The 144,179-nt window shown below is 46.2% G+C and overlaps 1 protein-coding gene across 1 annotated transcript; it reads right to left on the bottom strand.

Annotated features, from left to right (window-relative positions):
- Positions 1–42,663: 42,663 nt before the first annotated feature.
- MDH1 (malate dehydrogenase 1) lies at positions 42,664–97,400 on the bottom strand. Its single transcript, XM_069234225.1, has 9 exons — positions 97,258–97,400; positions 93,773–93,871; positions 89,034–89,130; positions 77,920–78,095; positions 64,153–64,275; positions 61,885–62,061; positions 51,772–51,885; positions 44,319–44,408; positions 42,664–42,993 (listed from the first exon to the last, which is right to left on the bottom strand). The coding sequence occupies exons 1-9, from the start codon at positions 97,258–97,260 to the stop codon at positions 42,868–42,870; spliced, it is 1,005 nt and encodes a 334-aa protein (XP_069090326.1). The 5' UTR covers positions 97,261–97,400; the 3' UTR covers positions 42,664–42,867.
- Between the last annotated feature and the right edge of the window lie 46,779 nt (positions 97,401–144,179).

The following is a 144,179-nucleotide window of genomic DNA, read 5'->3' as shown; positions in this document are numbered from 1 at the left end:
ACTCTTTCTCCGCCACATTTCAGATGTGCTACCCCAGGCACGAGACTCCACTGATGTGGTATCTGCAGAACCTGGCACTTGCCAGTGAAAATCCTAAGTAAATTGAGGTTGTAGGTTGCTGTACATAAGCAGTATAGGGCCTGCTTGCCTTAATTTGATGTAAAAATAAAAAATTTTTTTTTATTATTTTAGTGCCTCTTAAGCATGTCTCACCATCTTATGCCACGGTCCCATTCTGCTATGCTATGTGTGACTGTCAATAACCCTCCAAGCATTTGGCATATAGAAGTCTCTGACATCACGTTTTATTAGTAAAGGTAACACCAGAAAATTGTCTTTTTGTCTAGGCCTGGGGTTTTAGAATTTTTAGAGTTCCTAATCAAGGCAGCAATATCTACCGGGCTACTGATTATCTTAAAAAATAGAAAATGTAAACACTAAGCGCCTGATTACAAGTTTGGCGGTCCATGGACCGCCATGGCAGTGGCAGCAGTCTGACCACCATTATGTTGGTGGCCAGACCACCATATTACAATGCATGCGATTCTGTAGACGAAAGACCGTTGCAGGCCTGCCAAGCACCGCCAGCCTGGGCAGACTGACGCAGTACTTGTAAAAGGCCCTTAGCATGTTGCCCAATGGGAAGGCACATCACTGTCCCTTTTTGTCATGAAGGCACATATTCACTTGGGTGAATGAGTGTACACAACCAGATATGATTCCCGCATTTCTGAAAGTCACTCCCTGATGCATGACAATGATCCTTCACCATTTAACATGTGCTGAGCACTTTACCAAATTATTCTACATCAATGGCATGGAAATGTACAATGTGAGTAACAAGCACTGGCATATCCAAAAGGTTTCACCTTTGAGATCTTGCAAGTATTTAGCCATGAAGCACATTATCCTTGGTTCTACAACATCTACTGTTACTTCACATGCCACTGGTGAATGTCCACACACACCCAAGGTCAGGCTTCTGCCCTATTTAATGAACACTGGAAATGCAATTTTTGCCAAGATAGGGCAAGTCTGCAACCTAAAGGAATTTAAGTGATGAATAAAAATGCTGTTATTCAAATAATGCCTTCACAAAGTGCAGTAGTTGGTGATGTAATGAAAACAAAACTATATTGATTAATGGAAGGAGTGACATGATGCGTGTTACTCGTTTAATTTTACAGCTTCTTTCCGATGGGATGAATTTGTCCTATACTTTTTAGTATCAACATTCTTACTGTAATTTTGCATTGTGTTTAATAGTTGTTTTTAACTGTCTTAAAATTCACCAATACACATTGACAGTCTTACATCTTAGATACCCTGGGTATTAAAAGTTGTTAAAGTCATTGAAAGGCACAGTGGCAAAAGCCGAGCTATGAGCATACTTGACAATGAAGTTTTGTGACATTGTTTTGTGTAACTTATCAGACTCCGCTCCCCCAGGTATTCCGGTCAAGCCCTCAGGATGCAGGATGGCCAAGACCTTCTCCTACCAGGAAGAAATTTGTAATGGGGTACTGGGAGGAACACCACCAGTCTTGTTGACCTCCCTCTGTTGTCTGGAGGCCAGGGTAGGCACCTTGCCCCTCAGATCGTTCCACCTCTTCCTAATGTCCTCCTCTGTGTGCAGGGTGGTGCCTAGAGCATTCACACAGTTGAGGATTCTTTGCCACAGTTCCATTTTCCTACTGAGAGGAGTGTGCTGGACTTGGGCTCCAAACAATTGTGGCAATTCTCTTTTGATTTCATCCACCATGACTCTCAACTCATGCTTTGAGAAACAGGGATTTTTGAGAAATGACATGGTGGCAAAATAAAGTGGGCGATAGGGAGTTACCTACAAAAGGAAAGTGATGTGGAGAGTAAAAGGAGAAAAGTGTGTGAAAGGGGTTTTAGGGATGGTGAAAAAAGGGATGCCTTATCTTTCTGAACAAAATCAAATCTTGGTTGCTATGGAGATGCAAAGAATCATAATCTGTGAAGGAGTGTGTTTTATAATGTGATTTGCAGTTGTGTACACTGGGCCCATGATTGTCAGCTGTGTTGTTTTTAAATTTTTCCAATGGCACTTGTCTGTTGCTTTGCTGAACACGTACTGTGGTGGTCGACTGCCATTAGCTATCTGCTGCAAGGAGACCGCCACAAAGACTGTGTGTTTGTAATCAGCTCGGCGGTTGGCCGCGACACTGATGCTGCCGGAGTACAGACCAACAAGATAATAGACCGCCAGTCTGCTGCCGGTCAGCACTCTGGCTTGGCAGGCAGCGATTCTGCCTGTATGCATCTCAATACAGTGGTCTGGGATCGTTGTCACAGTGATCCTTTTGTGACCACCACCTTGGCGGTCTGGTGGTCCTACCGCCAAACTCGTAATTGGGCCCTAAGTTATGGTTGGACTCAATGTGACCACTGTGTAGACTAATCATATAGTCTTCCAAAACTAGACTCTGAATATGATAACTAGGAGTTATTTTCAATGGACTTTTCCCAAAATATAGTGTATGCCAGAACTGTGGCGAATACGTGTTTGCAATTGCCTCAGTCATTTTTTTTTTTTTTTTTTTTTTTTTAATATTTTTATTGAGTTTTCAATGCAGGTCCAAACAGCATAAATATGTGGTTACATTGGTAGGATTTTGTGGATCTGTTATGTCTTTACTTCCTCAATTAATAACAACTGAAAGAAAAATACAACAAGACAAAGGAAAGAAAAAAAATATATATATATATATACAATAAGAAAAACAAAAGAAAACCCCATCACACTTCTAACATAACTTAGGTCTTATTATTTCTTGCAGTGTGTATATTTATCTGCCATGCATGATTGAAGGAGTCTGCTTTATGGCACCTGGTGGACCCATCTCAGGGCTCCTGGTTGATTTATACCCTGAGGACACTTATTGGTTGTGTTGGGAGGAGGGAAGCTGAGCTTGTATGTGGTTATTAAGTGTGCCGTGTTAGTGTACATTGTGCGCGTGCTGCTTGTGCGTACCTCCTTGATTGCTCGCTATGAGTGACACCGACTTCTGATGCGCGGATTTGGACACCCGCCTCTTCCGCATGGTGTTCTGTGGATATTATATAGGTAAGCTGCCACTAAGTGAGTACTGGCAGAGACAACCCCCACACCAGATCTCTATCTGGTTCATGGAGGCCTCTCATCGTTTTTTGCCTCTAGTCGGGCTGCCAGTGTTTCCCAGGTTTCCTTCCCCGTGTGTTGTTGTCCCCCGCGTGCTAATTTGCTCAGTGCCTGGGATTCTGTCCGAGTCCAGCACAAAGTAAGGGAGTGCCCAAGATTTCAGGTCGGGTGCCCTGGGCGCTTTCCAGTTCATTGCAATCAGCCTTTTGTACATCACATATGCTAGGTCTACAAACTTGTGTAAATACCTATGTTTCTTTTCTCTGGTTCATAGCCCTAGCAAGCAGGATTTAGGGTCCACTACAAGTGTCAGACCTGTCAGTTTCGAGACCTCTTCTACCACTCCATTCCATTCCCTGTATATATGTGCACACTCCCATACCATATGGTAGAAGTGTGCCTCTGAGGCATCACACCGCGTACAGGCAGACGTCGAGCCAGGGAACATGCGGTGAATCCTGGCTGGAGATAGGTACGTTTGGTGCATGTAGTTAAATTGCGTGTAGCGACAACTAGGATTTCTGGATACCCCTCGGGTGTGATAGAGGGCTTTCAGCCACTCTGTTTGCGATATTGGATCAGTAAGGACTGCGTTCCATCTATCCCTTGTTCTCTCCAAATTAAGCTCAGGGGGTTTATTCAGGGTTTTGTACAAATTTGTCACTACTTTTGTTTGGTCAACAAATTGCAGCATGTGGTGCATTGTGGGAGAAATCAAGGGTTCCTTATCTCCAGCCGCCCATGTCTTTTTAATTAGACGGCATATGGCGTAGTAGGACAGGAAGTGCCCGGGGTTCACTGCCGTTATGGCTTGGATGGATTCAAATGACATTAGTTTCCCCTCTTCGAAGCAGTCCCCAACCATTGGTATTCCCGCCTCAGTCCAAGTCTTGAGTGCGTGAGCTCCCACTGTGTTAGGCCAGCCCGGGATCAATCCAAGTGGGAGGAGCGGCGAGTATGGGAGTGCTTTATAGCCGTTTTGTATATACCTTTGCCAACGCATGTGCGCCACTGCCATTAACGGGTTGCCAGGTTCCCCCCTCGGTATTTTATTCGTTAGCCATGTAATCAAGGGTGCCCCATTTAGCCGTGCCAGAAGTCACATGGACTCCGCCTGTGTTAGCCTGTGCAACCAGTTCAGTATCCACTGTAGCTGTGCGGCAGCATAATAGAGTTCAAAGTTGGGAGCTCCCAGTCCTCCCGCAACGAGCAGGTGCTGCAGTGTGGTGAGTGCGACCCTTATCCTGCCCCCGCCCCATATAAGTTGCAGTAAAACTGCGTTCAGTTCTCGGAAAAAACTCCTGGGGACCCAGAGTGGCAGCGCCGCGAAGTAATATAATAACCTAGGCAGCAGCAACATATTTGCCACCGCCACTCTGCCCAGGGGCAACAATGGAAGTTTGGTCCAGAACCGTAACGAACCCTTCATAGAGGCTAGTGCTCTCCCTAGGTTCCCATCTCGAAGATCTTCATTTCCGTGGTATATGTGCACCCCCAAGTATTTGAACGTGTCAAAACACCATTTCAAACGTCCGACCGGGGCATTCTCTTTTCTTGCCGGGGACCATCTAGTTAGCGGAAATATACACGATTTATCCCAGTTCACCACGAGCCCCGATAGGTCTCCATACTTGGATAGGAGTGACATTACTAAGGGTATTGTCTCGTTTCCATTGCGTACATATATTACGGCATCATCTGCGTACAGTGATATGCTGTGGAGAAGCCCACTCCTGGCCACTCCCCATCTCTCTTTCATAGCACGTATTCGAGTAGCCAAACGTTCCATTGCTATGGCAAATAGCAAGGGGGACAAGGGACAGCCCTGTCTAGTGCCTCTTGTGATCAGAAAACTCTCAGATATGACCCCACCCGTTTTTACCCTGGCTTGTGGCTTGGCATACAGTGTCTGTACCCATTGTATATAGTTAGGCCCTATTCCCATGTTCTGCATAGTGGCAAACAGGAAATCCCACTCCAGGTTATCAAATGCCTTCTCAATATCGAACGACAGTACCATCTCGTCATGAGCCTCCGGGGGGTGTTCCCCATGACCCCCAACAGCCTACGGATATTTAAGAAAGTATTACGTTTTGGGATGAAGCCATTTTGGTCTTCATGTATCACAGTATGTAAAAGGGGGCCAACCTGTTGGCCAAGATTTTGCCTAATATTTTGCAGTCTAGATTCAGGAGGGATAATGGTCTGTAGGAATTAACGTCTGTGGGGTCGCGCCCTTGTTTAGGGAGGACCACTACCATTGCCTCTCTTAGTGTTGGAGGCAGAATTTTGCTAGACCATGCCTCCTCAAACACTTTCAGCAAGTGCAGCTTCAAGTTTGTCGAGTAAGTGGAGTAGTATTCGATTGGGAGTCCATCTGTTCCCGGGGCTTTATTCCTAGGCATCTGAGATACTGCTCTATCTATTTCTTCCAGTGTTAGTGGAGCCTCTAGTGTCTGCCTGTCTGTCCGCGATAATTGCGCCAATGGGGAGCCCTCTAGAAAAGACCCCAACTGTAGGGGTGTGCATGATGTACGTTTGGTGTAAAGGTTTGTGTAGTATTCCCTAAACGCCCCGTTAATCTCTTCCTATGTGGTAGACATTTTGCCTGCGTCTCCCCTTATGATCCCTATAGGGGAGTGCTGCCGGTTTTCATGGAGGAGTCACGCCAGCAACCTGCCCGACCTGTCATCCTCAGTACGTAAGCACATTAAGCGGTATTTAGGGTCGTGTCTCCGAAGGTGAAAATCCGCTTCGTTGTATTTTGTTCGTACCTCTTTTAGCGCTGTGTATGGAGTCTCGCTGCTTGCCACCGCTTTTTCCATTTCTCTCAGTTCCTTTTCTAATTTATTTATCTCCGCGTGTAGCGTGCGCCTGACTCCCCAGCTGGTTGAAATACAATGCCCTCTCACTACAACCTTGTGTGCCTCCCATTCTAATGCTCTGGAGCTAGTTGATTCCTTGTTAATTTCCCAATACTGTTTCACTACTGCATTCAAACCTTCACTGAACGCCTGATCCTGGAGAGCCTCCCCCTGCATTCGCCAGGTGGGGATCTGCGAACGTCTCCTGCCCCAGTTCAATGTTATTCTAAGTGGAGAGTGATCGGATAGTGTTTTGGCCAGGTATTCTGACTTATTTGTCAGATCACAGATATCCCGGGTCCCCCACATTATGTCTATTCTTGTGTATACTTTGTGGGGTATTGAGTAAAATGAGTATTCCCTCTGCTGCGCGTGTTTTGTACACCATAAGTCAAATATTCTCATATCTGCCGCCCAGGCAAGCAAGGGGCTTCTGGCGGTTCTATTTAGTGTTGCTTTCGGGGTAATGTTTAACCTGTCTGATTCTGCATTCGGTATGCTATTGAAATCGCCACCCCAAATAGCTGGGGCTTCGCGGTTTGCTAATAGTGCTGGGGTGAGTGTGCCCAGAAATACACCTATCGCACTATTGAGAGCATAGATACTGATTATTGACAGTTGTTTCCCGTCTAGGTGCCCCTCTATTACCATATATCTACCCCCCTGATCTATTCTCTGTGAGGTTTGGACAAAGGGTACCCGGTCTGCTATCCATATCAACACTCCCCTGGCGAATGCCGAGTACATTGTGCCCACCCCACCTGTTCGCCCCATCTTTCCGGTAGTTCCCGTAAGTCAGTTTCAAGGCAGTGTGTCTCCTGTAGAATGGCGATGTGTGCGCCCTGACGTCTGAGGCGGTCATGTACACTGATTCTTTTGCTTGGAGCACCCAGGCCTCTCACATCCCACGTGATTATATCATATTGACAGTTGAACAATACTTTCATTAGGAGAAGTTGAATAGTCAAAAGATACTTGTGGTCAATGACAGCAGTCTTCTGCATGCAGGTGCGTGTAATGGTAGTCTGTGCCTTCCTGCAAATTTGTTGTTCCTTTCGGGGGGGGGCGGCCGACGTCCTTCATCTACAATTCGTCTGCAGTTCTAGGCGTGAGTTTCGGCCCCATAAGTGTTTCTGTGAGCGTGGAGACCGAGCTGACCGAGTCGGAGTCTGGGCTGTCCACTGGGGCTTCCCGCAGAGCCTCGAAGGTGTTTTGCGTGTACAAAGGAGTTTCTTTTAAGGCTTTTGCCCTTTCCTCAGATGCCTGCTGTTCAGTGGGCTGACCCTTGGTTCTTTTCTTGGGGCACTTCCGCAGAGGAGTGGTCAGCCATTCCTCTCCTTCGTATGTTCCAGCTTGGGGTCGCGCCAGACCTTTAGCTTGCAGCCACGTCCAGGCATCCCCAGGAGAAGTGAATACATGGGTGCGTTCATCTGATATTACTCTCAGCTTAGCAGGGAACAGCAGGGCATATTTAATGTTATGCTCACGGAGGCATGGTTTGATTTTCACATAGGAATTGCGCTGTCTGTGTACTTCCTGAGTGAAGTCTGGGTAAGCATTGACTTCTGAGTCCTCGTGTCGAAATGGGCCTTTGCTTCGGAATTGCTGTAAAATTAGGTCACGGGCTCTGTAGTTCAAGAATCTTGCTTTCAGCGGTCTAGGTGGGTGACCCGGGGCCGGGGGCCTCCCCGGTACCCTGTGTGCTCTTTCCACAGAGAAGAACTTCGACAGGGCCCCATTTAGCACCTCCTTGATCAGCCATTGCTCTAAGAATATTTCTGTGTTCTGCTCTGTTAGCTTTTCCAGGAGTCCTAAGAAGCGTACATTATTCCACCGGGATCTACCTTCTGCCTCCGCGGCGCCATAGTGTTTTTACCTCTGCATCCAGCCGTTGTATTTGTGTTTGGTTAGCCAAGACCGATGGGTTCAAATCTTTTAGCTCCGCTTCCGTTGACTTCACTCTCTCCGCCAAGTTACGATGATCCACTCTAAGCAAATTCAGGTCTTGTGATACTGAGTCTATCCTGTTCTCCAGGGAGGTTTTAGTGTCCATAATCGCTTGTAATACTTTTTCAAATTGGGTGGAGTGGGCCTGCAGTGTACTTTCCAGTGCTTGTAGAGTTGGTGCTAGCTGCTGGTCGCTTGTTGGCTGTCCCTGCATGAGTCGGTCTTGATTTTTCGCAGATTTAGTTCTTCCAGCCATGATGTGCTGTGGGTGGGTGACTCGCAGTGAGCAGGGCGAAGTGACGGTGTGCCGGCCGGCCGGTACGTTCCTCAATTAATACACTTGTGTGCCGCCAGTCGATGTTCCCCCCTACGCCACAGCCAGCTCAGTTCGTGGTCCTCACCGTGCAGAAGGGGGGGGGGGGGTGGCGGTTCAGCGTGGCCTGGGGGCTCTTCCTGTCTGCAATACTTCTAGGCCTCACTTTGGCCCACTCGGGGATCCTTGGTCTGTCCACTCTCTCCCCGAAACCGCAGTTTACCCCACCCCTCGGTAGATGTAGGGGAGGGAGCCTGAGCAACTCACAATGCCGCCTAAACAGGGGGGGGCGGTGGGGGAGGAGACAACTCCACCAAGGCCTGCCCCCCCCCCACAACCAGCCGCAGCAGTCACCTTCGCCCACGCCTGGGGGGTAGAAAAGAGCACCCCCCGATGGCAGTCCCCGGCCGCCTCCACGTCACCACCTGGGTATTGCAAGCTCCAAATGGGTTTTTAAGATGTGCCTCTGGGGTCGACCCCACGCCTCCTCTGCTTCACTTTAGGCCTCCAGGAGGGTGCCGCGGTGTGGCGGACACCCCTGGGTGCCGCAGCCGCTCCCGCGCCCCCCCCCCCAGGCCGATTCGGGGCTGCCTGGACACTCCACTGCTTGGGCAGCAGTGCGACGGCAGCCGCTGGAGCGCAGAGCACGCAAAGAGAACAGGGGGGGAGGGGCAGCAAGCACGTGGGCCTCCCCTCCAAGTCAGGCTCCGCAAACAGGGGGGCACACTCAAAGCCTCGCCCCTCACCTCGATGCGGGACCCTCCGCGCACGTGCCGCGGTGTCACAAACGCCGATCGCGTCTTCAGAGCGCCACCCGGGGAGGTCTTCGATGCTGCGGTCACCAGCTTCTCCGAGGCCCACACAGCATCTTTCCTCGCGCGTCGCCTCACACGAGCATACCCAGTTCCTGAGAACCGCTGAGTGCTCGTACCAGCTTCACCTGCTTGTATGTTCCGCCCGACAGCCCGGGAGCGCCTTTCAGGATATTTTGTGTGGGCTCGGGTCGGAGCTCTGATTTAGGCTTCCGTGGCTGCCATTTTGGCTCCTCCTCCAGTCATTTTATTACATACCCATCTTTGTGCATAAGGCTTGTGCATTTCCTTTAATTTTTATACTTCTGTATCACCTGTATGTAGGCTTCTTTTGTGACCTCACTTGAAGGTAAATCTGAAATAGTCCATAGGAAGTTGATGTGTTTCTGTAATCCGCCTTATCCTCCTTGCGTGGCTCTGTCTTTGTCCGCCTTTACCTAGGTGTCTATAAGGAAATGCCTGTTTTTTAATAATCATTCCCAAGTTTTTAGACTGGTGCTACCAGTTTTTCGACCCTGAAGGTGCACTGAGGACTGTTAATTAGACCTTAGTGGCCGTGCTCTGACTATTAAAAGTTATACGTTGTTTGATTCACCCACAATTGTCATGTTAACTTAGTGTGTGTGTGTATGTATGTATATATATATATATATATATATATATATATATATATATATATATATATATATATATATATATATATAAAAAACCTATCGGGAGTCATCAGTAGTTAGTTAGAGTTACGACTTAGATTCTATATAAAAAGCATTTTTTGTTCTGCAACTTTGGCACCGTTTCATGAATCTTTATGAAATTTTCCAAGACAATACGACGCTCACTTCAGTGTCTGTCTGGAAAGTATTGGGGTGATCCGTCAAGCGGGGGCCAAGAAAAAGGGGGGTCCCAAAATACTTTTTCCCCATTCATTTTTCCATAGGGATTTTGAACAGTGATAGTGCAGAAACCACTGGAGGGGATTACACCAGATTTGGCAGAAAGTTAGCTCTTGGTCCAGAAAGCACCCTTATGTTATTTGGTGTAAATCCATTCAGTAGTTTTAGAGAAACTAAAGAAAATCCCAATTTTTATATGTAGGAACGCAAAGGATTTGCAACCCCTCCTGATCTCACGCTGAGATCTGATTGGCTGCCAAGTGTTGGTAGCAATATTGGGACGCGGCTAGAGGGCGGCCAGGACCCAGGGCCATTATTTTACTGCTGGGGGGGCCGCCTGGCCCATAGCTGCCTCAGGTACCACCACCTCCCTGGAGCTTTCATTAATCCCTGAGGCCAAGATTGGCCCGAAAGGGGGGGGGGCACAGAGCAGGCCCCCCCCCAAAAAAAAATTAAGGCAGGCCCTCGGGGATGTAGTCCCCGGGGTTGGAATCGACTGGAGGTGGGGGGCATGTGGTCCTGGGGCCAACTACTGCTGTGCATGGCCAGAGGTCATGCACATCATGGGGTTGGGTGGATATAGGGGTTGACCACAGGATATGCACGGTGATGGTTTGATTAACGTATAGTAAGGAAAATTACTTTACATTATAAAAAAACTGAGAAATTCACTGAAAAAATGAATGGTTACAGGAACGTTATAGTTAGGAAATAGAACATAGAAATTCACTTAAAGAAATAAAGGTTGCAGGGACGTTATAGTTAGGCTCACATTTTAAACGTACCAAATGATAGAAATTAACCTGTTATAGTTAGAGTTATCTCAAGTAACTATAATTCGTGTCCAAGGCAACTATATCTCACGCTTTCACCATGCACTACTAATTACCCCACAAATTACAGCGCTCATGACATCTTGATAACATCACTGATAATATCAATGTCATATTTGCAGTAAGGTCTTTGACAGAAAAACTGTGCATGGTGGGGGCGCAAACAGCTTGACAATCTTATTGCTTGTTTGTCTCACCGAGTCCTTCAGAACCCTGTCAGATTCACCACCACTCCACTACAGCCGGGGGTTGATACTGGACCACGCTAGCACCGCCTGAGGAAGTGTCTTGGACAGCCAACCCATCTCTGAGACCACCAGGTCAAATAGAAGCTTCCGGCCAATAAACCAAGTCACCACCACCTAGATGCAGAATGATGATGCCAGGGAGATGGCACCATTTGCACAGCATTTTCTCCAGCACAGACCTCAATTGCGTGAGCTGCAATCCTCCACGACCGTAGAAGGCGAGATGGTACCCCACCTGCTGCGTCCGGGATGCAAAAACACTTTTTGGATACAGCTCTGCTTTCTGCACATAACAGCTGCATTTAGAGAAAGATAAGATTGGGAGAAGACAAAACAAGGGTAAGGCAGAGCGCTTATAACATATGTAATCTCACATAACGCTTGTAACAGTCAGAAGACCACCTGCTGATCCTTTGCACAGCTGCACCGCAAAGCCCCTTTGCAACAGCTGCAGTCGCAGGGTACCAAACTCCAAAGAATCAAAACCTGCTGCCTGCAGAGTACCCTTCAGTATTCTAGAGAACTGGCATCTGGTCGGGGGGTGCCATCCAAGTGGATTAGTAAGGCCCCCCCCCACATCCTGGGGCCGACGAGTCATGGAATCCTCAAAATATGGACAGGGCAGCACTCATTACCGGGGGACCTATGGAATAGGATGTGGTCACCCATCCCAACCTGATCAACCTTAGAACGAGCAAAGCTGGTTGCCACAAGGTCTGGTAATCTTGGGCACCAATCCGCCACAGATGCTCTCGAAAAGGCATTGGGGAACTCATCCATTCCTGGATTGTGGGACCTGAAAGCCTGCATCTTAAAACAAGACAAAGCATCTGCAGCATTGTCCAACACTCCAGGTACATGTTTGGCTCTGTAGAGTGTGTTCAGTTGCAAACACAGGACCACAGTTTTCTTCAGACACTAAAAATCAACCTCTTACGTTTTGCAGCTTGCTGGCTTATGCACTCCACAACTGTCAAAATCAGCCTAGAACACCACTGACTGATTGCGAAATTGCTCAGGCCAGACTAACAATGCAACAAGGATCAGGAAAAGCTCTAGAAAGCCAATGTTAGCAACCAAACCGGACTGCACCCACTCCCTGGGCCACCACTGTATTGTGCACACCATGCTGCTCCAAAAATGGCGCAGAGCCCGTCGCTGCCCGCCGCGTGTGTAAAGAGACCCAGCTCCTCATTGGTCCTAGGCTGCCCATGCCACACTACTGCACCATTTAGCAGGAATTACCTAATTTCTCATGTCCTGCCTGACCTCGCAGGACAGCCTGGTGCGGTGATGTTTCACCTTCAACCCTGACATGGCCTCGGCAATGGAACCAGATAAAGGGTGCCTCATGGGAATGACCCACAGCATGAAATTGAGCTGCTCAACCGAGACCTTCAGCTGGTGCAATGTAACCTTCCTAGCTCTCAGTCATGCTTGCAAGGCTTGTGAAAAAGCATTTACCTTTTTCAGCGGAAGAATGGATACCCATGCCACAGAATGCCAAAGAACTCAGTCATGGTTGCTGGACCTACTATCTTGCCCAGCACAGGCGGGACCCCAAACTCCCTGAAAAATATGCACACTGCATAGAGCCAGGTGGACACATAAGGACAAAGTCACTGAGGTAGTGAAGGACCCACCGGTGTTCCGATTTCTGTCTAAAAACCCATTTGAGAAATGAACTAAACTTCTTGAACTAGTAACAGGACATAGAGCAGCCCATAGGCATACACTTATCAAAGTAAAAAGCTCCTTCAAATTGGAAACCTAGGAGATGGAAATCCTCTGGGTGGACAAGGAGCAGCCAGGAGGCAGGCTCAATATCAGGGCCCAGTTACCGTAGCATCAGCATCTGGATCTCTTGATCAAGGGGGGCATAAAGCTCTGTCAATAGCTTCACTTACTGAGTGATTCTTGGGAGCCGACAGGTTATGTATCAATCTGAACTCCCCTGGTTCTTTTTTCAGGAACCACATCCAGGAGGGAGCAAACAAAGCCCTCCAGTGGAACTAGGTCGAAAGGCCTGGTACCCGACCATGACTCAGCTTTTTTTAATCTTTGCCGTAGTCAACCCTGGGTTGGATCTGAGAGATTGCTGATTGTTGCAGTATGGGGAGCCAACATATTCTACTGCCGGGATCCTGAATCCTTCCTTAAAACCTTCATACAAATTCTGATCCACTGAGTGATTAGAGTAATTGCTGAGCCAAAGTACCATTGCTGTCAACTTAACTGGGACTGAGCTTTGTGGAATTTAGAATGGCCATTCTTGTTTTTTAGTGTCTTTCTCTCTGGACCTTTTGTAACATTGAACTTCTGGGTGGGGTACCTGATCATAGATCGAACAACAGTGTTTGAATCGCCAAGGTCCCAGAGGTCGGGTGCAGGTACACCAGTTGAAATCTCAACAAAGCCCCTTCCTCGTTCGCCTTGCTGGGCCACCCACGGACCCAGTCCCCACCCAAAAGGGCTGGTTACTGGTAACATGTGGTCGCTTCATGTAACGCAACCATGTGATGATATCAATCTGGTCCCATCCCAGGGTGGACCTGTTGGTTTAAATCCTTCTGAACTCTAAGCTGTCCCACCATACTCGCCATAAGCCCACACAATCCTGTTCTGATAATGAGCTAACTGCACCCCCAGATCATTAAAACGCTCTGCCATAATAGTCTGATAAGTCGAGAAACCTGTGATCCAATTCACAAGAGTCTTGTCAACGCTTTTCTTATATGTACAATGGCCAAAATCCCTAGTGTCTGAACACTCCTTACAAAGCTCAGCCTCTTCTCCCTCAGACTTATCAATCAACAAGCTAAAATGTCAACATATGTCCCTTTCCAAATCTTTCCATTCCGTTCAGAGTGAATAATACCCAAACCCATAGGTGGTAAGGAGGGCCCGGTACCTGCAGTTGTCGCTCTCTGAGTGGATGGAGACTTCACCATAGCTACTGCTCCCTTAGGAGTGCTGAAGCTCTACAAGGTACCCAGCAGGATAGACGTTTGGCCCGCTACCTGCACCGGAACACCCCAATCTGCTGTGCCTTGTTCTCCACCAAGGCTGTGTCAGTAGAGAGGGAGGCCTCCTGAACCCCAACCCAGTGGGCCTAGGTTCCGATCCTTGACTGCTGTTGGCTCTACCTAGGTGATCCACTAAGCATTCTGCCCTCTACAGAACATCACCTGTGCCAACCCCTGCCAGGGTGCCCCCCCCCCCCAGGCGGTCAGACAGCATTCCCAACTCTGACAGACAAGGAAAGACAGATGCTAAGTTAGTAACCATATCCTGCTGAGCAGACTCCCACTGAGGTAATCTCTATGGCCATACTGCACCAACGTTCTGCACAATGCCACAGTTGCTGCTGACCCAGTTGCTGCTGTGGAATTACCCTGTGTGGCAGTCTGGTCAGAATTATCCAGAACCAGGGTCAGGCCCACTAGAGTGTCCATTACAGACAGGATTGTTGCTGCTAAGCTATGTGGTTGCACTGCTGCAGCATAAAAGAATCAGGGGCCAGGGTCAGACTACCAAAAGGCCAGCATGCGACTCCCTTGCATCCCCGGGACATACGCTGTCTGCACTTGCAGTCCTTTCCAACACCTACACTGCCCATGGGCCCAGGCTTACTTCGGGACCAGAGGGAATGCCTCCTTGGGAGGCACTCATGCCCTCCTAGGCCTTTCAGCCTGCTCCCCAGACACCCAAGATGGCTGCACCTTCATTGATGCATTGGCCGGTCCCTGGCATCCATCGTGGGCTTTAATGCCTTCTGCAGTGCCTCAGTCCGTGATCGCTTGGCACCCCGCTGTAGATATCTGGCCATGATGGACAAAACTACTAACAACCAAAAAGGGGGCAGTGAATAGAAATGTAATGTGGGGTGCTCTCAACCGAGGAAGTACCTACTCAGGGCCATCAAACACCACTTTTAAAGAAAATTGGCCACTATGCAACAAGGCCCCTCCCAGGTAACCCTGTCTCCCAATCCTACACACACTGCCTCTGTAACCCAACTTGACAATACAGATACCTTAAACAACCCTTCCTCACATGGTACAAAAAGAAAGCAGCCAGTGCCCACCAAATCTGTTATGCTATTCACTACAGTCCAGCCTTGCAGCCTTAAACAGAAAACAATGCAACTAAGGCACACTTAGCAAGCTAAAATCAGCTTGTGCCGCCCCCCCCCAATCGCTGCCCTCTCACCTGCAGCACCAAAGACCCTGCTGGAGCCACCATTGAGTAAATTTGGTTCAGGTGAGCTAATGCTTCAACCAGTGCGGCAACCATGCAGGGTTCAACTGATGCTGCTGAACTACTATCTCAGAGTGAAGAACGCAGAGCAAGGTGTGCAAGTCAGAGTATCTACAGGTCTGTAAAAGAAATGGGGACAGAAACAAACAACATTCCATCACCGCAGAGCGTGCTGTGAAGCTTCTTCTTGCAGTTGTCGAGCGGTAGGAAAAGACCCGCTCACCGCCCTGCAGCCCTTTTATGGGCAGGGCCGGCACGCTCGAAACGTTCACCCAGTGGCAAACATAGGGCCCAATGGAACAAAAAAATACCTCACCCACTCACACACCATACCCTTGCGTGCACATCGAAGACCACGGGCAACTTGGTGTTTGGTGCATGGGGTGGGGGGTTGGACACTGGGCCTGGCCAAAGGCCAGACCCTGAGGCCAACTCCAGTGGTCATGTGCAGCAGTGGTTGTGTTAACATATGTGAACCTGTGTGTGTGAATATATATATATATATATATATAAAACATCCCAATGCAATCAGCTTCACAGCGCACTAATTCTGCCAGTGCTGGCGTTGAAGCCCGATCTTACTTCACATATGTGAATTCCCCCAAAGGAAAAAACGCTACACTCCAGGGTGAATTTTCAAATGTGCTGTAGTTTATTTTAATTGCACCAACACCACTCCATACCAGCACGTTTTGACTTGTAAAAAGTGTTGGTCACGGTATGCTTGTCCTATAAATCTTTCACCATTTATACACAAACGCCCATATTAGCCCACAACGCGGCATCATGGGACACGTGGTCCATTCATTCATTTAAAAAAAATAAAAAAAAACATATGTGCAATTTATATGGAGGTAGTAAGCTGATAGTCATTTCTTGTGATCCTCATTGGTATACATACAACATTGTTCACTTCTAATATTATTTAACTTCATATTGATCCTTCCACAGGTTGTCCCACTTGAATCAATTGTACCATTTTGTGGTTTCTGTTGCTTAAGCAGAATGCATTGTATGATTTTCTAGGTTGTATGACACAACCACGCGTCTATACAACGGATGCCTGAACAATGCAGCCAGAGACACAACTGCTTCTTTACCACACATGCCTTTACCATGCACGCCTTTACAACGACTTTCATTGTAAAAGCATATGTGGTAAAGAAATATGCGTGTTAAATTCCCCTGCACCCTAACCCCAGACACCCCTGCCCTACAATCCACCCCTTCCCTGCCCTTAAAACGAATCTGACCCCCTGCCCTGAGCCCTAACTCCAAACAACTTCCTCAACCCCACTGCCATCCCAATGCTTAAAACTACCCCAAATCCAAAAAAAAGCTACTCCTGTCCCCCCGGACAGCCTACATTTAAAACTACCCCAACCCCCAGTCGTGAGCCCTAGATCCCGAAAACTCCCTGAACTCCCCCACCCTGAGCCCTAAAACTGCCCACCCACCCCTAAAACAACCCCCTCCCCCAATAGCCCCAACCCCTTGCTCTGAGCCCTAAATCATCAACCCTGCCCTGCAATCCTGACAGCCCATGCCCTTAAAACTACCCAACCTCCCCAGCCCCCTTCTCCTTAAAACTACCCCGACCCCTTGATGCCCTGAGCCCTAACTTGAAAAACTACCCTGACCCTCCCAACCCTCGCCCTTAAAACTACCCCAGTCCCCTACCCTGAACCCTAGATCCAAAAAACTACCCTGAACCCCTGCCCGAGCCCTACACCACCCACACACTACTACAAACAACCCTCTCTCCAAGCTACCTCGCCCCGCCCTAAATAAATAAAAAATACCCCAAACCCCTCACCCTGAGCCCCAAAACCCACCCACCCACCCCTTAAAAACAACCCCCACCCCAAAGCCATCTCCAGCCTACTTACATCTCCTGATCCTTATTCTTCCTGCGCCTGATCTGTGTCCACCCATCCACACAGCTATATTGCTGCCTCAACCATGCATATGTGTGCTTAAGGCATATGTGTGGTTCAGGCTGACTCCACGCATATGCGTGGTTCAGGCAAGCATTGTTCCGCTTTCAGACAAACAGCACGCATGGCTGAGTACACATAGTTTAGGCCATTTCCCGATTCTCTATGGACTGTAAGGTTGTAAATACAATTGTATATATATTCTAGGCACTCAGTGGTCAATCGATTATATATGCTGTTAGTCATACCGAACTAAAAGCATATTACGCTAGACGCCATCTTCACCTCCAGCAGCCACATCACCTTCACTCACACCACCGAACTCCACTGGACTGCCCACCACTGCGTCCACTTCTCCTTCATGAAACCCCCCACCCTCCACCAACAACACACTACACCCTACCGCAAGCGGAACAAGATCTCCAAAGAACACCTGATCGCCAACCTCCACCTCCCATCACCAATTACCCTAACACCGCCGCCCACAACCTCAAACAATGGCTAGCAACCTGCACAGACTCCCTCGCCACTTTGAAAACAAACAACAATACCCGCACCATCAAGACCGCCCCCTGGTTCACCACAGAACTCCAGGCTTCCAAACAAGAATGCAGAAAGCCTGGCGCCAAGAACCCTCAATGAGCAACTTCTCTGCCCTCAAAACAGCCATGCACAAACACCACCAACTTATCCAGATCACCAAACGGTCTTTCTACAAAGAACGCATAGACAACAACACACAAAACAGAAAGGAACTCTTTGCCATTGTCAAAGAACTCACCAAACCCAAATCCAGGAGCATCGACCCTCCACACTCCCAAGACCTCTGCAACTCCCTCTCCAACTACTTTCACCACAAATTCGCAGACATACACAACAGCTTCACAGCATCAGCACCACCACGGACACAACCAATACCACAACACCCTCCTGCACCAACCAACTAAACACCTGGCCCCCACCAATGACGAAGAAATCGGCAAAACCATGAACTCAATCCACTCAGGCTCCCCTTGCCCCCACCACATTTTCAAAAAGGCCAGCCAAATCATCGCTCCCCAGCTTTGTGCCGTCATCAACAGTTCCTTCGACACCGCAACATTCCCAGACGTTTGGAAGCATGCCGAAGTCAACACTCTTCTCAAAAAACCCAAAGCAGACCCGGAAGACCTCACAAACTACCGTCCCATTTCTCTTCTACCCTTCCCCACAAAGGTAGCTGAGAAGATAGTAAACGCTCAACTGTCTCACTTCTTAGAAGAAAACAACATACTCAACGCCTCCCAGTCTGGATTCAGTAAGAACCACAGCACTGAGACCACCCTCATCGCCTGCAGAGACGACATCAGGACCAGAGTGGACAAGGGCGAGACAGTCGCCCTCATCCTCCCAGACCTCTCTGCAGCTTTTGACACTGTATGCCACCAAACCCTCTGCATGCGCCTTTTTGATGCCGGAATTCGCCACAAGGCCCTGGACTAGCTCACCTCCTTCCTCGCCAAAAGAACCCAAAGAGTTTGCCTCCCTCCTTTCCGGTCTACAGCCACCAAGATCTTCTGTGGGGCCCCCCAAGGATCCTCCCTCAGCCCCACCCTCTTCAACATCTACATGGCTCCTCTCGCCAACATCCTCCGCCCCCACGACATCACCATCATCTCATACGCAGACGACACCCAGCTCATCATCTCCCTCACCAGGAACCCAGCCACTGCCAAGATTAACCTGCAAGCCGGACTCCTCGACATCGCCAAATGGATGACAGCAAGCCACTTCAAACGAAACTCAATCAAAACAAAACAGAGATCATCATCTTCAGCCCCAACAAGAGAGCATAGAACGACTCCTGGTGACCCACCCCCAACACCCACCACCCACCATGCAACCTTGGCATCGTTCTAGACTCATCTCTCTCCATGACCCAGCAAATCAACGCCATATCATCCCCCTGATTCAACACCCTTTGCATGCCACGCAAGAATTTCAAATGGATTGCTTTAGAAACAGAACAAGAACAGTCACCCATGCCCTCATTAGCAGCAGACTAGACTACGGCAATGCCCTCTACGCAGGGACCAAAGCCAGGAAACTCCAGCGAATCCCGAGCGCAGCCGCAAGTCTCATCCTCAACCTCCCCCGCCACAAACACATATCCATCCACCTCAGATCCCTACGCTGGCTGCCCATCAACAAAAAGATAATTTTCAAAGTCCTTGTCCATGCTCACAAAGCCCTCCACGACACTGGACCGACCTACCTCAACGAACGAGTAAACTTCCACATACCAACTCGACAGCTCAGCCGACCTCACTACAGTCCCCTGCATCAGACGCACCACATTCGGGGGCAGATTCTTCTCCCACCTAGCCGCCAAGAACTGGAACTCCCTCCCCACCAACCTACACAAGACCCAGGACCTCCTAACCTTCAGAAAGCACCTTAAAACATGGCTTTTTGAGCAGTAACCGGAACCCCCCCCCCCCATCCCAGCGCCTTGAGACCCTACCGGGTGAGTAGTGCGCTTAAGAAGTTATTTGATTGATTGATATTACTACTAACTCAGTACAACCCATATTTTACATGCTAAAACATTCAAAATCAATCTGGAGTCTCCTATGGTCTGGACATCTAACAAGTTAGCCTCTATTGAAATAGCAGATTATGAGGACTTCTAATGGATATGGATTTATTCTATTTGGTATCTTACTAACTTCTCCTTTAGTAACATAGGAGAGAGATCTAATTCCCTAATCATTACACAATTGGCAATACGAGACAGTACAACAGTTAAACAATACAGCAATAAGGTGACTTGTACTTGATATTATAAGTGTACATGTAACTCCTCATTAACGTTCAGTCCATGTGTGATCTTAGTAAGGAGCATGATTATAAAGCAAGATTCTAGTCTCCGTAATTTTATTTCTCTGTCCTCACCTCTTCCATCTTTTTTGATGCAGGCTATGCCATAATAGTCATAGTTCTCCAATTGAATTGAAGCCAAGTTTCAAAATGGCTGCCAGCACTTTATGGTTGATGTGTTGGCAGCCAATCAGATCTCAGCATGAGATCAGAAGGTTTTGCAGAGCCTTTGTGTCCCAAAATATATATAAATTTGAATTTCCTTTTTTAATATCTCAAAAACTACTGAAGGATTTATACCAAATAATAAGGGTTCTTTCTGGACCACGAGCTAGCTTTCTGCCAAATTTGGTGTAAATATGACCAGCAGTTCAGGCTGTAGTTGTGTTCAAAGTCCCTATAAAAATGAACATGGGGAAAATGTATTTTGGGACCCCCTCTTTTTCTCAGCCTCTGCTTGATGGGTCACCCCAAAACTTTCCAGACAGCAGCTCAATTGAGTGTCAACTTTTTGGGGAATATTACATGAAGATTCATCAACCAGCATCAAAGATATAGGCAACGCTTTTCCTAAAATATATATATATATATATATATATATATATATATATATATCATCTCAAAACACATTTCTCCAACAGAAGAGATACGCCGTTACGCCAATTTGCAGCATTGAGAGGCACTTTATTCACCAAATTCCGACAAAAATAACCAGCGTTCTTTCCTTTCCTGATGCGTTTCGGCTATCCACAAAAGCCTTAATCATAGGTATTCGGTTTAGTCAGATTTGAAAAAGAACCACGTGGTAAGGTAGGCCACCCTTATATCCTGTGGCCTTAAAGTCACAGTGTCATTCTAGCAGTCTCTTTAGCTCACATTCCATGAAATATAATAGTTTCCTCGTTTGTCTCTGCAGAGTCATGTTCATATATTCTTCAACGTGCACTGTATACACAAATATCATAATTATACCATTGCCGAGTGTTCACAGTTTATGAATTCATTTCAGAAAGCACTGACATTTATTATATACATATTTATTATATACATATTTATTTATAAAGGCTTCATACTGACCTGCAAAATGGTTATATTTTCATTGTAAAGGCATGCATGGTAAAAATGTGCTGTAAAGACTTATGCGTTGTTAAGGATGCATGGTAATGGCATTGGCTGCGTTGTAAAGGCTGTTTCTCTTTGTGACTGCATTTGTGCCACCACAAATGTGACAATTCAAAGTGAGACTGCCAGCCCACCACTGCTGCATAGTTTTCGACTGCTAACTCACGTAAGGCAGGCCCACTGAACCCTGTAGGCAGGGTGCATTCAATTGAAAAGTTGGAGATGTAGTTTTTTAACTTTACATGTCCAGGCAGTAAAAACTCCTACAATGTTGTTTTATTGTGGAAAGGCTAGTAGCCCCATAGGCGGGTATACAGTTACTAGCTGACAACTGCTGGCACGTTCGCTGAGGTCTTCTTCCCACCTCAGGATCAGAAATCACAAGCGCGCTGCTGAGACTACATACCTTATCTTCACTTCTAGAGGTCAACCGGATCTTTGGACTTGGTAAAGAGTGTATTAGTCAGATTCATTCAATCATAGATCAATGACATAAAACCATAAACGATTCTGGACACCATAAACAATTTAACATTAAATCAAACTCCAATCTAAATAAGATTTGAAAGCCTGTACAATCCCAAAATCAACGTAATGTATACAGTGCATAAAACTAAATTATAAACATACATAAAAAGCATAGGCTGACCGAACCATTTAAAAAGATTCAACCTTCTAAATATAAGCACTATTAAACACTCGAAAAGAAGAACATAAGTTAGCAAAACCACATTATAAACAATAATATCAGATCTCAAGGCAGACAATTTTGACTTCAGTAAATCAACAATATTCAATTAATAACATTTAGATGTCAGGGCTGGGTCACTCCTATCTCTAACATGAATTTACATGAGTGGGAACGGGCTAACACATGGACAAAGCAAAAGAAGAGACAAAAAAAATTTTAGGATTCATCTGCTCTGTACAAAATATGCTGGTGTAAGCTAGAACGTTCACCTTCTCCCACCATCAGTTGACAGCAGCATCAGACCGGTGCAGAACATGAGCTGTATTCTTGGGACAAGTCAGCAGTTCAGAATTAGTTAGGCATATTAGTATTGAACAGCATAAACAAACAGGGCAATCAGAAGGTATGGCTATTCTTCAGAAGATAGCTAGGTGGTAGAGGGGTTCAGAAGAAACAGAGAGCAGCGGGGCATCATCAGCGCACCAAGACTGGCTCTAGCAGAGAGATCAGATGAACTCGAACTTATTTCAAGTTTCAAAGTTCCTCGCTAAATAGAAAATCCATGTGCCTTTCGTTTGGTCCTTCAGGTGGCTTCATCATACTTTCAAAATCCAATGTCCAGTGGCTGCCAGTGGCACTATCAAGTTTGCAGCTATTCTGGATTTTCTCAGCAATAGTGCATTGTCATTTCACTTATTTCACACAGTTCCGACAAAATATTACATTGTCTAGCTGCTTGAAAGATCAGGATTCTCCGTCACGGTACACAAAATGAACTACACCATTTCTCACATGGGAACTATGTTTCCTGTGTTGTTTGAAAGCTAGAACAAATATTTTTACATAGTTAATACTGAAATGTGTTTTTTGCCTTCAACACATTAGGACATTAATTATTGTGTCAGCAACCTAGGAAAAAGAATTCAGATCCGATGGAACAGAATAAGCAAGTAATTTTCCTCTACTGCTGTAAAAATAAATCTTTCAGGCCTAGTCAGGTTAAGAAGCCTACTTAAAACATATTAATACAATTAAGGCGCCTTACAATTTAAATCAAATATGGAAAGCAAATTATCTAGTTACCAACATTATTTTTGACATGTTAGAACAGTTTAATTGTGCATTTATTTTTTTTGCACACATGTAACTCACGATATTAAAATTAATTTAAATCAATAAATTATGATTAATTCATGTTCATTTGATACTTCAATTCTAGTATTAATCTAATTAAGAGCACTCTTAGAAATAATTCATAGCAATACTTTATTTAATATAAAAGCAAAAATATCTTCATGTTAAAACATGATGTCAAATACGAATAGGGGCCACGTGGTCCACAATAATTCAAACGTGCACATTTTCATTTCTGTGTTAATTTCTCATTTAGACCTTTTAAATGAAAGTTAATTAGTCACCATATGCTAACTTCTATGTCACTAATAAATAAAATGTGCTCTCTCTCACAACACAGCAGTGCTAACTTCTGAATGGGACTATTAAATGTGATACTTTAAGGTTTCAAAAGAATTCTTGCATTAAACCCAACTTGATACTCAAGTCGAATTTAGTGTAACTTTGCAAAAGTAGCAACTTTAGTGAGTAGCCACTTTGTTACCCAAAGTTTATGAGTGACCACGTATGGTTACTGGCCACATGACAGCTTTCTGCCCTCCTAGAGAAGGTGTGAATAACTCTCAAGAAGATACAAAAAGGGGCCTGCCGTTGGGAGAGGTGTGACTTCTTCCTGGCAGGAAGACCAAACAGGGTGTGAGCTCAACAGGTGAGCTTCAAAAGGGAAGCCACCTTTGAAGGGCAAATGGTGGACACACAAAAGAGGGGCTGCTCTTTTGTTTTTGCAGACAGGTTTGCGTTGAGGACTGGGGGGAGAGGTTGTCAAACTGTTTTTTTAGTGGACATGTAGCCACATTTCTAGGGTGGGGTAAAGATCTCCACACCAAGAGAAAGGTTCTGCCATGTTGGGAGTGGGCAGAATAGTGCATAATGGGATATCAAGATGCCACACTTCACAGGATGTTGTCACTAGTAGGCAGGGGGCCTAGTAGCCTATTGGCTAGTAGTCACCACATCACCCCAAGGGCACTAAATGGGCATAAAAGTGGTATGCCTGGCACCCAGAGTCGACCAAAAAAGAACTGCCCTGCTGTGTCGTGGACCCAGCAAAGGCTGCACCAAGATAGGACTGCACCTGATGCTCTTTGGGCTAGCAAAGAGAGGACTGTGCCTGTGGTCCCCTACTCAAGACAAAGTCATCCCCGAACCTCAGACAGAAGACGTGACTCCAAGATTCAGTAAGCTGACTTCCTGTTACAAATACAGGGCCACAAAAGCAGAAGAAGCCTGCCTTTGCGAGTGGATAGCCATGAACGCCTGACCTCTGCTGACCACCAACGTGCAGCCTGGGAGACAAGACCCAAACCAACCCTCACAAGTTGCACCCAAGTCTGCTGGACCCCAAGAGAGACATTGGAGTGCAGTTTAGTGCAGCAATCACCCCACTGTGCTCATACCAGATCAGCATCCTGTACCTCTTGCATCAGGACTACTCCATTGAAGTCTATGGCGGTTTACCCATAGATGCTGGGACGGAACTGGAACCTGATTTGACAAGGAGCTAACTTTCAACCAAGCCTCTATGGCCTCTGTGAGTCACTCTGCAAGAACTGGCCGCCCAAACCGGGCCAGAGTAGTAGTTTACAACTTTATAACAGTTTTACAAAGTTTGATCGCCAGCATGGCCCATTACAATCATTTATTGCGTTGAATGAAAAAGCAGTGATTTAGTGTTCCTTAAAAATTAATATCTCTCCCTCCTGTGGATTTTGGTTGTTAAGGTGCCTTTTTGAAGATAAAAAATACAATCTATTTTCAGAAATTGGTGTTGGATATTCATTGTTTCTTTCGTACCTAGCTGTTTTGATAATTCGTAATGCTTTATACTTGTTCCTATGAGAAAGCCTAACTGCTCAGTGCCACAGTTACCCAGGGTTGAGCTTAGGTTTTTCAAACGTTTCTGACTTGGCCCAGTACAGGTAGTAGGTTTACTACGCAACCAGCCGTATTAATAAACCACTTTCCTCAAATTCACTATATCATACACCTTCCCACCGTACTTTTGTGGGCACTTATAATGAATGGTTAAGGGCCTATTATGGCCAAAGACCATCAATAACGGAATATAACTGCATTATAAACGCCGCTTGTTTTTACTGCATGTATGGTGAACATTTTACAACATATTGTCTTTGTTGTATGCCTTATGACTGCGTACTTTTAGTTTAGCAGTTTCCTACATGTCCTATTTCAGGGGCACAAGGTTATTTTCTAACCATTTCCTCTGAATAAATACAAATACAGCGTGTTTTGATTCGCTCGGAAGTATAGGCACATCATCATTCCAGGGTGCTTGCTCATTATCTCCGATGTCATGTACATTGACGGATAGTAATCTGCATTTGCAGGCAAAACCCAGCTTCACAGGCCTCATATAGTCTACTCATCATAAAGGCAGACCTTTAAGTGCTAATCCTTGTTAGCATAGACTGAGTAGGAACAGGAATTATATTGAATAATATGCTGTCTTTTTCATATTATTTATGTTCTGTTAATTCTTTCATGGCACAATTTAATGTAATATTTGTTGCTATGTTTTTGCATATATTCTTTTATACGTTGGCTGCAAAACAAAGCCTCATAAAATTTATTGTGTGTGCACATTTGGGGGAAGAGGGTGAGGGGAACTCACCAAATTCCTGTGTCGTTTGGCAGGAACTCTTTCCTTCGTAAAATGGATTTCCTCCAGGTAATTTTGAAAGAGATTTATGGGACACCACCTGTCTATTGTAGCACTCCAGATGATCAGCTGGTATACCAGTTCAGCCTGGGGCCTAATGCAAATCTACTAGGTTTGGCCACACAAAACCTGTTCGGCAAGAGGAGACGAGTGATTACTCTCAAATGTTAGCATTTGCAAAAGATAGCCATTTTTCTGGCCTGCTAATATTTTTAATGCACACAGGAATGGAATCGATCTACTTTCACACAATGATAATCTAGAAAGGACTTTTCATTTCCCTCACCTCCCGTGTACTGGGCTGGGGTATCATCCTTTAAACATCCATTAAAAATACTAAGGCACAATTGTTCAAAACCCTGCACATTATTTTCCATTTGGGCCATATCTAAAAGGACTTTTCTATGCCCAATCAGTCTCAGACCCCAAAGCTAGCTCATGCTGAATACGGAAACAACATAACATTAAAATATTTTACAAAAAGTATCTAATAAACCTTCCCATTTCCCTTTCCCACCTTATTTAAAACAAATACTCAATTTTTCTAGGTCAACTTCATTTCTAAGGATAATCTATATTAAGCAAAATTACTTCCCAAGATTTCATCTCTTTTCCCAACCCTACTCGACTAAAAATTAAAGGGTGCCACCATTTGACCTTTCAAAGCATTAAAATTCAGAGAACTAAAAAGGGCAGTTTTCACTACGATCAAGTGGACACCATACATTTTTGCGTAAAACCCCAGTAAAAAATAACCCAGATAATTTCCTTTTTTTTTTTTTTTTTTACCCAATCCAGCCATCTTTACATTATTGTTATGCACCTGCTGAGTCAATACTAGAATTGTTCATTATCTTATAAGCCATATCCTATCCACGGTCCACAGAGGAAAATATTACCTTTCTCTGTCCAAAGAGCACACTTAGATCTCAGCCATTACCAATGAAATCATCATGTTTAAATTCACACAACCCACATTTCTGTATTTCACATTCTTATGTGCTTCTAACTTCAATTCACAGGTCTGCCTGTCTGCTTTTAATGTAATCATCAATTGCTAGTTACCACCCTCTTCCAAAAGTTTTTAAATTATTCACTATTAATTCATCTTTTCCCATACTTGCATTGGTAACAGCTTATCCATTCACAAACATTCAGAGTAGTCTACCTGGAATGCTGACTCAGACCTAGGTTACCAGGCTTACTACTGGGAATGCCATGCTGCAACTACCACAGGATTTTACTCCTGTTATGTGTAATTCTACACAGTGCTGAATTAGTCATGGGGGAATGGAGCCCACTGTGCAAATATATATATATTTTTTTACTTTTCTCATTGGAAAAACATTTCCCTATCCCCGTGAAGAATGTCGTTCCCCCTACATTTCTTCCACATCTTTGATCTGCTCCCCTTCCCATCCTGAAAATTGAGTTACACCGACTTCCCACCTTGTGTGAAGGTCATTTGTATTTGATAAATCTGCAGTAGTAAATCCATTAAGACCTGCCAGGAATCCTTCTGTGAATTCCTGGCATGGACAAATGAGGTATTTTTGACCATAAACTTACATTTATCACAGGAAATAGCTTCGTGTATAGGGTCCATTGTTTCTAGATCAGATGGATCAAAATAATTCTGCCAGAGATGCATATTTTGCTTACCTTATAGATAATTTAGATAGCACTGATGAATAAGTTGATCCTCCATTCCTGCATAATACTCGTGGCCCTGAAACTGGTGAAACTGAAGGATAGTTTGGGGATGTCATGATCATGATGAATCCCATATTTCAGAGGGACCCATGAAATATTTTCCATAACCAACAGCTGCCTTCAGCCAAGAAAACACATGCGATTTGATGCTCCAGCATTGGTACTGGCGAGGCAACAGGTAACAATAAAATGCAAGAAACCTTTCAGTTCCTGGGATTTGAAATGGGCAGAAGTTGAGAGCACCATATTACATAAACAAAAAGGGGGAAAACAGAAACAAGACTTGTCACAGACTGATACAATAATGCTTGCCATTCCCAGACCTGAGCCAGATCACCAGTAACCGAACTCAAAATATTTAACTATCAAAGTGGAACATAGGGTTATGACTCCCATAACATTTGATGTTGGGCAGCTCATTGTTATATATTTAATTATTTTAAAGTTTTCTTTCTATATAGAAGAACCTATTCATCATTAGGATACTGTGGAATGGACTGTATAAATGTAATATATTTGTCCTTGTAGACTGGAAGTACAGAGCAACATTCATTGAATGAGAATACCGAAGAGACTTATTTCTGGAATTAAACATGCATACAGTTGGTTCGAATTATACCAATAAAATGTTTTTACTGAACGTATCAGCTGAATTTACTAATGCCATAAATGATTACACTAGTGACAGGACATTACCTTGCTATTAATATTATGAATGACTATGAATACAGCAGTTTGTCTATGTGCTGCAATTAAAGATGTGGCACAACGCCCTCTTATTGTCATAAGTATTGGGAGGTTATAAGTATTGCACTTGGTGTGCAAGATATTGGTTTTCAAGGGAGTCTGGAAGCTAGGATTTGCAGAGTGAAGCATAAATGGGGTCTTTTTAGGTTTTATTACATAATTCCACCTTAACAGGGTTTTTAAAGTGAATTTCAGGGTTTCTTTTTTTTTTTAATATACATTAAGTTGTTACAGCCGAAGATAACCAAATCGTCTGTTTTTGGATAATATATAATGCAATTACCTTCTATAAAAGCAACAACATTCTCGAAAGGCCAGCCACTAATAGGCACAACCTTCAGCCAAGCCATGCGGCCAACTCCCTATGCTTGCAACAGCCTGTGGTCATGCACAGCTGAGCTGACCCCAATTTCCTAAAATTATTTCAGGAGTCAGGGATCCTGAGCTGAATTCATGGCTCATTAAAGCTGTAAGGGATTATCTAGGACCTGTACATCCAACAAGATCAGTGAATTTGATGCCAAAAGTTATTTTGTGTAAATTAATATTAATGCTTTGAGGGGGGTTGTATGATGGAATCACGCATGCCTGGACCATGCATCTCTTAACACGGTCTGAACAACAACTGCATCTTTACCACGCATGCCTTTACAACTAATTTTGTTGTAAAAGCATGTTTGGGAAATAAATGTGTGGTAAATGCCCCCTGTGCACTGCGCCCTAACACCCTATACCCCAGCCCTGTTATCCACCCCAGCCCTCAAAACTGCCCATTCCCCCCCGCCCTCAGTCCTAAACTCCCCTTGCCCGTGTCCTGAAACTGACCCTGCCCTACCCTTAAAACTACCCCGACCCACCCACGCCTTAAGCCCTAAAACCGACCCCACTCTGCCTTTAAAACTACACCTTCCCCACCCCGCTCTAATGCCTAAAACCCTGCTCTTGCTAAAAACTACCCCAAGCCCCCCACCATGAGCCCTAAAACTAACCTCACCCCTGAAAACTGCCCCTTTACCGCTCTGCCCTGAGCCCTAAAACCCTGCCCCAGTCCTTAGAAATACCACGCAAACCCCCGAGCCCTAAAACCCTGCTCCCTGCCCAAAAAACTAACCTGACCTCCCGTCCAAAGAAACTAACCCGTCCTCCCACCTCGCTCTAAAACCATCCCCACCCCTAAAAACTACCCCCACCCAAACCTGGCCCCAGCTTCTACTATCCTGCTCCCTGCCCCCCCAAAAAACTGACCTCGTCCCAGTCAAAAAAAAAAAAACTAACCCAACCTCCCCCTCCCCACTCTGAGCCCTATAACAGTCCACCGCTAAAAACTAACACTCCCATACCCAGCCCCAGTTCCTAAAACACTGCTCCCTGTCCAAAACACTAACCTGACCTCCCAGTCCCAGAAAGAAAGAAAAAAAAAAAAACCACGAACCCAACCTCCCATCATGAGCCCTAAAACCATCCCCACCTCGAAAAACGACCTCCGCAGCCCCCACTCCCCCTCCAGCCCCACTTATCTCTCCCAATGCTTCCTGTTCCTAATCCAACCTGGACAGCTAGACTGCTCTCTGCCTTAACCACACATATGCGTAGTTTAGGCAAGCATGGTGCAGCTTGGGTAGAAACGGCATGTGTGGCTTAGCCTGCATTGTTAAGGCTGTTTCCCTTTGAGGGTCCCATGTTTTCATGGATGTGAGGGTGTACTCATCCTGTCCATTTTGACATTTTTTTTTTTTTTTTTTTTTTTTTTACAACATGGTGCTTGTGCATCGCGTTGAGTAATGGTGGCCTCAAAGTAATTTTTTGTGATGATCAAAGCATGCTGATTTTGGCATCCTGCTCTTGATCCGTCAACCCAGAATGGATGATGAGGAAAATGTGCAAATCTAGGAAGTTTTCGCAAAGTAACATTCAAGTCATTTCTACGATTTATCCCTCGATCCTCACCGGTCTCTTCATATTCCAGTTTCTTAAAAACTACTAAACAGATTTACACTGAACCATGTAAAGGCACATGCCGGAGTAGAGCTCTAGTGTCATGCCAAGTTTTGTGCAATTCTGTTCAATTGTTTTTAGTGTAGTATAGAGAAAAAAGCTTCTGGTCAGAGTTAAAGAAAAATACCCCCTTCTACCAGAGAATAGAGTTATCCTATTTGTTCTGAATGTCTGGTGCAGATTCATCAAATGACACCAAATTTATAAGCAAAGAAAATCAAAACCTAACCAGAACTACAGAATCAGTTTTCCAGACTGCGATTAAAAACATTGTAGTTAGTTACAGTGCTTTCTACATAAGAATTACCATTTTTGAATCTTTATTAACATTTAGCGCATTTAGTGAAACTGCATAAAACATAGTTACTCAAAGTTTGAGCCGTTCGGACTCCATTCCCAAGGCTATGAGGATCCCTCAAGGGAAAACAAGTTGATTGATGCCTTTATTTGTAGAGTGCACCAATATTCAGAGGGTATCATGACACTATAGAACCCTGCAGAAGGAGGAAATAAATGGCTAGTGCAGATAATACATCTGGTACCTCTTTACCATCTCAATAGAACATACCTGGATAACCTCTCGGTGATTAGTGCACTGTACAAGTCAATATAACATAACCTGGGATTAAAACTCTCCTAGAAGACAACTGTCAGATTGCTAGAAGACGCCTGGCAATCAGTCAGGTCTCAGATTAGTGCTTTCTTTAGCACAGGGTTCACGTCATGCTACAGATAACACATTTTCCGTTCTAATTTCAAGATCTCAGTGCACAAGATCTGATAGACTGTTCACACTTTCATTTGAGCAGCAGTAATTATCACAGCTTGATTAAAAGTTGTCTCAAAGATATTTAGCTATTCCAACATTACCACTATATGGATTCTGCAAAGGCAGGTTCTCATGGACTTTGCAAGTAGGTCTTAGATCATACATCTGAAGAGGCCATGGTAGTTGGGTGGATTGACATGTGGAACATAAGCCATTAATATAATACAATAGTGATCTCCGCAGCCTAAAGGTATCAACTCTATCAATGATCCCAGGCTCATGGGCATCACATGAGATCAAGGACGTGGCCTTTGTCATGAATGAGCTCATTTACAAGTTGGCTAAGGCAAGTTAAGAATATTGAGAATATCTATTGCAGCACTACCACTCACTTAAATGTAGTTTGAAATCTTTCTGAATGATAATGTAAATGCCTGTAGTAGCGACTGCCAAATTGCTTCATAGTTCTGTTTGATCCTACATCCAGCATGTCAGTAAATAATATGGTTATGGAAATTTCAGAAGAGGGTAGTCCTTATAAATTACTGCACTTCCCACTCCTTTACTATAACAATCTTGGTGTACAATCTTTCATCTACCGCAGAGATCTCCGACCTTTGCTGTAATAAGAGCTACTATGGTTATATGAAAAGCATCCAGAACTATTATTAGTGTAGTAACAGTGACCATGTCAAATATGATTACAATAGTGAGCACTCCAAGCAAGATAACCAGCAGCAATCACCTCACTGCATCAGGATTGCCAGCAGTAATGTCAAAGCCTTTATAATTTTGGAAAGCCAAACTATGGTTATTTTTATGACAGCCATTGCTTCCATGCCCCTAGCACCAACATAATATTAGTAATACGTTTCCTCAATGACACTTGATCAATCATCAGATATTTCAATTTTGGAATACACAAATTCAAACAAGCAAAAGCTTCTAATCTACAAGTCCGGGCTACACATACACTGAAGAGCTACTTACAAGTAGCAGGAGAGCTACCAGTAGCACACAAGTTACACATTGGAGATGCCTGATCTATCAGATAATAGTGGTAAAGTTTTTATATCTGCAAAGTGTGATTATTAATGTCATACAGTTAGGCCACATTTTCATGCAAGACTGCATTTTAATAGAATGGTTGAGCTTTCCGATTTACATTTGCTACTGTACATTTACCCCTCTCAAAGACCCACTGTGATTATTCTCTCGTCACAGTTTCTGCAGAGCATCCTGTGCTATGATGTAAAGGGTGATTTATTAGAAAACCTGTATTGTGAACGAAACTTTTTATCATGTACCTGATGTATAATTTTGAAGGATTTCCACTTGAAGTTCTGATGCAGGCAGGCAGAAGAACATAAGTCTATAAGCTATCGTTTGAGAAATGTTCATAAAATATTATGCATCTCCGGAGTGCAGTTACTGAAGAAGCAAACAGAAGATTTTTCACCTTAAGAAATAGATTAGTGTTAAGGAGTTTTAAATATTGCCTTTTTATTTGGCAGTGTGACCAAATCACGATCATACCATGCTGAATCTGCAGTTTTACTAATTGTTATGCATAACATGTATGAAAACTCCCAGTTTTGAAGGTTCGGGGTGACATTTCTGTCTGATTATTTTGAGTCTTTCTCTTTCTCCCTTAGGATGCGTTCAGTACTCTTTATGAGTTTGACTCTTAGAATCTGGAGATATTTAATTGCCTAAATAGGGATTATTAGGATTTTATGATTGTGTTCTGTATCCGAGCCTTGATGGAAAGCTATTTTTATATATCTTGTATATCAACAATTATGTAATAAATCTTTAAAACTTTATTTTCATCTAGAACTCAGTTAGTAAAAAGTCCCCTTTTAGATTTTGAAATATACGCCACTAGATTATTGCTTTATGGGAGGGATGATGTACAATTGATATTTATAATCCCAATTGAAGATTAGTTTGTTAGATTGAGTTGGTTATCGGATTGGTCCTAAAGCAAAGATCTTGATTGTCTGCATTGAGTGTGCAGAATGTGGCAGTGCTCTATAGGGATTCTGGATTAACAATTTGTTTTCAGGCTTGAAAGTTTAACATGAGTTTTTGTGCTTACCCTGAGCGCATGGGGTGCAGTACGTTAGCTCAGAGATAGATTTCTCCTGGTCAGAGTTTTCCTAGCTAGATTTTATTTTCCAGGTTGTTGTGGTCTATCCCCTATTCATTCTTGTTTCTGATTTTCCTTATATTTGAGTTTCTATGGTTTGCGATGAAGTTGTTTTACTTAATATGCTGAATGTTATTCCTTTCAGGGGTAAACAAAAAGTTTATTGGTTTAATATGGTCCCATAATTGCCTTCCTGTTCATGAAGTCACGCTGTGATTGTTTGCTCAGCCATGAAGCCGTGCTGGAATTGGTGAGACGTCATCACAAAGCTGTGCTCTCATTGCTGCACAGCCATGCTATGCTAGGTTGACCTTTGACAGAGCCACACTGTTATTGACAGTTGTTCACCAAATTTGTTTATACTATCTTACTGCGATTGTCAGTTTGCTCGGTTAAGTGCAACACATAAGTGACATTCACAAAGGTCAAATCCCTAAGGATGATATACTTAGAGAGGGCTAGAAATGGCAGATTGAAGGAATGCCAGCATATGAAATGAGAGGGCAGGTCTTATACCTACACCTATATCTGATTGGAATAAATTCACAGCACATGATAAAGCTTTACAGTTTCCAGTGGAGGGCAGCTTTTATTTTAAAAAGTGAAATTTATTAAGACAAACCATGTAAGATATGAAGCTAGTGCCCATACCTACACAGTTTGAGGTGCTCAATAAATGGGATCGCATGGCAACCAAAAAGGAAAGGGAAGGGAAAAGAAAGCTAGGACTAATAAAAATAATAATTCAGGTGTTGGCTAGAAAGTAAATTAGATGGCCAAGAGAAAGGTTGGAGATAAGATATGACTGAATGTGTAAAAACATTTCCTGCCACAATTACAGCAAAAGGGCAGGTTAAAGGGAAAAAACAAAGAAGATTAAATGTTGCTGACAAATTTATAAATGAGCCGTTGAGTTCTAGACCTTCTCCAAACACTGATCAATCAATGAATGCAACACAGACTGCTGTAGGGTTTGGGAAGGGTTCTGGGGGAGATAAGGCATCAGTACAAGCTCCTACTAGAGTGGTACCAAGTGCCCCGGCAGACAGTGGCAATAGTAATGCCTAGTGAAGTGGGCTGCTAAAGGATCAGACACTGGTTTCTCCCATGAACACTGTGGTAGAGCCACCACCTAAAGAAATCTGTATTGGAATTAAAAAAAAAAACAACAACAAAAAAAAAAAACAATTTGGTGAAATACTACAAGGGAATGTTCATTTTAACAGACTATTGACAATGCTGATGAAATGGGGTATTTGACAAAAGCCGCTAGTTGTGCTAATGAAGAGCATAACATATTAGAAGAATTAGCTGATAGTAAGAAGTTGAAAAATGTAAAACAAAATCATAAAATGTATTTGACATGATGAAATCAAAGAAATGTGCCAGATTACTTTAAGTGCTCATACTAAAAATGTAACTGAAAAAACACAAGACTGGATTGACTTGAAGAAATAGAGATATGGAAGAAAGGGACAGTGAATAAAAAGAAAATGAAAGGAATTGAGGAGAAGTGATTTAGAAGTAGAGACAGTTCTTTTTAAGGGAAGTTCATGGAGGCAATTTGGTGCTTGACCCATGGACAAGGCCTGATTTGTATACCTTTATGCATAATTTTCCAAAGTTGAGACGACCGAGCAAAGTGATAGGACGAAATACATAAGCTGATAAACATTTCCCAGATGTTATGAACTCATCTAAATATCTTGTTTGAAACTGTAGCCCCTAAATATCTGTGGTTAGAAGGTAAGGTTGTTGGTGGACCGTCGACACAAGAACCAGCTAGTATTGGTCATAATATTGCACCTGCAACAAAAATAGCAAATATAAGGCTGTGATTGATTATTTGAAAAAGTGAGTTTCCGAAAATGTCGTAAATTGTGATGTCGAGAATGATACTGAAACCCAAAGAATCAATGCCTTTCTATTATGAAAGGCTGATGCACCTTTACATGAAACATAGCGGAGGCGAAACCCTGAGAAAAATTGAATTAGTGATTTTGTTTCTGCTTTTGAGAATGTACTGGGATCAGATTAGTAATTCCATTTAGAGTTAATTGTGTTGGCAGACAAAGGGCATAGATGAGATCTTGATGTTGGTGAAAAACAGTGACTATTTTGAGACAAGGCAAAAGTAGTTTAGGGAGAAGTTGATAATCACTCAAAAAAGGTTTGGGAAAGGGTTGCAGAATCAAATGGGTTCAAATCTGAAATTTACACAGAACAGAATGAAAGGAATGAATCAAGTAATGCAAGGAGGAAAAGGAGATGGGATGAATGCAAATGTTGAAATGGTTAATAAAAATACAGTGTGTCGTTGTGGGAGTATCAGGCATTGAAAAAGAGTTTAGCCAAAATCCTAGGGGAATTTGTGAATTCAGAACAAATTCAAGAGACAGAGGTAATGTGATTTTGAATATGCAAGATTCAGAGCAAAATATGCAGAATCAGAAATCATTCTGAATGTCCATGCCTTCAAACCTAGGAATGCAAGAAAACATGAGACAAAAATGCCATGTAATGCAGGGTACCATGAAAATACAAGGATTTTGAATGATGAAATCGGAGCAAGTAGTTTGCAAAGGCTGTGCCTGAAAGGGGTGGGGGGGAGGTTAGGTTACTTGGAGAAGTCCTAGAGGTAGAACAGAGTGGCCCCCATATTGACAGAAGTTACTGGCCATCCCTTTTCTTTTCTGATTGGTACAGGGCTACCCGTTCTACAGTATGTTCTGTGTAAGTTCCAAACCTACCGGTCTCCGTAAGAGAAGTCCAAGTTGTAGGAATTAGCCATAACCAAACTGTTCATCAGTTTACAGCAGATGTTTCAGTTAAATCGGTCAGATGAGGAAAACACGTTTATATTATCTGATTAGAGTCCTGTGAATTTACTTGGAAGGGATCTCCTCTGGAAGGTGAATTGCAAGATATATTGCACACCAGATGGGACCATGCCAAGCAGATATACAGACAAAGTTATGCACTAGCGTGTTCTTGAGCAGGGAACACTTTTGCTGCTGCACCAGAATCACCTAGAGTAACATTTTATTTTGGAGTGCCCATTGGGAAACACACGTTTGACAGTGATACTATTGAAATGCAGGTTAAGTCTTAATTTTTTTAACTTGGTTCAGAGGATTTGAGAGTTGATTTGTACCCTTTTTTGACAAAAGAAGACCTACCTCTGGATTTAAGATATACTGTCAGAGGTGGTGTAGGATTACCCTGGTAAAGAAATTAGATTAATTAAAAAGTAAAGATTAATCAAGATGCAATAGTTCCTAGAACAAGGCAGTACAGAATTAAGAGTAAGGGATGAGACTAGTGATTGAAAAAAATGAGCAAGAAGGGAATTCTCTGAAAAGTGCTTGGTAGTACTTTTAATTTTACAGTGATGGAAATTAAAAAGCTGAATAGCAAATCGGGAATAATATACGAAAGATAAACAATAGTATAGGAAAGAACAAAAATTGTTGTTCCGTGTTGTCCAGTGGTACCAAATCTAGCAGTTTGAATTCCATTAGAAGAATGGTGTGCAGTCATTGATTTATGCCAAGTGTTCTTCTCAATTCCATTACACAAGGACTCACAGTTCTCGTTTGCATTTACATTTTTGAATAAAGTTTTCATGTGGTGTAGAATCACTCAAGGGTATACTGAAAACCCTTCAATTTTCTCCCAAATACTGAAGAAAGATTTAGGCAGTCATTAACACATTACTAGTTGTGTAGCTTGGCTGAAGCCAAACCGACAACGGTGCTAGTCAGACCACTGCGGCCGGAAGTGAGCTCCTCCAGGCCTAAGGCAGCCGGCCATATTAGGAGGCAGCGAACTGCCAGTTCACGGCAGTCGCCCTGCCACGGAAACCCTGGCGGTAACACACCTGCGACAGGAATCCCCATTCCGGTCACCGGCACACACACACCCACACACATGCAGACACCCTCCACCTGTCCACACACTTACAAATACCCCCTACCCAACCGCACATATCCATACAAGCAGCCCCACCCGCTCACACTGATACACCCCCCCCCCCACTCGCACATTCACACACTCTCCCTTTGCATATACATACATGCACACATCCCCCATCCGCACACCCCTCTCATCCGCGCAGACACCCACACTCACTCTTGCAGACACCCACACTCACTCTTACAGACACCCACACTGGCATGCATCCCTATACACACACACCTAATTGCATACATGCACAAACTTCCAACCGCATGCATTCATCGACACCTCAACTCACAAACACGCACTCCGATACCTCCAACCCTCTGCATATAAACACTCACACACCCCTCCTACTCAGGCAGGCACACACACCCATACCGCTACACACACCCTCCTTACCACCCCCCCCCAATCCCTTTCAGATGGTCCACCTACCTGTCTCAGCGAGGCAGTCATCCAGAAGGGGATGGGTCTTGGCGTTTCCACTGCCAGCACCGTGTCGTATTACGTATCGTAACACGGCAGGCAGAGCCCCATTGGCGTGGCAGTGGAAATGCCTCTCTTCCGCCATCAGACAGGCCGACTGTCAGATCCATCTTAACTTGTAATATGGTGGTCTTCAGGCACCCGCGGCTTCGGCAGTTTTGTGAAAAGACTGCCAAAGTCATAATGAGGGCCTTAGAGCCTAAAAATACCATGTACCTTAGTCCTAGTCCAATATATCAATGATTTGCTAACAGCATCCAAGATGAAAGAGGAGTGTAAACTGGATAATATTGCTTTGTAAAGCATTTGGCCAAAAATAGTTTTCCCCGACTAAAATGGAGAAGTTATTTTTCTCAGACACCATATTAAGAAAGGTGTGAGGAAAGTCTCTAATGAACATGTTTCTCCAATTCTGAAACAGTCTGCACCAACCAAGAGAGGTTATGATGTTTCTTGGAATGGATGGGTACTGTTGTCCGTGGATTTCAAACTTTTCCTTGATTGCAGAATGTTTAGGAAGGTTAACATGCAGTGATGTAGAGGATCTGGTCCAATTAATGCCGAGTATCTTAATGCATTCAAGAAATTGAAAGAGTTGGTCTCATGTGCCTGCACTTGGGATGCCTTATTATAATATACTGTTTTTCCTATTTTACCATGAGAAAGATGGATGGGCACTTTGAATTCTCACTCAAACATGGCGTACCTATGCGCCCAGTGGTGTACATTTTCAGGTTATTGGCTCCAGTAGCTGTATGTCTTGGGTTGTTTGAAATTGGTTGCAGCCATTTGTCCAGCAACTGAACAAGGTGAAGGATTGTGACTGCCAACACTTATTTTCTAGGTCCCTCAACTGGTTGAGATTTTTAGCAAGGAAAAGAACAGTACACAAACAGTGTTGACATGTTATGAGTAAACCATTCTTGCAGCAGAGAATATTTCCATTCTAAGAGGTAACCTCCTAAATCCAGCAACACTGCTTCCAATTTCAGACATGAATTGCGAAGACAGGGAAGATGAAAATAATGAGTTGGAACATGATTGTACAGAAGTGGCCGAATTATGCACAAAACTAAGAGCTGACATTTGTTGATGGGTATAGTCTGAGAGGCAAGTATAGAGGACTGAAATCTGACTATGCAGTATGCTCCGACAATCTATACAGAAAGCCACTATGGTATTGGTGTTCATGATTTGGACACCTATGGTGAAAGGGGGAATTTATGACATCGGGAGATTAAATTAAAAACAATTTGTATTTTGGGGATTAGGGACAATTCAGAAACCAGATGAAGTGGCTGTGGTTAAGTGCACAGCCCACAAGGCTGGTAAGAGCTTGGTTACATTGGGTAACATGTGCATCAGATGGCAAGATGCTATGCCTAACAAGGAAAGTCAATTGTTCAAGACAATGGAAATGATTATTTTACAACTGATCATCTAGAATCTAAATAATGTGAATTATGTCTTTATGAAATCAATGCAAACATTTTAGCAAATTAAGAGATCTACAGGAGGATGCCCCTGAAAATAGGAAAAATAAATTGGGAGAAATTCAGCTATAAAAAGAATGACGATTTCTATGTAAAGTAAGAACAGAAATACTTCCTACAAGACTCAATGTTACAGCCCATATGTAATTATTTGCAAACTCAAACTTAAGCAGGAAGAGACAGTCTGGTTAGAATCTTATAAAAAAATATTGGGAAAACAGATTTCAACATTCTGCTGAACACGTGTAGTTTGATATGCCATTTAAATAATGAAGGCAGGAAAACTGTTCATGTTAGGAAACACTAGCAAACGAGAAGACCCATTTACGAGATTGCAGGCAGACAGATGCCAAATTGTAATGGTTTGACATACATCTTAGTAATTATCTGTCTGGTCTCAAATGGGTGGCTGTATTTACCATTAAAAGAGCAGATAGCCTTACACATGACAATTTTTTGTTGACGGAGTCAATTCCTGGATTCGCCACTAACCCTCACCCAATACCCCCCCTCCCCCCCCAAATTTCTATTGGTACCGGATTGCAGTACATACTTCAAGAATGAAGTGTTATAGATAATCTGCACATCTTTTGAAATTAATCAGATTTCATTGTAGTTAATGACCACAAACCTCAGAAGTACAAATGGCACTCTCAAGACTAAAGCGGTCTGAAGTGGCCCAAAGCTCTTCAGCCTGTTTTGATGAATATAGAAAGCACTCCTGACAAGAAAACAGTTTTAACTCCGAATGAAATAGTGATGGCCACAGTAATGAGACTGTACTAGTTTCAATAACTGAGGACTTTGTTCTGGATTATTGCTAAGATCTGGCTGATAGTGAAATCTGTCTCTCATCAAGTGAATGCGAGAGGACTACAAAGACATGCTGCCATGGTTTGAATGGTAGAGATTGGGGTGTAATTAGCAAATATGTTTGTAAAGGCTGTCTCGACAAAAGATGGAGGACCTCTCCAGGCGATTTTAACAAATAGTGTCAAGTGTGCAGGAATGCCTCAATGGATCCATGCTGCTCACACAGTAAATGAAGCTGAAGCAGTGGAAGAGATGAATGATCTAAGTATAGTTTGCTCAAACTCAAAACCAAGTCCAAGTTCGCAGTGTGAATCCAGAGGGGGGTAAATATTTTCTGGAACTGGTGAAGAACCAGGAATAAGGGAGGCTGCAGGATCCTGAGTAAGTGAGATAGGAAGTAGCTCTGGTAAAGCATCTTAATGGTTAGTGTTTCTTTAATCAGTTTAAACATCTATAATAAATCAGATATGTGGAATTATTGTATTTCCTTCACTAACATTTAGTGTAAAATTAGTAGGTATATTAGGGGACTAAGATCGATAATAAATCAAGAAAGAGAAAAATAACAAAACTAATTGACTACCAGGATCAAGTGTCAACAATTTGACAAGATGGTAGAGAATGTTTGTTTCTCTAAGATGAAGGTTAAACTAATGGCTGATTAATACAGTTTACCAATGGTGGTTCTAGTGATAGACTTAAAGAGGTGCATCATTAAAGTTTTTTTAATATGTGCATATTTTGGTGACAGATTACTTGTGACAATTTGTGATTTAATGGTGCATATGGTTGTAACAGATGAACTAATGCAAATGCACTTGGAACATTTTTATAAGGTTGGTTAGAAGTGTGATTAATAAGGTAAGTTAGTCCACATTGTCATGCAAGACTCCATTTTAATAGACTGGGTGAGGTTTCTGATATGTTCATCTTGCTCCTCCCAATCAGAGACCCACTGAGAGTCTTCTCCGTTCATCACGTAAAGGGTGATTGTATTGGAAACCATATTGTAAATAAAACTTTCCAATGTGTATCCGATGTATCATTTTGAAAGGTTTAAGCTGGAAGTTCTGATTCAGGAGTGCAGAAGAACAATTCTATAAACTATTGTTTGAGAAAGGCTTCAAATTATGTTGTACATCTCCCTAGCGCAGTTGCTGAAGAAGAAAGAATATTTTTACCTTAAGAAATGGGTTAGAATTAAGAAGTTTTAATTACTACGACGGTTTTTGATTTGGCAATACGACCGAATCATGAGCATGCCATGCTGAATGAGCATTTTTGTTAATGGTTATGCACAAACTGTATAAAAAAATTAAAAAACACGGTTTTGCAGGTTTGGGGCGGGTTCTCATTTTCCTTGAGACCCTGTCCAAGTAGTTTGAGGCTGTATTTGTCCCTTGGGATGCTGTTATTCTTTATGAGTTTGAAAATTAGAAGTTGGAGAGATTTAATTGCATACACAGGGATTTTTATTATGATTGCCTTATGATCCTTCAAGGCAAGCTATGCATTTTCCTGCATCATTTATATTAACAGTTCATAACTCTTTTAAACTTTGTGATTTAGAACGGCTATCAGAAAGTACCAGTTTCTATTTTGAACTCTAGTCTGCCTAATTATTGAGTTAATGTTGAGGAGGGTAGCCTCTTGTTTTTAGATCAACAAGAGATCTTGGAGCTGAACTGCCTAAAGTAAACATCGGAGTGCATAAGATACTGGAGTAGAGAAACTTATTGGGATTCAACTCCCACAACAGCAACAAAGATGTGGGATTCATGGTCATTGGATACAGGTTTCTGTTAATAAAACAATTCTGCCTATGAGTCTCAGTGAAATGATCTAGTTTCTAGCAGCACACAGACAGAGCATACATTTAGTATATTTCTGCCTCTACACTGCTAGAAACCATAAGTGGGTGGTGAGGCTAGAATCACAGTGGGCCTGGTGTTTTAAGGGTGAATTTTGTCAGCTGTCTTGGCCCACAAACTACATTTATTTGGCTAGCCCCCGTAGGACCCCAGCTCAGTTAGGAACATCATAATTTAAGAAGAGTGCCTCTTCAGTTTGTTAGCTTAAGAGGTTAATGGTAGCATAGCCAGCGGAAATGGCTGCCAAAAACCTACTTACCCACTGTGCACGTTTTTGATCCATCTGCAGTGTGCTTCTATTGGCAGTTGTGATGGGGGCTTGGATATAACCTCTGTACACTTACCCAGCACTTTACCTAAAACAAAATGTACGTACTATGACAACTGCTAAATAAATGCCCAAAATGAGACTATGAAAACCCTACAGTAGCATTCAGACCCGCTAAATGGCAAGTGGTGGAGGGAGGCAGAAAGGAGGGGTACCGAAAGGGTCTATTCCCATGTTCTTTCACCAAGGAGAGAAGTAGTTCTGTACTTTACGCAAAACCAACAGTATAGATTTTAACCAAGCTCCGATGAGTTGAATAGGTCTGGAACACCTTGCAACCCTTGTAAGAACGGTTTAGGGTTTTTCTTTTTTGGACGCAAGTTAAAAAAACACAAACAAAAAAAACCCTCAGGTGAATTAACTGAGTTGGAGAGTGTGTCCTTCCCTTTTGACACATTCCCAGCTTTGATATAAACATGTTAGTGGTGGCCCATTACAGCGCGGTTTACTGCCGCCCCCCTCCCCCCCAACACATGCGTATAACTAGAGGCCCCCCCAGTTTGAAGACCCCATGTGCCAGACTTAATCCCAAGATTGGATCTTATTTTTTTATTTACATTCTCTGATGAATGAATCAGATTACAGCACAAAACAGTGTAAATCACAGTTATTTATTGCACTGAGAATGTTTTTTGAAACATCAACATTACAGTCATAATTTTGATGCAATCTAAGATATTTGACCTTGATATTTTAAAACAGTTTCTTCAACATATGGTGCAGTACTACTGTGGTTTTAAAGACAACATTTAATTGTCTGGGTATTTAAGTGCTTTTCTGAAACTGGACTTTTATCTAGTCAAGCGCTTGCAAGAAATTCAAATGCAGTTTCTTTCTCCTCCACCAACTCTTTGGCTGTTAGATCCATCTTCTCGCGGGAGAAATCATTAATAGGCAGCCCTTCAACAAACGACCAGCTTTTATTCTGCATGGAAAGAAGGTAGACCAGATTGGTAACTAGAAATACATCAAGTGAGTCTAAAGAACATACATATCTGGTCAAAGTTGCACAGTATCCTGAAAACACAGCCCACGAAACATTAGAAAGGCGTTTTTAAAAACTGAATAATAAGGAGCACTCCTTTCACTTTAGATCATTGTTTAATCCAACATCAGTGAAATAGAGTCCGAAAACCTGGTGGTCTGACCATCTAACTATGCAGATGGGAGAGGCTCAAGTTTTCCAGTGCATAGATTCCAGACCTAAATTTGGTGGCAAAAATTAAACCTTAAGATTCAACAGCTTAGTAACAGGATACAATGAAAATGGCGGGACAGGAGTGTCTAGTATCAGACAGCTTAGACAAAGTTAATAAGACATTACAACCTGAATTACTTAGGTTATTATCCACCCACCAACCCCTGCTTTCAGGCTGGTCTTCACCTGAACATTCAAACCACGACTAGTTCTATAAATGAAATAAATGAAGCCCAGGCAAACAGAACATTTTTTTTTTTGTTGCTAGACAGTCCTGTTTAACAACAGTGCACTGCACCCAATTTATTGTTCATTCGTACTCCGTAAAGCCCCCTCAAAATATGGGGGGCAAAAATGCCTTGTTTGTGTAGAATGAAGGCTAACAATGAACTTGAGTAGTAGGTCTGAGCTCTAAAAAGAACTTCTTAATTTAAGAAGTTAACAGCTGAGCAAACTTAGTTTCTGCACTGCTGTGTGACCCAAATACATGTATTTCCATTGTATGTTCACTGTGCTATAAAATAGTACAGCGTGCCATCAACAATATCGTAAGTTACATTTCATCAGGTCATACTGAAAAGATAAGCAGTAGAATCAGAACGGGAGGAATGGAAAGGCAAATAAAGCTTGAAAGCACACTTTCATGAGCGCATAAACATATGCCTCATCCTACCCTGCCATATCTTTCATGAAATTGACTCATTACGACGAGTGAAAAAACAGATTAAAGACGACATACGGAAAGATTGCATTAAAAAGTACATTTAAATACATTGACTAAAAATTATATCAAGAGTATTAGAAATAAAAACCACCACATACTACTAAACAGGTGTAGGCAAAGCCGTGTAAAAGCTTAAAAATTAAACAAAGAATCAAAACTTCCGGAGGCAATTAGAGCCAATCAGCAAATCTGAACAGAGAAAAATACGCTAATATTTAAAAAGAAGCAAAGAGAAAATCCATACAAAAAACAAAATTGGAACTGAAATCGTAGCTCACTGAGCATGTTGTGGATAAGATTTAGCCTTCAAAAACACAAAGACGTTTACCTTAATAGTCACAGGGAACGAATAAATCAAATCCTCAGGGATGCCGTAGGAATTGCCATCTGAAATCACTCCCATGGAAACAAATTCTCCCTGAAGGAAAAGAAAAATCAAGCCAATTAGCACGAGAGAAATGGATCAGCTGAAAGCAGCTCGAACATCATTAAAACATACTGAAGACGTTGTGAATGGGGAGGTGTACTACAATATTAAGTATTCAAATAATGTTTGGGAAACGCCATGACCCCATTTCACTGCGTACGTACTATGAGCTATAAAATTAAACCCAACAAAAAGGTGAGTTCAGTACAAATGATAAAGCACAGAACTTTACAACATATCAGGTACTTATGACAGCCACAAAATGTGAACAACGAAAATTAAATATACACCACCAAAGCACAGGAATATTTCAACCTGGAACAATAAATTCGATGTGCACTTTTCTGTGAAGTTGCAGTGTTAAATTCCAATGCACACTTGTATCCAAAAATCTCCTTGTCCTCCTGTAGACACTGACTCAACAAAAGCAATGCTTCCTAAACGCAGTTGATTACAGAAGTTTATGTTTTTTGCAACTGAGTTTGGAGACTAATAACCAAATCTTTGGTTTTTACTGAACCTGGACAAATAAGTATTCTGCGGAGGATTTACAGTGTTTTGTCTTTTTTTTTTTTTTTATAAGCGACAGGTTCAAGATGATACTACAGAAAGTGGCAAGATGAGGTCTCCAACCTTTTCTGTTGGTAACTACTTATAATCCATGAAAATGTTAGTGCGTGAGTTGCTTAGCCTTCAGTAACTGTTACTAGACACACCCAGCTTCATTGACTTTAAGCCTAATCTCCAAAGAGCCAGATACTATGGTTTGAAAAAAGTACTTTGACTAAGGACACTACGATAGGGCAGCCATTTATGTCAGTGACAACGTGGTCTTTGGGGATGCATGAACATGTGTGCAAATAAATGCAATCTATTTGTATGGGTGACAGAACCTGTGTAGTACGTACTTGCAGCACAGGACATACCTTTCACCAGATGTGGCACTGTTACAGTATAAACGCAAACAATTTTCTTTTTTTTTCTTTTTAAAAGGAGACCTTTTTAAAAGTGCAGAAAAGTGTTCATAATATAGAATTTTTTCTACACTTTATATTTCTCATTAATAAAATGGCTGTATTTATCAGTTATACTTATGTCACAGTGTCTACTGGCCAATTTGAGCAAGAGGCCTGCTGTTTGTAACTGCTACACTTTGAAATGGGAGAAAATTAAAATGAAGTTACCTTAATGTTTAAGTTAACTTTTCATGTAAATTTTCTCCTGTTTAAAAGCATACAGAAACATTTTGTCCACAGTCCCAGTAGTCAGCTGACGAGGACTTATTTACGAGTTAAATACCTCACTGCTTCAGTTCACCTCCGTGTCCAAGCCCAGACAGTTATAAATCTGACTGTGCAAGGCTCCTTATAGGGCCCTGCTATCTGCAGTCTGATAATAATGTCAAATGAACACAGCCTTCCCTTAACTTTGAAAAAAAATACTATGACCTTGTGTTTATTTAAAAATAAACTGAAGGCTGCGAGCTACTCTAAAGCTCACAGCTCCCTCTGGGAGCTCGCAATCCAATGGTTGGAGATGCCGGTCCCAAACGTTTGGATTCTTAATGTGTGGTCCAGGGGCCACTTTGAGTCAGCAAAGCTGAATCGGGTGATCTGCGACCGCTTGGAAAATTAATATCAACTGATTCATACTGTTTGTATAAATAAAAATGCAGAAAGTTGATCTTCAAACATTCTCTAAATTTGAATTTCAAGATTAAATTAACATCCTCAAATTGGTTTGCAGCAGTAATGCAAGTACATCAACACAAATATAATATAGATGAGTTGCCTAAATTGAATTCGGAAAAGTTCCAACCTTCTAATTAACATTAAGATTATTTAATTCACAAATAAAAATAAATGTTAAAAAATTAAAAACTATTTACTCATTTATGTATTTGATTACTTGGTTTGTATTTTTTTGTATATTGTTTTGCAGTTGAATTGAAAAGGTTAATGCCAGATTTCCCCGTTTCTAGTAATCAGTGGGGATCCTTGGATTCCAATATTGGTTAAATGAAGGTCCACATAGTCAAAAGTTAAGAATCACTGGCCTAGACCGTAAACAGTACCCATGCAGATATTGGATCCACATAAACCTGTGCAGAGGAATATGTTCTATGTTAAGTGGTGTAAATATTAACATGTCGGCAGAATCACTCAGTTTAACTGAAGGCAAAATGCTTTAAAAAAAAAAAAGTTGAAGTGCAGTTAGTTACAAATTATTCAAAAATCCCACTGAAAGCTGCATGTTATGGTTTGAACCACAATCCATAATCAAACAGCCAGAAAAATGGACTGTAATGTACACCATTTGCTTTCCACCTTTATGTTAAGAGTAGAATAAATGTGCAATATGAAGTGGTTGCAGAAGGTTTGTCCATTAGTGTTTTGGCTCAAGAAGCGCCAATTCCACTAAGTTGGCGAGGAGAGATTTTAGAAACAGAGCTCATGGTTCGCAGAAATGTTTTTGACATTTTGCTGTAGTCAAGAGGGAGTAGAGTGGGAAGATTACGAGAGTCGAGGTGCTTAGGTATGTACATTCTAGCATCACATTTCTCTGTCTTGTACATTCCACCTAGTCTATATTTAAGTGTGCTAGGGCACTGCCACTTCCAACAAAGAATCTGGTGGACTGTCAGGAAAGGAGACAAATATGGAGTAGGGAAGATGACCTCTGTAAGTTGTGGTTGAATGCAAGTTTTTTTTTTTTTTTTTTTTTTTTTTTTTTTTTTAACTACTGACCAGTTCGCCCATAGTACATTCACTGCGGGTTTGGTAACTTGGTGGCACAGTTTGGTCATTTGTCATTTTCAGTGATGGTGAACATCTATTTGATGATGCCACCACTGCTGGAAGTATGGGAGTAGGACCTGGGGGGTGGAGTTCCCTCTCAGACTTGTAACTGTATCGAGTGACATGTGCAGCTCCTCACCAACACTAGATCCTCTAGATGAGCCTCTGACACCACTGTGCCTAGGCACTCTTGCAAGGGTTGCATGTGCAGCCTGGCATGAGGAACTATGGCTATGCAAGACGCCTTTATTCCTAGCAAGCGCATTGCCGTTCTGACAAATACCTGGAGATGCGGCTCAAAAAGAGGCAGTACGTTTTGGAAAGCTTGTACCCTCACAGGGCTGGAGTAAGCCTTTCGCACCCATGCATCCGAGAAAGGGCTGTACTTGAATGGGCTGGAGGTGGGACTTGGTTAAGTTGATGGTAAAACCTAGAATGTGCAAGGTGTGGATGTAGGTCTGCATATGACCTAGGCATGGTTGGTGTGTGGCATTCTTGATCAGCCAGTTGTCCAGGTAAGGCGACACATGGATGCTGCTCCTCTGGGACGAGTTGCTGCCACTGCCTGACATTTTGTAAAGACCCCGAGAGCTGTAGTAACTTTGAAACGGAGCACTTTGAACTGGAAATGTTGCCCACTTACCAAGAACCTCAGGTATCTTTAATGTGCTGGGTAAATGGGGATGTGGAAGAAGGAATCCAACAGATCAAGGGCAGGCATGAAGTTGTCTTGTTGCAGCAGAAGAATGACATCTTGTAGAGTCACCGTACGCAAGCACTCTGACATAATATACCTATTGAGAGGTTTGATGTCAAGGATGGGTCTGATGGAGCTGACCTGTTGTGGCTCAGTTCAGCAGTGCTGTGGATGAACTAGCAAAATGGCTCCTTTGGTAATTAGGGCCTGTATCTCCTCTTGCAGGAGACGCAGATGGTCTGGGGCAATTTAGGTGTGTGGGGGTTGTGGGAGGGTGGACAGGGCAGCGGCAAATGAGTATCCCTCCTGTATGATGTCGCAAATCTAGGGGTCAGAGGTGACAGTTGATTTCCATTAAATGGAACATCCCAGCAACCTTCCCTCTACAAAGAGAAAGAGGTCTCTGAGGTCGGGGTCTTATTTGCATCATGAGTGAGTCTTCAAGGCACCCATCACTTTGGCAGTCAGGGAAATTTAAAAAGGATTCAAACATCCAGTCAATCTGCGGGTTATACAGATGCTGACCTCTGGCTTGAACCCAGACACTTGCATCTGTACGTGACTGTGTAATAGGAAACTTGTTACACACACCCCCCACGCAGCTGTTTCCGCAGTATTCAACATGCAGTCGGTGTTGGAGTGGATTATGGCCTCTGCCAGCAACTCCTGTCATTTTTTTGCAGCACTGCTCTGGGAGATGCTGGACAAGATCCCCCATCTGATCCCAGTGGATTGTTTTCACTCCTGAAGTGTAAGGAGCGGTGTGGTGAAGATTGTGGTGAACCCTAAGGCAAGAGGGGCCTTGCAAGGGAAGGAGGAAGTGGAGAAGGAAGAGCAGGAGGCGCTGGAGAGGTGGCTCTATCTCAGCCTTCTTGGATGTGGGTGCCACAAGAGAATAGAGGGCCTCCTTCAAAGTCAACTTCCTCTTATGAGCAGTAGGATCCTTCGACACTTGCACAGGCTTCGCCAGGATTGGACCAGTACCTGGCCTGATGTTGACCTGTTTTTGATTGGTGTCAATCTATTTTTGGAGCCACTGCAGGATTGGTAGCTTGAAATCCTACAAAGCGGCAGAGGATGCAGCTGAAGACTGCCTGGATGGAGCTGAAGAGGTGCACTGACGCTGAATTCAATCTAGGCTCCGAGTGTTTCAATTCCACCTGATTCGGAGTGAGGTTGTCTTGACCCCAATTGTCTCAGTGCAGTGTTTTAGTTCTGAAGGCTTCTGGTCCCCCGGTTTAGAGTCAGAGGGTGGCCGAACCAATGCTTTCAGATCCGCAGTGTATGCTTCGAGGAGGATCCCTGCACTAGATGGTGTTCAGGCGACGAGTCCGGCTCCGAATGACAGTGTAGACCATGGTTGAGAGGCAGTAGTGCACTGGAGGCTTCAGGAGTGGCACAGGAGCTGGAAGCAGTTACTCCTTCTGGTAAGTAGAGGGAGTTATAGTGCTTATTGTGAACTTCGGTGGGCACTGGGCCAGTGAAGTTGGTTCTTAAGCATCTGCCTCACTTAACGTTAGAAAGCCTTGGCAGCTGGTCTCTATGCCTCAAAGAGTTCCAGACAGTTGTCCTCTTCTGTGCACCATTGATAGTAAGAATGCAGCATGCTCTTCAATTCCAAACGGTCTTTTTGTTCCTAAAGGCCAGACAGCCAAACAGGAGTCTTCATGGTGTTTGGGGGGACAAACACAGATTAGACTTCATGGAGATCTTACCATGGATACTTGTGATGTGGCAAGTGGGACAGAATTGAAACTGCATCCTTTCCAAGATGCTGTGGTGTATGGTACACATGGGACTTCCAGTACCCTAATCTCCTGCATCAATAGAAGCCCATCACATTACAAAACCTTGCCTTGGTGAGGTTAACACAGGGTATGCACAGCCAGCCACTCTCCAGGAAAAAACTCAAGCCACGGGCAGGCTCATCTCTGCTCAGAGACAAGGAAGTGGTGGTGAAGAATGCTGGCAAAATGGATAGGTCTGGCAGTTTGAATTACAATTTATACTTTATAGGTCCTGATGTTTACTTTTTCCCCTTCTGAATAAACGTGCCAGCTATTTATTAGGGCCAACACAAAGATGCCAGCCTGTGGCTCAGCTCTTTAATGCCTAGGAGTCTACCTAGATTTTTTAAAAACTACTGTAGATGAACCAATGTTGCCCTTTTAACTCCAATTGCAAAATTACCCACTATATGGGAGATGTGTTAGTCTAGCAGCAGTATCAGGTAAAGGAGGAACTTCGTTAAGGTGGATAAAAACGTTTCAGCCTAATTTATCTGAGTTCAGGCTGTACATGGTAACTGAAAATTACAGAAAGTCAGCCCACCCTAAGTAAATCCTGCAAGGCACACTGAATTAATGTGGAAAGTACATGAAAGAAAAAAAAAAAGTTTATAGGTCTGTCTAAGCCCTTGGCTATTGCAATTTTACATATTTGGTTGAGAGAATTATGTAGCACTAAATTGCCATTAATAGACTCAAAGATGTGACAGGTTGTGCATTGTGAAGAAAAAGTGCGAGATAGGATCAAAATAAATCATTTTAGTGAAGCAACTGAGTACATTTATATGTTGAAGAGGTCCTTCTACAGATTGATCAAAATAACGAAGTAAATGTTACTATGTGATAATGTATTCATTTTTCTAATAAGAGATCATCAATAAAAGTAAGATAAAATGCATAGCACTTTTAGGTTTGCTGTCCTGAAGGGGTAACTGACGCCATGTCTAAGATTTTGGTGAATGAAAGCTTTAGTATTCCTCTGCAAGAGTCCCATCACAAACCTTTGAACACTAGTTTTGGGATGGGGATGCGGGGGCGGCGAATTCTGCTCATAAAATAGCTAAATCCCCTCCCTCACACCACCCCAAATTCCCCGGTGTTGGATTTGGGTGGAAAAACTTCCTAACGTCAATATCACCCTCAGCTGAAAGTTGGTATTAGAGCCCACCACTACCCCATGTCTTTTTTTCCTCCATGGTACCGAGTATCCCTGGCAAAAACTAATTAAAAATAAAAAATACAAAAATGCATACAGGGGGTACAAGACCAATGGGGTAAGTCAGGTTGCATCACTCACACAGTCTCCTCAGAGACCTACATTTCCATTTCCTGAAAGAAGGGTAAAGAGAAGTGCTTCATTTAGGTTTGTCCTCTGCCCAGAGAATACCAGGATTTCACATTCTGTATGGCTTATTCTAGTTTACGGTAATAATGATCCATCTGGTTACCAACATTACAGGTAGACCCAACTGCTGGCCACCAGGTCCATGTTGCACCAGGTGGACCTACAGGGTTTTCAAATGGTACATGGACATCATCCTGGCAGTGTACCCTGTTGAGGGAATAACCATCTATACCCGTTCGTCTCATATTAGCCCAGCCAGACTAGTATTAGAAGCAAGCTAGCCACTGGCCTTGGCAGGAGAATAAAGGATGGGATTTAATGGGGGTCCCTTGTAGTGTTTCACAGCTTCAAATAGCTCCTTTTATCAACTTCTGAAGATCAGTGGACTCAGACTCTGTGGCCCTGTACGTAAAGGGACCACAGACCCTTTTAGAATCATCTAGCTATATGTCCCTGGTAATGTTCACTACAATGGGCTGCATGCTGTGTTTTGCAGTTTTGAATTTCACTTTTGCCGTTCTGTGGTAGGTTTACTTGAAACTACATCCTCTGGCTATTTTCTTATTTGCTCCATCTTCCATTTACATAGACTAATTCATGGTCACAAGGGCTGGAGCTGGAAAAGCACAGAACAACTTATTTTTTTATGGAAAATTTTTCATAGCCTTCACGGAATGTAACACGTTACTATATTGGGGGAAAACTACTGGGTCTATCAAGCATTTACCTCTTTGGTGCCAAACCAGATATCCTGCAGATGATCACAGATGGCTTTTGCAGCAGACATGGCACTGGATAACTTCCTAGCTTTGATTACAGTTGCACCGCGCTGCTGCACTGTCTGTCAAAGAGAAAACACAAATATAGTTTAAGTAATTTAAAATTCAGCTAATACTGTGGATAAAGAATAGAACTTGTCTAAATAAATATACAGTCCATACTGGTGTGTTAGAAATTCAGACATGAGCGAACCACCACACAAAAAAAAAAAAAAAAAAAAAAAAAAACACCCTCTCTACCACTTTCGTAATTTTTTGTTACTTAGTCTTCAGTTAAATACCTTATTGCCCAGGTGTGGCTTTTTAGTACGAAATACTGGTGATACCTGGTAACTTCACTGTGCAGTTCATCGCCATTTTGGACCATATTGGCAACCTGACTGGCCCAAAAAGACAATGTTTGGATTGTCTTTGGAGTTTTGAAGACCTGCATAAATGTTTAATTATATTGAAAATGTCACTTACCCAGTGTACATCTGTTCGTGGCATCAGTCGCTGAAGATTCACATGTTGTGCATAGCCCGCCATCTGGTGTTGGGTCGGAGTGTTACAAGTTGTTTTTCTTCGAAGTAGTCTTTCGAGTCACGGGACGACTCCTCTTTGTCTCCATTGCGCATGGGCGTCGACTCCATCTTCAATTGTTTTCCCCGCAGAGGGTGAGGTAGGAGTTGTTTGTTAGTAATAGTGCCCATGCAATGGAGTGAATAAGTATGTACCTATTTAAGATTTAATATATTTACAAATGTACAAAGTTGAAGCTAACTTCCAAACTGCTACAGGCTCCCGGGGAGGTGGGTGGGCACATGTGAATCTTAAGCGACTGATGCCACGAACAGATGTACACTGGGTAAGTGACATTTTCAGTTCGATGGCATCTGTCGCTGTAGATACACATGTTGTGCATAGACTAGTAAGCAGTTATCTCCCCAAAAGCGGTGGCTCAGCCTGTAGGAGTGGAAGTAGTCTGAAATAAGGTTCTTAGTACGGCTTGACCTACTGTGACTTGTTGTGCTGATAGCACGTCTACACAGTAGTGCTTGGTAAATGTGTGAGGCGTAGACCATGTGGCTGCCTTACATATTTTGTGCATTGGAATATTCCTTAGGAAGGCCATGGTAGCGCCTTTCTTTCTGGTTGAGTGTGCCCTTGGTGTAATGGGCAGTTGTCTTTTTGCTTTAAGGTAGCAGATTTGGATGCACTTAACTATCCATCTGGCTATACCCTGTTTCGATATTGGGTTTCCTGCGTGAGGTTTTTGAAATGCAATAAACAGTTTAGTTTTTCCTGATGTTTTTAGTTGTCGATGTAGTACATTAGTGCTCTTTTGACGTCTAATGTATGTAGTGCCCTTTCAGCTATGGAATCTGGCTGTGGGAAGAACACTGGTAGCTCTACCGTTTGATTTAGGTGGAACGGTGAAATAACCTTTGGCAAAAATTTAGGATTGGTCCTTAGGACTACTTTATTTTTGTGTAGTTGGATAAAAGGTTCTTGTATTGTAAACGCCTAAATTTCACTTACTCTTCTTAGAGATGTGATGGCGATGAGAAATGCAACTTTCCAGGTTAGGAATTGTATTTCGCATGAGTGCATAGGTTCAAAGGGTGGACCCATGTCTTGTTAAGACGATGTTGAGGTTCCATGAAGGAACAGGTGGTGTCCTTGGTGGTATAATTCTTTTGAGGCCTTCCATAAACGCTTTAATGACAGGTATCCTAAATAGTGAAGTTGAATGGGTAATTTGCAGGTATGCAGATATTGCTGCGAGGTGTATCTTAATGGAAGAGAAGGCCAGGTTCGATTTTTGTAAGTGTAGTAAGTAACCCACTACATCCTTTGGAGATGCGTGTAATGGTTGAATTTGATTATGATGGCAGTAGCAAACAAACCTTATCCATTTGCTTGCATAGCAGTGTCTAGTGGATGGTCTTCTAGCTTGCTTTATGACTTCCATACATTCTTGTGTGAGGTTTAAGTGTCCGAATTCTAGGATTTCAGGAGCCAGATTGCTAGATTCAGCGATGCTGGGTTTGGATGCCTGATCTGTTGTTTGTGTTGTGTTAACAGATCTGGCCTGTTGGGCAACTTGACGTGGGGTACTACTGATAGGTCTAGCAGTGTTGTGTACCATGGTTGCCGTGCCCATGTTGGTGCTATCAGTATGAGTTTGAGTTTGAGTTTGTTTTGACTCAATTTGTTTACTAGGTATGGAAGGAGAGGGAGAGGGGGAAAAGCGTACGCAAATATCCCTGACCAGTTCATCCATAGGGCATTGCCTTGAGACTGCCTGTGTGGGTATCTGGATGCGAAGTTTTGGCATTTTGCGTTCTCCTTTGTTGCAAATAAGTCTATTTGAGGTGTTCCCCAACGTTTGAAGTAAGTGTTTAGAATTTGGGGGTGAATTTCCCATTCGTGGACCTGTTGGTGATCGAGAGAGATGGTCTGCAAGTTGATTCTGGATCCCTGGAATAAACTGTGCTATTAGGCGAATGTGGTTGTGAATTGCCCATTGCCATATTTTTTGTGCCAGAAGGCACAGCTGTGTCGAGTGTGTCCCCCCCCTGTTTGTTTAGATAATACATTGTTGTCATGTTGTCCGTTTTGACAAGAATGTATTTGTGAGTTATGATTGGTTGAAATGCTTTTAATGCTTGGAAAACTGCTAGTAGTTCGAGGTGATTTATATGCAGCTTTCTTTGATGTACGTCCCATTGTCCTTGTATGCTGTGTTGATTGAGATGTGCTCCCCACCCTGTCATGGAAGCATCTGTTGTCACGTATTGTGGCACTGGGTCTTGGAAAGGCCGCCCTTTGTTTAAATTTATATTGTTCCACCATAGAAGCGAGAGGTATGTTAGGCGGTCTATCAACACCAGATCTAGAAGCTGACCCTGTGCTTGTGACCATTGTGATGCTAGGCACTGTTGTAAGGGCCGCATGTGCAACCTTGCGTTTGGGACAATGGCTATGCATGAGGACATCATGCCTAGGAGCTGTAATATCTTCGCCTGTATTCTTTGTGTTGGATACATGCGTTGTATAATCTTTTGGAAATTTTGAACCCTTTGTGGACTTGGAGTGGCTATTCCCCTCGTTGTGTCTATTGTCGCTCCTAGGTATTGTTGTACTTTGCACGGCAGAATGTGTGATTTCGCATAGTTGATGGTGAAACCGAGTTTGTAGAGGGTTTGTATGACCTGATCTGTGTGGTGTGAGCACCTTGTCAGTGAGTCGGTCTTGATTAGCCAGTCGTCTAGATACGGGAATACGTGTATTTGCTGCCTTCTGATGTGTGCAGCCACTACTGCTAGGCATTTTGTGAAGACTCTTGGTGCAGTTGTTAAACCAAACGGCAATACTTTGCATTGGTAATGTATTCCTTTGAATACGAACCTTAGGTATTTTCTGTGCGACGGATGTATTGGTATGTGGAAATACGCGTCTGAGATCCAAGGTTGTCATGTAATCTTGTTGCTTTAGCAATGGTAACACTTCCTGTAGCGTGACCATGTGAAAGTGTTCTGATTTGATGTATGTGTTTAGTGTTCTGAGGTCTAGGATTGGTCTCAGTGTTTTGTCCTTCTTTGGTATTAGAAAGTACAGTGAGTAAACCCCTGTATTTGTTTGTGTATCTGGTACCAGTTCTATTGCGTTCTTTTGCAGTAATGCTTGAACTTCTATTTCTAGGAGGTCCGAATGTTGTTTTGATATATTCTGTGGTTTTGGTGGTATGTTTGGAGGGATTTGTAGAAATTCTATGCAATAACCATGTTGGATAATTGCTAAGACCCAAGTGTCTGTTGTTATTTTCTCCCACGCTTGGTAATACTGACTTATTCTTCCCCCCACTGGTGTTGTGTGGAGGGGATGAGTGACGTGTGAGTCACTGTTTGGTTGTAGGTGTTTTGGGGCTTGTAAATTTTCCCCTGCCTCTAGGGAATTGTCCTCCTCTGTATTGGCCCCGAAAGCCTCCCCTTTGGTACTGTCCCTGGTAGGTGGACGGTGTTGAATGTGAGGTACTGGCTTGACCCCGAAACCCCCCTCTAAAGGTTGTCTTGCGGAAGGTGTTGAAAGTGCCTCTGCTCTGCGGGGAGTAGAGCACGCCCATGGCTTTTGCAGTGTCAGTGTCCTTTTTTAGCTTCTCAATTGCCGTGTCCACTTCAGGTCCGAACAATTGTTGCTCATTGAATGTCATATTGAGCACCGCCTGCTGTATCTGGTTTAAAACCAGATGTTCGTAGCCACGCGTGCCTTCGTATGGTTACTGCAGTGTTAATTGTTCTTGCTGCTGTGTCCGCTGCGTCCATAGCGGAGCGTATCTGGTTATTGGAGATGTTTTGGCCCTCCTCAACCACTTGTTTCGCCCTCTTTTGTAGTTCTGTGGGTAGATGCTCAATGAGGTGTTGCATCTTGTCCCAGTGGGCTCTGTCATATCGCGCAAGGAGCGCTTGAGAGTTAGCGATGCGCCACTGGTTTGCAGCCTGTGCTGCGACCCTTTTACCGGCTGCATCGAACTTGCGGCTCTCCTTATCCGGGGGTGGTGCATCGCCCGATGTGTGAGAGTTTGCTCTCTTGCGAGCTGCCCCTACCACAACCGAATCTGGTGGCAGTTGTGAGGTGATGAAAGCTGGGTCTGTGGGAGGTGCTTTATATTTCTTTTCCACCCTCGGTGTTATTGCCCTACTCTTGACAGGCTCTTTGAATATGTCCTTTGCGTGCCTTAGCATTCCTGGGAGCATAGGCAGGCTTTGGTAGGTGCTATGTGTGGAAGAGAGGGTGTTGAAGAGGAAGTCATCCTCGACAGGCTCCGAGTGTAGAGACACGTTATGGAACTCTGCTGCTCTAGCCACCACTTGTGAATATGCTGTGCTGTCTTCTGGTGGTGAGGGCTTTGTAGGATACGCCTCTGGACTGTTGTCTGACACTGGGGCGTCGTATAAGTCCCAAGCATCTTGGTCCTGGTCACCTTGGCTTAAGGTGGTGTGAGCCGGTGAATGTGACGGAGTCTGTGCCGGTGAAAAGTGAGCTACAGGTGGAGGAGAGGGTGGCGGAGTTACCTTCTTCACCAGTTTGGTTTGTGGTGCTTGTTCTAGTTGGAATTCAAGTCTCCTCTTCCTCCTAATAGGGGGAAGGGTGCTTATTTTCCCTGTCCCACTCTGTATAAAAATCCGTTTTTGAGTGTGGTCCACCTCGGTGGATTGTAATTCCTCCTCGAATCTATGCTTTCGCATTGGAGAGGACAGTGATTGTTCCTCTGAATAGGAACTGGTAGTTGGCTCGGTTGCGGATCGTTTTGGCACCGAAACTATGTCCACGCTCTATTTCGGCTCCGAGGCGACTTCTCTTTTTCAGAGTCGAACCGTCTCGGTGTCGATCCTCCTCGGTGCCGCTGTCTCTGCGTCGAGCAGCTTCGGCTCCGCTATCTCGGCGTCGATCTTTGCCGGCAGCACTATCTCGGTCCCGAGATGGCTGGGTGCCTGTGTCTCGACCCGAGTCGGACGATCTCGGCACTATTTCGGCCTTCTTCGGTGCCGATGGTCGGTCACCGATTTTATGGGTTGAGCCATGGCCTGATGGCAGTGGCATCCCCTGGGCCTTGTCAGTTTTCTTATGTGCTATCTTCGACGTCTTACTCACTGTTTCATGGTCGTCGAATTTGTCCGAGTCCGATTCATGGATCGAGAAGGCTTCTATTTCTTCTTGTTCCTCGAATTCTCGGAGTCCTGTCGGCGTGGACGCCATTTGCAGTCTTCTGGCTCGTCTGTCACGGAGCGTTTTTCGGGACCGGAACGCACGACAGGCCTCGCAAGTTTCTTCCCTGTGCTCGGGCGACAGGCACAGGTTACAGACCGAATGTTGGTCTGTATATGGGTATTTTTTGTGGCATTTAGGACCGAATCGGAACGGGGTCCGTTCCATCAGCGTCGATGTCACACGCGGTCGGGCCGACCAGGCCCAGACGGGGGATCGAAAACTACCCCGAAGGGCAACGGAGATGTTATCGTTTGGATTCGATGTCGATGATATCTAACCCGATCCCGAACGCAACAATACCGACGTAATTTTCCGATTTTGAGCTAACTTTCCGTTCCGAAACCCGGAGCGAAAGGAACACGTCCGAACCCGATGGCGGAAAGAAAACAATCGAAGATGGAGTCGACGCCCATGCGCAATGGAGACAAAGAGGAGGAGTCCCTCGGTCCCGTGACTCGAAAGACTTCTTCAAAGAAAAACAACTTTTAACACTCCGACCCAACACCAGATGGCGGGCTATGCACAACATGTGTATCTACAGCGACAGATGCCATCGCACACTAGGTTTCTAAACTCCAATGAGATTCCAGCCCTAATGTTAGAAATGGGGTTGCTGGTTGGCTAGGGTATACACCTAAGCCAGGCAGAACCCACCACTCTAGTCAGTGTAAGTTTTACACCAAAGATAATCTGTGCTCACCCCCTGGTAGCTTGGCACAGAGCAGTCAGGCTTATCTCCAGAGGTCACATGCAAAGCATTTGCGCAACACACACCACCAACAATAAATACACCACAAAATAGACTCCACACACTATTACATAAAAATATAAATTATATTACACATAAATCATAGACCAATTGTAAAACATCACAATGGGTGCAACAAGGAAACTGTTAGTTTGTCAGACACTATGAACAAAAAAACATTGCTGTGCATATCATGCAGTCCCCTGAAATAGTACTCCTTATCCTGACCAGCATGAGGCATGAAAACGGCAGATAACTACTAACAGATGGTACTTTTGATCATAACACAAACACCGGTGATAGACAACACACCTTATCGGTGGATATCTTCAGGACATGATATGGCATGGAAAAGCACACGTACCACCAAGCATGAAAACATGAGGTATGACAATTGTGCCCTCAACGTAAATATTGAAGCAACAGTCACTTTACGGGGCTCTAGGAGACCCCAGGCAACATACATTTGGTAATATGTCATGTGCCAAGCACCTAAATCCTCCCATAACATGACTGAACTGCCTTCACCAGAACACAGTCGCACAGATTCCCTGGGCACTGGAATTCCACCACACCTACGGTTATATGGTATTTCAATCATATCATTTGAGGGGAAGCCAAGAAGATTGTATGGCACGGGAGTAAGCGTGCGCCTCTTAGGGCACATGCAACATTCTGTGAGACTCTAGGGCTATGATCAGCCCTTTCTTCTCCCCCACCCCATTCCAACATTGCGAGGAGTCCCCCCGGCTGTTCCCCCAGTAAGGGGGTATGTGCGGTTGGCACATACCCGCTTCAGGAGGGCAGGAAGACACTGCGTCCCACGCATGGGACAATGTTGCTGCAGATGCGGGACGCAACTGCCAGGTAGTGACTGTCCTTGTCGTGGGTTGAAGGGTGGGCATGCACACAGTAGGGGATAAGGGACCACCCCCCCCTCAGGGTTCCCACGTAAAAATCCTTGGGGAGTGGGGGGGCAGCGCTGCCTGCTAGTGTACTGCACAGCAGCTTGCACCCTGGCAGGTGATCTCCAAGTGGGCTGCCTGTGAGAGCAGCATGCTGGCATTCACGGATGAAGGAAGCCATTGGTGGGGCAGTGCTTCAGTAGGAGAGTTTCCTGAGCCCCCATGGGAAGCGCTGACAGCTTCTATCTACCTTGAAGAGGATAGCGCTGAGGTGCACGCAGTGCTTGAGGAACACAACCCCCCGGGTTACAGGGATCCAACAGCTACAGTGAAGTGCTCGTCATGCTGTGAAGGAGGGGGGGGGGGGGGGGGGGAACAAGCGCTCTCCCCGCACTGTGTGTACAGATGAGCTCTTAAGAGTTTGGGCAAAGCATAGTGCTCTAACCACTAGGATTGCAGGAACGAAGGAGTAGGACACAGCGCTTCCCCCACACTGGACTCAGAGAGAGGCCAGACAGAGGTAGGCAGGCCAGCACAGTTAAGTGGGCGGCAGTTCTTCTTGGCAATCCACAGCACCTGGTGAGGTCAGGGTGCAGTTGGCAGCAGGGCAAAAAGAATAGCAATCCAGGGAGTCTTATGCCACCCAGCAGGCAACAGAGCAACAACAGAAGAGCAGTCTAGATGAGTCATTTTGCAGCTCAGCAGTGTCCTTACACAGGTTCAGTCCCAGTTCCAAAGGTGCCCTAAAATCATGGGGTCAGCCAGGAGCAGCTTGTGTGGCAAAAAAAAAAAATATATATTTTTTTTTATAAAAAATCCACTTACATGAATCCACCGCACAGCTTCTCTTTCCTTCGCCGCAGGCTCCCAGCCTGCTCTGTGGCTAATCTGAACGCTGCTGACGCAACAGCAGTGTTTGGATTGACCGGAGCACCAAGCCAGGGCGCTCTCAGGCAGACGGGAAGAGTCTGCCTGCTCTCTCCAACCCAGCACTTCGTTGCCGGTGTGGAGAGAGCTTAGTGCGCATGTATGTCTGGCCGGCCTGAGATGTGCTAGTCAGCCCTGTGGCCCCCTCCCCTTCTACAATACATTAATAAACAGTTTATTCTAGTTGTATTGCAGAAGTTTGGCAGCTGCTGCTGGCAGGTTTGGTTCTGCCCTAGCAGAGGAGCCAACCCCGGCCAGAGCATCTGTAATTATACTCTAAAAATTCCTTTGTTCAGGGGGTACCTTCAAAGGAACCCTTTCAAGTGAAGCACAGAACCCTTTCAACACTGCCCTGTCTCCAGACAAATAAGGGTGAATCACCCCATTGCGTGAGGGCAAGACACAGCCTATTCACACGTAAGGTGAGCACGACCCTGCCTCTCCCCATCCCCCCCAAAAAAAGGAAGTTGCCTGGCAGACTATTTAAAAACAAAAAAAACAAAAATAGTCTGCAATATAAAAAGTATACAACACAGCAGCAGATGAAATTACATTTATGTCATCGGTATTTTGGGGTGGGGGGGGGAGGGGGTGGGGTGTTCATGTTAGGGGTACTAGCTCATTATAAACAGCATCCAAGAGATTATCCGGGCCAACTTAGCACGTAGTCCTGTGGGTTAGATCGAAAAGAATCTGGTGTTTGTTCACATGTTGGTAAATTGTGCCTCTCAGGTGAGTCTCCTCGTTCCCCTGCTTCCTTCCATGGGTTCTATATTTTGTTGAATTTCTTTGGGCATTCGCATGCTTGATACACAGTTGTCTCTGCAGACATACACCAGTCCATATTTTGAGCCCACTGAGTCGTTCTAAGAGGCATCTCACTGCCCCATACCTGTATGTCCCTCCTACCCAACTGTAGTGCTATATTACAGAACAAGGGTGTCTGACCAGTTGCCCAACTGCCTCCTTTCGGTGGGCCTGTGGGGTCTTCCAAATGACACTCAATCTCGGGCACTCCAATAGGATGTATACCAGGGCTCTCCCTGCGGTGGCATCCTCTTAGGCATCTCCGCTGGGGAGTCTGTCCATTTTGTAAAGCCTAGTCCTAGTAAAATACATCCTATGCAATATCTTGAGCTGTAGGAGGCGGAAGCCAGCAGTGATCACTACCTTCCTAGAGTATCTGCAAGTCTCCACCCAGTCTGCTTCCTCAAATGTTCGTCTATTTTTTAATTTTTCCAGGGGATGCATGCAGTTCAGGACTAGTGATGCATAAATTATTGAAATTGCATGAAGGTGCAAGGGGGCTGCTAAGAGTCTATTCTGGTGCAGTACCTTCCTCCTCTAGGTGTCCAGAGTGACTTTGCAGGGTATGTCTAACCTTGGTATAACGGAATCTCTAGGATTCTGCAAGCTCATTTTGAGCATGACTGGCCACCTTCCCGCCCCAAAGGTCCCCTTATCTTGGAGATACAGGCCCACCAATACGTCATAGTCCCATAGGGTAATTTTCCACATGCTTAGGTTGGAGAATTCTAACCCTTCTGTGGCTTAAGCCAAGGGTGGAGAGACCATATAAATGGCTACAATTAAAGTAGTAAGCTACAACCAAACGTTCAACAGCAGATCTTACCAAAACCACAGCACTTAACAGAACTTTGCTCTTTGAAATTACAACTTTTTGCAAAATGCACTGAATTGTACACAACCAATTAAATCATTCTCACCGAGATGAAATCCCCCTTGAGGTAGGCGTCATCTTTGATTGCTTCATAGACTCCCACTTCCTTCCCTTGCACCTTGACCTTGGCATGGGTTACATCTGGATACTGTGTGGAGGAGTGATTTCCCCAGATGATGACATTCTTCACATCATCACATTGCAGCTTGAGCCTCAGGGAAATCTAACATTAAAAAGGGAAACGGCACAGAGTACATTAAACAAAACCAAGCAGGGTGATAACATTCATGGGTTATACCCAGCACCAATAAGTTTCTCTAGATATAGAAATAAGCTTGGAACTTTCAGCCATTGAAATCGAGCGAGAATTGGCGGTTCTGTGTTTTTTCTTTAAAAAAAGAAATAGATATATAGATATATCTCTCTCACTGCTTGGTTGATATGGTCATTTAACAAATACTCAAAATATGCTAAAATTGTTTTAAGCAGCAAAAGATGAACAGAATCATAATGGACAATAAGGAAAAGTCTTGAAGATGAGTGCAAATAAAGATTTGACACTTTATAAAACTAATGCAGAACTTAAATCCCCTTTAATGGTGACCTTCTGGGAATGCATTATGTACGACTAGCGAAGTGACAAAGTTTTATAGAACACGTTTTATCCACCACTATGATAAAGTCCCATCCCCAATTAACTCCAGATTAGACCGATGCCCCTTTCACTAATTCGTAACAGGCAGCAAGGCATCTGAGGAGGAGCATCCTATGTGGGTACAACAACTGACACCATCACACATCCTCATTAGAAAACTGAAACCATACTCAAGATCAATTTACTGACAGAAGTTTTTCATTTTAAAGCTAGATCTCTAACCTCCATAGCCACAAAACCAACACAACTCTAGAAAAAACAGTTCAGTGTTGCATTGACTTACAGTGCAATGCTAAGGTGCTACTACGAAAAAATATAACTGCTCACTGCCAGATACAAACGTTACAAAAAGGAAAAAAAGAGATGCCAGATTATTAGCTAATGCAGATCAGAGAAAAACTAATATATAAACCACATTGTAAGACTTTTAAGTATGCATAAACAGGAGCCTCCACAGTGCAAGGAAGTAGCTAGACTTTAGAACAGTAAAAGTTGATCTTTAACAGAGAAGAACCATACTACAACAATCAAATAAACAATGTGTATTTTACCACACGTGCACTAGTGTTTCTGGATTTCCATTGGTTTGTTTAAAGGAAAAAAAAAAAAAAAAAAGCAGCCAAAATCTTAGCCACATAGCACCTTACTCCTAAAGACTTTACTCACATTTTCAATACACCATTATCCAATTAAAAAAATAGTACTGGTTTTACCAACATCAAAAAGGGTGCAATGCGGAGTCCACCTTGCCAGAAATCAAACCTGTGTCCTTAAGATCACACACGATCTCAACAGTGCTCAATTTGCAAGGTACTTTACCAGTGTAATTAAACTAGTTCAGAAATTAATGTTTACAGCTGCTCTTTGCAGAACTTTGATCATATCAGCTTTATTCGGCTGCTTCACCGCCACTCCACAGTAACGTAAAGGCTTAACTGCCTAAACTCACATTAATGCTGGGCAGACTAGACCATTAGGCTCAGAAGTTTTACTCATTGCACTCCTGCTTACTCTCTAAAAGTTCCTCCTGCACAGCCCATCATTCCAGGTTAGTTACATGCACTTCTGACCTCAATTTCTCTCGACCCTCAGTCCTGTCTCTCGAATATTCACCAACCACTGTCATTTCTTATGTTTCAATCTCACCTAATTCTCCCAGTCTTCTTTTCCATCACTGAAATTCCCGCATTACTGTCACAAACTACAGTTTCTTCACTCCTCGTTCAACTACTTTTTTGTTTTTTAATCCCAGTACTTTTCCAAAGTATAAACCCTCTAACAATCTTTGCTTTGCTATTTTTGCTAGATATTTTGGTATAATAAACTTTGAGGACTAAAACACATCCATCACCTAACATTTGCAGCAATTCCTTTGCTAAGGAGAAGTTATTAAAACTAAGGGACAATGATTAACATGGAGAGGATGGTGACTTGATAGTCTTTTAGCAGCACTGAAAAAAATAAGGCAATTTTTTTAAATTGTTCTACACAGAAACTACATGGAAACTAAAATGAAAGCTGCTCCAACAAGGGAAGAAACGGAAGCAGCAGGCAACATGGACAAGTAGTGAACAGTCCCAGACTATGATGCTCTCGTCATACAGCACATTCTTTAGTAGCAGGAGGTGCAGTTCCAGTAGATGAGACTGAAGCACTCACCTGGGCTTTAGCTCTGTTGTGATCCAGACGAGTCAAGCAGCTGAAGTTGTCTTTTGGTATTGATGGAGCAGACTTTGCAGCAGTCAAGCAGTTGGTATTGGCTGGATTCCCAACCACCAAAACCTTTAACAAAAACAAACAATTACCATCTGCATCCACGCTTTTGGCACCAGAAAGACATGCTTACAATGATTTTGCACAGCAAACATCCGAAAGAGGTGAGGGTACCTGTAGTGAAATGTGTTTTGACCAATGACTGTTGCATCACTTTGCACCTGGATTGGCTGGCTAATGTTCACCAGTTACAGACTACATTTTGTATTCAGTATAGCCTTAGATTCATTCTGCCTATTGACTTTATCGTAGCATTATACACTGCCATGTTAAAGGCTGCCCGTAATTTTCCACATTGTAAACCGTACATGGTCTTGTTTTCGTGCTTTCTCACCAAGGGTTTTGGTTGATAAGGACGTACTCCCAACAGCAGGGAACGGCCTTGTTTTGACTTGACATCTTGGTATTGTGGCCAAACCCAAACGTGTTATTTTCCAAGCATACCTAAACTAGCCAGCATGTTCGCAAAATAAGTGTTTTTTCCAGAAAGCCCCTTTAGTTTTCTTAAGATATAAAAAGACCCAGTGCGACAGTGAGAGGGTCAGTGACGTCAATCAGGATTTTAGACGTCTGCTGCTCAGTATATTTCCCGTGAGGGTAGAGATCCCTTTCGCAGTCGAACGGGGTCATTGTCTTGCTGGCATGAGAAAGATGAAGCATCTGACAGGCCCTATGGTGATGCATTTTTAATTCATTATTTGCTGTATATTATAATATAGATACATATATTTGCTGTGTGTTTTGCAGTGGAGAATCATTTCGGTATGTTTTCATTTCATTGTTGTAACAGTTTTTAAGTGTGTGCTTTCAACATGATAATCTCCTTTTAGGAACCTCGCATAGTGAAATAATTAATGTCTTCTTTGGATTAAGAAGTGCATTCCAGAGATTTGTCAGCTCGGTCATTAGTGAAAAGCCAAACAGTGCCAAACTAGTGGTTTACTTTCCATTTGGTCATAAACCGATTAAAACAGATAAGTCAGCCAATGTAAAATAATTCTCAAGTATTTAAATTCAGAACCCTGGTATTATCTATAGAGTACTTGTTGATAAGGCGTCTTCCAGCTATGTGCATAAAGTGATAAAATGTTTCAAGGTCTTCACAACACGTAATGGTTCTGTCACTAAACAAAAGCAGCCAATATTTAAAATTTTAAAAGGGTGCACTCAAAGTATGTATTGATTGTTGTGGTTCAAGTCACCAGGTTTCGCTTAAAGGACAAAGTTGATGTTCCTTTCTCGCTTCTGTTTTTTTTGTTTTTTTTTCTCAGAGGCAGCCTCAAGCCAGTCCAAACAGGTTAAATAAAACTAGCTTTCAGCTGCCACCGCACATTATGAAGTCATCTGATGCCATAAGTAAAGAAATCCTCGTTTCCATTAAAACTGATCCGATGGTAAGCTATTCACCAACATATTTTACAATACATACTAGAGCCAATTAAAAAAAAATATATATATATATATATATATATATATATATATATATATCTTTCCTATACACAGCTAACAAGGGAGCCTCACACCTGCTGTAAATGTGCACTTAAAACAAAGCCAATAATATCTGTCTATAATGAAGATGGAACCAGTGACCACAGCACCACCCCTGAAGACTTACTCAGCACTTTTGAAAATGTGAATCCAGTTACCAGCACCACTCGTTTAGCTTTTCTACAACCAGTTTCAAATAAAGTTTGAAGACACAAAGTCTGGCTCTGGTATATCTTCCTTACAAAGTTTTAAACCAAGAATTAAACCTTTGTCTGCCCACTAGAAGGAAGTCTTCCGGACACCTATTTGTTAAAAATGAATACAGGGTAGGAAGCAAAAGCCGTTTTGGTCTCTTGATGGTAGGTCTGCTTCATTACAGGGCAGTTTTCCTTTACATGGATTTATTATTTTTTTAATTTAAACAAACAATTCCATAGTAAACCTACAGGGGGTCATGTGCATTACATTTCAAATACTTGTAGAACAGGCATTTTATACAGAAAACACTGGTACAGACAAAATTATCTTATACAGATTATACATCGTCATCAAGTGTAAACATTAATGGCCTGGTCTCCCTCAGCCTTTCAGTTTTAGGTCTGCATTGTCCCTTTCCTTTTCCACTAACTCCCATACAATGTCTTCAATCCACTTGGCAGCTTAGGAGAGAATCTGTCCTTGGTACTTCAGATATATATATATATATATATATATATATATATATATACACACACACACACACACATACATACATACATACACTCTTTGTATGGTACAGCAAACCTCACAACCTAGGGAGATTTGCTCTCATTTACAATGGTTGGTATCAGAGGCCACTGCTGGTTCACAAGACAAGGCTTTACTCAGTGAAGATCAGGAACACTACTAACCCAGTAAGCATCTGCTTGTGGCATGTAGAGTGGTAGATTCAAATGCTCTGCACACTCCTGCCATCTAGTGTTGGATCCGGAGCATTGCGAGTTTTTCTTCAAAGAAGCATTTGCGAGTCAATGGATCGAGTGACTCCTTCTCGGTGATACTGTGCCTGGGCATCAACTCCTTTGTTAGATTGTTTTCCCGTAGGCGGGTGAGAAACAGAGTGTAGAGGAAGTATAGAGAAAGATGTCCATACAAATGCAACTACATACAAGTATAAAGTAACTGAAACTGCCACAGGTGTCTGGGGAGGAGAGAGGGCACATGTGAATCTACAGCCCTACATGCCACAAAGATGCTTACTGACTATGTAACATTTTCCGTTCAATGGCATGTGTGGCTGTAGATACACATGCTCTGAACAGACTGCAAAGCAGTCCCTCCAATAAAAGCAGTGGCTAGCCTGTGGGAGTTGCAGTTGACTGGCAAAGTGTTCGTAGCACTGCTTAACCTACACTGGCTTGCTGGCAATCTAGTACATTCACGCAATGTTTTGTAAATGTATGTGAAGTAAACCATGTATCTGCATTACAGATGTCAGCTTTAGGTAGGTTTCCAAGGAAAGCCATAGTGGCTCCTTTTTCCTAGTAGAGTGCGCTCTAGGAGTGACAGGTAGTGTCTTTGCTTCAGCATACCAGTTTGTACACATTTTACTATCCATCTAGCTATGCTATTTTTGGATATTGGGTTGCATTTGTGAAGTAGTGAAAAAGCTACAAAGAGCCATTTAGTTTTTCTAAAGTCTTTAGTTCTGTCAAGCTAAAACATCAATGCACATTCAATATCTAAAAAGTGGAGGGCTCTTTCTGCAACCGAGCCAGGCTGCAGAAAGAAGATTGGTAGCTCAATAGACGGGTTAACATGGAATTGGGATACCACTTTAGGAAGTAACTTCGGGTTTGTGCAAAGGACCGCCATGTCTCTCTGAATTTGGAAGAAAGGTTCTTCCAAGGTTAGGGCCTGGAGCTCACTAGCGTGTCTGAGTGACGTGATAACGACTAGGAGCAGAACTTTCCAAGAAAGATACTAAAGAGGGCATAAATGAAGAAGGTCAAAAAGAGGGCCCATGAGCCTGGTAAGCACAATATTTAGGTTCCAGGATGGTTCAGGAGGCACTATGGGTGGAATAACCCTTTTAAGGACTTTCATGAAAGCTTTGATGACAGATCATGGAAGTATGTGGTCTGTTCTGTAAATATGCAGCTATAGCTGCAAGATGTAAGTGAATGGAAGCGTAAGCGGAATTTGCTTTTTGTGAGGGAGGGACCGAAGAGCACCCATGGCTTTTGCGGTGTCCGCATCCTTTTTTGGGTTCTTATGGGTGGCGTATACTTGAGGGCTGAAAAAGGTGCTCCTTGCTGAACAGCATATTAAGGACCATTTGCGGGACCTCTGGTTTGCACCCAGAGCATCGAAGGCACATGTACCTCCTCACTAACACTAGTGTTCATACCATGTGCAGCTGAGTCTGCAGCATCTAGGGCACGGCGGAAGGAGTTAGTTTTGATTGTTTGCCCCTCTGCAACAATCTGCTGGCCTCTTTTGCAGTGTTCATCATTATGGATGGTGACTGCCCAAGCTTCTACCTGCTAGTAGGATATACTATTCTCTGGTGGGGAGGATCATTTGGGGTACAAATCTGGATAAGTACTTAGCATGGGGTGACCTTTGGAGGTGAAGTGTTTAAAGCCTCTCGGAAGGACAGTTTCCTTTTCAACATAACAGCGTGGGGGGTGGTGGGGAAGCAATAATGCACCCTGTACCCTCCTGGACATGGAGGCGTAGCTGTCGAGCATCCATTGTCTCCAAAATAGGTTAGACAGGTGACAGCATAGCTAAAGACTGGCTGGAGTCTTTCTGCTCCTAAGGTGCAGACGCCCTTCTTTCCAGCACCAAAGGTTTTGATTAGCATCTGTCAGCACCGAAGCAGAGGTGGAAGCTGATCAGCTCAGAGCCGAAGAACTCTGTGCATACGTCCGGTTTGAGGTGGCTTGGTGAGGATCTGAAGGTAGATGCCGAAGTCTGTGTTACGGTCTTGGTTATCTTCGGAGCCTAGCCAGAGGGTGGAGCAGCCGAAGCACTTTTTCGGATCCATCCATGGCCTGGTGGCGGTCCGACAACCTCTGTAAGGGGCTTTTTAGCAGTTGTAGGGTGGGGAGGAGGGGCCATGATACTCAGAGGTTGCACTGAAGTAACCCCGTGACTTTCGATATCTGACTGATGTCAGAATCGAAGTTTTGAAAGAAGACACTCTTTCCGGGTGATCTGTGGTGTGCTCCTCCCCAAATGTCCAGACTGTCATCTGGACACTGTGCACCATTTCCAACTGACAAGCTCTTCAGTCCTGAAGGGTCTTTTTCGACCAAAAGGATTTGCATGCGTCGTAGGTAGCTTCCCAGTGATCGCGGAGAAGCACAAGTTACACACAAGATGTTGATCGATATGGGGGCAGTTTGAATGGCACAGAGGACACAAACAAAAAGGCGTCAGTTCCATCAGCTTAGCATATTCTTCGGTGCCAAAATGGGTAAGGTCATCCTGGAGGGCGCTCATTTGGTGCACAGGCCAAAAAGTGGAGATTAACGCGAGGATGGGAATACACTATTGAAGAAAAAAAAAAAGTAAGGAAAGATTTCAAACCGGAGCGAGTTGACAGACCGAGTAAAGACACGTCCAAACCCAATGGCAGAGAGAAAACAATCTAAGGAGTCAATGCCCATGCACAGTATCACCAAAAAGGAGTCATTCAATTCTGTGACACGAAAATGATTCTTCAAAGAAAAACTATTTGCAACACTCCAGACCAAACACTACATGGCAGACTTCTGCAGAGCATGTTTATCTACAGCCACACATACCATCAAATGTATGGTTACTAATATGGTATTGTTTCTATTTATGGTTGACAGGTATATTTGCCCCAGATTATATTCATAAAGTGAGTGGTCTGGATTTAATGGAATATATGCAAAGAATATTGACGCCACAGGTCAGCTTCAACCAGAGGGTTGGTGACTGTCCCTAGACTGACTTTTATCTATTTACAGACTGACTCAGTCCATTTACCCAGGGTAAACATCTACAGATCTATATGAACTTTGCTGCACCAACAACCTCCTCTTACAATGTTCCAAAGCAGGGACTGGTGGTCCAGGATAGGTTAAATCGAAATCTGCTATAAGCAGTCTTATGGCCCAGAGAGTTGACAAATTAGAGTAGACATGTTTATCTACTGCCCAAGTGGCCACTCTATCCCTGAGGTTAAATTAAAGATAAACAAGTTATCACAAAGATAATTGATTCATTGGAGATGCTCTTTTGGTATTCTTACTACAACCGTCTGCTTGTGCAGAAAAACAAGAGTTTCTAGTAGGTGCTCTCAGTTTGGCTAAGATACTCTTTGCATTAGCATTTTTAAAGCAACAGGATCATTCTAAACCAGTCCCCTAAAAGAGGAAGACGGCCTGCTTTTAGAACCACCAGGATCCCTCTCCTCCTGCCTCCTGCCCCCTCCTCCCGCCTCCACACCGATCTTTAGATGCCCATCACCATGTGCTGATTACAATTCTCACTGTTGGTGGATAAGAGGAGCAACTGTAACGATACTGAAAATATTTTTATGATTAAAATGTTCATAAAGAAATACTTTAAAAAACATTTTTTAAGCAAACATTTTAGCACAGCTTTTTCGAGATTTAACCCAGTCATCTGATGTAGCAGAGACTGAAAATCTTTGTTTTAAGCTTGCTTCCGCAGGTCACTCCAGACTCAAAAGCCCATGGCAGGATGTTGTAAGAACTACACAATGGAGACCAAGGCCCTTACTTTTCAATCAATGTCTTATATCTACTTTAAAACAATAAAATATGGATAATATTACATTTCTGATCCACTGGAAGAACTTGTGACATCTGCAATGAGCTTCACATGCCCTTTCCTAATGCTGAATTGGATTTCTTACAACTGGCCCCACGAATCACCTATCACTGCAGCAGCCAAAAAATACAACTTTGGTCTTTGTTGCCCCGAAAGAACAAGTATGTATTTTATTATTATTATTAATAATCATTTATACCCGTTTCAAAGCTAACTGCCGCCAGACTGTTTTCTAAGGCAAAAATATAGCCCTTCAGGATAACTACACCTTTTCTCACAATAAACTAATCAAAATGATGTTGCGTTTTAGAAAACAGATGCAACTCAAACTTTAAGTAAACACAGAAAGACTAAAAATAAGAAAGAAAAAAAACACGTTCATAGAGAAATGTTACCAATCGTAAACAATTAGTAGTACTCAACTGCTGTTTAAGCGTGACACTTAAGAACAAACAAGGTCTTGCTAGACAGCAACAACTACTCTTCCCATTCTCCTCACCTAAAAATGGTAACTTTTTGTATAGGGTAAGTGATGAAAGGTTGTGTGTATTGGAGTAATAGCAAAAACAAGGAAATTTAGGCCCAAAGTATAAGTTCTATAAGCATTACACTTCAGAGTGCTGTAACATGCAAACTCAGAGGGTCACAGTACAATAGAGTTAAGAGTCCAGCCGGATGTGTGGGGTGAAGTGTAAACCCAGCATTATTTAATGGCTCCCACAATGACCACTGGATTAGTTAAAAACAGGTCTGAACAGTTCTAATTCCAGGAATGTCCTGAACTGAAAGCAATTAGCTTCCATTTGGAGGCAGAGAGAGTAGTCACATTTCCACTACTGTATGACTGGAAATTAGGACTGTTCACTTGAGTTAAGAGTTCTGCTTTGAGATTTAAATATAAAAATAATAACACACCTTATTTAGCAGAATATTTTAACAGTGTTCAAGATTGCTACATAGGACTAGGTGGGTCATTCTCCATACTGGTCCACAGTGATGGAGAAATACAACGATGCATTAGCCAGGTAAACTATACAGGAGTTTAAAGGGTCATCAGTTAGAGAATGGCTTCAAATTCTGTGGTCAGTAGTAAAAGTATTAGAAAATGACTAAACATTAATAGCAGAATCAGCGGCTCAATCAATCAAAGGCATTTGTATAGCGCACTGCTCACCCGGAGGGTCTCAAGGCGCTGGGGGGGGGGGGGGGGGGGGGGGGGGAAACGCTACTGCTCGAACAGCCAGGTCTTGAGTTGCTTCCTGAAGGCGAGATGGTCTTGCGTTGTCCGGAGGTGGATGGGGAGGGAGTTCCATGTCTTGGCTGCCAGGTAGGAGAAGGATCTTCCTCCGGCGGTGGCTCTGCGGATGCGGGGGACGGTGGCGAGAGCGAGGCTGGCGGAGCGGAGCTGGCGGGTGGGCTTGTGGAAGGTCAGGCGGCTGTTGAGGAACTTGGGGCCCAGGTCGTGGAGGGCCTTGTGTGCGTGGGTGAGGAGTCGGAACGTGATTCTTTTGTTGACGGGGAGCCAGTGCAGGTCTCTCAGGTGTTCGGAGATGTGGCTGGGTCGGGGGATGTCCAGGATGAGTCGTGCTGAGGCGTTCTGGATCCGTTGGAGTTTCTTCTGGAGTTTGGCGGCGGTGCCGGCGTAGAGGGCGTTCCCGTAGTCCAGCCGACTGGTGACGAGGGCCTGGGTGACCGTCTTCCTGGTCTCGGTGGGGATCCACCGGAAGATCTTTCGAAGCATGCGCAGGGTGTTGAAGCATGAAGATGAGACGGTGTTGACTTGTCTGGTCATCGAGAGGGAGGAGTCCAGGATGAAGCCTAGGTTGCGAGCGTGGTCCGTTGGCTTGGGGGTGGCTCCCAGGGCGGGGGGCCACCAGGAGTCGTCCCAGGCGGATGGTGATGATCCCAGGATGAGGACCTCCGTCTTGTCTGAGTTCAGTTTCAGGCGGCTGTTCTTCATCCATTCGGCGACGTCTTTCATCCCTTCGTGTAGGCTGGCTCTGGCGGCGTCCGGGTCGCTGGTGAGGGAGAGGATCAGCTGGGTGTCGTCGGCGTAGGTGATGATCTTGAGGTTGTGTTGACGTGCGATGGTTGCGAGGGGGCTCATATAGACGTTGAAGAGGGTGGGGCTGAGCGATGACCCTTGTGGAACTCCGCAGATGACTTCGGTGGCCGCTGACCGGAACGGGGGGGAGGCGGACTCTCTGGGTTCTTCCGGAGAGGAATGAGGTGATCCACTCCAGGGCCTTCTCCTGGATGCCGGTGTTGTTCAGGCGCTGTACCAGGGTGCGGTGGCAGACAGTGTCAAACGCTGCGGAGAGGTCCAGGAGGATGAGGGCCGCAGTTTCCCCATTGTCCATTAGGGATCTGATGTCGTCTGTGGCTGCGATGAGGGCGGTCTCCGTGCTGTGGTTGGCTCGGAAGCCGGATTGCGAGTGGTCGAGGGATCCGTTGGTCTCGAGGAAGGCAGCTAGCTGTCTGTTGACGGTCTTCTCGATGACTTTGGCAGGAAACGGGAGGAGCGAGATGGGGCGGTAGTTCTTGAGGTCGGAGGGGTCTGCAGTTGGTTTCTTCAGCAGGGCACTGATCTCGGCGTGTTTCCAGCACTCCGGGAAGGTGGCGGTGTTGAAGGAGGAGTTGACGATGTCACGGAGATGGGGTGCGATGATGTGGTCGGCCGTGTTGAAGATGTGGTGTGGGCAGGGGTCCGTAGGGGATCCGGAGTGGATGGTGTTCATTGTGCGTGTTGTGTCTTCGGTGCTGACTGGGGTCCAGGTGCGGAGGGTGGCGGTGGGGGGGCATCGGTTCGGTGGTGGGGTTTGTGGTTGGAGGGCCGAAGCTGTTGTGAATGTTGGCGATCTTGTCGTGGAAGAAGGCTGCGAGGGAGTCGCAGAGGTCTTGCGAGGGAGTGATGTCATTGTTTCCGGCGTCAGGGTTGGAGAGCTCTTTGACGATGTTGAAGAGTTCCTTGCTGTTGTGGGTGTTGTTGTCCAGTCGTTCCTTGAAGGCTGTCTTCTTTGTGGCGCGGATCAGTTGGTGGTGTTTGCGGGTGGCGTGTTTGAGGGCCGTCATGTTGTCTGTGGTCTGGTTGGTGCGCCAGGTGTTCTCCAGGGAGCGGCAGTTCTTCTTGGAGGTGATGAGCTCGTCGGTGAACCAGGAGGCTTTCTTGCTGCTGCGTCTGCTGGGGGGGTTCTTCTTCAGTGGTGCGAGGGCGTCTGCGCAGTTGGTGATCCACTGTGTGAGGTTGTTGGCAGCTTCGTTGGGGTCCGTTGAGCTGGTGGGGGGGTTCTGGCTGAGGAAGGTGGTGAGCTGGTTGCCGGTGATCTTGTTCCAGCTCCTGCGGGGGGGGTTTGTTGAGGGTGGTGGTGGGTCGTCGTTTTACTGAAGCTGAAGTGGACGCAGCTGTGGTCAGTCCACTGGAGATTGGTGGAGTGGCTGAAGGTGACATATTTGCTGGATGAGAAGACTGGGTCAAGCGTGTGGCCGGCGTGGTGGGTAGGGGTGGTTACCAGTTGCTTGAGTCCGAGGTTGGCCAGGTTGTCCAGTAGAGCAGTGGTGTTGCGGTCCTTGTCGTCCTCCAGGTGGAAGTTGAGGTCCCCCAGGAGGATGTAGTCGGTGGAATTGATGGCGTGGGGGCTGACGAAGTCTGTGATGTCTTCGCTGAACTGTGTGCGTGGTCCCGGTGGTCTGTAGATGAGGGTGCCTCTGAGCGTGGTCTTGGGGTTGGTGTGTATCTGGAAGTGGAGGTGTTCGGCGGAGGTGAAGGTGTCATCGGAGTTGGTCGTGATGCGGATGGTGTTCTTGTGGATGATGGCGATGCCTCCTCCTGTCTGGTTGACGCGGTCCCTCCTGGTGATTTTGTAGCCTTCTGGGACGGCGATGGCGACGTCGGGTGCTGAGGAGGCGTTCATCCAGGTTTCCGTCAGGAAGGCGATGTCTGGTGCTGTCGAGTCGAGGAGGTTCCAGAGTTCGACGGCATGCCTGTGAACGGAGCGGGTGTTGAGCAGGATGCACATCAGGTGTTTGTTGCTGGGGCTCGGTTTAGTAGGTGCAGTGTTGGGTCGTAGGCTGGTGAAGCGGCAGGTCAGGCAGGTGAAGGGTCCGTGGGTGCGTCTCGGGGTGGCTCGGTAGCAGGCGGTGTTTCGGCCGGCGTTGAGTGCGTGGAGTGTTCTGGCATCGTAGCTGTGCAGGGTGTGCTGGCGAGGGCGAGGACCAGGGGGTCTGGCGCTGGGCGCGGTCCAGGCGCGGACGGGCGCAGACGGGCTTACCTTTGGCGCACCTTCGGCGCTCAGTCGGTGCTCCCGCTGCGCGCGTCCGCTGCGCGGTCGCTCTGGGGGCGTCATAAGTAAGGAGCCGGGAGGGAGGAGCAGCTGGGTGGCGGGAGCGGTCCGGCGAATGGAATCACAGGGGGGCGGGGCCGCAGGGAGGCAGCGGCGGGAAATCCCAGGAGCAGCGAGCGAAGGAATCTGCAGGCAGGAGGCGGCAAAGGCAGGCAGGAGCGGCAGCAGTGAGTGGGGCGACCAAGCCCTGTGGAGGGCAGCAGGCTCAGTTACTCTGAAAGTTCTGTTAAAGAGTATTCTCCAGTCACCACCTTGCAGCATACCTGGATAGACTTAGATATGAGTTCCTTAACGAACGAGAACTTGGATTTGACAAAAGCAGCACTGACCATTATAAACTTATGGACAGCTACCAAGTTGGATGGTACATACGACAATGAAGAAACGGTGATCATATCTTTTAATACTGAGGCAAACAGCTAAAGGTGTGGAGTTTTAAACATCTTAAAATCAGAGGCTCAAGATTCGTCATTCAAAGAAGTGACTTACCTATACATAGTTTGTGTCAAGAATAAGAGACGAGGATGAAAGTGCAGTGGTGGATAGGCAACATGAATGCTTGGTATGGGCAAGCCATTTTAGTTGCATCACCAGAGACAGTATTGTGTGCCAGTCACCAGATTTGGTGTTCACAGATGAAGCTGATTTTCATAGGCAAATGGCCAATTCTCATCTAGGTGGCAAGAGAAATGGTCGTCCTTACTCCTATTGTACAGAGTTTCATACACAATTCTGTCCCATAAAGACTTTTTCAAAGACCAAGTCTTACTCTTGAATTCTGCTGAAAATAAACAACACTTTCAACAGTCCATTAGACAGTAGACTCAAAGTTAAATCCCTTGTAAGAGCTAGCTAAGAATTGTTGTCACTTTGGTCATTCTCACAAATTTCAACTCGGGTAGAGTTATCTGCCAGGTTTTCATAAAGTAGCAGAACTGAATTCAAGGTTTTGGGAGATGACTTGGTTGTGTATAAGAGGCTGACATGTTCGATCTTGGCCAGCTAGTACAATAAAAGGCTGTAGAAGCCATGGCTTGTTGGTGTATGACCAAAATGTAAATACCAGTATCCTATAAAAAGACAACTCAAAATGCTTACTTTGTTAAGGTTTACCACCAGCTGATCAATTCTCAGGGTCACACATTGGAACCCAAGTCTATAGAGAAACATCAGCACGGCAATCAGCCATCCGCTAAGTTAACTCCTACAAATTGTTCTTTGTCGGACGTGTGGGAGGATTGTGCTCCTTAAAAATGCCTCTAAAAGCACTTTCAGCAGAAAAAGCAATGCTTCTGTGTCTTATACCAGTTTGGTGCATCCAACACCAGAGCTCTAAACGTTTCAGAAAGAAATTTAAGTCATCAGATTCGGTTTTTTCCCCAAACTTTATACGTAACAGTTCTGCATCACATGGCTCAGTTATCTGACCAGGTCTCTTCAGCTAATGCTGTGCAGAGGTTCAGATCTTCAGTAATACATATGCTGCTTCTTTGAAGAATCTATTTTTGAATCTCTTGTGTTTGCTTGATGGGTGATGGAACAGGTGGGCATAGCTAATTTCATTTAGGAAAACATTTGCCCCTTTTTAGACCGGCATCGGTATGAAGGAAGTTCTTAGGTCTGCATTTTGAGTGTTTAAATATTTGCCCCCCCCCCTGAGATGCGTATGCTAGCAATGGCCGAAATGATGATCCTTCCCCATCTGGTATCATACCAGCACATTTGGGCAATGTGCCGTAATGATACTCAGATTTTTTTTAAAGAACTGACCAAAGGCTAAAGGATCCGATATGGGGAGATGCAGGAACAGGGTGGCATGGTTTACATTGTAGCTGCTGGTTTCAGAGAGGAGTTTGGCGGGTATCAACTGGTAAAATGATTAAATCGTAGCACACATTCAGTGAGTGACTATGCAGGCAAGTAATCCCCAGCTCGAAGAGATTAAGTCTAAGGGAGGTTTTGTAAATGGGGGGGGAAAAAAAGTATTGTCCGAGGTGTTTAATCCAACAGCCAGAATACATAAACACTAGATTATAAGAAACTAATAGGTATTGTAGGAAAAGATGCCCAACCTGAACACCAAGGAGACAAATGCACCTGAGCTCCTGTGGAAACACCCTCATTTAAGTAGGACAGGCTCTCCTTCTAGACAATCTATTGGTTACCAAGCTCCTTATACCTGAAGAACTGAGAAAGTACAGATTACCATGAGTCATTATTACAACACACAAATTCTACTTGAAGTGTGGAGGATATGGAACCCACCCCTCATAAAAATCGTAAACAGATGGCCAACTCATGATGGGACCAGGAGGACTATTGTAGTACTGTTTTGTATCCTACCTCTACAGTCAATGACATAGCATCTTTCCCACAAACCTTTTTATTTAGGAGCTAAGAGTTTTCACTCAGAGAGGGGCCCCAAATACTTGAATATACTTCAAAGATCTCACAGAATGTTTGATTTAAATAAATTTAATTTGAAATACTCCATGTTTGAACCCCAGGGACTATAAGGGATATTGTTTTTACTGAATTCTGTCAGCTTTTGCTCCAAGAAGGAAGTTCTGTTTCAGCCAACAAAGGACTGAATTTTACAGAGCTCAAACTATCATTCGCTTCTAATGCTCACAGATTCATAGAAGTGATTTTTTTTTATAGCTTGCTATTACTAAGAGTAGACAAAGAACAAAGCAAAATACTTGCCTCGCTGGCCATAGTAAAATCATAACTATCCGTTGCATTTTTTCGGAATATATAAAGTATGACATATGTTAACAGAAACAATGGGAAAAGTAGAATAGACAGAAGAACAGCAAATGTCAATCAATTGATGGGTCTGGCCACTATTCAATTATGTGTAAACGCCACAGCAGCAAAGCAAATGACTTACTAATGAAAAGAATATTCACACCTGCGAGGTTGAGGGGGGGGGGGGGGGGGAAGGGAGAGAAGAAAAGAAAAAAAAAAAAAAAAAAAAAAAAAAAAAAACACGCAAACAAACAATAATCACCTTCACACTCTTCTTGGAATACTTGTCCAATGCAGCACCTTGGGATTTGAAGATTTTCACATTTGCTTTCAGCAAATCTTTCCTCTCCATGCCCTCTCGTCTTGGCATAGAGCCAACGAGGACTGCAACATCAAGATCTTTAAAAGCCACCTCCTCTTTGTCAGTTGCAATGACCGCTAGAAAAAAACAGAAAATTATTTAAATGTCACGTAATGCATTTCCGACTATCCCCGCCACCAAACAAAGATTAGAGCAGTGGGGCTTTGAATGTTAATGCGCCTTAAATATACTTGGTTTCATAACAGGGACAGAAACCTGACCCCCTCGGTGGCATAGATGTACTATGTCTGGGCACCCAAACCTGCAGACCGAGTGATACTTGCGAGAGTGGTGCCACTTGGCATCTCCTAGAGCGTTGGTATGCATGGAGCAGAGGTCCCTAGAGACGGGTGGGAATGCAGAGTCAACTTCACATCCTCACCAGCCATTAGCCTGCAGCGCTCGCAATCTCCCTGCTCTGGGTCAGAAGGCATTCAAGAAGGGAAGAGGAAGGGTCAGGGTTACTTAGGAACCAGAGAAAGATCAAATCACCTAAAATGGAAAGAAGGACCTGCTCCTGGGTGTTAAGAAGAACAGTGCAAAGAAGTGCAAAATATACACAAAAAGGTAGACACCAATTTGGAAAGCCTGGCCGCAACCAATGAGGGACTGTCGGACAAAACTACAGTGCAACTAGGACACAACTTACAAGTAGCGACTAGCAATAAACAACGTCAAAAATGTATAAAGAAAAAGAGCGTCACTTTGTAACAGTTGGTTTCACAAAGGCTATTTCGCAAGTACACATCACTATCAGGCAAAAGATAATTGTGTAGAGGAAGCACAACTCCAGGACCACTGGGAAAGCACACTTAGTGGGGTCAAGGAAGAAGCCAAAACACCAGTTTTAATGCTTTCCTGCGCCTTGAAAGGCTGTAAAGAGCAACTCAATACTTAGTAGCTGTATTCTAGATCAAAAACAGAGGCCAGTTCCCAAGAACAACATTAATTTCCCCTAAAATGCCATTCTGCTCAGTGGCTTTACTGTTTCGTGAATATAATCTGGCATCTGCCCCAATGGCCAAAGGTTCATGTTTCCTTTCTAGTTAAATGGAAGCCTACAAGCTGGAGGAGCTACAGCTTGTCATTGAGAAACTCATCTGTATGGTCATAAGTGGCAGCAACCAACTGTTGACCAACAAACCAAAATGTTATGTTACTACCTGAAAATACAAAACCACAGCACCCTTTACTTCAGATTCACTCCTTAAAAAACGAACTCCCGAATCCGGAAGTACCTTGAACTATTAAGAGTGTCTCTTCTAAACCTTCTCATATCTTTTTCATACACATGGCAAGGTACACTTTCGTTGGTGCTAAAAGCTCATATCTACATGGTGTGCAAAGATACAAGCGGCCGTTAGTAGCCAAACTTGCCCTAGTCAGTGCTAAATTCCTAAAATACGTTGGCAAAGCCCTCTCCCAAAAAAGTGAGAGCAAGAGGTTCAACAAATGGCAGGTGCAGGCAGGTCAATTTCAAATCGCCAGGACAACATTTGCATACAGGAAAGAGGATCATCCCAGCTGCAACATATAGCCCCTGGGAAAGATCAGAGAATGGTCTAGAACAGTGGTTCCCAACCTGTGGTCCGGGTACCCCTGGGGGTCCGTGAAGCCTTCTCAAGGGTTCCGCGAGAGCCTAGAAAATTCAAAAATATGAACAAATATTGACAAATTAGGTCCCCAGCTTCCAGTAATGATTCAGGCGGGGGTCCCCGGATTCCCATGATGATTCAGTGGGGGTCCCTGGGTTCCATTAATGTTAAAGTGGGGGTCCACAGAAATCAAAAGGTTGGGAACCACTGGTCTAGAAGCATTATAAAGTATCCAGCTGCAGAGAAACAAGTTACCCGCTTCATTACACCTAGTCAAACATACCGCAATGAAATGGGGAAATTAACTAGAACTCAACCCACTAGGCAACACCTGTTACTATTTGGCAACATGCCCTGTGAAATGTTCCAAATATACTCAAGGAATACAGATGTTTGTGCATCCCTATACCATTACCTTGCTCAGACAAAGGAAAAATTGGATTTCAGAATAAAGACAACTGCATTTCATGGTCTATTGTGGTCCAAGCAACAAATAAATAAAACCCTTAGATAATGCAAATGTTACTCAATGATGACATTGCATTTTAACCAGAATGCACTCTGAATACATACCATCAATGTTTGACTGTAATATGCATAGACAAAGGTGTGAAACTTAATACATTATCTACGTGTCCATGGAACACCTTGTGTATATATTTACTTGTCCTGTTAAAAAAAAAATATCTGAGTCCCTTTGTTGCCACAGTGTGGCGATAAATTAAGGCAGCAATCTCAATATGTAAGAGCTTTGATAATAGCCTCTCTAATTATGCCAGAATTCTGATTATGTTAGGATTTAAACACTACTATAGCAGGGTTTGAATTCTAGCAATTCCCACATTTTGCCACCTTTCCACAGATCTACATACTGGGGCTGGAGGTAGCGTTGATCAATAGCTGCAGGGTTGGAATGCGCTTTAGAGTATGTGCAAACCTACTAACTTTTAGGGGTTTTCACCAACTCTTTTCCTACCTTCTCTCATTCTGCGAACGGTTGGAAATTTACTCCTGAGAAGGGCAGAAATAAACCTTCCACAGTTGGGGAAAAAAAAAAAGTGGTTGATGTAAAAGTTAACTTGTAAACACTGAACAGATTTTTGCATGAACAAATCTAGGACTACATGTTTGCTCGGGATAAAATGTAGTTTACTAAGAATACGATTTCCTGGCCTACTTCTGTAAATTGTTGTAAATTAATGAAAACTGTAAACCTGCAAATATGCAAGGGCATAGTGTCATGGGTGCACTTGTGACTTTGAGATGGGGCTCCAATTAGGTCTTGAGTTAACAAAGACCTTTTGTTTTTATTACAATTCTGTCTGTCTCTCTCTCCATCTATAGACTGGCTTCACTGTGAGTGACAGCATTCTGCTCTTTCACAAGGAGCATATTGGCACAAAGTAATTTTGTTCAGTGCTAGAGACTACTGTGGCAATGTGAGCTTTGAGACCAAAACATTTTATTGCTTTTTGCTGATGTTTGTTTTAAGGGCCAGGGCCGGTCAGCTCCAGCAACAAAGTTTTACAAAAACATGTCAAAACTAGACCCACTGACAAAACCAAAAGGCTGGCCACCAAAGCCAGATCTATTGGTTATGCCAATGATTGTTTAGTTTCATGTTCCCATAATATTGTTGAAACTGGTTGCACTGATTTTCCATTATGAATATTTGTGGAGATACTAGCATGAATCAACACATTTTAGTGGCTGATGCTTCAAAGAAATGGTACCTTTAATTTCACAATAGTTTAGCAAAACGTTTTTCCCTAGTTGCATTTTTTGTGAGTATTTAATTTGAAAGCAAAGACTCAATCTTACTTCCAAGCGTCTGCAAATATTTGCATCTAATCAGAGCACTCTGGGAGCATTATATGTAGCCTTATATTGTTATACTTTGCAAATTCATGTACATATTTTAATACTGGGACCACTGTCAGCAATGCAGTCAGAGTTTAAATCACGGCGACTACGACGCTAAAGGAGTTGACAGACGCCACATACTGACGCGCAAGGGTATTGCTCGAAGAAAAATCTCCTGATCCAGTCTGACGCCTGGGGGAAATTTGAAGGTAAGGAATCTGCAACTAGAAGTCTATCAGATAATAAAGGCTTCAGATTAATAAAACATAAAACCAGGGGCGACATATGGACACATTACCTGAACTGCAGACAATGCCCTTCTGTGAACCATAATTCGGAACTGGGAGTCGGGCTAAGTAAATTCCACACCCCGATAAATTAAAGAATATTCAAACTAATATTGCTGTGTACGGTTTGTACACTGGAATGTAAAAGGTTGCTGGTGGTATACTACCGGCCTACACCAGGTCTACAATCACAAACTCTTAACGTTAGTTCCATTAACACAGATTTACTGTTTGCCTCTAGTTTCGACAATAGTCTAACTTGTCTCCTACCACTGTAACGAGCTCCCTAGTGTTTGTCGCATTGGTCTTCAACTGCGGGCACTACACTTTTGCAGTTTAACCAAATCCAGCAGATGTTATACAAGATTATGCATTATACAGTTCAGGTTTGCTTTCCATAACTTATTGGAAAAGTAATTTTATGGGCCCAATATAACGATGTGATGTAACTGTTACCAAGCTATGGTTTAGTTATGCAAACTAGACTTTCAGTGATAAGACTCCATGGTGTGAAACAAGACCTATCTACAATCAGCACAGTTTTGCAATCAAATAGCACTGATAACTTTCGGTGTGAAACCATATTTACGTTGAATGATGAGGTTTTAATGTCAGAATCCAATATCAAAGTCCTCAATGAGTCTGCAAATTGGACCTTGTTCGCGTCATCAGCAGAAACCAGTGTTGGTGGCAGAGGAAATTGAAATATAAAGTTTGTGCCACCTTCATCCTCACCCAATAAATAGAATTAAAAGCCGAAACGGGTATCTTCATCTTGGCGGGCCATCTGCCTATCAGATGTTACTAAGAAACCAAACACGATGTCGCAACACTTTTTACACTCCTAGCATTTGGGTTACACAATGCGACGTCTTATATTGTAGTGTTATGATGGAGGGAAGAAGCGAACTTGGCAAGGAATGGGAGGAAAGGAGCTAGATGGAGCAAAACTGCTCACGTGAGATCAACATTATTCAGGCCAAGTACCATCATAAGTACAGTATCTTATCTTTTGGAAACATTAGCCAATAGTGGGCTCCTGTGCAAGAATGATCTGGTTTTGCGTATATATCCTTAAGAAACTAGGGAAGGAAGACTAGGTGCAATCTCTGCACCTCTAGATGTAACAAATGGCTAAATCCGATGTACAATTCAACGGCTAATCAATAGCAGGTAGGCCAGGACCAACTCGAGATTGGTTGGCGTTTTTGTTCTATTGAAAAGGACACAATTTTGATTGGCCAGCAGGATGTGATGCTGCTTTCTGGGGCACATTGCATAAGTGCTTCCAACCAATACTGCCCTCGGTGATCAAGAGAACACTTGGAGAAATTCTCCATAACGGCATTCCCGGAGAGTACCTTGGAAAACACAAAGGCATGTACCACTGTCAGACAGAGAAAATAAGCAATTTTATTCACTTTTGAAAATTAAGCAGGCAACTTGCAGACTATAAAAATGACATTTAAGTATACAGTCATACAAATGTTCACAGGGTAAAAGCCAGTAATATATCAGAGGTTGACAATTAAGCCTTGACTCCTAAACAAAGATCCACTGTATAATTTATTTACGTAATGGTCTTAGTATGAAAGAATGACTGATGAGATTACCGGTTTACAGAGAGCTCATAACACTGCACTGCTGCTACTACCTGGACAGAAGATATCAAGGAACAGACAAAAGGAGACCTAGCCACCTGCTCTCTATTAAAGATAACATCCTCTTTACATCAGAAGGCTGGATGTGCAAGTGTACTTGCAACATGGCCGCCCAACAATTGGCTGATTGGGCTTACCTTACAAACTGACAAGAAACCTACGAGGCTCCGATAAAGGCTTCTAAATATACACACCAACTAAAGCTGAAATTCAAGGAAGGCAAAGTCTTTTTTGAGCAGGGACCAAGTTTTTCGAATTCACTCCAGAAACAACCAAGGAACTCATTCAGCAGAAACGGGTATTAAATGCCTTTCCAAAAATAGAACAGCTAAAGTAGCAAATGACAAGACCTGTGCCAGGAGACCGATGGGCTGTGTAAGTGTCAAACAAACAATTAAACCTATTACAATGTTAGCCTCTTACCTGAAATGAGCTGCTCCGTGACGTCAAGTGGGCTCAGGGTCAGAAAATACCCAGACAGCGAGCACCGTATGCATTATGTGGTCAAGACGGGGTATCCTCTGCGCTCAGGAGTACGGAAACACCCAGCTTGTTAAGACCACAACATAACACACAAATTGGACTTCCTAGAATGAAGCAAGAGGTCTCCACGAACTAGTTGTGGACAAATGTGTCCCCCGCACCAAAAAGTATCACGTGATCAAAACAGGCAAGTATAAGTGACTGGTGTAAACAGAAGAGAACCGGTCCGGGTCAGTCACTGAAACCCATCATGTCCTTAATAACAAATGCCGAAACAGAGGTCAAAATACTTCACAAGCTACCAAGGAGTCAAGAGGGGCGAGCTAATAGGTGCCCTCTTAACTCGTTAAGCAGAGAATGGTTTACCACCAACAATGCCCGCATACCGTAGCCAACAAAGAATACAGATCTGTAGTCTCCCGACAACTCCCGAAGGAATAGAGCTGATGTTCCAAGACAGCGCTCGACCGCTTTTTACAAAAGAGCATGGTGAATAGGTACTAGTTAGATGGAGTACCTCTCCGCTACATAGTGACACAAAGGGAGCTGGGGTGTAGCCTGCATATCTTGATTAGCCATCTGTGCTGGAGGGGAGGAATGGTCACTCACATGAAAGGACTGTGCCCTCACACAATGCCGTCACAGACTCCCTGGTGAGTGTCCGGGGCCTGGCCAAGGAAGGATCTTGCAAACATTTGAGACTTTGCTTTGAAGTTTGCCAACTTCAAAGGCAGAACTGGGTACAAGAAGAAAACCCAAAACCCCAGCCTTTTAGAATCTTTTTGGAATAAAGTGGAACCTCTGCCCAGGAGAAGAGCGGAAGGAGGAGTACTGTCCCTTTGCTGTGTTGCTTTGCTGGACTGGCCTGCACTTGCTGCTTCTGCCTGAAAAGAGTGCAAAGGGTGAAATGTGCTGTGTGTCCTGCTTGAGAAAATTCTCTAAGGGCTGTTGAAGTCTCAGGGACACCAAAGACTTCAGTTTCCGCGACCTGTAGCACCGCGACCTGTGGGCCCCGCACTCCGGCATCGCTTACTCACACCGTTGCCTGGGCATCCCCGATGACGCTCCTGTTGGCACCGGTGCCACTGCCTGCACAGTGGCCTGTGGACACTGCTCGTGAGGGTCACAAAACACCGTCCCGTCGGCTTGGGCCTACAGACAACAGCGCTTCAGCAACGGTGACGCTGCCTGCACTTGTGGACACCGCACGCCACACTGCCCTGCTTCACACCGCAGGGTAGGTCTCACTGACGCCGCCACCGAGCCGCTGCATGCACCGTGACCTGTGGGCACTGCACGTCGCATCATCCCACTCTGCACTGCAGCCCCAATGCCATCCACGCCAGCGCACCCGACTTCATCAGCCTGGAGTTCGATCTGCAACGCGTGTGACCTCAAGGGCCCGACGACTCCGGAACTGACACAGCAACGTCAGTGACGCCACTCTCTGGAGCACACCACAAGGATCATGATGCCCTGCAAATCCAGGGTACTGTTTGCAGGTCTTCCCGACACCGTAGCTGGCCCGCAACGCCGCTGCCGGCCTGAACTGTTAGTTTTGTTGATCACAACTCCGTGATAGCCCCAGGTGGAGATAGACTTCAAAGATCTGTAGTTGTGTAAATCTTGCAGAATTCAAATTTTTCTTACTGTAGGTTGGATTTTTGGGGTATTTAGTCTTGTTTTATACGGATAAATTTTGGCTATTTTTCCAAAACTGGTGTGGTGTCCTTTTGTAGTGTTTTCACTTATTACTGTGTTATGTGCAAATACTTTACACATTGCTTCTGAGATAAGCCTGTGTGTAAGGAAATGCCTCCTTGGCATGGTTACCCCCTGACTTTTTGCCTTTGCTGATGCTATGTTTTGAATTGAAAGTGTGCCGAGGCCTGCTAACCAGGCCCCAGCACCAGTGTTCTTTCCCTAACCTGTACTTTTGATTCCACAACTGGCACACCCTGGCATCCAGATAAGTCCCTTGTAACTGGTACCTCTGGTACCAAGGGCCCTGATGCCAGGGAAGGTCTCCAAGGGCTGCAGCATGTATTATGCCACCCTGGAGACCCCTCACTCAGCACAGACACACTGCTTACCAGCTTGTGTGTGCTAGTGAGAACAAAATGAGTAAGTCGACATGGCACTCCCCTCAGGGTGCCATGCCAGCCTCTCACTGCCTATGCAGTATAGGTAAGACACCCCTCTAGCAGGCCTTACAGCCCTAAGGCAGGGTGCACTATACCATGGGTGAGGGTACCAGTGCATGAGCACTGTGCCCCTACAGTGTCTAAGCAAAACCTTAGACATTGTAAGTGCAAGGTAGCCATAAGAGTATATGGTCTGGGAGTCTGTTTTACACGAACTCCACAGCACCATAATGGCTACACTGAAAACTGGGAAGTTTGGTATCAAACTTCTCAGCACAATAAATGCACACTGATGCCAGTGTACATTTTATTGTAAAATACACCACAGAGGGCACCTTAGAGGTGCCCCCTGAAACTTAACCGACTATCTGTGTAGGCTAACTGGTTCCAGCAGCCTGCCACACTAGAGACATGTTGCTGGCCCCATGGGGAGAGTGCCTTTGTCACTCTGAGGCCAGTAACAAAGCCTGCACTGGGTGGAGATGCTAACACCTCCCCCAGGCAGGAGCTGTAACACCTGGCGGTGAGCCTCAAAGGCTCACCCCTTTGTCACAGCACCGCAGGACACTCCAGCTTAGTGGAGTTGCCCGCCCCCTCCTGCCACGGCCCCCACTTTTGGCGGCAAGGCTGGAGGAAACAAAGAAAGCAACAAGGAGGAGTCACTGGCCAGTCAGGACAGCCCCTAAGGTGTCCTGAGCTGAAGTGACTAACTTTTAGAAATCCTCCATCTTGCAGATGGAGGATTCCCCCAATAGGATTAGGGATGTGACCCCCCTCCCCTTGGGAGGAGGCACAAAGAAGGTGTACTCACCCTCAGGGCTAGTAGCCATTGGCTACTAACCCCCCAGACCTAAACACGCCCTTAAATTTAGTAAATAAGGGCTCCCCTGAACCTAGAAAAACAGATTCCTGCAACTACAAGAAGGACTGCCGAGCTGACAAACCCCTGCAGAGGAAGAACAGAAGACACCAACTGCCTTGGCCCCAGACTTACCGGCCTGTCTCCTGCCTTCCCAAGAACCTGCTCCAGCGACGCTTTCCAAGGGACCAGCGACCTCTGAATCCTCTGAGGACTGCCCTGCTTCGAAAAAGACAAGAAACTCCCGAGGACAGCGGCCCTGCTCCAAAAGAACTGCAACTTTGTTACAAGGAGCAGATTTAAAGACCCCTGCAACTCCCCGCAAGAAGCGGGAGACTTGCAACACTGCACCCGGCGACCCCGACTCCACTGGTGGAGAACAACCAACTCAGGGAGGACCCTCCGGCGACTCTACGACTGTGTAACCAAAGTTGTCCCCCCTGAGCCCCCACAGCGACGCCTGCAGAGGGAATCCCCAGGCTCCCCCTGACCGCGACTGTCTGAACTCCATTTCCCGACGGCTGGAAAAGACCCTGCACCCGCAGCCCCCAGCCCCTAAAGAAACGGAACTTCTGTGCAGGAGTGACCCCCAGGAGGCCCCATCCCTTGCCCAGGTGGTGGCTACCCCGAGGAGCCCCCCCCTTGCCTGCCTGCGACGCGGAAGGGATCCCTTGATCTCTCATTGACTTCCATTGAAAACCCGACGCGTGTTTGCACACTGCACCCGGCCGCCCCCGCGCTGCTGAGGGTGTACTTTCTGTGCTGACTTGTGTCCCCCCCGGTGCCCTACAAAACCCCCCTGGTCTGCCCTCCGAAGACGCGGGTACTTACCTGCTGGCAGACTGGAACCGGGGCACCCCCTTCTCTCCATTGAAGCCTATGTGTTTTGGGCACCTCTTTGACCTTTGCACCTGACCGGCCCTGAGCTGCTGGTGTGATAACTTTGGGGTTGCTCTGAACCCCCAACGGTGGGCTACCTTGGACCAAAAACTGAAACCTGTAAGTGCCTTACTTACCTGTTGAAACTAACAATAACTTACCTCCCCCAGGAACTGTGAAAATTGCACTGTGTCCACTTTTAAAACAGCTTATTGTGTTTTATATGAAAAGTATACATGCTAAAGTAATGATTCAAAGTTCCTAGAGTACTTACCTGCAATACCTTTCAAATGAGATATTACATGTAAAATTTGAACCTGTGGTTCTTAAAATAAACTAAGAAAATATATTTTTCTATACAAAACCTATTGGCTGGATTTGTCTCCGGGTGTGTGTACCTCATTTATTGTCTATGTGTATGTACAACAAATGCTTAACACTACTCCTTGGATAAGCCTACTGCTCGACCACACTACCACAAAATAGAGCATTAGTATTATCTCTTTTTACCACTATTTTACCTCTAAGGGGAACCCTTGGACTCTGTGCATGCTATTCCTTACTTTGAAATAGCACATACAGAGCCAACTTCCTACACGGACTGTTCATGCCAAGCTACCAAGGGGGTGAGCAGGGGGTTATCTGAGCAGGCATCTCCCTTATCCTGACTAGGGAAAGGGTCTTTAATTGGACAGGGTGCAAACCGACTGCCAACTAGAAATGGGATCTCTAACACTAAAGACAATCACATTTACGCTTGGACACTTCAAAAGGACTGAATCCTCTCTCAACAATGGTTAATTTCCCTCTGATCAGTCTCACAATGGCCACAACACTTTATAGATTTCCCAACTAGGCCTGCTCCAAAAAACCTGTGGCAAACATTAAAATCAAAATGTGGCAAAGGCTAGGCAGTCGCACAACTGAGCCCCCTATGTTCTGGAAAACATACATAAATAGGAGTGCCGCTCCATATAGCTTGTGCACTTAGGCATTCAGGTGGCCATTGATGTATGAGTGTTAACCAGCCATGTCAGCCATATTTAAGTGGGTCACTAGCTTCCCAAATCCTAGGAGGATAAAGTACCTACTGCATGGGGAGAAGGGGGGGGGGGGGGGGGGGAAGGGGGTAAGGTTCAGTACCACCGCACTTTTTGGGAGAAAATACGCAATTATTTCTCAAACATCAGCAAAAACTAGGTTTTACAGTTAAAGAAAAAAAAAGTTTCCAACTATCAAATTACCTGTCAGCAGTGGGAAAGCAGAGTCCTCAAGTTCCATTACTACACCTTCCAACGCAGTCATCATGGGAGTGATGTCCAACAATATGAGGACAATGGGCTGCAGAGAGAAGGCATTTATTAAGTCAAATAAAGGAAGAGCTCAGAGATCTAAGGTATACAGTAAATGAAGGAAGCACAAAATGTACCGGACAGGAGCAAAACATTGGACTTTCATTTGTAACAGTCACTTCTATACCTAGCCTGGCTTGGGTATATGTAAGATTAATGCAACAGATTAAGTTATATAAACAATGAGGGTTCATTTATTTTATTTGGGATTTTATAAAGCACGAACATTAACCAAAAGGCAGCTTAGAGCTGTAAATAGCAACAGACTACCCAGCCAACGAGAAAATGTACTGGGGACATGCTGAACTAAAAGAAAAAAAAAAAGTTAGTCAGATTTAGAGGACGACAACGGTCTTTGATTTAGATTTGACAGGAAGTGTGTTTTTGCATACAAGTGGAGATGAACCCAAACTTTGAGCGATAATTAGGTGAACAATTATGTGAATACCTGCTCTAACTGGGGACGACCGATCTGGGAGAGCAGCGAATAAAAACTCAATAAATCAGCCTTTAAAGTTCATAGACAAACTTGATTTGAGCCGTATGTAACCTGGAACCATGTGAACCAGCATTTTGTTGATAAAATGATTTTAAGACAAATAGGGGGTCAATCTGGAAGCCGCAGGATCGGACAAAGGATGTCAGCAGAGTTGTATTTGGGGGGTGCAAGAAGAAGCCAGGAAAGTTTATACTGAGGCTCCACCCATGAGGAGAATCAGCATTCCTCAGTTAATGAGGACAAAATCAGTCTATGCAGGATTGCATTTCAGGTAAACTATGGGCTTTCCGGTTTAAATGACATCCAGGTAGCATTCAACTTAAGTTGTCCATTAAGGTATTTTCCTTATACTGGTAGAAAGTTCTTCTTGGTTGGGCAATAAAATGTGTATCCTATGACTTCAACCCTCTCAGGAAATCTTGCATAACTTGCTGTATTCAGCTTTTAACAGTAAAACATATTTCAGAAATCCCCAAGTCCATTACAATGAGCCAGTGTTCGTAAGCAGTGTGCCTACGTTTTGGCGTGGCATCTGGCACACTCTAGAGGCCCACCGGCTGACATGCTAAAGAAGTGTCAACAGGGTGGTAAGTATGCTGGTACAAAAATGACAGACAAAACTGTCTGTTTTTCTACTACACTTAGGTGCAGGTGAAACCCCTTTAGTGGTAACCTATTTCAATTTGCTTATATCTAGGACATTCTACAAAGTCCATGATAATTATTGGCCTGCGACTGGGAATTGCCAAAAAAAAAAAAAAAGTGTAGCATGTTTACATAGTGTACATGTGGCAAGACACAGAGTGATGATCGCACCTAAGGCAAGGTGTAGAGTTCTGAATTGGACTTCTTAAAGCTCAATATCCGGCATTATTGCTTTAGTAAGGAGTTTCCTGGACTCAAATATTTCCTTGTGGAGTCAGAAATCTTTCCCTCGAAGACATGCCCACAGTTACAATGCATTACTACTGAAAAAGGTTTGTGTTTTGCATTTCATTTCCATCATCAATGTCTACTTTAGTAAATTGTAGAGGGGGGGGGAATAAATAAATAACACACACCTCACTTTCTGGGTCTCGTAAGATTCTGCCACCCAAGTAAATTGATTAGAAAACGACTCACTTCAGCAGAACATCTGCTACAATATATGGTTCCACCACTGCCCTTCTCTCAAGGTTGGAGACTGGGCCATTTCTCTCAGTGCAGACAATCAAGCCGAAAGGTTGAGGTCGACTTGATCATTTTTCCTCTGGTTGCTTTTGGTTCCCCAGCCTGGCCTGTACGGGGTCCCCATTTGAACGGTTTAGCGAAGTATCCCATCTGGATGAACTATTTTAATGAAATATTCTAATGAAATGTGCAATCCCTTCTCACTCTTTTCTGACTCTAATCACTTTTTGTCTGTGGCTTTTCATTTCTTAATCATCCTGTTAGTTCACCGTTTCTCCAGAGCCTGCTGTTCGTTTCTTCCCAATGGCTACTTCCTCGACCTCCTGCAAGGGACAGGTATTTGCTGCCGGGAAGATTTATTGCTCTAAGTTAATCAGATGCATAAACTTCACAACGTGCATCAAAGTTGTAGGATGTCGCAAAACGTTTCATAACGGTTATGCACGGATAAAATCTTTTGCGTCATTTTAGAATGTGAGAAAAAAATATGTACCCTCTGAAGATATGACCTGTAAGCGAATGTACATAAGTGCCCAGAGGAGCATGGGAGCTACGCTACTGCGGCAAAAAAATGCAACTGCAAGGACCCCGCAGGAAGATTGGTAATTTCCAGGGATCACTGCTGGTGCTACCCACAGATCCACTGTCAATCGCACCGCGCAGCGGGCCGGCTGCAAGGCGATCACGTCATGTAACTCACAAACTATTGCCACATAGTGCTTCCAACACTGCGGTTTTTTTTTCCTTCTTTAAATCAAAAGCCCTTGAGGGAGGAAATAACGTGATCTCAGATCTACAACACTGTGCCATCAGCTTCCTGCACGTTCTGCCAGATTATTCAGTTTGAGCTGCCAAACAGCTGCTGGAGCCAAGGCACACCCAACACAGCAAGTGGTGAAGTCAGCATAGGAGGAGATAAATCACTATTCAAATAAACCCAAACCAGACTACCTGCAAGAGTCACTCGGTCAAATACAGTGCTCAAAATCCAAAAAGTTCACAGCAAGAAAGATTCCAGAAACGAATGGTTGGTTTTCGATTTCTGAAGTCCGATTCTGGCATTCCTAAACTCTGTTAACACGCGATGTTGTGCACAACCGGCTGGTCACACATTTAATCTTAAAGTTGTATGCCTCGATGAAAAATTATTTTCCGCTATTAAAGCAGAACTGGAGTGCAGAAGGATCTTCGTAAGTACTGTGTAATATTAAGTACGATTTTAGTTTTACTCTTACAAGTTTATTCAGTGGCAGTTTAAACAATAATTTGTAGTTATTGCTTCAATTACCCGATTCAATATTATTCAATTAAATAAGGAAGTTGAAATGCTGCGTCAGCCTGCCAGGCGTGATTAAAAAAATTATAACGGGCAGGTAGTTCACATCCACACAAATGGAACAATTTCCCCTAATGAGCACTTCCGTGGGTTACTTTGATAAACTCACGATTGCACGGATTAGGAAAAGACATCGCCAAGAATACCAGAAAAATAGTGAAAATGGGTTTTATGATTGGAACCTTTGATAAAGATCTTGATGACCGCTGGCTCACAATCACAACTGGCGCTCGGCCATGAAAGAGAAATATGAATTTTTGGCCACATCTCTTCACCAATTACCAATCCTTGTAAGTGCACATTTTATGGGTTAAAGCTCCAGCAACGCTGTCAAGTGTTCTGAACAAAGGGTTCAGCAGTCCGACGCACCAGTATAAAGCCATGGGTTCGTAGGTCACTATTCCCTTCTACCACTGAAGGTATTATCCGCGTCACATTGATATTTCTTCAGGTCGTGTGGACTTCACAGATCAGATAGATGAGTGGGGGAGTTTCCAATATAAGAGATTAACCTTGTTTGGTTTTTGGAAGAGGTATTAAGTCGCTCTAAGGGGGGTTCTTGAGATTAGTTTTTGAGGGGGTGAGCCCCACTCCCCTCTCCGAGAAATCATCTCTGGCAACTACATCAAATAGGCTTGCAGTAGGTGTTGCATAAGCAGATACAATCAGAAGTCGGCATTCTTTGCCGATCTCTGCTGGCAGCACCTGGGGGTTGGGGGGCAGGAATACAAAGACCAAACTATTATTTTTGGCAATGTGCCAAATCAAAACTTGGTAAGCTTGCAAACAAGAACCCTGAAAAATACTTGGGACAAAAAAGTGCTCAAGTACAATCACGATCCCGTCCTACCAGGTCACCTGCTCAATACAGCCAGGAGGAACCAACAAGTTTGTTAGTAGCTTGGATAACAGAAAACAAGGTGGCCAATCTGACAAAAAGAGCTCCAAAAACAATGTTCAATTTGAGATTTAAGCTCAGAAAGTGTGAAAAAAAAAAAAAAAAAAAAAAAAAAACCAGTAATAATTGTTTTTTTTTTCTTCAAAGGACCCACTGAAACGGTGTGAGGTAGAGGTTGAGGGCCTTAGATTTTATTCAGAGGCCGACAGCTGAAGTTTGTTTCTACACACACAGCCGTGTAACTGGGAATACTCAAGACAACTGCCAATAGTAGGTGCTGGTCAGTAAATGGTTGCCCGCTGTTTGATCCTTTGTGTGTGTCAACCTGAAGACGTTACAAAGTATGGTGCTGAAACACTGTAGATTCACAATATTTTAATTACACATCTAGGAGCAAAGACTTCAACCATGCATTAAAATCCACATAGCAGATAACTTGTTGCTGCAGTCAGCAATTCGATACCCAACTGAGCTGCAAAGCAACTATGGCTGTTTGCCCTCCTTCCCTTAGGCTTTCTCTGAACCCAAAGGTAGGACTGAAACTGACAACCAAAGCATAAGGTTCAGGGAGCTAAACATTAACTAGGTCTTGTTTTTTTTTTTTTTTCATTCCATGACTTCATGAACACTAGCTGGAGAGTAGTTAAGTCAGGAACATCAATCCAAATGAGAAGCGGGCAGCCAACAATTACTGATACAATGAAAGATCATTCTCACACAGACATTACCTGATCATTGCCAAAGACAACTCCCTTGGCTATAGGCGGCAGCAATGAGTAGGCGATCTGACCAGCAGCACCAGTCACCAAGACGCGGATTGGTTCAGGCTGTACAAAAAGGAAAATAAATACATAAAACACCATGCGTGCATACCATACAGCCTAGCATTTTTCTGATCTTACACAGAAATAAGGGCCTGGTTAAGAGTTTGGAAGACGGGTTACTGTCAAATGTGACAGATATGCCGCCTGCCGTATTACGATCACCATAAGCTACTATGGGATCGTAATACGTCAGACGGGATATCCGTTACTTATGTGATGGAGCAACCTCCTCCGCCAAACTCTAAATCAGGCCCTCAGTCATGAGCCTGCATCAGAAAGCTGTACTTCTATAGAAATGAATAGCTGATGTATGTGCTGTACAATAAGCATAGGAGAAAAAAAAAAAAAACAGTCTCGATCACGTTAGATTGGCTGTGGGATTCAAACTCATAGGTATTAGATACAATCGCTGCATATAAGAATGAGGGAACCATTTATCCACTCAGTCACGGTTGCTGCCACACATTCTGGGATCAATTGAGAAACCAAAAGCTAAAAAAGTTTAATAGTGCTCTTAGTACAACGAGAAACAAGTTTGCAAACACCACATTTACTAGCATAGGTGATGCAGTAAATCCAAACATGTGTCATACAGGCGTGAACTGGGAACAAAAAGCCGTCCAGGCAAAAAAGTTCAATTCAGCCCTGCTCCCTGTTCCGCTTTTTCTGTTTTCTCTGTCTCAATGGTCTTTCTCCATCATCTCCCTCTGCTTCCGCTGAAAAAAACTCTGGGGAGCTGGAGAAAGAATAAACTAAAACGCTGGCCTCCAATGGCTCTAGCCACCCCGAGATACACTGAACCGCTCCCCACCCCTTGTGTAACACTCCATGAGGCAAACGGACAGGCCCTGATGGCTTGTATATTTTTATAAAGCACACACTCTAAGCCACTTTGTCTAATTGAAAAGATAGGCACCAATTCAGAAGGATGACACCTTGAACTGAAACCTTCTACAACACTGGTTGCTAATTTGAAATACTAAATGTATTTTCCACAGCTTCACAGAACAGTGCGCTTTTAAATAAGCGCACATCAAGGAGGAGAACCTTTGAAAACTTATGGGCCAAATAAAAAGAATCTGAACTTCTATACATCTAAATTTGAAGTCTGGCTCCTTGATGAGAGCCAGGCAGCTGGATCTCAAAATCTGGTTCGGAATGTAGGAAATAATTTTATCCGCAGAAGTTTTGGGGTTGGTTGGGGTGAGGCAAAAAGTCAGGGCATTTCACAACGAGGCAGGAAAAATTAATCAGAGCAAGCTGTGCAAAACATAACAATCATATTTGTAAAGGGCAGATAACAGCGCTGAATGACAGCTTCATTGCTACTCAACTCAGCTCTGTTGTCAATTCCGAAAGGAGGAAAGGCCGAATGGAACAGCTGGGATTCGAGCCATTGACATGAGAACATATACAGATCCCTAAAGGGGATGCACTGATTCGCTAGGCCACCAGATCAATCTACAAAACTTAAATTCATGCTGTAACGGAATTTGGTTAGTTGTCCACAGTGTACTGAGATTTTCTTAAGTATTGAAGGAAAAAAAAAAAAAATCCACAAAAGGTCTAAGGTAAACCTGGATGAAGTGCACAGGAAAGTCAGTACGCACAACAAAACAAAGTGGTTTTGAGTTTGCAAAAGGATAGTAAAAAAAAAATATATATATATATATATATATATATATAAATAAATAAATAAAACAGCAACCGTTTCTTAGTGGTCTATTCTATTCAGGATAGCTGTTTTTTTAAACATTTTTTGATGATACTGCAATTACTATAGAGGACAAACACTTACTTGGGGTAGCAGCTGTATCAAGTTTATAAAACTGGTCTTATAAACTGAAGGAGTCCGGGCTCCACGAGAATATCTTAACCCGTGCTACTTGTTGCACCAAGCCCCTTAGTTTGGCTTTACAATTCATGGAATTTCAATATCAACTGCATAATATGCTTCAGGAAGCAGTCGAACAGTTTAAAAACATTTTGACCACAATTCAGAAAAAGATGACCACGTGTGTTCTTGCAATACGGATTCCTTTCAAACCAGTAAGGAAACAGAGGCAAGAAGCCAAGCTCTGAAAATGTGGCAGTTTGATTTTCAATGTTCACGTTCTGCACACAGAGTAATCTGTGCATTCCCTGGCTGATCAGCTAGGAGAGACTTGTTGTGCTGTGACGGCCTTATGCCAGGCCCTGCTCCGTGTTTTTAGGACGATGTGCCTTTAACATGGACGGACAGAGACAAAATGTTATTCTTCACTCGTCCGCGCTAAAAAAATATATATATAAAAACCCACCCTCACTTGGGAAAGCTGAAAATGAACAAATATCAATAAATTGTGTTATTAACCCTAACGGATGTAGTACATTTAACCACTGCCTCTATTTGCCATTTGAAAGAAAAGATGCTTAAACCATACATGCCACATCAAAAATGGCACTTCTCAATATGGGGGGGGGGGGGGGGGGAGCTTAAATCACATTTTATGGATATAGCTAGTCGGGAGACCCCGTTAAAATTAAAACACCAAACCATGAGTTTTGGTGGCGGCGAGGGGGGGGGGGGGGGGGGCTTTGAAGTGGTGACTGGCTCTCCTATAGAGAGATTTATATTCAATTTAGAGATAGCACCTAAAAGTGACAGTTTCTGCTCAGTAGTATCGCCAGATTTAGAATTTTCTACAAAAACACGTGGAAAGATTGTTACCATACATTTTTTGAGGTTCGCTAGGCTTCGGTTACAACTAACTTTTTACTGCTGGTAACCGTTAACAGAAAGCCTGAACTCATGCACACTACCTCAGAAATGTGAACATGCAAGAGGTAACGTATGCATGAATCAGCATAGCTCCCAAAAAGTGGGAATGGAATGGCTTAACGTGTAAGATTTATAAAACTCAGAAAGCACACACTCGAGTCTCAAAGGACTGTGTGACATTGAGGCGCGTCCCCAACTGCGTTACAGCCGAGGGATAAAACGAAGAGGTAGAACAAGAAGCACGTCTGCGTTTCCTACAAATCACAGTCTAATAACAGCGTCAGCACTCGATAGCTATACATTCGTAACAACGATGTTAATACGCTTAATAAATGCTTCTAGATGCTTTTAATGAATACCATTCCAGTGCCCGTGCTTGTTCATGTGGAAACAGAGAATATGGTCGGCAGTAAATCTATACAGAACGCCGATACAACACATAAGTCTTCAACCGAGCGTGCACCGGCAGTCCTGCTCACTGCTCATTCAGGCAGATTCAGGACCAGCGCCTTCCGCAGAGCTTGCAGCCTCAGGCTCCACTGCCTTGCTCCGGAGACAAAATTCCTGCAAGAAAAGCAAAAATCCTTAAGCCCAATTGTACGAGGAATACACAAGAACCCTTACATACCATGGTAAGGAAGGAGTCACGGAGCAGAGGAAAAATGTGTTGTGTTCACTCGACGGCTGCAACCTCCGCACTGGCTCAGGTCACCTCTACGGGGATCAGGAGATGAAGGAGAGAACCGGCAGGAGAACTGACGACTTTGAATGATCTTTGACCGCCGATGCGTACTGTACCGGAAATGAGGAAGAACGGGAGTTGTAGTTTTATACCTCGAAGTATGTCGTCTGTTGCAAAGGGTGATGTGTTACAGAAAAACTACATCACCCAAAAGGCGATGCTAGACGGGGGCTTGCCGATCTCTAGCGCGATGGGAGATGTAGTGTTTAATTGCTATTGCCGTGAATGGAGACAGTTCGTTCAAGGGATAAAAAATATTTCAGTTAGTATGAAAGACCAAAGCGTGCGTCACTCTCTGGATTAAAGCAATTATCCAATTGGAAAACGCTTATTTGATCGTTGCACTTCTTTGCTGACAAGATCGATTCTAGATCATGCCTGTTTGCTGCGCTCTGCATGCCCTGCGGGGCGTTAATTAGCCAAGGAATGAGGTGTGGGTTCAAAATGTCCTTAGATAACTAGAAACAAACACTGGCAAAACCAAGATCTGGTGGCTTTGGCAGCGTGTTTTTAACCATGTTGTGCAACAGCGCGGCTGCTGTGCACTGCATTAGTATGGTCTGTGGTATGATGTAGTTTGGCTTGTCATTGTATGATGTGGTATGACCTGTGATTCTACATCGTGGCATGGCCTTTCTTTCTATAGTATGGTATAGGCTATCCTTGTATGGTATGCTATATGGTATGGCCTATCTTGCTCTGTTATGGTATGACCTGTCATTCTACAGTATGGTACAGTGTGGTATGGCCTATCACTGTATAGTATGGTGAAGTCTGTTATTGTATTGCATTGTATGATATGGCCTGCACAGTATGGTATGGTATGGCAACTGTGCAGTATTGATAAGTGTAGGTGCTCTCAATTTCAAATGAAAGAACTGCAAGAACTTAGTACTGGGCAGTAGCTGCCCACTTAAAGCACTGCTTTGATGCAAAAAAGGAGCGTGAAATAGATACCCATCTAGCCTCTGAATTGCACAATGTGAAAACGTAAGGCCAATACCAGTTTCCCCGCTTGACCAAATTGTGTGATCCGAGGCAAATATTTTATTTCACTAGTCTTCCTTTTTCTTCATTATCACAAACGAGAACATCGGCAAGTATATGCATTCAGTATGTGACCTCTATAAAAAAAAACACTTATGTTAGGTTTAGTAGACTTTATTGTTGCTCTGTCTGTAATAAAAACGTACATCATGTATAAGGTGCACATGACAGCTGACTTGCTTCTTAGTTTATTAATGGCATTATTGTCAGAGTGAACGTTTAATGTTAATATTTAAATATTATCACTTTTACTAAATACCTCTCAAAGCAGCAATATAATCTGATATACTGAGGCGACACACTCTACCATGAATTTTGAAGAGACGCTATTGTCTTTTTACATGGTGTTTGTTGCATAATTTGCATGCAAAATATTTTCAGGGCTCATATCGTGCACAGGCCCTTAGCGCCCTTAGCACCAAGTCAGACCCTTGGCTCAGCTCTGGCTCGGCTCTCACTGTTAATTTGTTGGTTCACCCACCTGTAATCAATTTCCAGACGACCTAGGAACAAAATACCGTAGTGCTACAATCTCCTGAGCTACAATGGTGGTAGCTGAGTGTAAGGTCCCCTTGTTCAACAGATTGCATTAGCTGAGTTCAGGTGTACACTCAAAGGAAGTGTCAAAAAATGTTCCAGAACACTGAATTTTATAACATTTTTTACCCCAAGAAGTTACTGTATTACAGTATATTCTTTCTTGGAGAGTTAGGACTAACACACACAAAGTCGCCTCTCTATTACTAAACACTTGCCTTCATTAAAAAAAAAACTTTTGGTTTTGCAATTTCATTTTTAAACAGGTAGCAGCAAAGCAACTGGTCAGGCTTTGACAAGCTGGTACAGTGGTTTTACTTTTTTTATCACAAGGACATGCAAAAAGGAAATATGCCACCACATATATGTGACAAAAATATGTTTGCAATAAAAATTTTAAATAAAAAACACATTAATATAGCTTTTCTCACTTGTGTTGTTATTAAAGTAACAAGCATTTGAGTTATGTCATGCATTTTATTATTTGTGAACGAGAAAGAAACAAATCACCACCCAAACAAGCATTCAAATTGCAGCAACTACAATGTTACAATATCACTTTATAACTGCCTTAAAAGGAGATGGAAATTGAATTACCATTTAATTGGTCACCAAAGTGCAGGCATAAAAGCTAGCGTTGACAGTTATTGTTAAAAAAAGAGAATTTTGAACCCACGTTGACACTGAGGAAAGAGGAATTACTTTCAGGCTGTTGAAGTATTTTTCACAAAAAGCATAACGTGCAAATGATGTGTAAAAATGATTTTTGATAATTAGTGTTTTCAGTGATGCGTAGAGTGGTAACCGATGAACCAATGATGTTGCATTTGGAACGAGTTTCCTAAGTCAACTGGAAGTGTAAATAATTCTATGAATATTTATGCCACATTTTCGAGTGATACACCATTATTATTAAAATGGACACATTTTCTAGTGTTCTATTCAACTTGTTCTGCTCATTCCTCCTCCCAGTCAGTGTTCTGCTGCAAAGCCATTTCTCCTCTTGTTTCTGCGTTTCATCGAGCGAATGATGTCAATGTATTAGCAATATTTTAATATTGTTAGAAAGTGTGTATTGCAAACTAAGCATCCATTGTGTGCTTAAAGTGTCATTTTCAAGGACTTCCACTGGAAGTGTTAGGGTACTTGTGCTAGTTGTGTGAGCTATTGTTTAAGAAATGTTTCATTTGTTCTACACATCTCTGGAGTGCAATTGATAAGGAAGCAAGCTGAAGAATTCTCTTACCTTAAGAAATGGGTTAGTACTAAAGAGTTAAAACATTATTTTGTTGTTTCTGATTTGCCAGTGCAACCCTAACCATGATTGCACCATGCTGAATTTTCAGAGTCTATTAATAGCTTGTGTGGTTTGTCTATAGAATCTTTGGGTTTCTGTCCTTCGCCGGAGATTTTGCTTCATTTACCATTTTCCGTGCAAGAGATTTACCATGCCACTCTTTCGCCTTTACAAGGATAAGGGAAAAACAAATAACCCTATCCAACCTTAGGCATAAAATAGATACTGATTATGAGGGGTTATTCTATAGGGAACTTAGGCCCTCATTTCAACACTGGCGGGAAATGCCGCCTACCGCCGTGCTGACGGCCGCCAACATATCGTGACCGCAGCGGTATTTCACCACGGGTATTATGACCCACACTGAGAATCCCGCCACTCTACAGACACCCACACAAGTCCGCCGCACCAAAGGTCAGTGACAAACTGGCGATAGCAAAACCCACTCCGTTACGCCAACAGGAATACGCCCCACAGTATCACGATGCACGAATCCCCAAGGCGGTCTTTCAAATGCGGTAAACCATTGGTGGGACACACCGCCTTGCTCAAAATACACACACACTTACAAAACTACACCACATTGGACAGTTCAAACTACACACACCTGACACACATACACACACCACACCCACACACTCACACTGCTATAAAACACACACCCACACTACCCACAACCCCTTACAGCGAAAAAATAGATATCAGGCAGAGAGAGACAAGCCAGGAGCACCCACTGAATCAGAGCCACAGAACACCATCACCCATACACCATTCACGCACATCACAGCATACACCCCAGCACATCACCCAACACATCACCCCACACATCCTCACACATATCACTCGCACCACATCCATGGCACCCCAAAGACACCCCAGGTTTTCTGAGGAGGAGCTAAGGGTCATGGTGGAGGAAATCATCCGGGTAGAGCCACAGCTATTCAGATCACAGGTGCAGCAGACGTCCATTGCAAGGAAGATGGAGCTATGGCGGAGAATCGTGGACAGGGTCAACGCCGTGGGACAGCACCCAAGAACCAGGGATGACACCAAGAAGAGGTAGAACGACAGGGAAAGGTGCGTTCCGTGGTAGCAAGATACCAGGTAGCAGTACAGAGGACTGGCGGTGGACCCCCACCTCCTCCCCCACAACTAACAACATGGGAGGAGCAAGTCTTGGCATTCATGCATCCTGAGGGCCTCACAGGAGTAGCAGGAGGACTGGATTCTGGTAAGTCAAATCTTAACTACTTTATCCCCCCCACCCTACCTGCATGCCATCACAAACTCATACCCCTACTCTCACCCCGTCACTCCACCACCTCACATATACCCCACTAACACAACCCACCCATCCCAATACCAAGCCCTGCATGCAACAACAAGGCATGGACACCCATCACAGACCTGCATGGACACCCATCACCACAGCATGCCCAGTAGAGAGACTCACCCAGCCCACAAAATCACCATTCACACAAGGCCAAGCTGACAGGGAAATCACAAGCATACAGGGAAACACACCCATGCACAAGATGGCACATGCAGACACATTAGCAATGCATTTGCATTCCCACAGGACCCATACGCCGCATCACCGGAGAGGAGGTGCCAGCCACATCCAGTCCCCCACCCGAAGAGGCCCACAGTGATGACAGCAGCTCTGCACGCCTGGATCAGGATGACCAATTCTGGCCCATCTGGAACCTCCGGACAGTCGGTTCCCCTGCCACTGTCCCAACCCACCACAGAGCCTCCCTCCTCAGGAAACACCAGCACAGTACCCACCCAGTGGGCCCATGCCACTGTCCCCAGGACACATTAATCAGCAGTGTGTCCACCACTACAGGGATCCCAGGCAACCCCACAAACCCAAGCAAATCAGGGACCTGGGGTCAATGGCAGTGGGCACACAGTTCAGGGGACAGAGGCACAGGACAACAGGGAAACTGGGAGGACTGCTGTGCGACGGGGGAGGACAGGCCCAGGGAACCCACTCTCCACGAGGCACTCTCCAACATCCTGGGAGCATACCACCATTCCCAGGAGACCATGGGCCAGATACTGGCCAAGTTGCAGGAGACCCAGCGGATGCAGGAGGGACCGTACCTGGGGATCAAGGAGGTCCTAACAAAAATATGCACCATCCTGGTCACCATTGCAGGGGTGCTGGCTGACATGGGCAAGACCATGAGGGAGGCAGTGGCACAACAACGGGCGCCTGACACTAGCCAAACCAAGGAACAGCCTTCCACCTCTGCCGGCGCTAGTGGACAGGAGACCCCGCCACTGGAACGACAGGCCACCAGCACCCCACCCCCTGCAGAAGGTGAACCAACCCACAAACAGTCACTGCGATCCAGGCAGAAGCCAGAGAACATTTCCAAGACCCCTGCCAGGAAATAAGACTCTCCTGATTGTCACCCTTGTGTCCCACTCTGTTACCCTGTCCACCTTGAACTGCCATTGCTCTCCTTCCTATGCCCCATTGGACAATGCACCTGTGATGCCAAGAGACTGGACTCTACCCTGGACTTTTCTCCACAATCACCCCTTGCACATCCCCTTCTACTTATGAGCACCTAAATAAACACTCTTGGAACAAATACCAATCTGGAGTATGTCAAATGATTCACAAATGTATTAGTACAACATTATCAACGCATTGCAACTCAAATGTACAGTGAAATATACTTTAGGATGACCTTTAGTGGGCAGCATTACACATAGCAGGAGCCAGAGTGGGGCACAGAGATCTGAAAATAGAGATTCCAAAGGGAACAGTCAGTGGCCATAGACATAGGGAAAGAGTCTGCCTTGTACAATGTCCAACAGATAACTGAAGTGTAAAGTGCAGTTACAGTGTCTTACCTGTGTGTCACTGGAAGTACTGCTGTATTATATTGGTTCTGTTGTCCACATCTTCCTCTGCCTCCTCTTCCTCACTGTCCACAGGCTCCACCGCTGCCACAAGATCATCTCCAGGCACATCCTCCTGCATATAAGGCACCTGGCGTCTCAAGGCCAGGTTGTGCAACATGCAACATGCAACGATGATCTGGCACACCTTCTTGGGTGAGTAGTACAGGGATCCACCTGTCAGATGGAGGCACCGGAACCTGGCCTTCAGGAGGCCGAAGGTCCTTTCAATAATCCTCCTTGTATGTCCATGTGCCTTATTGTAACGTTCCCCTGCCCTTGTCCTGGCATTCCTCCCTGGGGTCAGTAGCCATTTGAGGTTGGGGTAACCAGTCAACTGCAAATATCAAGGGATACATATTAACCACACACTTACCCTTAGGGACAACCCCATACCCATACCCCAATTCATACTGGGTGGGGACCTTTGGCTCATCTATTAGCCACACCCGGTGTCTCTGGAGTTGGCCCATCACATATGGGATGCTGCTATTCCTCAAGATAAAGGCGTCATGCACAGAGCCAGGATATTTGGCATTCACATCAAACACACCATCTGCACATTCAGAGAGTGATAACTTTTTCTATTCCTGACCACTTGTTCATTTCTCTGGGGGGGGACAAATGTCACATGTGTACCATCAATGGCACCAATGATTTTGGGGATATGTCCCAGGGCATAAAAGTCAGCTTTCACTATGGCCAAATCCTCCACCTAGGGCAACACGATGTAGCTGCGCATGTGTTTCTGCAGGGCAGACAACACTGTGATCAACACATTAAAGAACACTGGCTGAGACATCCCTGATGCCATGGCCACTGTTGTTTGGAAGGAACCACTTGCCAGGAAATGGAGAACTGACAGGATCTGCACTAGAGGGGGGATTCCTGTGGGCTGGCAGATAGCTGACATCAGGTCTGGCTCCAATTGGGCACACAGTTCTTGGATTGTGGCACGATCAAGTCTGTAGGTAATGATAATGTGTCTGTCCTCCATTGTCGCAAGGTCCACAAGGGGTCTGTACATCTGAGGATGCCGCCATCTCATATTCTGCCTCAGTGGTTGAAGCCTATGGAAGAGAAACGTGAGCAGAGGGTAATATTCCCACATCTATTGCACTAATGTTGATTTGTTTACTTTACAGAAACAGTATGTGAACTTGAGAGTCAGTTGATGTGCCAATGTCTGCTGTGATGCAGTTAGGTGCCATGCCCTCTGCCCCCTGAAAAGGCTGCCTGGCCTGTGAGGAGGGACAAGTGGAAATGAGGTAATTGCGCTGGCGTTGTGCGCCGTCGCGGGTCGCAGTCGATGACCGCGGCGCAACTTCGCATTGGTTATCATTGGGCCCTATGGGTTCCAGGAGCCAATGGCGATGTACGCCGGCGGTGATGGTACGTACCGCCGCAGATGTGACTGCCATTTTCTATTTGTTCACTCACTTGCTACCCGACCTTCAACAGGAGAGGACCTACACTGCAAGTGCTGCTGTGACCTGTGTCTGGAACCGACCATGGCTCATGTGTTGGGGGAAAGGGACCCTGCCTTCACTGCGGAAGGGTTGGAGAAACTGGTGGATGGGGTCCTACCCCAGTACACGTTACTCTTCGGTCCTCCAGACAAACAGGTGAGTACACTGTGAGCATGATGCGTGGTCCATGAATGTATGGAGTGCTGTGTATGTAAGAAAAATGTTGGGGGGTGCTAAGGCGTCCTGTCCAGAGTGCAGCATGTGAGGTGGTCAATTTATGTGCATCATGGGATGGGTGGGATCTGGTGGGCAATGAGTCTGACGGTCCGGACGGGTGAATAATTCCCTTTTCTGCTGTCTTTTCCCTCCAGGTCAGCACCCACCAGAAAAATGGTATTTGGCGTGCCATCGCCAAGGAGGTGCAGACCCTGGGGGTCTTTGACAGGCGGAGCACCCACTGCCGCAAGAGATGGGAGGACCTGCGCCGCTGGGCAAAGAAGACGGCGGAGGCCGAGCTGGGGCTGGCCTCCCAACGTGGAAGGGGTGCCCGTCGCACCGTGACCCCCCTGATGTTCTGAATCCTGGCGGTGGCCTATCCAGAGTTGGATGGGCACTTGAAGGCATCACAGTAGCCACGAGGGAGTGAGTACAGAATCTGAAAGCTGACTTTGCACGCGTTAGGAGGTACTTGGGTGGGGGGGGTGGGCTGTGGGTGCCCCTAGGCCAGGGCAAACATGGCAGAGTAGGTCCCTTGTTGGGGAGCCTCTGGAGCACTACTACCCCAATAGTGTTAGTGGGCATCTACTACTGGGCAGGGTCCTGTGGGTTTCTGGTGTGCAGATGCTGGTGTTAGGCATTGTACCCATGGGCTGGTGACTGTCTTAGTAAACGCTTGGGCAGGGCCTAGTGCATAGGGCTGCTCCCTGTGTGTTGCTGGCATTGACCAAGTGTATCCTCTGTCTCTTCCCCCCCTTTTTGTTTTGTCACCCTGTCCTTGTGTGCATTAGCATCATCTGGCGGAGGAGCAGAGGCACCGGCGACGGAGGAAGCTGCATCCCACATGGACCTGGAGGCCGAATCCACCGAGGGTGAGGGCACCAGTGGGACAGAGGGCGAGGGGAGCACCATGACGGGGACAGGAGGAGAGACCACAGACAGCGACTCCTCCTCCGATGGAAGCTCCCTGGTGGTGGCGGACACCTCTGTGCCCACCCCAACAAAAGGTACAGCCGCCACCTCCCCTACCAGCACCGCCCTCCCAGCAGCCGCTCAGCGTGTTTCCCGTGCCCACTCACCCAGGAGGGTGGGCATCTCCTTCGCCCCAGGCACCTCAGGCCCTGCCCCAGTCAGCCCTGCTGCCCTCAGTGAGGAGGCTATTGACCTCCTGAGATTCCTCACTGTTGGGCAGTCAACCATACTGAATGCCATCCAGGGTGTGTCGAGAGGCATTTGCAACAAACAAATGCATACCTGGAGGGCATTCACTCTGGCGTGGCGGCCCAACAGAGAGCATTTCAGGCTCTGGCCTCAGCGCTGATGGCAGCCTTTGTCCCTGTGTCTAGCCTCCCCCGTCCAACTTCCTCTACCCAGACCCAATCCCCCCAACCCCAGCCTAACCTAAGCACACCTTCAGACCAGCATTCACCCAAATCACCACACAAAAGTGGCTCAGGCAAACATAAGCACCACACTTCATCTCACAGGCACTCACACAAGCACCATACCCATGCAAACACACCAACATCCACTGCCTCCACCGTGTCCCCCTCCTCCTCTTCGTCCACCTCCCTCCCAGTAGTGTCTACACTCACACCTGCATACACTACATCTTCGTCCACTACCTCCATCACCAGCACGCTCATCACAACACACCCCTCACGAGCAGTCACCACCCCCACAACCATGCACACGTCCCCTGTGTCCTCTCCCAGTGTGTCTGTGACCCCTCCTCCCAAAGTACACAAACGCAAGCACCCAACCACCCACCCACCCAACAGCCATCCACCTCACAACAGCATCAAGCCCATGCACCTTCACCCAAACTCAGCAGACAGACACCTCCTACAACCACTCCCTCTTCCTCAAACCCCAAACCCTCTCCATCTTCCCATCCCAGTGTGTCTAAAAGTTTCCTGGCAAACATTGACCTGTTCCCTACCCCTCCACCCTCCGTCCTTCCCCTCGGGCCAGGGTGTCCAGAACCCAGGCCAACACCTCAGCCACCAAGTTGGCGTCTGCTGTGGTACCTGCAACTCCCAGAGGATCAAAGGGGGCACCCGTCAGGCCAGCCAGTGTTCCATCGACCCTTGCAAAGGAACAATCCATTCCGCCACCTGCCAAGGTGAAGCATGCAGCAAGGGCAAGGAGCACGACCCACCCAGCAAGGCCTCCTTTAAAACTCCAGCTGCTAGAGCCAAGGTCCCAGCAGCCTCTGTCAAGGTGAGGAAGAGTCAGGAAAGCCAAGCCAAGGCACTTCAGGCCTCGGAGGCTCCAGGTGAGGGCAGCCCCGCCACCTGTACCATGGCCAGCACCGCCAGCATCCCCACCGCAAGCACCGCCACCTGCTCCGCCGCTGCCACCACTACTGTCAGCAGCAGCATCGCCAGTGGGCAGCTGTCTGAGGCTGCAGGAGACGGGCTGGTGCCTCCTACCACCACTAGCAGCACCCCCACCAGCACCGGCACTACCACCAGTTTGCAGCCTTAGTCGCCGCAGGATGGAGTCTGGCTCTGCATCCATGGAGTATCATGCTACCTCGTCCCTGCAAATCTCGTGCCTCAGACACCCAGGTGAGGGAATGTGAGCTGCCACATCCCAAGTGCTGCATCACTGGGCACAAAGCTCCCTCCAGAACCAGTGAAGATATGCATCCACTCACCCTGTGCTTGGCAGGATGAAGCACACTGGGTACAAAGCCCCCTCCAGAACCAGTGGATATATGCATCCACTCACCCTATCCTTGGCAGGATGAAGCAGACTGGGCACAAAGCCCCCTCCAGAACCAGTGGAGAAGCCATCCACTCACCCTATCCTTGGCAGGATGAAGCACACTGGGCACAATGCCCCCCCCCAAAACCATTGGAGAAGCCATCCACTTAAGAGACTGTGGCCTTGCACTCCCCAGGACCAAGCAGTGGGCAAACCTCCCACTTGAGAGACTTGAGAGACTGTGGCTTTGCACTCCCCAGGACATTGATGTGGGCATGGAGTCCCCTCCAGGAGCAGTGGCGTTATTCCATCTTCCGGCTGAGGTGCCCCCCCCCTACTTCCCCATCCCCCTGAGGTGCCTGTGTGTTTACGACCTGATGCCTCTGCAGTGTTCTCTCCGTATTGAGGCAGGAGTCAAGTGTGGGCTTGGCCCATGATTTTTGGCCCAGTGGCCCACGGACATTTGCAAAAGACAATGTACGGCCTTCTGTACATATTGTAAATATTTGTAAATACAGTTTTTCTATTCGTTACGTATATCTGCCTATTTCCAATATATCACTGATTTCACTCAATTCCTTTTGCCCTTGCGTTCTTCCAGGGGGTTACAGGGTGTAAATGTAATGTTGTTGCATGTGTTTTTGTGTATGGTGTTGTGGGTGAGGGTGGGGGTGTGGGTGCTGCGTGTTGCGTGTGTGTGTGTCACTATCTTTTTCCTTCCCCATCACCTGTGTGCTATGTGCAGTACTCACCGTGGTCGTCGCCGCCACCTTTGATATTCCTGGTGTATGAGGAGGTAGACCATCATGGGCAGGACCTGTAACTCGGGCTCCATGGCATCCTGGTTCTTCGTTGAGTGTCAAGAGGTGAGTGTTTTCCCTTCCAAACACTGTTTCCACAATGCTTTTGATGGCGTTGGTACAGCCCTGGAAAATCTGGCGGATTGTCGGGTTGTTATGGGGTGGGCAGTATATTGACTTCCGCCTGTCTGTTGGCGGTGACCGCCGCAGTTGTTTGTTGCTACCCCCGTGGCGGTCGGAGTGATAAAGTGGCTGTCTGTGTTGGCGGTTTCCGCCGTGATCGTGATCACATTTTTTTTACCGTCGGCCTGTTGGCGGTATTACCGCCACTTTAACACCGACGGCCACGGTTGTAATAAGGGCCTTATTCTGTACATATGGGTGGGGATTCACAGTAGTGGAGCTGCTCAATACTGGAATAAGCAATGGTTCTTTTAATAGCAACTTCATTTGCTTTTAGTTTGTCAGTAATGGTATCACCCCACTCCTACTATTTTTCAACATAATATTTATGATATTTCCATAAATATATATACATAAGATCAACACAACATGTAGTATATCAAACAGAAATAAACAATTCCTTCTTCATAATTAATTGCATTATCTTGTATTTGTTTTGTATATACAAATCCACCTAGTGATTGTTCCTCCACATCCTCAAGCTCAACCTATCTGGGGAACAGAATCTTGACCCTAAGGTTCGTAGTTGCAAAATGTCCATAAAGTTAAATTCTCAACAATCAATAGAGGAACTCCACAAGAAGGATTATTCAACATGTTTCGGCCCATTTCTTTGGGCCTCCTGAAGACTTGGAAACAAGAACGTTGAACACATGTAACTTAAACTGACATATCACATGGCAAGTGGAAAAAAACAACATTTAATGCTGCACCAATGGTCCAAAAGGATAGCGTGCAAAGTTGCTCATTAACTGGAATTTCCTAAGGACCTCTACAATGCGTATTATTTGTACTGCTCTTCAGCTGTGCCTCTCCTGGCTACCTCTGTGTCAATGGCTGTGTAGCTCAAGCACTGTATGTGTTGCCCAAGCATGGAAGTACGGGCGAATCATGATGGATTTGCCATTCACCTCTTTTGCCTTTGAACTTGCTGTTAGGATGGATGCCGTCAGTACTCTTTATGAGTTTGACATTTCAAATTTTGGCTTAGATTCTGCCTAACTAGGGATTATTCAGTATTATGATCTTGAATTGATTTGTATTTTCTGTATCTGAGCCTTCATGGCATTTCATGGATTTTTCTCTGTACCGCATTTTCAAAATTCTGAAATAAATTCACCCCTTATTTTAGTTTTTGATCGACAAGTCAGTTCTTCATGCTTCCAATATTTTATTCTGTTTAACTCTGCTAAATTGTGTTTATCTGATGAGGAGTGTAGTCTCTATCTGCTAAATCAAAGAGAGACATTGGAGCCAAATGATTTTGGTAAAAATCAGGGTGGTCAATCACGGAGGTTCAGGTGACTGTTGAGGTGTGGCTTCCACAAAGTTGGTAGCAGAGGATAGTTAGTATTAGAGCACATCCTCCTTGAAGGGGTTGCAGAAAGATTTTTTGTAGTAATCTTTGCCTAAAATGCCTAGAGTGAAGAAGAAAGGTGTTTTGGAGTTTTGCAACCTTCCCAGTGCTGGATCTTCCTGCAGGGTGATAAGCCGCGTTGCTGTGTGGTCCTGAATGAACTTGCAGTCTAAGTATGAATAGGGAGAACTTGAATGCATCAATTTGTGTGTTTTGTGATGATGGATTTCTGTTTTTTTGGTGAGTTGTTTGCTTATATGATGATTTGTGGCTTCCGTTGGTGAGCTGATTACTATTTATGTTGTATTATTCGTATTTATGAATCCATTTGATGTTGCTTTGTTTATAGGAGAAAATTAAGTTGGTTATCGGATTTCTTCAAAAATCCAAGATCTCGAGATATTGTTTCCTTGTCTGTATTGTGGTGTTTTGAGTGAGCTTACACATTGATAGGGGCTTGTATTGACATCTTTTCCTTTTTCAGGTTTGAGAGACTAATTTAGGTTACTGTGCTTGCCCTGAGTGCACGGTGTATAATACATTAATTCAGAGTTAGAATTCTGCTAGAATTCCCAGCAAGAATTTTGTAGGCTCTTTTGAGTTTCACTCTTATTTTCTGGTATTGCTTTCTTTGTTTGCTCAAAACAGAGTTTCTGCTTTTGAGAGTATTTTGACTATGAAATGCTGATTTATTTTCCTTTGTAGGAAACACTGACAAGAGATTTATTAATTTCGAAAGGTTTATTGTGGTTCTGTAGTTGGTTAGTTGTTGATTGAGAAGCCGAGCTGTGATTGGCTGCTCAGCCGGGGAGCCACACTGGGATTAGTGTGACTTTACCACCAGCTGTGCTCTTGTTGGCTGTTTCCCAGTATAGACATGCTGTGTTAGGGTGAACTTTGACAGAGCCACGCTGTGATTGGCTGTTGTTTGCTAAGTTAGTTTTTAGTATTGTTTTGTCTTTTTAGGTTGTGTTGAGCTAGAATAAGTGTAAACATAGGTGGGGTATTTACAAAACTTTAAACTAAGAAGGAGGATAAGATTGGAGAGGATCAGAAGGTGCCGGAAGAGGGCATGCCAGCATTTTAAATGATAGAAGAGATGGGGTATTATTAGTGTGTTTGGATTCCTGAATGGGATACATTTACAGTACATAATGAGAATTGACAATTTCCTATGGATGGCACCTTTCATTTTGAAAAATTAGACTTTTTAGACACACCATGTATAATATAAGTCCAATTCCTAGAACTACACAGTTCAAAGTACTCAATTAATGGGATTGCATGGCAACACAGATAGAGAGAAGAAGCATAGAGACATTAAAAAGTCCTTCAGGGGCTGGTTAGAGCCAGACTAGATGATGACGGGAAGGCATGGAGAATGGACAAAATGGATAGTGTTAAATATTTCCTGCTGTAGTCGCAGAAACAGTTCAGGACAATACAGGTAAATCCAAAGAGAAGAAAGAGGATGGTGAATCAGATGATGATGATGATGATGATGACACATTTTTTAGTGAGTTACTGATTTCGCAACCTCCTCTGTACACAGACAGCCAGAACTGATGCAGATTACTGTTGGGGTTGGTGGAGAGGGAGACACAGCAGCAGCGCAACCTCTTGCTGGAGTTGTACTAAGTGCCCTTTCAGAAGTTCCAGCCACTACGGCAATATATAGTACAATGGTGACAGAGCACACTACAGAGACAGTGGTAAAAGAGCCACCTCCTTAGGAAGTCTGTATTGGGATTCTTAGGGCAAATTTGGAGAGATGCTTCAGGGTAATATGGGTTTGAACAGACTATTGACATATAATGCTGATGAAATTAGATACGTGATCAAAGAAGAAGCTAGATGCAGCAGTGAAGCGCATGATAAATTAGAAGATTGGCTGATGAATTAGATGTTGACATAAGTTAAATGAAGAATGTCAAATGAAATTATAAAATGGATTTAGTACATGATAAACTCAAGGAAATGGGTCTCATTATTTTGAGAGCTCATATTAAAGATTTGATTGAAAAAACACGAGATTGGAGTGATCTAAAGAAATATCGAGAAAAATTGAAAAAGTGAATGGAAAATAAGAGAAATATGAAGAACGGTGAGGTAAAAGAGGGGAAAAGTATGGCAAGTGATCCAGAAGTGGGAATAAGTACAGTGGCTGAGTTCCATTCAAGAGAAGTTCATGGATGGAATTTGGTGCATGTCCCTTCGTTAAGGGCTGATTTGTTTGCCTTTATCCGTAATTTTACAAAGTTGAGGAAAGACCCAGTAAAGTGGTATGACGAGGTTGATAAATTACCAACATCTTTCTCCAGTGCTGTGGACAGATCCCCTCTCGTTTTTCCTTCTTACCAACGGTTTCTCCAGTTCACATGGAATAATCAGGTCTATGAGTTTATGTGCCTTCCATTCAGCTTTCCTCCATACCTTGGTGCTTCACCAAGATCATGTTACCAGCCATTGAATGGCTCCGTGCAAGGGGGCTCCGTCCTATTGTCTTTCTTGACAATATCCTTCTCATATATCAAGACCCAGTGCGTCTATGGGATCAACTACAGATGACAATTTCCTTGTTACAAAACCATGGTTTTCTCATCAACGATCAGAAGTCAGAGGACAAACCCTCTTAAAGGAACACATACAGGGCTAGAAAGGCAAGGCCATTTTCTAGACCACACCGTATCTCATAACAGAATCGAACGCATCCGTCTAAGTTGTGGGGGCCAGATGTGGGGATACTACCACTGGTGGACCCAGGCCCTTAACAGAAGAAGCTTTACATATTAACTGTCTGAAGCTCTGGTGGGCTCATTCGCAGTGAGGAGTCTGGTCTCGAACCAGGCTCTATTCTCCTGAAAATGGACAACGTTTCAGTGGTGAGGTACATCAACCGTCTGAAGGAACACGTTCCAAGATTTTGGCCCTCTCTTTTAAGAAGCTCTATTTCAAGACAGTCTTGAATGTTGTCTCATTGGTGGCGAATAAGTTTAAGACTTGCGTAATCCAAGCCTCCGGTCCTGACATAGAATGTAAAACTTCACAGCTAATGGGAAGGAAAGTTTCAGTTCTATTAAGGACACAGAGGCAAGGATTATCCTCCTCGTGATACTGCTGTAGTTCCACTCACCCACCCTACAGGTGTCACTGGTAGTCTGTGATGGTAAGTATAGTTTGCCAAAATAGGGTCTTTGGTTGGCAGTCATGTTACTCCCTGTCCAAGCAAGGACCCTCACTCTAGTCAGGGCAAAAGAGAATCACCCCACCTAACCCCTGCTTACCCCCTTGGTAGCTTGGCACGAGCAGTAGGCTTAACTTCAGAGTGTTAGGATTCTTCGGTCCCGTTACAGGCGAGCGTAGATTTTCAGCCGCAAAGCCGGCAGCGCGTCGATTCATCAACCACAGTTCGGAGTTGCATCGATCTTTTCCCCGCACGGTGATCTGTGCATGGATTTCTTCCTCTTAGGCTGCCCGCTTCTCCTTTAGGGTCCCAAGAACTGGATGGGCACCACAGGGCAGAGTAGGAGTCTCTCCAGAGAATCTAGGTGCTGGCAGAGAGAAGTCTTTGCTGTCCCTAAGACTTCAAACAACAGGAGGCAAGCTCTAAATCAAGCCCTTGGAGATCTTCACAAGATGGAAGGCACACAAAGTCTAGTCTTTGCCCTCTTACTCTGGCAGAAGCAGCAACTGCAAGTTCTCCTTTGAAGTAGGCCTACTTCAAAGCAAAGTCTCTCTTGAATGTGAAATCCTGCCTTGCCCATGCCAAGCCCCAGACACTCACCAGGGGGTTGGAGACTGGATTGTGTGAGGACAGGCACAGCCCTTTTAGGTGTAAGTGACCACTCCTCCCCTCCCTCCTAGCACAGATGGCTCATCAGGAAATGCAGACTACACCCCAGATCCCTTTGTGTCACTGTTTAGTGTGAGGTGCAACCAGCCCAACTGTCAAACTGACCCAAACATGGAATCCACAAACAGGCAGAGTCTCAGAAATGGTATAAGCAAGAAAATGCTCACTTTCTAAAAGTGGCATTTTCAAACACACAATCTTAAAATCAACTTTACTAAAAGATGTATTTTTACATTGTGAGCTCAGAGACCCCACCCTCCACATGTCCATCCGCTCCCAAAGGAAATCTACACTTTAATCATATTTAAAGGTAGCCCCCATGTTAACCTATGAGAGGGACAGGCCTTGCAACAGTGAAAAACGAATTTAGCAATATTTCACTGCTAGGCCATATAAAACACATTACTATGGTGGTCATTACAACCCTGGCGGACGGTGTTAAAGCAGCGGAAATACCGCAAACAGGCCGACGGACAAAAAAAGGGAATCATGACCCTTGCGGAAACTGCCAATAAAGACAGCCACTTTAACACTTCGCCCGCCACGGCGGTACAGACAAGCAGCGCGGCGGTCACCGCCAACAGACAGGCGGAACACAATGTACCGCCCACACTATTACAACCCGCCAATCCGCCACCTTTTCCGGGGCGGATTCACCGTGGATAAAAACACGGCGGAAACAGCTTTTGCAATGGGAAAACGCTCACCTTAACATATCCCACGAAGAACGAGGAATCCATGGAGCCGGAACTCCAAATAGTCCCTGCCCTTGTGTTTCTGCTAATCTACGACCAACAGCTACGTAGGCGCCGCAGACAATGGTGAGTACTGCACCTACGACATGGGGGAGGCAAAAGTTAGGGGGACACACACCAAACACCCCCACCCCACCCTCGCATATTACAACATACACCCCAATGCATTCACAAAAATCACAGTAACAACCCACAATCCCCCCGGAAGAATGAATACACAAAGCGAAAATCGGTCAAACAATGTAATGTGCCAATATACATGTCATACAAAAATATACAGATATATATTTGAAAATCATTCAGAATTATATACAAGATGAGAAGTAGTGCAGATATGTACATAACAATGTCCGTGCACCATCAGTCTAAAAATACATGGGCGAGGCCCACAAACGATACCTGACCACAATCGGAGAGAACACTGCTGGGGTATCAGATAGAAATACTACAGGCACCTCAGGGGGAAGGAAAGGGGGGGCACCTCAGCCGGATGACTGCAAAGCCAGATCCACGACGGGGCTCCATGCCCATTTATGCCCTCCTGGGGAGTGCAAAGCCACAGTCTCTCAAGTCTCCCAAGTGGGTGGGTTGCCCACTGTGCCATCCTGGGGAGTGCAAAGCCACAGTCTCTCAAGTCTCCCAAGTGGGTGGGTTGCCCACTATACCATCCTGGGGAGTGCAAAGCCACAGTCTCTCAAGTCTCCACAGTGAGTGGCTTGCCCACTGTGCCATCCTGGGGAGTGCAAAGCCACAGTCTCTCAAGTCTCCCAAGTGGGTGGGTTGCCCACTGTGCCATCCTGGGGAGTGCAAAGCCACAGTCTCTCAAGTCTCTACAGTGGGTGGGTTGCCCACTGTGCCATCCTGGGGAGTGCAAAGCCACAGTCTCTCAAGTCTCTACAGTGGGTGGCTTGCCCACTGTGCCATCCTGGGGAGTGCAAAGCCACAGTCTCTCAAGTGGATAACAGTGGTTGGGTTGCCCACTATGCCATCCTGGGGAGTGCAAAGCCACAGTCTCTCAAGTCTATACAGTGGGTGGGTTGCCCACTGTGCCATCCTGGGGAGTGCAAAGCCACAGTCTCTCAAGTTGATGCAGGTCTCTACTGGTACTGGGGGGGACTGGTGCCCAGACTGGATGAGACTCCCCGTGAAAGGTCGTGTCCTGTCACTGTCCCAGCTGCACATGGGATAAGGATGCCTGATGTGGCGGGCCATTCATTCCTACCCGGTGCATTGCCCTGTTCAGCGGTGCTTAGCCACGGCGGTCTTTGCCCTGTTCAGCGGTGCTTTGCCATGGCGGTCTTTGCCCTGTTCAGCGGTGCTTTGCCATGGCGGTTCAGAAGTGTTCAGCGGTGCTTTGACATGGCGGTTCAGGACTGTTCAGCGGTGCTTTGCCATGGCGGTCTTTGCCCTGTTCAGCGGTGCTTTGCCATGGCGGTCTTTGCCCTGTTCAGCGGTGCTTTGCCATGGCGGTTCAGGAGTGTTCAGCGGTGCTTTGACATGGCGGTTCAGGACTGTTCGTCGGTGCTTTGCCAGGGCGGTCTTTGACCTGTTCAGCAGTGCTTTGCCATGGCGGTTCAGGAGTGTTCAGTGGTGCTTTGACATGGTGGTTCAGGACTGTTCATCAGTGCTTTGCCATGGGATCTTTGCCCTGTTCAGCGGTGCTTTGCCATGGTGGTCTTTGCCCTGTTCAGCGGTGCTTTGCCATGGCGGTTCTGATAAGGACATTGGTGTGTGGCATGACGTTCTATACACTGGACATTGGTGTGTGGCATGACGTTTCATCATTGCCCAGCGGGGCTGTGGCAGCCGGGGCCCTCCTGGGCACTGACTCCGGCGGTGGCGGTGGTCTCCTGACCAGTGACGATACTTGGGCCCTCCTGGGTGGTGACTTTGGCGGTGGTCTCCGGACCAATGACGACGATGCTGGCGGTTGTGTCTCGACCGCCGGAAATGATGGGCACTTCTCCGCCGTGACACTCCCAACAGGCTGGGCAGACTTCCTCTGGCCCTTCCCCACCTTTGGTGGAGTCACAGCTGACTCTCCAATCCCCTTGGAACCCATGTCAGTTGTTTTCCCACCTGGAGTCTTAACACGGTCCCGCCGTCCACTCTCCAATTTTATTGCCTTTACAGGGGGTGGGCTGCCAGTGCCTTGGCTCCGGGTCCTACTGCCTGCCCTGGTGGCCAGTGCACTCCAAAAACCTTGAACAGGCACCACTGGTATTGTAAGCTTTTTGGCTGAGGCGCTACGATGGGACTGATGAATTGGAGGGGGGTGTGGGGGCAAAAAGGTCAACTTTACAGAGGGACAGTTTCTGACGAACACTGGGCTGGGTAGCTGGAGGGGGTCTGGGAGTGGAGGAAGAGGAGGTGGTTGTCGGAGGTGTCACTTTAGGTGTTTTGGGTGCAGGTGCAGGTACTGGAGGCTGTCGTGAGGTGGATGGATGTTGGGTGAGTGACTGCCGGCGTTTGGGTTCTTTGGGAGGGGGCGTCACAGACACACTGGGAGAGGACACAGGGGACGTGTAAATGGCAGTGGAGGTGGTGAGTGCAGGTGAGCAGGGTGTGGTGCTGGGTGTTCTGGTGCGAGTCCTAGTAGCTGTAGATGTAGTGCATGCAGGTGAGAGTGTAGACGACACTGGGAGGGAGGAGGGAGAAGAGGAGGAGGGGGACACAGTGGAGGCAGTGGATGTTGTTGTGTCTGTATGTGGGTGAGGCTTGCGTGAGTGCTTGTGGTGTGTGTGGTGCCTATGTTTGCTTGAGCTACTAGGGTATGTTGACTTGTGTGCATGCTGGTCTGTAGGTGTGCTTGGGATGGGCTGGGGTACAGGAGATTGGGTCTGGGTGGAGGAAGTTGGAGGGGGGAGGCTAGACACAGGGACAATTGCTGCCATCAGTGCTGAGGCCAAAGATTGCAGGGTTCGCTGAAGGACAGCCTGACCAGAATGAATGCCCTCCAGGAATGCATTACTGTGTTGCAACTCTTGTTCTACACCCTGGATGGCATTCACAATGGTAGACTGACCAACAGTGAGTGACCTGAGGAGGTCAATGGCCTCCTCACTGAGGGCAGCATGGGTGACTGGGGCAGGGCCTGAGGTGCCTGGGGCGAAGGTGATGCCCACCCTCCTGGGTGAGCGGGCATGGAGCGAACGCTGAGGGGCTGCTGGGAGGGCGGTGCTGGTAGGGGAGGTGGCGGCTGTACCTGCAGAGGTGGGGGGCACAGATGGTGCCGCCACCACAAGGGAGCTCCCATCGCCGAACGAGTCCGTGTCGCTGCTTGGTGATCCGGTGGCCGACGTGAAGCTCCCCTCGCCCTCCGTCCCACTGGTGCATTCAGAGTCGGTGGTGTGGCCCTCCATGGCCATGTGGGATGCAGCTCCCTCGTGCTCCGGTGCCACTGTACCTCCACTTGTTGATGCTGATGTACAAAAGGACAGGGAGAGCAGACAAAGGGGGGGAGACAGAAGAAAGAGGGTTTTAGTGCATGGCATACCGCAACTGTTGGCGGACAAGACAAACGCAGCTGCCCCCTGCATTACGCCGTGCTCCTGCCCTCTGCACATGCAATTTCAGGGATATGGCCTATATGGCAATGGTGGACATCGGCACACATGGATGCCACAGAGGCAACTATGCCTCGATTTGGCACTCTGCTGAGGTGGGGTAGAGTGCCACATGGGCTACATTACGGAGGGGCCTTGCCTACCGAACTCACCCTGGCCTAGAGACACCCACAGCCCACCTCCACCACCCAGACACCTCCACTGTATGCAAAGTCCGCAGAATGAGGTTGTACTCACCCCCTTGTGTCTGCTGTGATGCCCTCAAGCGCCCATCCAACTCCGGGTAGGCCACCGCCAGGATCCGGAACATCAGGGGGGTGATGGTGCGACGGGCACCCCTCCCATGTTGGGAGGCCATCCCCAGCTGAGCCTCCGCCGTCTTCTTGCTGCAGCGGCGAATGTCCTCCCATCTCTTACGGCAGTGGGTGCCCCGTCTCTGGTGGGCCCCCAGGGTCCGGACCTCCTTGGCGATGACACGCAAAATGTCCCTCTTCTGGTGGGCGCTGACCTACATGACATGTATAAGGGAAGAGGACCAGTCATTACCAACTGCACCGTCGTTGTGAGTGGCCCCCTCCCTACTCTGGCCATGTGGCCCATTCATTCCCATGCATTAATGTTCTATGGACTCTGCCCCCTTCCCTCTTCCAACCAGCCCTCTCCACCCAGGCCTAGCCCATACAACGTGCTCCCTGTGTACTAACCTGTTGCTCTGGAGGACCGTAGAGTAGCGTGTACTGGGGAGGACCCCATCTACCAGTATCTCCAACTCCTGTGCAGTGAAGGCAGGGGCCTTTTCCCCAGACGCAGCAGCCATCGTCGCTTCCAGACCGAGGTCACAGCAGCTCTTGCAGTGTAGGTCCTCTCCTGTCGAAGGTCAGGTATCTAGTGATTGAACAGATAGAAAATGGTGGTGACGTCCGCGGCGGTGACGTCCACGGCGGTGCGCATCATGAATGCCAGCGCACCTGTTCATTGGCTCCTGGGACCCATAGGGTGCAATGTTAACCAATGCAGCATTGCGCCGCGGTCTACGACCGCCTATCGCGATGGTGTGTAACGCCAGCGCTGTTACCCCACAATCCCATTGTCCCAGTTTAGAGGTCAGGCAGCCGCCATTTCAGGGGCCCACATGGCTTCATTTCATACTGCTTCACACATAGCTAGGCCTACACTCAACACACATACAGGAAGGGTTATGTGAGTGGTGTAGTCTTGTGTGTGACTGTGGGTACATACCTGGTGGAATAATGACTGATTCTTCGCTGTTGTCCTTCGTAGGCACCATCTGCTGGGACATATGAGAAGATGGCAGAATCCCCCGGTGTACCGACCGCTGGTGGACCTGTTGACAATGGAAGAGCGACATGTCATCGTAACCTACCGGTTTGACCGTGCCACAATCCAGGAACTATGTACCCAGTTGGAGCCAGACCTGATGTCACCAATCCGCCATCCGACTGGAATCCCCCCTGACGTGCAGGTGCTGTCAGTGCTCCATTTCCTTGTAAGTGGGTCTTTTCAGACAACAGTGGCCATGGCATCAGGGATGTCCCAGCCTATGTTTTCCAACGTGTTGTCCAGAGTGTTGTCTGCCCTGCTGAAACACGTAAGGAGATACATCATTTTCCCTCAGGTGGAGGATTTGCCTACAGTGAAAGGTGACTTCTATGCCCTTGGACATATCCCCAACGCCATAGGTGCAATTGATGGTACCCATGTAGCTCTGGTCCCCCCCCACAGGAGTGAACAGGTGTACAGGAACAGGAAGAGTTATCATTCCATGAATGTACAGATGGTCTGTTTGCCAGACCAGTACATCTTGCAGGTAAATGCTATGTTCCCTGGCTCAGTGCATGACGCCTACATCCTGCGAAATAGCAGCATCCCTGATATGATGGGTCAACTCCAGAGGCACCGTGTATGGCTTTTGGGGGACTCTGGTCACCCCAACCTTTCGTGGCTATTGACCCCAGTGAGGAATCCCAGGACCAGGGCAGAGGAATGCTACAATGAGGCCCTGGGCGGACTAGGAGGGTGATCGAACGCACCTTCGGCCTCCTGAAGGCCAGGTTCAGGTGCCTCCATATGACAGGTGGTTCCCTATTCTACTCACCGAAGAAGGTGTGCGACATCATCATCGCCTGCTCCATGCTCCATAATTTGGCTTTGCGACGCCAGGTGCCTTTTCTGCAGGAGGATGATCCAGATGACGGTGTTGTAGCAGCTGTGGAGCCTGTGGACAGTGATGAGGATGAAGCTGATGAAGAAGAAAACGACAACAGGGAGTCAGTCATACAGCAATATTTCCACTGAGACACAGGTGAGAACATTTTCATTTTTAGCATTTCATTAACTTTCACACGTCTACCTCTATCCTGTTTTTCGATTTCAGTCAACATTTGGTAACTGAGTTGTACCCTTCCATTATGGTTTCACAGGTGTGGTTACCTACGTGTCAACTGCTTGCATCCTTCAAGGGCTTGTGATGTGTGACATAGGTATGTTAGCTTTACAATGGTACACCCATTATGACACTGTCATTGATAATACATTTTTGCTAAATCACAGACTGACTCCAGATTGTTTTGTGTTTCAAGAGTGTTTATTGAAGTGCACAGAAATGGGAGGGGGTTGTAAAATGAGGATGGGTGATGGTGGAGGAATGTCCATGGCAGAGTCCAGTCTATTAGTCTCACAGGTGCACTGCCCATCTGGGCATAGGAAGAGGAGCTGGGGCAGTTAAAGTATGGACAGGGTAACAAAGTGGGACAGTGGGAGGACAATCAGGGTGGTGTCATTTCCTGGCGGGGGTCTTGCCATCTTGCTCTGTCTTGTTCCTGGATCTCAGGGACCGCTTGCGTGGGGGTTGTCCGTCTGCAGGGGGTGGGGGGCTGGTGTGTTGGTCCTGTGGTGGGGCGTCCTGTCCACTAGCGCCGGCGGAGGTGGTGGGCATTTCATTGTCCATGCTAGTGTCAGGGGCCCCTTGGAGTGCCACGGTGTCCCTCAAGGTCAGCTGTATGTCCTTCAGCACCCCTGATGGTCCTGAGCTCCTCCCTGAACCCCAAATACAGTTCGTCCTGCAGGCGCAGGGTCTCCTGCAACTTGTCCAGAACCGTCGCCATCGTCTCCTGGGAGTGGTGGTAGGCTCCCATGATGGAGGAGAGGGCCTCGTGGAGAGTGGGTTCCCTTGGCCTGTCCGCCCCCTGTCGCACAACAGCCCTCCCAGTTCCCCTGTGTTCCTGTGCCTCCGTCCCCTGGACCGTGTGCCCAGTACCACTGCCCCCAGGTCCCTGTTGTTGTTGGGGTGGTGGGTTATCCTGGGTGCCCTGTAGTGGTGGACACACCGCTGATTGACCTGTCCTGGGTAGGGAGGTTTGGGCCCGCTGGGTGGGTGCTGTGCTGGTGTTACCAGAGGGTGGAAGGTCGGTGTTGGGCTGTGCCTGTGCAAGGGGAACCGACTGTCCCGAGGCCCACGATGGTCCGGGCTGGTCATCAGGATCCAGTAGGGCAGAGCTGCTCTCGTCACTGTGGGCCTCTTCTGGGGTGGAGAGGTGTTGTCTGGTCCCTCTGGTGTGGTGATGGTCCTTCGGGTTCCTGCAGGGGCATAAGAGCATGATAATTGCATGTGTGTGTGTAATGGTGTGCAATGGGTGGGTGTTTGTGTACCCCAGTGCATGCATTCCTGTGTGTGAGTTTGTGTGGTGATGGTTGGGGGGGTTTACTGGGTATGTGCAGTGGGCATGCTTTAGTGAGGGGTGTCCATGCTTAGTTGTGTCTTGCAGGGCTTGGTGTTGGGATGGGTGGTTTGTGTCCTGGGTACATTAGTGAGGAGTTGTAGTGATAGGGGAGGGGGTGTGTGATAGCATGCAGGTAGGGTGGGGGATATGATAGTTAAGAATTGACTTACCAGTGTCCCATCCTCCCCCGACTCCTGCGAGGCCCTCAGGATGCAAGATGGTCAAGACTTGCTCCTCCCATATTGTTAGTTGTGGGGGAGGAGGTGGTGGTCCGCCGCCAGTCCGCTGCACCGCGATGTTGTGCCTGGAGACCGTTGAACGCACCTTCCCCCGTAGGTCGTTCCACCTCTTCCGGATATCCTCCCTATTTCTTGGGTGCTGTCCCACGGCGTTCACCCTGTCCACTATTCTGCGCCATAACTCTATCTTCCTGGCTATTGATGTGTGCTGTACCTGTGCTCCAAATAGCTGTGGCTCTACCCGGAGGATTTCCTCCACCATGACCCTGAGCTCCTCCCCGGAGAAGCGGGGGTGTCTTTGGCGTGCCATGGGGTGGTGTGTGTGATGTGTGGGGTGGGGTATGTGTTGATGAGTGTGGTGAGTGTAGTGGGGTGTGGTATTTTGTGCATGGATGTTGTGTGGGTGATGGTGTTGTGTGCCTCTGTGTAGTGGGGTTGTCTATTCTGTGCTCTCTCTCTGTCGCCATCAATTCCACGTAGGGGTACTGAAGGAAGTACTCAACACCAGGAGGGACACTGCGTCACTACAAGGGGCCCCTGACACTAGCCTGGACGATGAACTGCCCACCACCTCCGCCGGCGCTAGTGGACAGGAGGCACCGCCACAGGACCACCACACCAGCACTCCACCCCCTGCAGAGGGAGAACCACCTCGCAAATGGTCCCTGAGATCCAGGAACAAGACAGAGAACGATGCCAAGACCCCCACCAAGAAATGAGACCACCCTGATTGTCATCCTACTGTCCCACTTTGTCACCCTGTCCATCCTTAAACTGCCCCAGCTCCACTTCCTATGCCCATTTGGGCAATGCACCTGTGAGACTAATAGACTGGACTCTGCCATGGACATTCCTCTGCCATCACCCCTCACCATTTTGCTACCCCCTCCAATTTTGAGCACTAAAATAAACACCCTTAAAGCACAAAACAATCTGGAGTCAGTCTGTGATTTCGGAATACTGTATTAGCAATTACTGTGGCAAAAAGTTCTTTCATTTGTAATGTCAACATACCTATGTCACACAGCTCTAGCCCATGAGGAATCAAAGCAGATGTCACACTGTGGGACCCAGATCTGTGAAATCGTAAGGGAAAGTGACAACTCAGTGACCATACACTGGGTGAAAACGACAGACAGTAGAGAGGTAGTAGTGTTTAAGTACATGTAGTAGGCAGGTTTGTATTCTTACCTGTGTTTCACTGGAAATATTGCTGGATCACTGAGTACCTCTTGTCCATGTATTCTTCCTCTGCTTCCTCGTCTTCACTGTCCACAGGCTCCACAGCTGCAACAACTCCGCCATCTGGACCATCCTCCTGCAGAAAAGGCACCTGTCGTCGCAAAGCCAAGTTGTGAAGCATACAGCAGGCCACGATGATCTGGCACACCTTCTTTGGTGAGTAGAATAGGGATCCACCTGTCATATGGAGGCACCTGAACCTGGCCTTCAGGAGGCTGAAGGTCCACTCGATCACCCTCCTAGTTCGCCCATGGGCCTCATTGTAGCGTTCCTCTGCCCTTGTCCTGGGATTCCTCACTGGGGTCAGTAGCCATGACAGGTTGGGGTAACCAGAGTCAGCTGTAAATGGCGAGGGACAACTGTTAGACACACACTATCCTGGAGGGATATCCCCAGACCCAGACAACCATTCCCACTGACTAGCTTCCAGGTGCTCACCTAATAGCCACACACGGTGCCTCTGGAGTTGACCCATCACATAAGGGATGCTGCTATTCCGCAGGATGTAGGCGTCATGCACTGAGCCAGGGAACTTGGTATTCACATGGGAGATGTACTAGTCGGCCAAACATACCATCTGTACATTCATCGAATGATAACTCTCCCGGTTTCTGTTCACCTGTTCACTCCTGTGGGGGGGTACCAAAGCCACATGTGTCCCATCAATGGCACCTTTGATGTTGGGGATATGTCCCAGGGCATATAAATCACCTTTCACTGTAGGCAAATCCTCCACCTGAGGGAAAACGATATAGCTCCGCATGTGTTTCAGCAGGGCAGACAACACTCTGGACAACACGTTGGAACAGCTGGGACATCCCTGATGCTATGGCCACTGTTGTTTGAAATGACCCACTTGCAAGGAAATGGAGTACTGACAGCACCTGCACTTGAGGGGGGATTCCTGTGGGATGGCGGATAGCTGACATCAGGTCTGGCTCCAACTGGGTACACAGTTCCTGGATTGTGGCACGGTCAAGCCTGTATGTGATTATCACATGTCTTTCCTCCACTGTCGACAGGCCCACCAACGGTCGGTACACCGGAGGATGCCGACATCTCCTCACATGTCCCAGCGGACGGTGCCAATGAAGGACAACAGCGAGCACAGAGTCAAACAACTCAGAGGTACGTACCCACAGCTTACACAGAACACCAATCATAATCTAAAAAGTGGCCTGTATGTGTGTTGAGTCTAGGCCTAGGTATGTGTGACGCAGTTGAAAATGAAGCCATGTGGGCCCCTGAAGTGGCGGCTGGCTGACCTGTAAAGTGGGACAATGGGATGTGAGGTAACTGCGCTGGCGTTGTACACCGTTGCGGTAGGCGGTCGAAGATCGCAGCGCAATGCTGCATTGGTTAACATTGGACCCTATGGGTCCCAGGAGCCAATGACGATGTACGCCGGCGGTGACGGTACGCACCACTGCGGACGTGACCGCTATTTTCTATCTGTTCAATCACTCAATACCTGATCTTCGACAGGAGAGGACCTACACTGCAAGTGCTGCTGTGACCTCGGTTTAGGAAGAGAAAATGGCTCGAGTGTCTGGGTCAAGGGCCCCTGCCTTCACATCGGAGGAGTTGGAGAAACTCGTGGATGGGGTCCTCCCCCAGTACACGCTACTCTACGGTCCTCCAGACAAACAGGTAAGTACACTGGGAGCATGCTGTATGGGCTATGCCTGTGTGGAGAGGGGTGGATGTAAGAAGGAAGGGGGGAGAGTGCGGCATGCATGAAACAACGGTGAGTGCATGTGCCACATGGCAAGGGTAGGGATGGTGGCCAATCACTTTGACAGTGCAGTTGGTAATAAGTTTCTCTTCCCCCTGTACAACTCATGTAGGTCAGCACCCACCAGAAAAAATATATTTGGCGTGCCATCGCCAAGGACGTCCGGACCCTGGGGGTCTACCACAGACGGAGCACCCACTGCCGTAAAAGATGGGAGGACATTCGCCGCTGGAGCAAGAAGACGGCAGAGGATCAGCTGGGGATGACCTCCCAACGTGGGAGGGGTGCCCGTCGCACCATGACCCCCCTGATGTTCAGGATCCTGGCGGTGGCGTACCCGGATTTGGATGGGCGCTTGAGGGCATCACAGCAGCCACAAGGGGGTGAGTACACTCTCATTCTGCTGATTTAGCGCACAGTGGAGGGGTTTGGGTGGGGGAGTAGGGCTGTGGGTTTCCCTAGGCCAGGGTGAGTTCCGTAGACAAGGTTCCTCCGTAAGGCAGGCCATGTGGAACCCCACCGCACCTCTGTAGAGTGCCAAGTACACCTAGTCATGCCCCTGTGTCATCCATGTGTGCAGATGTCATCCATAGCCTAGTAGGCCATTTCCTAGGAATTGAACATAGGAGCCCAAGAGCACGGCATAGTGCAGGGGGCTTCTGTGTCCGCCAACTGTAGCGGCAATGCATGCACTCAACATGTCTTTCTTCTGTCGTCCACCCCCTTTTTGTGATCTCCCTGTTCTTGTGTGCATTAGCATCATCAGGCAGAGGAGCAGTGGCACCGGAGCACGAGGGGGCTGCGTCCCACATGGCCATGGAGGGCCACACTACGGAATCGGACTTCACCAGTGGGACGGAGGGCGAGGGGAGCTCCACGGCGGGGACAGGAGCTGAGACCAGTGACACGGACTTGTCCTCTGATGGGAGCTCCCTTATGGTGGCGGCAACATCTGTGCCACCCCCATCTACAGGTATAGCCGCCACCCCCCTTCCAGCACCGCCCTCCCAGCAGCCCCTCAGCCTTTGCCCCGTGCCCGCTCACCCAGGAGGGTGGGCATCACCTTCACCCCAGGCACCTCAGGCCCTGCCCCAGTCACCCCTGCTGCCCTCAGTGAGGAGGCCATTGACCTCCTCAGGTCCCTCACTGTTAGGCAGTCTACCATTTTGAATGCCATCCAGGGTGTAGAAAGGCAGTTGCAACAAACCAATGCATTCCTGGAGGGCATTCATTCTGGTCAGACGGCCCTTCAGCGAGCTTTTCAGACTCTGGCCTCAGCACTGATGGCAGCCATTGTCCCTGTCTATAGCCTCCCCCCTCCAACTTCCTCCACCCAGACCCAATCCCCTATACCCCAGCTTATCCCAAGCACGCCTCTAGACCAGCATGCACACACGTCAACACACAAGGGAAGCCCAGGCAAACATAAGCACCACACATCCCACAGGACTCACGCAAGCTTCATACCCATGCAGACACACCAACATCCACTGCCTCCACTGTGTCCCCCTCCTCCTCGTCTCCCTCCTCCCTCCCAGTCTTGTCTACACTCACACCTGCATGCACTACCTCTACAGCCACTACTGCCATCACCAGCACACCCACCACCACACCCCACTCACGTGCAGTCACCACCCCCACTACCATTCACACGTCCCCTGTGTCCTCTCCCAGTGTGTCTGTGACGCCCCCTCCCAAGATACACAAACGCAGGCACACACCCACCCAACAGCCATCCACCTCGCGACAGCCTCCAGCGCATGCACTTTCACCCAAAGTCAGCAAACGTACACCTCCTACAACCACAACCTCTTCCTCCACTCCCAAACGCCCTCCAGCTACCCGTCCCAGTGTCTCCCAAAAACATTTCCTGTCCAACCTTGACCTCTTTCCCACACCTCCCCCACCCCGTCCGTCTCCTAGGTCCCGAACTAGCACCTCAGCCACAACATCTCCGGGACCAGTGGTGCCTGTAGTCACCGGAATCTGGAGTGCACCGGCCACCAGGGCAGCCAGTGTGGCACGGAGCCACAGCACAGACAGTCCCCCACCTGTCAAGCATCAGAAGTTGGCCAGTGCCCAGCGGGAGAGGGGGAATACTCCAGCTACCAAAGCCGCTCCCAGGGGTACAGGTGGGAGTGTGGAGTCAGCTGCGACACCTTCCAAGGTGGGGAAGGGGCACAAGAAACTCAGGAAGTCTTGGAAGAGCAGCACGGTGGAGAAGACCACCATCATCCCCGCTGCCCAGGAGGCCACTGCCACCAGCGCTGCTGCCCAGGAGGCCACCGCCAGCACCAGTCCTGCTGCCCAGGAGGCCACTGCCAGCACCAGCTGCCCAGGAGGCCACCGGCACCACCAGCCCTGCTGCCCAGGAGGCCACCGGCAGCACCAGCCCTGCTGCCCAGGAGGCCACAGCCCTCATCCCCACTGGGACAGAGAGGACCGCCAGCACAAGCCCCGCTGGGCTAGAGAGGACCGCCAGCACAAGCCCCGCTGGGCTAGAGAGGACCGCCAGCACAAGCCCCGCTGGGACAGAGAGGACCGCCAGCACAAGCCCCGCTGGGACAGAGAGGACTGCCAGCACATGCCCCGCTGGGCTAGAGAGGACCGCCAGCACAAGCCCCGCTGGGCCATGAAGGACCGCCAGCACAAGCCCCGCTGGGCCATGAAGGACTGCCAGCAGCTGAGTCACTGCAAAGGAGTCCGCTGCTCCAAGCACCGCTGAACAGGGCACCGCCGTCTCAAGCACCGCTGAACAGGGCACTGCCATCTCAAGCACCGCTGAACAGGGCACCGCCGTCTCAAGCACCGATGAACAGGGCACCGCCGTCTCAAGCACCGCTGAACAGGGCACCGCCGTCACAGGCACCGCTGAACAGGGCACCGCCATCTCAAGCACCGCTGGCCCATGAGCGCCAAGGGCACTGACGCTACTGAGTCTGTCACAGGCAGAATGAAGCACTCTGGGCACCATGCCCCCTCCAGAACCAGTGGAGAGATCCATCCACTACCTCTCAATCCACTACCTCTGTCCTTAGCAGGATGAAGCACTCTGGGCACCATGCCCCCTCCAGAACCAGTGGAGAGATCCATCCACTACCTCTGTCCTTAGCAGGATGAAGCACTCTGGGCACAAGGCCCCCTCCAGACCCAGTGGAGACTGTTATCCACTTGAGAGACTGTGGCTTTGCACTCCCCAGGATGGAACAGTGGGCAACCCACCCACTGGAGAGACTTGAGAGACTTTGGCTTTGCACTCCCCAGGATATGGCAGTGGGCAACCCACCCACTGGAAAGACTTGAGAGACTGTGGCTTTGCACTCCCCAGGATATGGCAGTGGGCAACCCACCCACTGGAAAGACTTGAGAGACTGTGGCTTTTCACTCCCCAGGATATGGCAGTGGGCAGACCAACCACTTGTGAAATGTGAGAGACTGTGGCTTTGCACTCCCCAGGATTGAACAGTGGACATGTGGCCCTCTCGTGCATTTGGCATCATGCACTCAAGTGGCTGAGGTGCCCCCCCTTTCCCTCCCCCTTAGGTGCCTGTTTTCTTGCTCTCTGATGCCCCTGCAGTGTTCTCTCCGTCATGGTCGGGGATCTTGTGTGGGCCTCACCCATACCGTGTGGGCCCCGTGTTCCACAGACTTAATTGGAGCAGTACCTGGATTACTATGCTTGCTGTATATTTTGTTAATGGTGTATATATATATTTTTGCCTACTTGCTTTTAATATATTACAATGGTTACACTCATTTTCTGTTGTCTTTGCATTCTTCAAGGGGGATGGGGGGTGTAACTGTGATGTATCAATATGTATTAGTGTGTGTGTTGTCGTGGGTGAGGGTGGGGGTGGGGGTGTTGCGTGTTGCGTGTCCCTGTTTTTCCCTCCCCCCTCCCCTGTGTCGTAGGTGCAGTACTCACCGTGGTCTTCGCCGCCAGCGTTCGTGCTCCTGGTAGAGGAGCAGGAAGACTATCGCAGGGAGAATTTGGAGTTCCGGGTACATGGTGTCCTAGTTACTCGTGGGGTGTGTAGAGGTGAGCGAATTCCCTTCGGAATCCTGTTTCCGCCATGTTTTTATCCGCGGTGAATCCGCCCCGGAAAAGGTGGCAGATTGGTAGGTTGTGATACTGTGGGCGGTACATTGTCCTCCGCCTGTCTGTTGGCGATGACCGCCGCGCTGTTTGTTTGTACCGCCGTGGCGGTCGGAGTGTTAAAGTGGCTGTCTTTGTTGGCGGTTTCCGCCACGGTCGTAATTGCAACATTTTTACCGCCGGCCTGTTGGCGGTCTTACCGCCACTTTAACACCGACCGCCAGGGTTGTAATGACCACCAAAGTCATTAGTATTTTTGGGAATGTTGAAATGTTGAAAAAGACTACAGCTTGTCATTTGTGTGGGCTGATTGGGCTTTGAAAGAGGGAATGTAGATAATATCCAGACAGGATTCAGGACAAAATCAGTAGGTGCAGACAAATAATGTAATGCCAAATATGCAGAACATGGGTCAGAACATTAAGAATCAGAAAACGTTTTGAATGTCAGTTCCTCAGCTACAGTAATGCAGCAAAGCATGAGAAACAAAATGCTATATAATTGAGGTTACCAGCAGAATACCATGATCATCATTGATGAGACGGTAGGCACCAGTTTTCAATGACGGTGCATGAGAGGGGAGGAGGATTGCTTACTTGTAGCAGTCCTGGAGGGAAATCAAAGTGGCCCATATATTGACAGATAAGTCAATAGCCATCCCCTTTCATTTCTGATTGATACAAGGGCTACCCGTTCTGTAGTTTGTTCTGTGGACGTTCCAAACTTAGCCCTCTCGAGAAGAGAAGTTCACATTGTAGCGATCAGCAATAAAGAAATTGTTAATCAAACGTCAGCAGACATGCAAGTCAAAATAGGACAAATAAGGAAGAAACATCAGTTTATTCTGTGACTCAAACTCAGCTTGCTTGGAAGGGATCTTCTTTCCAAGATGAATTGCGTTTTTAATTACACACCGGGATGGCGTTGCAGTAGAAGCACAAGATGAGGATTCACTTTTTAAAAACGTAGCGAAATCTAGAGTTGAGATGTACCCAGTTTTGACAAAAGAAGACATTCCTCCCGATTTAAGACTTACTGTCAGAGAGAGGGTATTGGATTTTCCAGGGAAAGAATTCAGACTGATTAAAATAGTAGAACCAGTGACAATTAAAAGTGAAACCAGCTGCAATATTATCAGAACTAGACAGTACAGATTAACCAAAGAAGCTCAGGAGGGAATGAAACCAGTTATTGAGAAAATGACTGAGCAGGGAATCCTTTGAGAGGTCCTTAAGAGTCCATGCAACTCTCTATGTTGGGAATAAAGAAACTGAGTTGTATATGGAGAGTTGTTCAAGACCTATGAAAGAATAATAAAATTGTGGTTCCCTCTTGCCCTGTGATACCAAATCCAGCGGTAATACTTTAACGAATTCCAGCAGTGGCAGAATGGTACGCAGTCATTGACTTGTGGCAAGCGTTCTTTTCAGTACCTTTGCATGAGGATTCACAGCTCCCCTTTGCATTTCAATTTGTGTTTAAAGTTCTTGTGTGGTGTAAAATCACACAAGGTCAGATAGAGAGCCCTTCAATTTCTCCCAAATTTTAGAAAAGATTTAGAGAGTTTTAAATTGCCACATAATTCAGTCCTATTCCAATATATAGGTGATCTTTTATTGGTATGCAAAGCAAAAGAAGATCGCAAACTAGATACAATTGCATTGTTCAATCATTTGTTGAAAAATGGACATAAAGGCCCTGATTCTAACCCCGGCGGTCTTTGACCGCCGGGGCGAGGGTCGGCGGGAGCACCGCCGACAGGCCGGCGGTGCCCCGCAGGGCATTCTGACCGCGGCGCTTTGGCCGCGGTCAGAAAGGGTAAACCGGCGGTCTCCCGCCGGTTTACCGCTGCCCTTAGAATCCCCCATGGCGGCGCAGCTTGCTGCGCCGCCATGGGGGATTCTGACACCCCCTACCGCCATCCTGTTCCTGGCGGTTCGCCCGCCAGGAACAGGATGGCGGTAGGGGGTGCCGCGGGGCCCCTGGGGGCCCCTGCCGTGCCCATGCCAATGGCATGGGCACGGCAGGGGCCCCCGTAAGAGGGCCCCGCAAGGTATTTCAGTGTCTGCCTTGCAGACACTGAAATACGCAACGGGTGCTACTGCACCCGTCGCACCTTCCCACTCCGCCGGCTCGATTACGAGCCGGCATCCTCGTGGGAAGGGAGTTTTTCCCTGGGCTGGCGGGCGGTCTTTTGGAGACCGCCCGCCAGCCCAGGGAAAAACTCATAATACCCTCCGCGGTCTTCTGACCGCGGAGCGGTATTATGGGGGCGGAATTCTGACGGGCGGCGAATTAGAATCACCCCCAAAGTCTTCTCAACAAGAATGCTGTATTGTAAGAAGGAAGTTATCTATATTGTACACCATCTTGAATAGGGTGTGCGAAAAGTCTCAAAAGAAAGCGTTTCCGCAATTCTGAAATTGAATTCCCTGACCACCCAGAGGGAGGTTCGGCTGTTCCAAGGAAATGTTGGTTACTGTTGCCAGTAGATTTGACATTTTTCCCAGATTGCAAAGCCGTAAGATTGAATGATATTCAAGATCTGGTACAATTTGATGATGAGTGCAGTGAATCATTTAAGAAACTGAAAGTTTGAATTACTTGCCGCACTCAGGATGCCCGACTACAATATGATTTTTTAAATTCCTTTTGCCATATTTCCAATTGCTTATCTTTTAGGAGTGTTACATCCAGTCGCTGTAAGTCTTCCAGGATGTCTAACATCCGTTGCAGCAGTTTGTTTGGCAATAGAGCAAAGCATAAGAATTGACACTGTTTGTTGATGGTACTGTCTGTGGGATCCATATAGAGGATTGAAGGCTGCATATGCAGTATGTTCTGTTTCAGAAATGCTTGAACCATCTTCCTTACCAAATATGACTTCAGCATAAGTAGTGAAATGAATTAATCTAACAAGAGCTTGCTACTTGTAAGAGTACTTGAATGCAGTTATCTAGACAGATAGCCAGTTTGGTTTTGGTGCTGTGCATGACTGTGGTCATAAAAGGGTTCATGACATCCACAGGTGCTCCAAATATAAACAGCATGTATGTTGTGGATTTGTTGGATGCAATTCAGAAACCAAAAGAAGTGGCAGTTGTGAAGTATGAAGCCCATAAGCTGGGCAAGGATTTGGTCACAGTAGGAAACAAGTATCCTGACCAAACAGCAAGGTATTGTGGCTTGCAGGGACGTATAATAAATCAGGAAAATGAAGATGACAATTTTGCAAGTTATAATGTTACACAGAGTCCAAACAATGTAAACTGCTTCTTTATGGATTCATGGCAGACGTCTTTGAGTGGAATAAGAGATCTAGAGGAAGATGCTCATGATGATAAAAAATAGAACGGATTAATTTGTGATAAAAAAAAAAAATTATCAGGGTTTGTGTGTGAATAAAGATCAAAAATATATTCTACCTCATTCAGTGTTGTAGCCCTTGTGTAAATATTTGGAATATCAAACTCATGCAAAAAGAGATAGCCTAATCAGGCTATTTAAAATGTGTTGTGAAAATACAGGATTTCAGTATGTTGCTGAAGATATATGTGAACAGTGTTTTGCCTGTCAACTAAACAATCACGGTAAAAAGACTATGGTGGCCATTACAACCCTGGCGGATGGTGTTAAAGCGGCGGTAAGACCGCCAACAGGCCGGCGGTAAAAAAATTGGAATTATGACAGTGGCGGAAACCGGCAACAAAGACAGCCACTTTAACACTCAGACCGCCACGGCGCTACAGACAAACAGCGCGGCGGTCACCGCCAACAGACAGGCGGAGAACAATGTACCGCCCACAGTATCACAACCTACCAATCAGCCACCTTTTCCGGGGCGGATTCACCGCGGATAAAAACATGGCGGAAACAGTCATTTCAAAGGGAAAACGCTCACCTCTACACACTCCACGAGGAAGGAGAGCACCATGGAGCCGGAACTCCATATTCTGCCAGTGCTAGTCTTCCTGCTCCTATACGAGGATCATCAACGCCGGCGGCGAAGACCACGGTGAGTACTGCACCTACGACATAGGGGAGGGGGGAGGCAAAAACACAGGGACACATCCCAACCCCCACCCCGACCCTCACCCTCTACAACACACACACCAATGCATATCTATACATTACAGTAACACCCCCCAACCCCCCCAGAAGAATGCAAAGACAAAAGGAAATGAGTTGAACCATTGTAATATATCAAAATACAGTAAGCAAATATATACATATATATATATACACAATAAACAAAATATACACCACGATTAGTAGTGCAGGTATTGCACCATTCATAGTCCGTGGACCACTGGGCCCAAAATGCATGGGCGAGGCCCACACAAGATACCCGATCAAAACGGAGAGAACACTGCAGGGGCATCAGATCGAAATACAACAGGCACCTCAGGGGGAAGAGAAGGGGGGGGCACCTCAGCCAGATGAGTGCACCACGCCAGATCCACGAGGGGGCTCCATGCCCATTGATGTATCCTGGGGAGTGCAAAGCCACAGTCTCTCAAGTCTCTACAGTGGGTGGCTTGCCCACTGCCATATCCTGGGGAGTGCAAAGTCACAGTCTCTCAAGTCTCTACAGTGGGTGGCTTGCCCACTGCCATATCCTGGGGAGTGCAAAGCCACAGTCTCTCAAGTCTCTACAGTGGGTGGCTTGCCCACTGCCATATCCTGGGGAGTGCAAAGCCACAGTCTCTCAAGTGGATGCTGTTCTCCACTGGTTCTGGAGGGGGACTGGTGCCCAGAGTGCTTCATCCTGCCAAGGACAGACGGAGTGGATGCTGTTCTCCACTGGTTCTGGAGGGGGACTGGTGCCCAGAGTGCTTCATCCTGCCAAGGACAGACAGAGTGGATGCTGTTCTCCACTGTTTCTGGAGGGGGACTGGTGCCCAGAGTGCAGCACACACCCCGTGACGGTCCCAGTTGCGTCACTGCCCCTGCCGCAAATGGGCTAGCGGTGCATTCCATGGCGGTCTTTGCCCTGTTCAGTGGTCCTTGGCCTGTTCAGCGGTGCTTGAGTTGCCAGTGTCAGACCTGTTCAGAGGTGCATTCCATGGTGGTCTTTGCCCTGTTCAGCGGTCCTTGGCCTGTTCAGCGGTCCTTGCCAAGGCGGTCCTTCATTGCCCACAGGGCTGTGGCTGGCGGTCCTTCATGGGTCAGCTGGGCTGTGGCTTGCGGGGCCCTCCTGGCCAGCTGGGCTGTGGCTGGCGGTGGCCTCCTGGCCAGTGACAATGGGGCTGGCGGTGGCCTCCTGGCCAGTGACGATGGGGCTGGCCTCCTGGGCAGTGACTCTGGCGGTGGCCTCCTGGCCAGTGACGATGGGGCTGGCCTCCTGGGCAGTGCCTCTGGCAGTGGCCTCCTGGCCAGTGACGATGGGGCTGGCCTCCTGGGCAGTGACTCTGGCGGTGGCCTCCTGGCCAGTGACGATGGGGCTGTCTGTGGCCTCCTGGCCAGTGACGATGGGGGTGGCGGTGGCCTCCTGACCAGTGACGATAGGGCTGGCGGGGGCCTCCTGGGCAGTGACTCTGGTGGTGGCCTCCTGGCCAGTGACGATGGGGCTGGCCTCCTGGGCAGTGACTCTGGCGGTGGCCTCCTGGCCAGTGACGATGGGGCTTGGTGGCCTCCTGGCCAGTGACTCTGGGGCTGGCGGTGGCCTCCTGGGCAGCGGGGATGATGGCAGTCTTCTCCGCCGTGCTGCTCCTCCCAGACTTTGGAGATTTCTTCTGGCCCTTCCCCACCTTGGGAGGAGTCACAGCTGAGTCGACACTCCCCCGGGACCCTTGTGAGTGGCTTTGCTGGCTGGAGTCTTCCCCCTCTCCTGCCGGGCACTGTCCAACTTCTGGTGCTTCACAGGGGGGGGGACTGGCTGTGCTGTGGCTCCGTGCCACACTGGCTGGCCTAGTGGCCGGTGCACTCCACATACCTGTAACAACAGGCACCACTGGTCCCGGAGATTATTTGGCTGAGGTGCTAGTACGGGACCTATGAGTTGGAGGGGGGTGGGTGGTGGGAAAAAGGTTAAGGGTGGACAGGAAAAGTGTTTTGGAGACACTGGGACGGGTAGCTGGAGGGGGTTTGGGAGTGGAGGAAGAGGTGGTGGTTGTAGGAGGTGTAACTTTTGTGGATTTGGGTGCAGGTGCATGGGCTGGAGGCTGTCGTGAGGTGGATGGCTGTTGGGTGGGTGTGTGCCTGCGTTTGTGTATCTTCAGAGGGAGCGTCACAGACACACTGGGAGAGGACACAGGGGACATGGAAATGGTAGTGGGGGTGGTGAGTGCACGTGAGCGGGGTGTGCTGGTGGGTGTGCTGGTGCGGGACGTAGTGGCTGTAGTAGTAGTGCATGCAGGTGTGAGTGTAGACGAGACTGGGAGGGAGGAGGGAGACGAGGAGGAGGGGGACACAGTGGAGGCAGTGGATGTTGGTGTGTCTGTATGTCTGTGATGCTTGCGTGAGTGCCTGTGGGATGTGTGGTGCTTATGTGTGCCTGAGCTTCCTTTGTGTGGTGAGGTGTGTGCAGGCTGGTCTGATGGTGTGCTTGGGATAGGCTGGGGTACAGGGGCTGAGGCCAGAGTTTGCAGGGTTCGATGAAGGGCAGCCTGACCAGAATGAATGCCCTCCAGGAATCCATTTGTGTGTTGCAATTCCCTTTCTACACCCTGGATGGCATTCAAAATGGTAGACTGCCCAACAGTGAGGGACCTGAGGAGGTCAATGGCCTCCTCACTGAGGGCAGCAGAGGTGACAGGGGCAGGGGCTGAGGTGCCTGGGGCGAAGGTGATGCCCACCCTCCTGGGTGAGCGGGCACGGGCGAAGGCTGAGGGGCTGCTGGGAGGGCGGTGCTGGTAGGGGGGGTGGCGGCTGTACCTGTAGAAGTGGGGGACACAGATTTTGACACCACCACAAGGGAGCTCCCATCGGAGGATGAGTCTGTGTCGCTGGTTGCAGATCCTGTGACCGCCGTGGTGCTCCCCTCGTCCTCCGTCCCACTGGTGTATTCTGAGTCCGTGGTGTGGCCCACCATGGCCATGTGGGATGCAGCTCCCTCGTGCTCCGGTGCCACTGTACCTCCGCCTGATGATGCTGATGCACACAAGAACAGGGAGACCACAAAAAGGGGGGGGGAACAACAGAAGAAAGACAGGTTGAGTGCATGGCTTACCGCTACCGTTGGCGGACAATACAGACACAGCAGCCCCCTGCACTACGTCGCGCTGTTGGGCTCTACAGATGCAATTCATGGGATATGGCCTACATGGCTATGGACGACATCTGCACACATAGATGACACAGGGGCATGAATGCCTGTACTTGGCACTCTACAGAGGTGGGGTGGGGTGCCACATGGCCTGCATTATGGAGGGGCCTAGCCTATGGAACTCGCCCTGGCCTAGGGAAACTCACAGCCCTCCTCCCCCACCCAGACACCTTCACTGCGCGCAAAGTCCGCTGAATGATGTTGTACTCACCCCCTTGTGTCTGCTGTGATGCCCTGAAGCACCGATCCAACTCAGGGTAGGCCACCGCCAGGATCCGGAACATCAGGGGGGTCATGGTTCGACAGGCACCCCTCCTACGTTGGGAGGCCATCCCCAGCTGAGCTTCCGCCGTCTTCTTGCTCCAGCGGCGAATGTCCTCCCATCTTTTCCAGCAGTGGGTGCTCCCAGGGTCTGGACGTCCTTGGCGATGGCACGCCAAATATCCTTCTTCTGGTGGGTGCTGACCTACATGACATGTACAGGGGAAAAAGAGAAGTCATTAACAACTGCACCGTCTAAGTGAGTGGCTCACATCCCTACCCTTGCCATGTGGCACATGCATTCACAGTCCTTCATGCACGCAGAGCTGTGCCCCCTTCATTCTTACAATCAGCCCTCTCCACACAGGCATAGCCCATACAACGTGCTCCCTGTGTACTTACCTGTTGGTCTGGAGGACCGTAGAGTAGCGTGTACTGGGGGAGGACCCCGTCCACAAGCTTCTCCAACTCCTCTGCAGTGAAGGCAGGGGCCCTTTCCCCAGACGCACGAGCCATTGTCTCTTCCAGACCGAGGTCACAGCAGCACTTGCAGTGTAGGTCCTCTCCTGTCGAAGATCAGGTATCGAGTGATTGAACAGCTAGAAAATGGCGGTCACGTCCGCGGCGGTGCGTACCATCACCGCCGGCGTACATCGTCATTGGCTCCTGGGACCCATAGGGTCCAATGTTAACCAATGCAGCATTGCGCCGCGGTCTTCCACCGCCTACTGCGACGGTGTACAACGCCAGCGCAGTTACCTCACATCCCATTGTCCCAGTTTAGAGGTCAGGCAGCCGCCATTTCAGGGGCCCACATGGCCTAATTACCAACTGCGTCACACATACCTAGGCCTTGTCTCACAACACAAATACAGGCCACATTTTGTGTATGAATGGTGTTCTGTGTAGACTGTGGGTACATACCTCTGAGTTGTTTGACTCTGTTGTCGCTGTTGTCCTTCCTAGGCACCATCTGCTGGTGATGTGAGGAGATGGTGGAATCCTCGGTGTACAGACCGCTGGTGGACCTGTCGACAATGGAGGAAAGAAGTTTGATCATTACCTACAGGTTTGACCGTGCCACAATCCAGGAACTGTGTGCCCAGTTGGAGCCTGACCTGATGTCAGCAATCCGCCATCCCACAGGAATTCCCCCCTCAAGTGCAGGTGCTATCAGTGCTCCATTTCCTGGCCAGTGGGTCATTTCAAACAACAGTGGCCATGGCAACAGGGATGTCCCAGCATATGTTTTCCAACGTGTTGTCCAGAGTGTTGTCTGCCCTTCTGAAACACATGCGGAGCTACATCGTTTTCCCTCAGGTGGAGGACTTGCCTACAGTTAAAGGTGACTTCTATGCCCTTGGACATATCCCCAACATCATAGGTGCCATTGATGGGACCCATGTAGCTCTGGTCCCCCCCACAGGAGTGAACAGGTGTACAGGAACCGGAAGAGTTATCATTCCATGAATGTACAGATGGTATGTTTGGCAGACCAGTACATCTCCCAGGTAAATGCTATGTTCCCTGGCTCTAATTCTTGCCTCTACCTTTTTTTTAGCTCATAGAGAAACTTGCAATTCAACAAGACCTACCTGAATTACCACTCACTTGGGAGCATAGAACATTTTGGGACTTGGGCATTCAGGAGCACCATGCAGGCACTGGATTAATAAACAGAAATCTGCACAAGGCATTGGCAAATATATAGAAGTCGCCTACATCCTGCGGAATAGCAGCATGCCTTATGTGATGGGTCAACTCCAGAGGCACCAGGTGTGGCTATTAGGGGACTCTGGTTACCCCAACCTGTCATGGCTACTGACCCCAGTGAGGAATCCCAGGACCAGGGCAGAGGAACGCTACAATGAGGCCCATGGGCGGACTAGGAGGGTGATCGAACGCACCTTCGGCCTCCTGAAGGCCAGGTTCAGGTGCCTCCATATGACAGGTGGTTCCCTATTCTACTCACCAAAGAAGGTGTGCCAGATCATCGTGGCCTGCTGTATGCTTCACAACTTGGCTTTGCGACGACAGGTGCCTTTTCTGCAGGAGGATGGTCCAGATGGCGGTGTTGTGGACAGTGATGAAGAGGAAGAAGGCATTGACAACAGGGACTCAGTTATCCAGCAATATTTCCAGTGACACACAGGTGAGAAAACATTCCTGCCTACTACAAGTACTTTAACACTTCTACCTCTATCCTGTCTGTCGATTTCAACCAGTATATGGTCACTGAGTTGTACATTTCCCTTACGGTTTCACAGGTGTGGTTTCCAACGTGTGTCATCTGCTTAGATTCCTCATGGACTTGAGATGTGTGACATAGGTATGTTGACATTACATTTGAAAAAGCATTTAGTCACTGTCATTGCTAATACACATCTTCGAAATCACAGACTGACTCCAGATTGTTTTGTGCTTCAAGGGTGTTTATTGAAGTGCTCAATATTGGAGGGGGGTTGTAAAATGGTGAGGGGTGATGGTGGAGGAATGTCCATGGCAGAGTCCAGTCTATTAGTCTCACAGGTGCATTGCCCATATGGGCATAGGAAGTGGAGCTGGGGCAGTTCCAATATGGACAGGGTTACAAAGTGGGACAGTGGTTTGACAATCAGAGTGGTCTCATTTCTTGACGGGGGTCTTGGCATCGTGCTCTGTCTTGTTCCTGGATCTCAGGGACCGCTTGTGGGGTGGTTCTCTGTCTGAAGGGGGTGGGGTGCTGGTGTGGTGGTCCTGTGGCGGTGCCTCCTGTCCACTAGCGCCGGCGGAGGTGGTGGGCAGTTCATCGTCCATGCTAGTGTCAGGGGCCCCTTGGAGTGCCACAGTGTCCCTCCTGGTGTTAAGTATTTCCTTCAGCACCCCTACGATGGTGCCCAGGGCAGAGCTGATGGTTCTGAGTTCCTCCCTGAACCCCAAATCCTGTTCCTCCTGCATGCGCTGGGTCTCCTGAAACTTGGCCAGGACCGTTGCCATCGTCTCCTGGGAGTGGTGGTATGCTCCCATGATGGAGGAGAGGGCCTCGTGGAGAGTGGGTTCCCTTGGCCTGTCCGCCCCCTGTCGCACGGCAGCCCTCCCAGTTCCCCTGTGTTCGTGTGCCTCCGTCCCCTGGACCGTGTGCCCACTGCCACTGCCCCCAGGTCCCTGTTGTTGTTGGGGTGGTGGGTTATCCTGGGTTCCCTGTAGTGGTGGACACACAGCTGATTGACATGTCCTGGGGACGGAGGTATGGGCCCGCTGGGTGGGTGCTGTGCTGGTGTTACCAGAGGGTGGAAGGTCTGTGGTGGGCTGTGCCTGTGTGAGGGGAACCGACTGTCACGAGGCCCACGATGGTCCGCGCTGGTCATCTTGATCCAGTTGAACAGAGCTGCTGCCATCACTGTGGGCCTCTTCTGTGGGTGGGGTGGAGATGCAGGGGTGTAAAAGCATGATTATTGCATCTGTGTGTGTCATGGTGTGCAATGGGTGGGTGACCGTGTACCCCAGTGCTAGCATTCCTGTGTGTGGGCTTGTGTGATGATGGTTGAGGGGGGTGTTATGGGTATGTGCAGTGGGCATGCTTTAGGGATTGGTGTCCATGCTTTGTTGTGTCATGCAGGGCTTGGTGTTGCAATGTGTGGTTTGTGTTATTAGTACATTTGTGAGGAGTTGGAGTGATAGGGGAGGGGGCGAGGGAGGGGGTCTGTGAAAGCATGCAGGTAGGGAGGGGGATATGATAGTTAAAGGTTTGACTTACCAGAGTCCATTCCTCCACCGACTCCTGCGAGGCCCTCCGGATGCAGAATCGCCAAGACCTGCTCCTCCCATGTTGTTAGTTGTGGGGGAGGAGGTGGGGGTCCTGATGTTGTTCCTATTTCTTGGGTGCTGTCCCACTGCGTTGACCCTGTCGACTATTCTTCGCCATAGCTCCATCTTCCTAGCTATGGAGGTGTGCTGCACCTGTGCTCCAAATAGCTGTGGCTCTACCCGGACGATTTCCTCCACCATGACCCTGAGCTCCTCCTCCGAGAACCTGGGGTGTCTTTGCCGTGCCATGGGGTGATGTAGGTGATGTGTAGGGTGGTGTGTGTGGTGATAAGTGTGGTGATATGCAGTGGTGTGTGGTGTTTTGTGCGTGGAAGTTGTGTGGGTGATGGTGTTGAGTGCCTGTGGCTGCTAGTTTGTGGATGGTGGTGTCTCTCTCTGACCTTCTTTCGGAAATTTTTTGGTAGTAGGGGTTTGTGGGTGATGTGGGTGTGTGTTTTATATTGTGTTGGGTGTGTGGGTGTGGTGTGTGTATGTGTATCAGGTGTGTGTGTATTTCGATTTGTCCAATGTGGCTGTGTTTTGTAGATGTGTGTGTATTTTGAGCGCAGCGGTGTGTACCGCCAATGGAATACCGCAGTTGAAAGACCGCTGCGTGGATTCGTGGGTCGTGATAGCATGGGCGTATTTCTGTTGGCGTGACGGTGGAGGTTTTGTTTTCGCCAGTTTATCACTGACCTTTGGTGTGGCGGAGTTGTGTGGGTGTATGGATTTTGTCGGATTTCGAGATGTGGGTTGTAATAGCTGTGGCGGATTTCCGCGGCCGCGGTGGTGTGTTGGCGGTCTTCTGCACGGTGGTAAGCGGCTTTTACCGCCAATGTTGTAATGACCCCCTACGACTGTCATGAATCACACTGGCAAACCAGAGGGCCTATTAATGAGGGTGCAAACAGACTTTATTGAGATGCCATTTTGCAATGTCCTTAAGTATATCTTGTTAGTAATCTGTTTGTTCTCTAAATGGTTCGAGGCATTTCTCAGTAGGAGAGCAGATTGCCTTACAGTAGCCAAATTGCTGTTGAGGAAGTTAATACCACGATTTGGCCTCCTGACTTCTTTTGAGACTGGCAGTGCCACTCACTTCAAGAATGAAGTGCTACAGATAAGTTGTACAGCTTTTGAAATAAAACAAATATTCAATTGCAGCTATTGATCACAATCTTCTGGGGTGGTGGAGAGGACAAATGGTACCCTCAAGAACAAACTGGCAAAGGTCTGTGCCTCAGCAGGTCTGAAGTGGCCAGATGTGTTTCCCCTTGTGTTGATGAACATGAGTAGTATCCCAAACAGGTAGACAGGATGATCACCCCAATAAGTCATACATTCAGCTGCATTAGTTTAAATAACTGATATCATTCTGGATTATTGAAAAGATCTGGTTGAGGTGGTAAAATCTGTTTCTTTCCAGGTGGATGCAGTCACAGAAGACTACAGAGATATTCTCTGCCACAATCTAAATGCAGGATACTGGATTCTCATCCATAAACCTGTTCACAAGGGGTGTTTAGATGAACAGTAGAGTGGCCCCTATCAAGTTCTCAAAACCACCAATAGTGCAGTCAAGTGTGCAGGAATGCCTCAATTGATCCACGTTGCTCACAAAAAGAGAGTTATAACAGTTGCAGCTGTTGAAAAGGCTAATGATTAAGGTGCTACTGAACAAAGTGACAGTTTAAGTGATAGCCCGGACCAAATTCGCATTGTGTATCCAGAAGGGGTGAAGAAACTTCTGGTGAAGAAATTCCTTTTGTAACTGGTGAAGATCAAGTTGAAAATTCAAACAAAAATCTGAAGCAACAGTTTCAAGTGAGTGAGAATTCAGACGAAGAGCTTGAAACCTCAGCAGTCCAGTTACAAAGTGATCAGAGTAAAGGGCTGTTGCAATAGAAACAATTAAAGTATGGTGCAACAATTAAAAGTGGATTAATAAATTAGACATGTTGCAACCTAAAAATAAGAGTTGAAGCCACCACCCAAATTTGAAGAAGAAAATTCTCTATAGAAAGAATTGACAAAAAAAATCCTAAATAAAGTACAAGATCAAGTGAAAGCTAGAGTTCTGAGAGAATCTGAGAACTAAAGACTGCCACTGAAAAAGTAAGGATTGGAGAAATTTCCAGAAAGAGAACTTGCTAACAAAAACCCTTGAGCCAAAGTCAGAGACATAAAAGCAGTCACACTGGAAGACTAATGAGAGTGAAACATCGACTGGTAAAAGATCAGCCAGAAGGAGAGATTCTAATCAAAAGTATGTGTCATCATAGTGGGAATATTTGGCTGCCTTATCGGGATGGCACATATGAAGATGATTAGTTCTCACTGAACAGATGCCAAGATTACTATGAGAATGACCAAGATCTAGAGTTTGATAAAGAGGAGAAACCATCTTGAGCATAAAAATAAAGACTTTGAAATATTCCGTTTTGGAAAAAGTCAAGAGAAGACAGAAGAAATGCCAGTTAGAGTTTGAGCAGAGATTACACGCTGAGACAATTTTATTAGCAGATTTGATGGAGCTGAATTTGATTTTGAATTTGATTTTTTCACATTAATAAGAACTGAGATTTGAAGCTGAAGAAAATTTGAGAACTAAATTTGTTACTTTTATTTTTCCTGCTTGTTCTATAAAAGAAGATAAAGAAGAATTCAATTTTTTTATCAATAATTTTAGTTTTTTCTCTTGTTTTTCCGTTTTATTCTTGGTCTTTAACATGAAGATGGGATACAGCACTTGCTGTAAAATTGTGGGTTGACAATATTAACTTTAATGTTAGTGAAATTCGATGGCCTGTTGGTGTGCTTACTGACTTCTGTGGGAAATGTTTCAAAACATATATCTATTGATGCTGCAATTAGAATTAAACATGAGGAATTAGGACAAGAAACCGGTATATGAAAATCATTTAGTTAGTGGTATTAGAGATAATGTGTACTCACGAATGATCAGAAAATATGTTGAGAATATTCAGGTTAAGTACTGTTTTGTGTGCACATTTGTTCCTAAGTGGACTGGAGAAGGGGCTCCCTATGAGCAACTAAAGCTTTCTTACTCACTCTCCTCTAATGTGTTTGTTGCTATCTTTAATATTTGACTGATTTTAATGTGACTCTGGAGAATCTATTCATTAGTGAAAATAGTGAAAATGATAAACAAATAAATTATGTTAAATATTTAAAGGAGATTGTACAAATCAGAGCTGAAACTACTATGGATGATGTTGTTTATTGGTGTTAATTAATAAGGAAGAGTGTGATATTATTGTAGGGTATAACAAGAGAGGCATAAGAGTGAAAGGGACTTTGGAAGAGGGTGAGTCTGGTCCAGAGGAGATCAGGGTAGAGAAATTTAGGTTTTTCGGGTTTACATCCAAGATTGAGAATAGAGTGAGAAAGAAAAGGTGAAGTGTGTATAGTAAGACCTAGTCCTATGGAAGGAGGAAAGGCAGAATTTGTTGGTGCGATCTCATGTGACAAAACCTACGCAGTTAGTGGGCATTTTCTGACAGGGAAAAAAACTATTATGAGGGGAATTTTTTATGTCTGTGGAAAGACTGCTTATTTCATTATGCCAAGGAACTGGGTGAGTTTGTGCTAGTTAGCTTTAGTTTTCCCTAAAACTTATCATGTAGGGGGCTAGTATTCTCCAATGGCAATAGCCATGAATGATATAAAGATAAAAAATTTGTCTAGAGTTGCAGACCGACTTGCCATGG

This window comes from Pleurodeles waltl, chromosome 5 (genome assembly GCF_031143425.1).
Source record: "Pleurodeles waltl isolate 20211129_DDA chromosome 5, aPleWal1.hap1.20221129, whole genome shotgun sequence".
Lineage (NCBI taxonomy): Eukaryota > Metazoa > Chordata > Amphibia > Caudata > Salamandridae > Pleurodeles > Pleurodeles waltl.
This window is presented reverse-complemented; position numbering and strand designations above follow the sequence as displayed.

What these genes read in the sequence shown, in the direction of transcription:
- MDH1 (XM_069234225.1), bottom strand. An exon ending in ATTCCAAGAAGAGTGTGAAG is followed by an intron (nt 64,276 to 77,919) that starts GTGATTATTGTT and finishes TTTTTGTTAAAG; the next exon opens with GTTTTGGTGGTTGGGAATCC. An exon ending in CGTTCCCTGTGACTATTAAG is followed by an intron (nt 42,994 to 44,318) that starts GTAAACGTCTTT and finishes CTTTCCATGCAG; the next exon opens with AATAAAAGCTGGTCGTTTGT.